Source organism: Schistocerca serialis, chromosome 2 (assembly GCF_023864345.2).
Source record: "Schistocerca serialis cubense isolate TAMUIC-IGC-003099 chromosome 2, iqSchSeri2.2, whole genome shotgun sequence".
NCBI classification, from domain to species: domain Eukaryota; kingdom Metazoa; phylum Arthropoda; class Insecta; order Orthoptera; family Acrididae; genus Schistocerca; species Schistocerca serialis.
Genome location: NC_064639.1, coordinates 1,088,908,816 through 1,089,032,458, shown reverse-complemented (window position 1 = coordinate 1,089,032,458; position 123,643 = coordinate 1,088,908,816). Strand labels below are relative to the sequence as shown.

The 123,643-nt window shown below is 41.9% G+C and overlaps 1 protein-coding gene across 1 annotated transcript; it reads left to right on the top strand.

The window, feature by feature from the left end:
* Positions 1–33,330: 33,330 nt before the first annotated feature.
* LOC126458536 (serpin B6-like) lies at positions 33,331–91,228 on the top strand. Its single transcript, XM_050095642.1, has 8 exons — positions 33,331–33,365; positions 51,393–51,482; positions 54,157–54,336; positions 71,999–72,206; positions 84,389–84,603; positions 85,080–85,265; positions 86,856–87,000; positions 90,995–91,228. Exons 2-8 carry the CDS (start codon positions 51,405–51,407, stop codon positions 91,132–91,134), a joined length of 1,152 nt encoding a protein of 383 aa, XP_049951599.1. The 5' UTR covers positions 33,331–33,365; positions 51,393–51,404; the 3' UTR covers positions 91,135–91,228.
* The last annotated feature ends 32,415 nt before the right edge of the window (positions 91,229–123,643 follow it).

Below are 123,643 nucleotides of genomic sequence, written 5' to 3'. Positions count from 1 at the left end.
GATCCAGTATTAAAGTCAGAATTCAACAGAACTTTGAAGGACTGAAGATCAAATAATACAGAAGGGATAGATAACATTCGTTCTTCGGAATTAACAATAATAAAGAGAAGTGGGAACCAAACGTCTATTCAAGTCAGCGTGTAGAATGTATAGGATAGGAGATACACCATCAGACTTGCGTAAAAATGTCATCCGTACAGTCCAAAGGTAATACATACAAGTTAGTAACAATAACAATGTAAAGAAGTCTAAAAACAAATTGAGGATGTGTTAGATGGATATCTTATTGGTTTTCGAAAAGACAGGGGCATCAGAGGGGCAGTTATGACATTGTGATTGATAATGGAAGCGACGTAAGAAACATCAATATATTCAATAAAAACAGTACCAATCGCCGCTATATAGGTTTATTTCCACACAACCAGTTTAGACGTTACACTACGTCATCTTCAGGCCAAAACTGTTCCAATCCAGTAACCTTCGTGTTACAAATGTAGCAGTGCCTTTAACTGGTCTCGTAATAGCTGTTACTGGCATATGTGCTCGTTCGAGAACAGTCAGCAACTCCAGTGCTGTTGTCGTTTTTCCATTTCTCCTTCCACACATCTTCAATCTTGAAAGATGCGGGTTCTCGAGCTGTCCAGAATGGTTCTCTTGATTTGAGACGCGTGCAGGTTGGATTCAGCAGTATTTCCTGGGCGGGTAACCTTTAGGGAAGCTTTTTGTTATTAATCTTTTCCCGTTCGCGGGCCGCTGCTTCTTGTCGTCTCAAGCGTGGTGGGGCAATGCTACTGAGAGCAGACAGCCAAGGTAGTGGGGCTGATCTCAGTGTGCCTGTTACAATTATCATGGTGTCATTCAGCTGAATGTTAACCTTACTGGCATGCACAGACAGGTGCGCAGTATTGAGCCACAGGTTATGCGAGAGATAAGGACGCTGTACGGGGAGTGTCAGCTTGTGCACCCCACGAAGTTCCAGCTAGTTTCTGGATAATGTTGTTCCTGGTGTTTGACTTTTCTGCTAGTGATGTGAGGTGAGTCCTGTACGTAAGTCATCGGTCCAGTGTGTTTCCAAGATACTTAGGATAAGGGTTGTTTTTAACTGATTTGGCCGTTGTGACCGAGCAGTTCTAGACGCTTCAGTCCGGAACCGCGGTGCTGATACGGTCGCAGGTTCGAATCCTGTCTCGAGCATGGATTTGTGTGATGTCCTTAGGTTAGTTAGGTTTCAGTAGTTCTAAGTCTACGGGAATGATGACTTCAGATGTTAAGTTCCATAATGCTAAGAGCCATTTGAACCATTTTTTAACTGATTTGTTACAGAAGGTGGCGTTTAGTGGCTGGTTTGCTAATCGGTTGTTGAGGTGGAAAGCTGTCGCTTCAGTTTTTGTAGGGTCAATGATTGAAATAGCTAATTACTATATTTCCATATTAAATTATTCTGCTGTAGGCCTTTTTAAATGTAGCTGGCAATCTTACTGAGCGCAAGCTGAGAAGAGGTCAGCCAAGCAGAAGGCCAGCCCCTGTCCTTTAGAGAGGCAGCAGGTCTTTTCAAAACACAAACAGCGCCACTTCGGCACGGGGCCCAGAGAGCAGGTGGGAAGTTGGAAACAGTATATTGCGTGTGGGGTAAACTCTAAGAAAGAGGCGTCATATTTTTTGTGTCCTGAAAAATTGAAAGCCATTGTATTGTGTTTTTAACATTGGCAGTCTGCTGGTGCCGTGAGCATACAGTGGGGTAGTGCAGTGCCCTGCCTCCTGCAAGAAGCCAGTATTTTGGAAAAAATGCTAGACCTGAAGCAGTGCAAAGATATCATCTCTGGAGTGAGACGAGAGGTCATTCGGCCGTGTTTAAGAAGACGGCTGGCACCAAATTAAGTGCGTCGTTGTTGGCTCTCTTAAGAAATAAGAAGCGCAGCTGCAGTTGGATAATATAACTAAAGTTAGGAGTGGGAGGAAAATCGCAGTGCGTATATGCAGAAGGTCTGGTTGGCTACAATGTGGTGTAGACAGATGGTGGCAATCACAACTCCAGCATTAAAAACCTATACGAGTGGTTAATTATATTTAAAGCAGACATGGAAGGGAGCATTACCACAAAGAAAATGATTCTTCAGCACCTCGGAAAAATCACGGCCATTGGTGGTCAAAATAATGCACAAGGCTCGCACGAAAAAAGATAGAGTAAAAATTCTGTTGCTTGCCGAGAGTGCTCTGTGAAACTTACTTCTAACCGAGATTCCCAGGAGGCACTTCAGCTGGGAGAAGGATTCGATTCTGGGCTCTAATGGAGTGCAGCCTTCGGTTCAGGACAGATGACTTCGAATTTTCAGCCACGAAGGCCGCACTCGCATCCACCAGTAACGTAAAGTATGGTGAGCAATTCCACCATTCGCAAAGCAATTGTCAGAATGCACACAGAGTTTTCAGTTTGATGTTAGGGGCTTTTATGTTGTAATCCAAATACCTTTCTTACCAACTTCAAAGTCAACATGTGATCATTCAAGGTAGTTAATAAAATCCTTTCTGTAGTTCTTCTTTTCCTCACTTGTTAACATTCACCGATCACTATGCGACATCAGCGAACTTAATGCCTAACATGTAGACAGATTGTGCAGTGAGTTTAACACACGATGTTAAACTGTCAGCTGTTCCTGACTCTCAGAGGTCGCATTGTGACATACTTGGCACATTTCGTAATATGCCTATACAGGAATGTTGAACAACTTTCTTATTGCCATTTTTCGCAGCAGCTGTATCTAAACTGCAGTAGGTTACAAGAAAAACGCCTTTTGCCTGGTGTACATTCTCTTCCTATTTCGTTCATACACCGCGACGACGAAAAAACCACGTAATATTTCGGAATGCCTTGTTATAACGTGAAACGTTTCCGGGTGTATGAAAAAAATAAAAATTTATTGTGCAGCATTCAACGGCACTTTTTCTTGAGAAATGTTGCAATATACGAGGGCCGTTTAGAAAGTAACCTCCGGTTGATTTAAAAAAATACACCAGGTTAAATAAAAATATTTTAATATATACATCTTACAACTACATCTTTGCACTATTTTTCTACATAGTCTCCATAGCGATTGAGGCACTTATCGTATCTCTTCACAAGCTTTCAAATTCCTTCTGCATAAAAATCACCCGCTTGTGTCTGGAGCCAGCCTGTGACCGCATCTTTGAGCTCTTCGTCGTCATCAAACCGCTGTGACCCGAGCCATTTCTTCAAATGCATGAAGAGGTGATAATCACTTGGCGCCAGGTCTGGGCTGTAAGGTGGATGGTTGATAACGTCCCACTTGAAGGACTCAAGAAGGGCCGTTGTTCTGCGAGCAGAGTGAGGACGGGCGTTATCGTGCAAAAAAACGATACCGGAAGTCAGCATACCACGGCGTTTGTTCTGTATAGCCCGTCGTAACTTTTTTATTGTTTCACAGTACACGTCTTGATTAATGGTCGTACCACGTTCCATGAATTCAACGAACAACACCCCTTTGGCATCCCAAAACACTGTTGCCATCAGTTTTCTGGCAGAAAAATCTTGCGAGGCTTTTCTTGGTTTGGTAGGCGAATTTGAATGTGCCCACATCTTTGATTGTTCTTTTGTCTCAGGGTTCACGTACTTAATCCAGGTTTCGTCACCAGTCACGATTCTGTTTAACAATGGTTCTCCTTCGTCCTCATAACGTGACAGAAAGTCTAATGCAGAGGCCATTCTTTGAGTTTTGTGGTGGTCGGTAAGAATTTTGGGCACCCATCGTGCACAGAACTTACGGTAACCCAATCTTGCTGTCACTATCTCGTACAAGAGAGTCTTAGAAATCTGTGGAAAACCAGTAGACAAATCCGACATTGAGAAACGTCGATTTTCACGAACTTTTGCATCAACTGTCTGAACGAGTTCGTCAGTCACCAATGATGGTCTACCACTCCTCTCTTCATCATGAACGTTTTCTCGTCCACTTTTAAATAAACGTACCCATTCACGGACAACTCCTTCACTCATAACTCTTGGTCCGTACACGGCACAAAGCTCACGATGAATAGCTGCTGCAGAATATCCTTTGGCTGTAAAAAACCTTATGACAGCACGCACTTCACATTTGGCGGGGTTTTCTATTGCAGCACACATTTCAAATTGCCACAAAAACTAAACTAGCGCAGGTACGACGTTCACTCGACCACAGCTTGATGCCGGCTGACCTGTTGAGTGAGTGAACGTACAGATGGCACCGCTACTCCCCCCACAACCCGCACTGTGACCAATCGGAGGTTACTTTCTGAACCGCCCTCGTACAAACTTTGAAGTTGATCGTTTTACACTTTTAGTGAAATATGCAGAGATATTGAACACATTACTACGAGAAAGATACGGTGCCATTACAAAAAAAAAATGGTTCAAATGGCTCTGAGCACTATGGGACTCAACTGCTGAGGCCATTAGTCCCATAGAACTTAGAACTAGGTAAACCTAACTAACCTATGGACATCACAAACATCCATGCTCGAGGCAGGATTCGAACCTGCGACCGTAGCGGTCTTGCGGTTCCAGACTACAGCGCCTTTAACCGCACGGCCACTTCGGCCACGGCGCCGTTACAAGCGCTACGTCATCAGGAGCAGGAGTTTTCCCACAGGTAAAATTAGGTACGTTGTCCAAGACGCGACGCACACTAGCGACTGCGACGGGTCGCTACGTGACGTCAGAAGTTGCCCGCTGGCGCATGCGCAGTTCGAGTTCGGGATGCGACGCGCGACTGTTGCGGAAGCTGCCGCAGCACTGCACCAGTGAGCAGTGTTGCGACGGAAGTCGCACGACACAAAGACGTACGGCTGCCAGAAAGATGTCGACCCAGTCAAGGAAAACTGAAATCAGCCACTCACAGGATGTGATACCCTGTGAGCTGGTCTCGCAACAGCCTTGCCTTGTTGTTGTTGTGGTCTTCAGTCCTGAGACTGGTTTGATGCAGCTCTCCACTCTACCCTATCCTGCGCAAGCTTCTTCATCTCCCAGTACCTACTGCAACCTACATCCTTCTGAATCTGCTTAGTGTATTCATTTCTTGGTCTCCCTCTACGATTTTTACCATCCACGCTGCCCTCCAATGCTAAATTTGTGATCCCTTGATGCCTCAAAACATGTCCTACCAACCGGTCCCTTCTTCTAGTCAAGTTGTGCCACAAACTTCTCTTCTCCCCAATCCTATTCAATACCTCCTCATTAGTTACGTGATCTACCCACCTTATCTTCAACGTTCTTCTGTAGCACCACATTTCGAAAGTTTCTGTTCTCATCTTGTCCAAACTATTTATCGTCCATGTTTCACTTCCATACATGGCTACACTCCATACAAATATTTTCAGAAACGACTTCCTGACACTTAAATCTATACTTGATGTTAACAAATTTCTCTTCTTCAGAAACGATTTCCTTGCCATTGCCAGTCTACATTTTATATCCTCTCTACTTCGACCATCATCAGTTATTTTACTCCCTAAATAGCAAAACTCCTTTACTACTTTAAGTGTCTCATTTCCTAATCTAATTCCCTCAGCATCACCCGATTTAATTTGACTACATTCCATTATCCTTCTTTTGCTTTTGTTGATGTTCATCTTATATCCTCCTTTCAAGACACTGTCCATTCCATTCAACTGCTCTTCCAAGTCCTTTGCTGTCTCTGACAGAATTACAATGTCATCGGCGAACCTCAAAGTTTTTACTTCTTCTCCATGAATTTTAATACCTACTACGAATTTTTCTTTTGTTTCCTTTACTGCTTGCTCAATATACAGATTGAATAACATCGGGGACAGGCTACAACCCTGTCTCACTCCTTTCCCAACCACTGCTTCCCTTTCATGCCCCTCGACTCTTATAACTGCCATCTGGTTTCTGTACAAATTGTAAATAGCCTTTCGCTCCCTGTATTTTACCCCTGCCACCTTCAAAATTTGAAACAGAGTATTCTAGTTAACATTGTCAAAAGCTTTATCTAAGTCTACAAATGCTAGAAACGTAGGTTTGCCTTTTCTTAATCTTTCTTCTAAGATAAGTCGTAAGGTTAGTATTGCCTCACGTGTTCCAACATTTCTACGGAATCCAAACTGATCTTCCCCAAGGTCCGCTTCTACCAGTTTTTCCATTCGTCTGTAAAGAATTCGTGTTAGTATTTTGCAGCTGTGACTTATTAAACTGATAGTTCGGTAATTTTCACATCTGTCAACCCCTGCTTTCTTTGGGATTGGAATTATTATATTCTTCTTGAAGTCTGAGGGTATTTCGCCTGTCTCATACATCTTGGTCACCAGATGGTAGAGTTTTGTCATGACTGGCTCTCCCAAGGTCATCAGTAGTTCTAATGGAATGTTGTCTACTCCCGGGGCCTTGTTTCGACTCAGGTCTTTCAGTGCTCTGTTAAACTCTTCACGCAGTATCGTATCTCCCATTTCATCTTCATCTATGTCCTCTTCCATTTCCATAATATTGTCCTCAAGTACATTGCCCTTGTATAGACCCTCTATATACTCCTTCCACCTTTCTGCCTTCCCTTCTTTGCTTAGAAATGGGTTGCCATCTGAGCTCTTGATATTCATACAAGTGGTTCTCTTCTCTCCAAAGGTCTCTTTAATTTTCCTGTATGCAGTATCTATCTTACCCCTAGTGAGACAAGCCTCTACATCCTTACATTTGTCCTCTAGCCATCTCTGCTTAGCCATTTTGCACTTCCTGTCGATCTCATTTTTGAGACGTTTGTTTTCCTTTTTGCCTGCTTCATTTACTGCAGTTTTATATTTTCTTCTTTCTTCAATTAAATTCAATATTTCTTCTGTTACCCAAGGATTTCTATTAGCCCTCGTCTTTTTACCTACTTGATCGTCTGCTGCCTTCACTACTTCATCCCTCAGAGCTACCCATTCTTCTTCTACTGTATTTCTTTCCCCCATTCCTGTCAATTGTTCCCTTATGCTCTCTCTCAAACTCTCTACAACCTCTGGTTTAGTAAGTTTATCCAGGTCCCATCTCCTTAAATTCCCACCTTTTTGCAGTTTCTTCAGTTTCAATCTGCAGTTCATAACCAATAGATTGTGGTCAGAATCCACATCTGCCCCTGGAAATGTCTTACAATTTAAAACCTGGTTCCTAAATCTCTGTCTTACCATTATATAATCTATCTGATACCTTTCAGTATCTCCAGGATTCTTCCAGGTATACAACCTTCTTTTATGATTCTTGAACCAAGTGTTAGCTATGATTAAGTTATGCTCTGTGGAAAATTCTACAAGGCGGCTTCCTCTTTCATTTCTTCCCCCTAATCCATATTCACCTACTATGTTTCCTTCTCTCCCTTTTCCTACTGACGAATTCCAGTCACCCATGACTATTAAATTTTCGTCTCCCTTCACTACCTGAATAATTTCTTTTATCTCGTCATACATTTCATCAATTTCTTCATCATCTGCAGAGCTAGTTGGCATATAAACTTGTGCTACTGTAGTAGGCATGGGCTTTGTGTCTATCTTGGCCACAATAATGCGTTCACTATGCTGTTTGTAGTAGAGTACCCGCACTCCTATTTTTTTATTCATTATTAAACCTAATCCTGCATTACTCCTATTTGATTTTGTATTTATAACCCTGTAATCACCTGACCAAAAGTCTTGTTCCTCCTGCCACCGATCTTCACTAATTCCCACTATATCTAACTTTAATCTATCCATTTCCCTTTTTAAATTTTCTAACCTACCTGAACGATTGAGTGATCTGACATTCCACGCTCCGATCCGTAGAACGCCAGTTTTCTTTCTCCTGATAACGACATCCTCTTGAGTAGTCCCCGCCCGGAGTTCCGAATGGGGGACTATTTTACCTCCGGAATATTTTACCCAAGAGGACGCCATCATCATTTAATCATACAGTAAAGCTGCATGTCCCCGGGAAAAATTGCGGCTGTTGTTTCCCCTTGCTTTCAGCCGTTCGCAGTACCAGCACAGCAAGGCCGTTTCGGTTAGTGTTACAAGGCCAGATCAGTCAATCATCCAGACTGTTGCCCCTGCAACTACTGAAAAGGCTGCTGCCCCTCTTCAGGAACCACACGTTTGTCTGGCCTCTCAACAGATACCCCTCTGTTGTGGTTGCACCTACGGGACGGCCATCTGTATCGCTGAGGCACGCAAGCCTCCCACCAACGGCAAGGTCCATGGTTCATGCCTTTACGATTTGAAAAACCCTAAATATTGAGACACTATGTTCAGAGACAGAATTTGGGAAGAAATTGGTGCACAGTTGAAACTGGCAGGTGAGTGAAATATATAATATTTTCCCATTAATGCAAATTTTTCAGGCCTGTTATGAAAATCAGTATAATCCATGCAGATGTAGAATTAGAATGATGAAAATGAACTTGAAGGTCAATTTTCGCATTTCTCTTTTTTGTGACGATAAAAATTGAAAACGGCCAGTACATTATAAAATGAACAATCTAAAGTACAACGAGAAAGTTAAATTTTACAATACCTTCACTTTGAAAGTAAACGGTAGATTGGTGTCTTGATGATACCTTCTAGTTGTGAAAAACCACCACCAGATTGTTGTACAGCTTTCTGTAATCAATAGATGTTCGTTTTTGAGGAAGGCGTTTCTCAACAGATTGCGCAAACAGTATGCTGCAATAAGTAATTTGTCACATTCACTTCAGTTCATTGGTAGAAGGTAGTGCTCAAAAAACTTGTGCCAAAAGTGCACTACTGTTTTACAAGGCCCTTCTGGTCTGACACAGTTCACAATTGAAATTCGTCTTTTGTAAATCCTGGAGTCATCTTTTGATTGCAGCTTGGCAAGATTAAATGTTCATGTCATCCATAACGATGTATGCTGTCAGAATATAAGAATATGGAAGTTCATTTGGATGGGAATAATGATTCATTCGGCTATGACAGTTGCCTTAGCTTGTTCCAAAAGTTTCTGCATGGGAGAAACTGATAAGTATAATTTGGGGAAATTTTGTGAACAAGCACGGACATTATTTCTTCCACATTTCTGCCAGTGTATACTGTAGACGTTCAGAATCAAAATTCTAGAGATGTTTAAGGTTAACCCTATCTTGTTGTCAAGAACTTGAAACAATGCAATGACGCTAGCGTGCGCTTATTGTTAATAAACTTATCTTTCATTGGAATTTTAGGTGAAATGTGCAAAAACAGATGGAGGAATATTCGCGACTCGTATCAGAGAAATAAACGAGAAAGAAAGCTTGGAACAGGTTCAGATGCCTCAGCAAAACCAAGAAAATGGGTTCTGCTTGATCACTTGGCTTTAAGAAACCTACATTTCGTGGCACTTTAAATGAAATTGTCAAGAGCATATGGAGAAATATTAGTAACTCATACCGGAGAAATATGACATAAAATGGTTTCATTAGGTCCAAATGTGTCAGCGAAACAAAACAAATGCATTCTCTATCGTATGATTACCACACGATTCTCGTTGCGCGTCGACAGAACTGGCGGCTAGTCGCGACGCTCCCGGAGATATATGAGCCCAAATCTCGGAAACGGAGATCGATATCATTCTGATCTCAACTTAAAAAATATTTTCGATATGTTAGCTTCTTTTCATCGGCAACGATGTATGACCTAACGTGAACCATACGTAAAGTAGCCAGCGACCACATTTTTCACTGTACACAATTCAAATTTTATACAGTAGGTTACTTGTAAATTAAGTATCGGAATAACTGTGACGAATATCGGAAAAATAGACACCTCATTATCAAGCTGTGATGTGAAACTGTAAGATACGCAAACATCAATTTTTTGTGCCTTTTACTTTCCTCACAATTGATAGAGAAGTAATATACAGCGAAAAAAACACGCGAAACCGGAAGAGATACTTTTCAATTTTTTAAAGTGAAAGGAGAATCTGTATCGAAAAACTAACTCTGGGAGCCGATGTAACTTTGTTGCATTAACATACAGTATTTTTTACAGCAAGAAAATCGGAATTCTTATTTTTCTTATGTATTTGGATCCGCCGCCGCCGACCGGAGCTTGGGAAACAGCGACGACTCCAGTCGTGTTGTGGCCGTGTCGCCGTCTGCCAGGGTGGGGAAAGAGGAGGGGGCAGCGTCGCAGTCGCAGCCAACTATCGCGTCTTGCACAACGTAACTTTTTAAGCTGGAGTGCTTTGCCGCCCAGCAGCAACCTGCAACGAGTCAGTACCAGGGATTCCCCAAGGTCTGGGTTGCGACACAAACCTACAGACTGCTGTGGCCATGAATGAGGCCGTCTGTCACCTCCAGCAAAATACATGAAATACCTTCCTGCGCAACTGGAACGTTACTGCGCTACTGGCGCAACACTTGCCCCTTCGCCAGGTAGCGATCCCTCAGGTAAGGGACGCCCTTCGTCGTACTTCTTCTGTCCGCTTTCAAACCGCCGTCTCCACATCTTACTCGATACAACCAGTACGTAAGGGACCTTCTTCTTCGACATCTTGGCCAAATGCAGAGCTTCTTTTCCGAAATCGAAATATTTATAACTTTTGGGAAACGAAAGCAATATCGACGATTATGTCAGTATGTAATTAGTTCTGCCAAGTATAAATATAGATCTCTCTGTCTGTACGGTAGCTTCCTTTCACGCTTACTCATTGCGATAGAAACATTCCATTGCCATGAGAGCAACAAGAAAGGAACGATGTAAAGAGAATGCGAATGTACGCTAAATATTTCTTTTCGATCAGTGCATTTGTGCCTACTTTAATTACTACAACTGCATGCCCGAAAGACAATAAGGAAAGAAGAAATGGGTATGTGAATGTGTGAAAAGAAGGACGACATACTCGATATTAATTTACTCTCTAAAACGTGATATCCCTTCCGGTTTTGGAGGGAAAAGCCGTAATTGTAATGATCTGCACTACAACAGAAACAAAGAAGCACAACGTAAGGAAAAATAATGTAATGTGTGTTCCAGCTCACAAGCGACATTGAAGCAGATAGTTTCTGTGACTTAGTATGGGCAGAGATTATATTCGAGAACCGGAAAAAATTAATAACCGGCTCATTTTACCGACCCCCGGTCTCAAATGGAACAGTTGCTGAACAGTTCAAAGAAAACTCATGCAATTATAGTTGGCAGTGACTTCAATCTACCTTCCGTATGTTGACAAAAATACATTTTCAGACCCTATTGTAGATAGAAAGCAACTTCCGACATTGTTCTAAATGCTTTTTTCAAAAAATTATTTTGAACAATTAGTTCACGAGGTCATTCAAATTTTAAATGGTTACGAATACACACTTGACGTGTTAGCCACAAATAATCCTGAGCATCGCGACGGATACAGGGATTAGTGGGCACACAGTCGTAGCGAGGCTCAATTCCATAACAAAGAAATTCACCCAAACTAAACGCGAAATATATCTATTTATAAAAGCAACTAAAAATTCGGTTGACGTCTTTCTAAGAGACAGTCTCCAATCCTTCCAAACTATGTAAGTGAAGACCATATGTGGCTTCAGTTCAAAGAAATAGTATCAACAACACTCGAGAGATTCATACCAAATAAATCAATAAGAAATGGAACTGATCCCCCATGGTACACAAAACACGACAGAAAGCTGCTGCAAGAGCAGCGAAAAAGGCGCATATAATTTAGACGAACGCAAAATCTCCAAGATTGGCGAAGTTTTACTGAGGCTCGAAATTTGGTGCGGATTTCAATGCGAGATGCATTTAATAGTTTCCACAACGAAACTCTCTCTAGAAATGTGGCGGAAAATCCAAAGAGATTCTGGTTCTGTGTTAAGTAAACCAGCGGAAAGGCTCAGTAAGCGATGAGGAGGAGGAGGAGGGGGAGACAAGGGACACAACCCTTCAGAGCAGGTAAAATCGTGGCAAATGTCCGGCGTGGCAAATGTCCGCACACCGTGAGAACGTCACAAGTGGAGTGTTTGCAATTAGGTCACGCGGAATGGCATCGTGGTATGAGGCGCCACGTCGCGGATAGCGCGGCCTCTCCCGTTCGAGTCTTCCCTCGGGCATCGGTGTGTGTGTGTTGTTCTTAGCATAAGTCAGTTTAAGTTAGTTTAAGTAGTGTGTAAGTATAGGGAGCGATGACCTCAGCGGTTTGGTCCCTTAGGAATTCACACACATTTGAACATTTTTTGCAATTAGATTAGACAATGAACTGATAACATATATTTATATGAAATATTATATGTTCCGGAAAAAGTGTTTGGTTTCTTATTTTTGCGACTATGTCAGCTTCCCGTATCTTATGTGCAGCAGCACCGTTCGCACTAGCAAATCGCATTTCATAAATTAAACAGCAAGCAGGTCCTGAATAATGACTACAATTTGTAGGCACCTCAGTGAGATGTTCGTAATGGCAGCTAAGCAGACATCGTCCTAGTCGAATATCACCTTTCATGCAGTAAGACTCAGCATATTTCGTTACAAAACCTGTTAATAAGACATAATAAAGTATTGTGCAACACGCGAAAAAATTTGTATATACAAGGTGGTTCACTGATCGTCACAGTGCCAAATATCTCATGAAATAAGCATCAAACGAAAAAACTACAAAGAACGAAACTTGTCTAGCTTGAAGGGGGAAAACAAATGGCGCTATGGTTGGCCCGCTAGATGGCGCTGCCATAGGTCAAACGCATATCAACTGCGTTTTTTAAAATAGGAAACCCCTATTTTTTATTACATGTTCGTGCAATACGTAGAGAAATATAAATGTTTTAGTTGGACCACTTTTTTCGCTTTGTGATAGATGGCACTATAATAGTCACCAACATATGGCTCACAATTTTAGACGAACAGTTGGTAACAGGTAGGTTTTCTAAATTAAAATACAGAATTTAGGTACGTTTGAACATTTCATTTCGGTTGTTACAATGTGATACATGTACCTTTGTGAACTTATCATTTCTGAGAACGCATGCTTTTACAGCGTGATTACCTGTAAATACCACATTAATGCAATAAATGCTCAAAATGATGTCCGTCAACCTCAATGCATTTGGCAATAGGTGTAACGACATTTCTCTCAACAGCGAGTAGTTCGCCTTCCGTGAAGTTCGCACACGCATTGACAATGCGCTGACGCATGTTTTCAGGCATTGTCGGTCGATCACGATAGCAAATATCCTTTAATTTTCCCCAGAGAAAGAAATCTGGGGCCGTCAGATCCGGTGAAAGTGCGGGCCATGGTATGGTGCTTCAACGACCAATCCACCTGTCATGAAATATGTTACTGAATACCGCTTCAAAAGAACGCCAACTATGTGCCGGACATCCACCATGTTGGAAGTATATCGCCATTCCGTCATGCAGTGAAACACCTTGTAGTAACATCGGTAGAACATTACGTAGGAAACAGCATACATTGCACCATTTAGATTGCCATCGATAAAATGGGGGCCAATTATCCTTCCTCCCATAATGCCGCACCATACATTAACCCGCCAAGGTCGCTGGTGTTCCACTTATCGCAGCCATCGTGGATTTTCCGTTGCCCAATAGTGCATATTATGCCAGTTTACGTTACCGCTGTTGGTGAATGACGCTTCGTCGCAAATTAGAGCGCGTGCAAAAAATCTGTCAACGTCCCGTAATTTTGTCTTGTGCCCAGTGGCAGAACTGTACACGAGGTTCAAAGTCGTCGCCATGCAATTCCTGGTGCATAGAAATATGCAGAAAGAGAGGCTACAATCACATTTATCACATACATGAGCGCTTCGGGACATTATGACCCGCCAATGATAATTTTCCCTAGAATCAACATGTTCGAAGCTCTAATGCGAGGTTGCGCCTTGTGCATCCTTCAGGATGGATTCAAAACAATTTGTACACCGAATGGAACGTTCACTTAAATGAGACTGAACAAAGGCCTGTTCTCCTCATCTTGGATGGTCATTATAGCCACGTTCGAAATCCAGATGTAGTTGACTTGGTGAAAGAACACCACGCGACTATCATCTGACGTCCTCCACATTGCCCCCACAATCTGCAGCCTCTATATAAGACATTCATGGGACCTCTGAAAACGTATTACAACGAGGTAGTGAGAAAATGGTAGCATCACAATGGGCTTCCTCTCACACCTTAGACGTTATGGAAGTTTTTGGCCAAGCCTACCTTCGCACGCAATCAGCTGAGATAGCAATAAACGGATTCAAAGTAACTGGGTTATACACAATGAACCGTTATATCTGTACCGACACTGATTTCATAGCTTCTGTGTTGGTTGCAGGAAAAACTTGCTCCACAGTGGAACATAGGCCTAATATTTCTAAATAACATGCTCCTCTACTTGCTATCTATGGACAATCAATATCATCTGCTTCTTCCTCGAGATATCCTGATGTACAGTCACATCAAGCTCTAGCTGTGCCAGTTGATGAAGCCACTGAAATACCGGGAAGTTCTCCAGGGACTTCAACGAATGCAGTTTCAGCATTCGACATATCTCCTGTCTCCAACATTAAGAAGAGAACCGCAACGCTGGGACGAAAAGCAGCAACCGACTACCACATCACTGGAACGCCATACAAATATCAGTTGACAGTCACTTGACAAAAGTGCTGTCAAGGAGAGGTCGTTGAGTTTCTCTCGGGTTAGAGGCCGCCCTGCGGACAGAGGTGCAAAATCCAAAGACCTTCAGAGAAAGAGAATTTGTTCTACAAAACTGTTTGATTCTTCATCGAACTGGTTCAAATGGCTCTGAGCACTATGAGACTTGACTTCTGAGGTCATCAGTCCCCTAGAACTTATAACTACTTAAACCTAACTAACCTAAGGACATCTCACACATCCATGCCCGAGGCAGGATTCGAACCTGCGACCGCAGCGGTCGCGCAGTTCCAGACTGTAGCGCCTAGAACCGCTCGGCCACCGCGGCCGGCCATCATCGAACTCTTCAGGCTCTTGCAGCCCTCACCTTGTGGACAGCGATAATGACCTTGATGTGAACGATGGGGATACACCAGACTCAAACGATGCAAGTTGCATCTTTTGTGATGAAAAGTGCTCTCTAGTCAGGAGAGGAAAGGTGTGGACTAAATGTGTTATGTGCCAAATGTGGACACACTTAGATTGCTCTGGCGCTGTAGGAGCTATTTGCGTTTGCGAGTACTAGAAATAATTTCAGATTTCATTCATAAATGTACAAAAGTTGGTTTTTGTAGAGTAGTCTACAATTTTTTATTGTCTTAACCCATTTCATTAAAATATTTGTTAAGATTTCTTGCACCTTTTTGCGGATGTCCGTATTGGCACCGCCTTGAGAGTGTCCATATTTACACCTTTTCCTGTACTTTCTGCTCAGTATTTTCAAAAAATGATAAAAAATGGTACAAAGTTGCCGCAGTTCACCGTAATTGCTATTTTCTTTTGTTCTGATGCTGCATATTTTCACGTTGGTTAACACAATTCTTCAATTTTTTTCCCTTTAACAGAATAATATGGAGTTGTGATTTTGAACAGAAATATATGGAGTTGTAAGTTTGAACAAAAGTGTAAACCTATGTACTTGGCATCTTTAAAGTGTAATGTGAAGCGATTATGTGTTGAGCGGCGTAGAGAACTAACGATAGGCCGACAGAGAAAAGCACCAACAAAGAGTCGGAAGCGAGGACGGAATGGGATTGTCGTGCCGCATGTGTGTTAGTGTGTTCTGTGTACGTGGCTGATGTTAAATATTGTTCGTGATTCTGGTGTGTGCCACGGACAAAGAATTAACTACGTGTGGCGCTGTTTATTACTCTGAAATGCTACTCAGGATATTAAGCTTACAAACTATTATGTGCTGACTGCTAAACTGTGTGAACGCTGTTAAGCGCACTGTTTTGATTGTAGAGAACACAGACCATTTAATGCGTACCTCAGAATGAGAAATTAAACAAAAACATGCTAACGCATTTCCTTGTCGTTAACTGATGTCAATAACTGTAATCTTAAATGTCCGGTGTACCGACCACTGCGACGTTTATGTGAATACGGTGATTACAGCACACGGTACTAATTCAAAAAACATTTTTTTCCTAACACGATACGAATTGTTTGATGTATACTGAGGACTGTAGAGTCAAGATACATGTAACTTAATGTACATTCGTGACGTGTAATCTGCCGAGCCGCGATCAAACGGAAAGCTACAAAGTTGAAACGGTGACTAGCGACGTCTAACGAACATTATGGTGTCGGGATGTACCTCGCGTTAAACGATGGAAGCGTGTGGAAGCGTGTGACCTTTCGTCATTTCATGTAGCTGTATTAATTATGATAATTCTACAAACATGGCGCGTTTCTGCTGCAACCTGAACTGGAGGCTACAATCAAGAGGATCAGCAGGAGGTCTATAATCACTAGACTACATGTTGAAGGATTACGGACCAATAACACCGACGTCGACGATTCGCCGAACGCACCAGCTAAGTGAAGACTAACTTACAATACGAAAGCTAAACCCACATGAATTGTTGCTAAATATTCAACTTATTAATTGTGTGAAAGTTACGTTACGTTTTCGTAGTTACTGTCTTTCGAGTAACTGAAGTTGCACATAACACTGAATAGCATATTTCAAAATTAAAAATTATAATCACTCATGTTCAGTAAATAAATTGGTTTTACATGTGTCATTTCCTTACAGGAACATCTTTCCTTTTATCCGACAAGGTCCGCACTATTATAAATAACTGCTATGATAATCAGTGAGAAAAAAATTTTTCAGTCATTATTTTTAATCGATGATAAAATTTTCTCGGGTTGATAGCCGAGTCAATACATTGTTCTCCAGCAACGTATCAGCAAGTTTCTTATTTGCCATCTCCAGGCGAATGGCAAGTAAGAAACTTGGTAAAACGTTGCTGGAGAACAACATATTGACTCGGCTGTCAACCCGACAAGATTTTATCATCGAGATTAGCCGAGAAAGCCTGCATTCTCATATTATTTTTCATTACTTTTAATTGCTTATGCATATTTATTTGAATTGTTTACCGGTGTTTCTTTACTTGCATGTTCTTCTCTTGTAAATTGTTGTATGTTGAGCAGTTGGGCATTGTGCGGCATTACGGTAACAAATTGTAGCTCATCACGATTTGCCCAGTGTGTTTGATGGTAGGCGAACACATTTTTGTTTTTGGCAGATGTGTGAGTATTCATCATGTTAGATCTTCATTAGCCTTTTTCGCGTACGTCGACGTAATACACGCATCAAAAAAAGTTTTGTATCATCTCAGTTCCGAGAGTTCCGGAACCTGTACAGAAAATTGGTATAGAGATCAACATAAACATCATTTCCGCCCTTTTTATTGCCCATGAAAACCGCACATTGCATGTTGTACCACCATACAGCGAGACCCTCAGAGGTGGTGGTCCAAATTGCTGTACACATCGGTACCTCTAATACCCAATGCAATGATGCATGTCTGTATTCGTCGTGGCAAACTATACACAAGTTCATCAAGGCACTGTTGGTCCATATTGTCCCACTCCTCAACGACGATTAGGCATAGATCCCTCAGAGTGGTTGGTGGGTCACGTCGTCCACAAATAGCCCTTTTCAATCTATCCCAGGCATGTTCGATAGGGTTCATTTCTGGAGAACATTCTGACCACTATAGTCGAGTGATGTCGTTATCCTGAAGGAAATCATTCTCAAGATGTGCACAATGGGGGCTCGAATCGTTGTCAATGAAGACGAGTGCCTCGCCTATATGCTGCCGATATGGTTGCACTATTGGTCGTAGGATGGCATTCACGTATCGCACAGCCGCTACGGCGTCTCCCATGACCACCAACGGCATACGTCGGCCCCACATAATGCCACCCCAAAGCAGCAGGGAACCTCCACCTTGCTGAACTCGCTGGACAGTGTATCTAAGGCGTCCATCCTGACCAGGTTGCCTCCAAACACGTCTCCGACGATTGTCTGGTTGAAGACATATGTGATAATCATCGGTGAAGAGAACGTGATGCCAAACCTGAGCGGTCAATTCGGCATGTTGCTGGGCCCATCTGTATCGTGGTTGCAAAGATGGACCACGCCATGGACGTCGCGAGCGAAGTTGCGCATCATGCAGCCTATTGCGCACAGTTTGAGTCGTAACACGATCTCCTGTGGCTGCACGAAAAGCGTTATTCAACATGGTGGCGCTGCTGTCAAGGATCCTCTGAGCGATAATCCCTAGGTAACGGTCATCCACTGCAATAGTAGCCCTTGGGCGGCCTGTCTCTATATCTTCTCCATGTCCGAACAACATCACTTTGGTTCACTCCGAGACGCCTGGACACTTTTCTTGTTGAGAGCCCTTCCTGGCACAAAGTAACAATGCGGACGCGATCGAATAGCGGTATTTTCCGCCTAGGCTTGGTTGAACTACAGAATACAGGAGCCGTGTACCTTCTTCCTGGGGAATGACTGGAACTGATCGGATGTCTGACCCCCTCCGTTTAATAGGCGCTGCTCATGCATGGTTGTTTACAGCTCTGGGCGGGTTTAGTGACATTTGTGAACAGTAAAGGGGGTGTGTCCGTGACACAATATCAATAGTCAACGTCTATCTTCAGGAGTTCTGGGTACTAGGGTGACGCAAAACTCTTTTTGATATGTGTATATAGTTAGTCATGGAGAAAGTAAAGAAATCTTGGTTTCGGTTACCGTAAAACATACGAATTTGAGGTAGGTCAGAAATCAGGGGAGACCTCCACGTTTAGTGTTCTATCTAGATTAACGGTTAAATCGGTCCCGTTCCGTCATAAGGTATTGAAATAGTGTGGAATGATGATAAGCATTCGAAGTTCACTGAGACTGCAGGTACTACGACAATGAATATTGCAGTGCACAGTTTAATTGCAGAGGAATGGACATCACTAAAAAAGGGGAATCAGAGGAGTTGTGCAGACAAATATGGATAGGAGAAGGTAATGGTGAAGGAAACCTGTCTAACAGAAGGAATATATCAGTTCATCACTTAAAGAAGCAAATACAAAAATGTTCAAGAATGAATTGAATACAGCAGTGGCAGCTACAAACGAAATGTATAGGAAGTCCAGGAAGATAAAACAAATGGCTGCAGATGAAATGTGAAGAAATCAAAAACGAAATGTTCGTCGGCAAGATAGATTAAGTATGTAGAAGAGTGGGAATAATTATCGTTGAAATTAAAAGCAATGTGATCAATATTAGCTCTGTGTAATGACTTCTACATTTAAATGCGGAAAAGAGAGCGGATATCCAGAACCTCTACGAACCATGTGGTGATATGAAAGAAGAAGAAAGGAGAGATGATTTGGTAGATGTAGGGAACCCAGCTTCGGAGTTTGTCATTGTTTTTGCAGACCATCGATGAAATAAGACCGAGGTCATGGGTAGCATTCCATCAGAATTTCTAAAATCATTGATGCAAGAGGTTCTTTTTTTGGTCATCAGTCTTCTGAATGGTTTGATGCTGTCCGTCACGAATTGCTCTCCTGTGGTAACCTCTTCATCTCAGAGCACTTGAAACCTACGTCCTCAATTATTTGCTGGATGTATTCCAGTCTCTGTCTTCCTCCACGGTTTTTGCACTCTACAGTTCCCTCTGGTACCATGGAAGTCATTCCCTCATGTCTTAACAGATGTCCTATCATCCTGTCCCTTCTCCTTATTAGTGTTTTCCACATATTCCTATCCTCTCCGATACTGCGCAGAACCTCCTCATTCCTTACCTTATCAGTCCACCTAATTTTCAATATTCGTCTGTAGCACCACATCTCAAATGCTTCGATTCTCTTCTGTTCTGTTTTTCCCAAAGTCCATGTTTCATTACCATAAAATGCTGTACTCCAGATGTACATTCCCAGACATTTCTTCGCAATTTAAAGCCGATATTTGATATCAGTAGATTTCTCTTGGCCAGGAACGCCCTTTTTTTAAATTGCTAGTCTGCTTTTGATGTCCTCCTTGCTCCGTCCGTCATTGGTTATTTTACTGCCTAGGTAGCAGAATCCCTTAACTTCATCTAGTCCAGACCATCAATCCTGTTTTTAAATTTCTCAATGTTCTCATTTCTACTACTTCTCATTACCTTCGTCTTTCTTCGATTTACTCTCAATCCATACATTGTACTCACTAGACTGTTCATTAAGTTCAGCAGATCATGTAAGTCTTATTCACTTTCACTCACTATAGCATTGTCATCAGCGAATCGTATCATCGATATCCTTTCACCTTGAATTTTAATTCCATTCCTGAACCTTTCTTTATTTCCATCATTGCTTCCTCGATGTACAGGTTGAACAGTAGGGGCGAAAGGCTACATCCTTGTCTTACATCCTTTCTAATACGAGCACTTCGTTCTTGGTCGTCTGCTCTTATTATTCCCTCTTGGCTGTTGTGCATATTGTATATGGCCCGTGTCATTGTATATGACCCGACATTCCATTATTAGCCGTAACGTCAGAATTGCCTCTCTCGTCCCTTTACTTTTCCTAAAGCCAAACTGATCGTCATCTAGCGGATCCTCAATTCCCTTTCCCATTACTCTGTATATTATTCTTGCAAGCGTCTTGGATGCATGAGGCGTTAAGCTGATTATGCCATAATTCTCGCACTTGTCAGCTCTTGACGTCTTCGGAATTGTGTGGATGATGCTTTTCCGAAAGTCAGATGGTACGTCGCCAGACTCATACATTCTACACACCAACGTGAATAGTCGTTTTGTTGCCACTTCCCCCAGTGATTTTAGAAATTTATCTATCCCTTCTGCCTTAATTTATGTTAAGGTCTCGGAACCTCTTTTAAATTCTGATTCCAATACTGGAGCCCCTAGCTCCTCAAAATCGCCTCCTGTTTCTTCTTCTATCACATCAGACAAATCTTCCCCCTCATAGAGGCTTTCAATGTATTCTTTTCACCTTTCCGCTCTCTCCTCTGCATTTAACAAGGGAATTCCCGTTGCACTCTTAATGTTACCACCGTTGCTTTTAATGTCACCGAAGGTGGTTTTGACTTCTCTTTATGCTGAGTCAGGTCCTTCTGAAAATCATTTCTTTTTCGATGTCTTCACATTTTTCCTGCAGCCATTTCGTCTTAGCTTCCGTGCATTTCCTATTTATTTCATTCCTCAGAGACTTGTATCCCTGAGTTTCCACGAATATTTTTGTACTTCCTCCTTTCATCAGTCAACTGAAGTTACCCATGGTTTCTTCGCAGTTATCTTCCTTGTACCTATGTTTTCCTTCCCAACTACTGTGATGGGCCTTTTTAAAGATATCCATTCCTCTTGAATTGTGCAGCCTACTGAACTGTTCCTTATTGCTGTATCAGCCGGCCGCTGTGGCCGAGCGGTTCTAGGCGCTTCAGTCCGGAACCGCGCAGCTGCTACGGTCGCAGGTTCGAATCCTGCCTCGGGCATGCATGTATGTGATGTCCTAACGTTAGTTAGGTTTAAATAGTTGTAAGTCTAAGAGACTGATGACTTCAGATGTTAAGTCCCGTAGTGCGTAGAGCCATTTGAACCATTCTTTTTATTTTGTATCTATAGCCTTAGAGAACTTCGAGCGTATCTAGTCATTCCTTAGTACTTCCGTATCCCACTTCTTTGCGTGTTGATTCTTCCTGACTAATGTGTTCAGCTTCAGCCTACTCTTCATCATTATTACATTATGATCTGAGTCTATATCTGCTCCTGGATACGTCTTGCAATCCAGTGTCTGATTTCGGAATCTCTGTCTGACCATGATGTAATCTAATTGAAATCTTCCCGTATCTCCCGGCCTATTCCAGGTATACCTCCTCCTCTTGTGATTCTTGAACAGGGTATTCGCTATTACTAGCTGAAACTTGTTACAGAACTCAATTAGTCTTTCTCCTCTTTCATTCCTTGTCCCAAGCCCATATTCTCCTGTAACCTTTTCTTCTACTCCTTCCCCTACAACTGCATTCCAGTCGCCCATGACTATTAGATTTTCGTCCCCCTTTACATGCTGCATTACCCTTTCAATATCCTCATACACTTTCTCTATCTGTTCATCTTCAGCTTGCGACGTCGGCATCTATACCTGAACTATCGTTGTCGATGTTGTTCTGCTGTCGATTCTGATTAGAACAGCCCAGTCACTGAACTGTTCACAGTAACACACCCTCTGCCCTACCTTCCTATTCATAACGAATTCTACACCTGTTATACCATTTTCTGCTGCTGTTGATATTACCCGATACTCATCTGACCAGAAATCCTTGTCTTCTTTCCACTTCACTTCACTGACTCCTACTATATCTAGATTGAGCCTTTGCGTTTCCCTTTTCAGATTTTCTAGTTTCCCTGCCACGTTCAAGCTTCTGACATTCCACGCCCCGACTCGTAGAACGTCATCCTTTCGTTGATTATTCAATCTTTTTCTCATGGTAACCTCCCCCTTGGCAGTCCCCTCCCGGAGATCCGAATGGGGGACTATTCCGGAATCTTTTGCCAATGGGGAGATCATCATGACACTTCTTCAGTTACAGGCCACATGTCCTGTGGATACAAGTTACGTGTCTTTAATGCAGTGGTTTCCATTGCCTTCTGCATCCTCAGGCTGTTCATCATTGATGATTCTTCCGCCTTTAGGGGCCGTTTCCCACCCCTAGGACAAGAGAGTGCCCTGAACCCGCGTCCGCTCCTCCACTCTCTTTGACAAGGCCGTTGGCAGAATGAGGCTGACTTCTTATGCGGAAGTCTTCGGCCGCCATTGCTGATTATTAATCAAAATTTAAGCAGCGGCGGGATTCGAACCCGGGACCGAAGACGTTTCGATTATGAATCAAAGACGTTACCCCTTTTTTCTGTTTTTTTTTTCTTTAATCTCATATTTTTCGCTTTCGGTCGTTGCATCTGCTCGGGGCGAACGTCGTAAGACACCCGTTTAATTCGTAGTTTTTTGTATTACAGAGGGCAGCTAACGCTCTGACCAAACACGGTGAGCTACCGTGCTGGCTGTTCTCTAGACCACGAGTGCAAGATGTAACCCAAACGATTATGGATCCTAACGTAAAGATGTTTGAGATTGGATACATACCAAGCGATTTCTTCTAGAATCATCCATACAAAGATGAACATATTAAATGCAAGTAAATTGAGAATTATCGCATAGTCTGCTTACTGCTCATACGTAGAAGGCGATTTTTTTTAAATAAACCGTAGAATAGGAAAATGGGGGTGAGCCAAGAATGAACAGTAAGATAGGACTCCAAGACTTAAGTACACGGATTAATCCTGTACATCTGTCAAGCAAAAAGCGGAACTAATGGCAACGTTAAGAAGTGCATAAAAATTCCTGGTGGAAGAATATCAGCGTTAAGATTCATTGATGTCAATGCTATTCTCAGTCAAAGTAAATAATAGTTACAGGACATGTTAAATGCAATAAAATGTCTAATGGGCACAAGATAGGAACTGTGAGTAAACAAAGAAAGAATGAAGAAATAGGAATACTAGATATGAGATGAGTGATAAACGTAATATCGAAACTAGGGACCAATTAGTAGACAAAGTTGGTAATTCAACTTCTTTAGAAGCAAGATGCACTTGACGGACTAAGCAGCGAGAAGGAGAATATACGAATGTGACTAGCACAGAGAATTTTCGTTTAGAAAAGTCGACTACTACCAAATATAGGGCTTAATTTCAAGAATAAATTTCTGAGAATGAGGGCATGGAGTACAGCATTCTGTGGAAGTGAATTATGGACTGTGGAAAAACCGATAAAGAAGAGAATTAGAACATTTGAAATATGCTATTGCAGAGTGATGGCGGAAATGAAGCGCACTTAAAAATGAGAAGGCTGTTCGCAAAATCTGCGAGGAAAGTAGTATGTCTAAAAACACTTATTAGAAGAATGGAAGTGACGATAGGACTTGTTTCGACGTCAGTTAATAGCTTCCACAGTGCTAGAAGGAGTTGTAGAGGCCAAAAACTGTAGGGAAAGACAGAGTGTAATATAACAAAAATCAACGGCCTGTGTGTATTACTGTGAAATTACGAATTTGTTACACGAGAGGTAGTTGTTGCAGGTGGTATAAAACCAGCCAGAAAGCTACTGTGGAGTGGAGGATTGTGAGAAGTTTCTTTATTTGGGCTTCTGATAAAAGCATAAGATACAAATCAGCTCTAACTCCCGAAAACTGAAGAAAGTGGAAGGATCGTTAAACGTATCGTCACTGTTAGAAATGATTGTGCAAGGAGTAAGGCAACATTTCGTTAAATATGTGTGTAGAGCAGAAAAATATTAAGGAAACAAGTTATCAACGTATATCAAACAGTCAAAATATGTGGTAAGGAAATTTAATAATCACCTTGGGTTATAGTAAAACAACTACTTTCAAGAACTGCATTAATTTTTTGAAATAGTTAACCCGCAATAAATTATTTGTGCTTATTCAGCTGAAATTCAACATAGTAAAATTATCTTTACGTCTCCTAAAAAACCGCAGCTTCTATACTAAATTAAATAGCTGTAAATCTCTTACTGGTACCTTTGCGTCTAGCAGTTGTGGTTTCTCCGTGATGCATGCCTATGAGTCTAACGTGCCTGTGATCATTTGTGCTTACATTCTCTGTCTAAGTTCAATATTCCACGTTAGTCCTATCTGGCATGGGTCCCATGCAGTTGACTAGTAGTCTGACATTAGATGACTTATGAGCAACATCCCTTATAGAGTGTTTTTTTTCCAGTACCCTGCCAATGAAACGGTCTTCCATTGCCTAACCTAGATTGAGCCTATGTGATCATTCCATTTTATTTCCCTACAGACTGTTAAAACGAGGTACTTCTAGGAGTTGCATGGTTTCAACTGTGACTCATTTACGTTGCAGTCATAGGGTAATATTTCCTGCATATTGCGAAGTGCACAAATTTAAGTTTCCGAACATTTAAAACAATGTTCAGTCTCTACATCGTTCGAAACTTTATCACGATCAGACTATATATACGCAGCTTTCTTCGTATGTAGACTATAGATAACTCCATCACCTGCATAAAGGCTGACGTCATTAATGTAAGTGAACAAGGGGCCCCATAACGATTTCCTTAGAGAAGCCTCCACTAACTTCATCAGGTAACTGATTAATGGCTCTGAGCACTATGGGACTTAACATCTATGGTCATCAGTCCCCTAGAACTTAGAACTACTTTAACCTAACTAACCTAAGGACATCACACAACACCCAGTGATCACGAGGCAGAGAAAATCCCTGACCCCGCCGAACTGATTACATGTTGCAGAAAAGTAGCCAGGATTCTGTCAAAGGCGGGGTCTCAGTTGCTAAAGAGGACCTTAAAAATTCTTGGCTTTTTCATTTATTCTGAAAACAAATTTATTTATTTCGTACCCAAATCCACGATTAAATATTTATTTATTTGGCAATATGATAACCCCAATCTATTGCCAAACTAATTAAAAAATGGTCTTCGGTGTTAAAAAACACCTCTACGATGTAAGACTTACATTGTCACGTATGTGACCTTTATTTACAAATATATTAGGGATGTGACGGTTGCACTCACTGTCCCAAGAACATTATGAATAAGGCAAAAGGCTCTGAGCACTGTGCGACTTAACTTCTGAGGTCATCAGTCGCCTAGAACTTAGAACTAATAAATCTAACTAACCTAAGGACATCACACACATCCATGCCCGAGGCAGGATTCGAATCTGCGACCGTAGTGGTCGCTCGGTTCCAGACTGTAGCGCCTAGAACCGCACGGCCACTCCGGCCGGCGAATAAGGCATCTCACAGTAGTTAAACGCGAAGACGTGATAATTACCCGTTTCGCAAGTTAGACATCTTTATGCACAGATACAGTCACATAGTACAAAATAACAATCGGTAGCCGCCTTCGACTGTAAATGTCGCTGAACTACGCATATAGTTGGAATCTTAGGCAAGAAACATTAAAATTAAATAGAGTCTGCCCTAGAAATACCTAACTATTCCCCAAATCAAGGTAAGTTCTGCTACGAAAGCAAAGAAAAAATCATTTTTGTATCATTGTTTCGACAACTGAACATCATTATAACTTGAAGATAACAATAAAACATCTGAAAAAGAATAAAAAGTACTAAATAAAAGACTATGAGTAAAAATAACTACCGTGGACATTTTTAAATGGATTAAAGAAATATTTAATACATAGTTCACTCCCACAAATCGTTGTGTGCATGCCTTAGCATGATAGCAACAAGCAAACTATAAACTTGAGTTAACCACTTTATATAATACACTGAGTAGGAATTATCCGAATGGGACGGAAATCGGTAGATATGATGTGTGCATGTATAGACAAACAATGACTACAATTTCAGAAAAAACTGAATGATTTTTTTAAGAGAAAGAGCTCCAGAAATTGAGCAAGTCAATAAGTCCACCTACGGCCCTTATGCAAGCAGTTACGCGGATTGGCATTGAGTGAGTTGTTGCCGGATGTCGTCCTGAGGATAGAGTTTGTTGATGTGGTCTTCAGTCTTGAGACTGGTTTGATGCAGCTCTCCATGCTACTCTATTCTGTGCAAGCTTCTTCATCTCCCAGTACCTACTGCAACCTACATCCTTCTGAACCTGCTTAATGTATTCATCTCTTGGTCTCCCTCTACGATTTTTACCCTCCACGCTGCCCTCCAGTACTAAATTGGTGATCCTTTTATGTCTCAGAACATGTCCTACTAACCGATCCCTTCTTCTAGTCAAGTTGTGTCACAAACTCCTCTTCTCCCCAATTCTATTCAATACCTCCTCATTAGTTATGTGATCTACTCATCCAATATTCAGCATTCTTCTGTAGCACCACATTTAGAAAGCTTCTATTCTCTTCGTGTTCAAACTATTTATCGTCCACGTTTCACTTCCATGCATGGCTACGCTCCATACAAATACTTTCAGAAACGACTTCCTGACACTTAAATCAATACTCGATGTTAACAAATTTCTCTTCTTCAGAAACGCTTTCCTTGCCATTGCCAGTCTACATTTTATATCCTCTCTACTTCGACCATCATAAGTTATTTTGCTCCCCAAATAGCAAAACTCCTTTACTACTTTAAGTGTCTCGTTTCCTAATCTAAATCCCTCAGCATCACCCGACTTAATTCGACTACATTCCATTATCCTCGTTTTGCTTTTATTGATGTTCATCTTATACCCTCCTTTCAAGACACTGTCCATTCCGTTCAACTGCTCTTTCAAGTCCTTTGCTCTCTCTGACAGAATTACAATGTCATCGGCGAACCTCAAAGTTTTTATTTCTTCTCCATGGATTTTAATACCTACTCCGAATTTTTCTTTTGTTTCCTTTACTGCCTGCTCAATATATAGATTGAATAACATCTGAGATAGGCTACAACCCTGTCTCACTCCCTTCTCAACCACTGCTTGCCTTTCGTGCCCCTCGAGTGTCACATTCTATTTGACACGTTAGATCGTCGAAATCTCGAGCTGGATGGAGGATCCTGCCCACAATGTTCCAAATTTTCTCAATTGGGAAACGATTCGGCAACCTTCCTGGCCAAGGTAGAGTTTGGCAAGCACGAAGACAAGCAGCAGAAACTCTCGCGGACGGGCATTGTCTTGCTGGAATGTAAGTCCAGGATGGCTTGCCATGGAGGGAATATTCGGGAGGACGACGGTTCAATCCCGCGTCCGGCCATCCTGATTTAGGTTTTCCGTGATTTCCCTAAATCGCTCCAGGCAAATGCCGGGATGGTTCCTTTCAAAGGGCACGGCCGACTTCCTTCCCCGTCCTTCCCTAATCCGATGAGACCGATGATCTCGCTGTCTGGTCTCCTTCCCCGAAACAACCAACCATGGAGGGAAACAAAACGGGGCGTAGAATATTGTCTCAGTAGAGCTGTGCTGTAAGAGTGCCGTGAATGACAACCAAAGAGGAGTTTCTACTGCAAAATGGAAAAGAAACCACAGAAAACCATTTTTAAGGTTGTCGCCAGATGGATTCGAACCATCTCACCTGTCGAATTTCCGAATTCGGCTCAACTCAGTGCCTCAACTCAGCGCCTCAACGCTCAGGTCTATCCCGGTCGGTGGTTAATTTGAACAAATTGGTTGTTGTACATTGTTTTGGAGTGAAATAAAATGCATCACAACAAAAGATGGAATTCTGATACTGCATGTTTTTCCTTTAACTCTGCATATTTGGTCATCTGACTGTGCATACATATTTTAAGAATTATTATTACAAGAGGATGAATAGATTTTGGACGAAAGGAGGAGAATAGGCAGGACGCAGTCGGCGCGGACGAATTCAAGCAGCCTACTGCAAAAATCATTTAGAAACGAACGAACTACAGAATGTGGTGTAATGATATACAGTATCGTTTTTGCTCTCCACAAACGCCTACCCATCGTTCCGTATTGGAGCTGGATTTTGTAACTGAATACAATCCACATTTGGGCTACTAACGATAGAACTTTAAGCAATTTTTTTTAAAGAAGTGCAGCCATCGCCATTTGGGCGTTTTGTTGATCGTCACGAATTTTGGGCGACACAGGCAAATCCAAGTTTGTTTTGATGCGCTGATTTCAATTTAATCTTATTTTTGATAATGTTTACTGCTACGCTGCCTCGTGAAATACTGAAATACTGCAAGTCCCAAGTTCTATCATTCTTCAAATAAAGGCTCCAATGTTAACATTAAGCAGCTCTAGATAGGTAACTAGGCTATTATAGTAGTGCGTACATATTTTGAACTTTTCTTAACTGTTGCCAACTTACCGATAATTAGAACCTATTTCAACAGTACACAGCACAAAAACAATAAACGCCAGTACATATTACCTTAAAGGGAACTGCGAGTAAGAACAAAGCTGATTGATGGGATACTTGACTATCGGTAGAGTGTACCCCGTCTTCGCCTTATGATTGAAAATCAAAATATCCTTCAATTTCACTACGTGGCAACTAGGTCGTTGTAATTTTATTTGGGAGATAGGTCCGAACCCCTCCGGACAACCACCCCTCTCCAGCACCCAGCCCCCCCCCCCCCAAAACCTTCCTCCCTTTGGCTACGACTATGCCTATTGGCATTATACATTTGTCACCAAAATGGAACAGATTTACTAACTTCGCGCATATAGTTCCATTATTAGAACGCTGGGGGAAAATGAAAGGGGAAATTTTGCTGTCATGTATACACACGGCGTCCTAACACTGAGGAGGCTCTCTACTACTGGTTGCCCTAGCTGACGCACTGCACTTCACTAGAAATCTGCCAGCCCTATTTACTTACGGAAAAATTGGCAGTTACTGAACCGAAGCTTTCATCGTATTCCAAACGATCAAATGGAAGGCAGGTAAAGGACGTTAATAAACATTCCGGAGAATGGTAGACACGTGTAATTGCAGACGAGAATACATGGAAAAGCATAACAAGAAGAAGCATTTTTACAGCGTATCTTTCTTCGTTTTATGGGGTTCACTTTCCTTTATTTTGATTACTTGATAATTGTTGTTTTGAAAACTTCGTGCCATGATGCCCTTCTTGATGCAACAGTCAGTTAACCTAAGACGGGGAAGTTGTTGGGTCGTGTGAAATGTTTCGAATGTTTTATACGTATTTTAAGTGTTCTGTATCCTGTTTTCTGAGACGCCCTTAATTCTGTGCGAGGTTTCGATTCGGGTCTGTCTTCTCCCCGTTTCGTCAGCCTGTACTCCGTACGTCAAATTTTACGAACAGGTATCAACATTTCTTAAAACCACGATAATACCACCACTGAAGGAGACATGAGGCAATCGACCTAGTTTCGCGTCAATAACGTTTGAGTAAAATTTCTTCCATTTTCAGTCGATTAGGTAGCACCAGTGACTTATATCTATGTATCGGACTCATGTTAGTGGTCAAAAAATATTTCCGATATTAAATATTTGTGGAAACAAACGAAGATTGACTCTCCTCTGGCTCTGTTACCTTATTGTAGCAATAAAAACATGTTGGTGAGTTAACTACCTGACGAGGCTTGTTTGATCCAAACATTATTAAATTACAATCTGGATTTAAGGCGCTAATAAGTATTTGGAAAGTACCTTTATATAAGCGTGAAGTGGCGGACGCCTATCTTAACGTGTAGACAGCTTATACGTTGAATTCAGTGCATGTGAAACTGTTGTTTATTACTGTTACGTTCACCAAATACCGTTGGTGTAAAACATGAAGGTGGCAGGAAGAAAACCACAGAAAGTAATTTCTGTTCTTGAGGTGGCTCGCTGGGCATTCACCAACAAGTCTTACCACAGGGCATAATGGAACCAAGATACAAATGATGCCAACAGAGGGTAAGAAACAATTAACAGGTAATTTCATAAAGGTAGTTTAATAAATACTCAACCTTACGATGATGATATGATGATAGCTACGAGGCGCAACAAACACTAGTCTATTCCTGAACTCCTTCATTGGAAGCCAAAATCACGTAAAACTTATGGAACCATGTAACCGCCATTTGACTGTACGGTATGCTTTATAACGCGATCTAGATTTCAGCCTTGGGCCCTCTTCAAGGGCTACGATTGGAATAAATGAATGCACAAAAAAAATGCAAAAAGCCGAAAAGTAGGACAAAAATGTAATTGTGTAGATTACATGATTTCCTTTCTTACTTAAATGTCAAAACTCATTTGGCTTGTGAAATTTTTTCTTTGTTGTTATTTCATCCCCCTCGCCCCCTGTGGGTGGGTGTACGCTGTCAGCTTTACAATAATGCGCTCCTCAGCCAACCGAATAAAAGAAAAAATATAGTGAGAAATTGAAACAAAATTTGGGACTGTTTTCTATTTTTAATTAAAAATCAAACACGGATGGTTAAAACAGAAAATATATATGTATGTACATTTTAAAAACACATGCCAGCTTTACACTTGGTTTCACTGTGTTTAAGCACCAACCAACATCAAATGGTTCAAATGGCTCTGAGCACTATGGGACTCAACTGCTGAGCTCATTAGTCCCCTAGAACTTAGAACTAGTTAAACCTAACTAACCTAAGGACATCACAAACATCCATGCCAGAGGCAGGATTCGAACCTGCGACCGTAGCGTTCTTGCGGTTCCAGACTGCAGCGCCTTTAACCGCACGGCCACTTCGGCCGGCAACCAACATCAACATAGGTAAAATGATTGTCACAGAGACACCACAGTGTGCACCAGGTAATCTATGGTATGTCAGGGAAGCAGGTAGTGGTACTGTTTATTTGTTTATTTACCGAGGTGGTTACATTATCTCCGCAATAGGTACAATATGTCACTGTTTATATCATATGGCGCGGAGAACCTTCTTCATAGCGTGCATGTAAAGATTGCGACACACATCATCGTAATTTAAGAGACATAGACGTTCAACCTGAGGTCGTTAAATATCTGACATATGGTGTAAACGTGTTGTCATATCGCTGGCTTAGTTGTGGAGTATCTTTGAGGGCAGCCGCGTCGTAGAGTCGAGCACGGGACACGGTACTGTTATGTTGTGTAGTGTGTAGCTCTGCATGTAGAAGCATTGTTAGTATTCAGGTTGAAGTGTTGCTACAAGTGGTATTATAGTAAAGTAATGACATATGGAAATGGTTTAGAGGAAAGTGCGTCAAGAAGTAATTGAAAATGGGCAGTGGCGTTAATAACGTATTTGTGTATCCTGTCGTTGCGTGTCGCATAACATCGATCATCGGCGCCGTGTTCGGTCTCCAAGAATGAACAAATGTGAATCAGTAATACTATTTACCACAAAAGAGTGCAATCAAGTGCCAGAGATTTGTAGCGAGCGTGAGAACGTGCGTTCGATCATCGCGTTCCGCATCATCAACAATCAGCCGCGCCGCCATGGTTACGCGCACGCTCGTACAAGTGAGAACTGAGAACTGAAAAATTAACTTTACGAACAGTGTTATATCATTACTAGTGACAAGGAGGACTATTACCAGGTATCTGTATGCGTGACGAGCGTAAGAACTTTGGTTCGATCATTCGGCTTCCGCATCATCAACAATCACCCGCGTTGTGTCGGTTACGCGTACGCTCGTCTGAATTATATTTTGGACTGTTAATCATCAAGACTGTTAATTGGGATAAACATTTACGATTTAGAGTGTAAACAGTGCAACCTGTGGTGTCCATATCGTCTCAGAGTATAGATGTCCATACCAGACATAGGACAGTGTTGTGCTTAAACGTTGAGTGGCTCCCCTAAACCCACTTGCATTTTTTCGATAGATAATTTCAGGCAAGCCAACAGCCAGCTGCGGAACAGAACAATACGACCGCGGCGGTATTATCAGGTACGTGGTGTGGACAGGGCGCACGGTCACGAAACGAGAAGTCAATATAAGGTACCCCCCACCCCCCCGCCCCCCCATCCATTCGTACTCCCGGGCGTGTTACAATTGTCCGTTATAAAAATGAATAGTTATAAACATCGTAAAGGAAAACAACCACCTTAGACAAGATTATGTTGATACATGGTTCGTAAAATGAAATAAACGGTTATAATTATGTTTATGATTACAACCGCATTTAAAAATTTGTGTAAAAGACCAAACATCCAAGAACACAGTATGGAAAGAGTGGGTTGGAGGGGGCATAGAGGGCGAATATAAAGTGCAGATTGGAGTTACCAGAAATATGTCACTAGTAAGGGTTAGAAAAGGGGTGGAAGGTCGAGGGTGGTGTGGGAGGGCCGGGTATGGTGCCTTAGTGTGATTAAGTAGGTGGAGAAAAAAAAGGGGGGGGGGAATAAGGAGGAAACCAATGTACTCAATATTCACAGCATTAGCCATACAATTTCCATATCTTGGCTACATTTCATAGACGATAATGTACGGCCGGGCGGTGTGGCCGAGTGGTTCTAGGCACTTCAGTCCGGAACCGCGCGACTGCTACGGTCGCAGGTTCGAATCCCGCCTCCGGCATGGATGTGTGTGATGTCCTTAGGTTAGTTAGGTTTAAGTAGTTGTGACTTCTAGGGGACTGATGAGCTCAGATGTTAAGTCCCATAGTGCTCAGAGCCATTTGAACCATGTACTATGTACATAGCCAGGATAAAAGTGAAGAGATGCTCTTATTCCTAAAATGGCAGGGAATGCCACGGTTGTTGTCAGATACACCACGTTGACGTCACGGTTCGCAAAATCCGTAGTCGGAAGGTTCACGACGCCGATTCCAAGGCCTCAGGTGTGACGCATGCGTACAATTAATGTCTTCTGCACATGAAGGGCGTGATCTGCCCCTTCCAGGAATAGAAGAGGAAACGTCCCCGACGCTATAAAATGCCGCATCGTTGTAGGCGAGTGCAGTTGATCCGAGGCAGCGCAGAGCCGAGGTAAGTCGTGCAGGCACAAGGCACCAACTGAACAGAGCACGTCATTGCTCACTATCCCTTTGTACGAATCAGAGGTATTGTATAGGAAGGCTATAAGTGGATTGATCGAAAATAGTTTACCTACATCAAATAAATACCCTGGCATCTAGTTAACGCAAATGTTCAGATTAAAAGAAAACTTGCTGCAGCATTAACTCCTCCATCTTGTTTACTAGAGCGACTAACAAATCTAGAATGAGGCTTCACCTAGAGTAATAGGTACCCTATCAATTCCGTTAATTTTTTTTTATTTTGTGTGTTTTGTTTGCCAATCTCAAAAACCGACGACGTATTATGGCCAGTAGAATTTACAATAGGCAATACACTTAAGTGGATGTGTGTATTTGATAACATAATGTAAAATTTTACAAACTTTAACATTTTCTGTAATGACGCAAGCCGTTATAACCTCTCCATATTAAGAAAAACCTGACGTAAACAAACACAAACTCAAATGATGAATTAAAAGCCGTTGCACGCGTACGCTGGTGTTGTTATGCTCTTGGAAGTAGGTCCTACTTACATATTAGATATCTTATTACTAAGTCATGTCAAATGAAACTTTAAGATATTCTAATGTATTAACAGTCGTCACAGTTTTTCTAAATAACGCTCTAGGTATATAGTTTTTATGTCAATAATCGTGTACAATAACAGTCTCTGTACCGTTGTGGTCTGACTGTCACGCTGTTAATACGCAGTATGAAAATGGCTGAGGCTGCTTCGTGCTCCGTAGTGAAACACGCGAGCGAAGCACGATTAGGTTGTTCTCAATGTTTTTCATAAATTTACAGAAAAAAATCGCTTTGAAGTTTTCCGTGGCTGTAGTTGATACAGCGGAAATTGCTCGTGCGGAGGACGTGTAGCGTAATGGGTAGTGTAATAGATTGATAATCGAGCGCGTTTGATGAGTCGCTGGTCCAAACCTCGACTTGAGCATCTTCCTTTTTTCGTTCAGTTAGAAATACCTACATCTCGTAATTGTAAAATTCATTATCATTTTTTATGAATAATGCACGTCTTCTTGTTTCTGATTACATAGTGCAAGCAAAATTCCTGTTCTCATTTCAAATATAAATTCTTAATTATCGATATTTTATGAAAGTTTGTTTGTAAAGGTTGCTTAAATTAAGAAAAAATAAGAATTTAATTTTTTAGGAGAAACATGAAAAATCAAATACTGTTTATACGGTCTATGTCCATTGTTTAACACCACAGATGTAGTCTCACACAAACCAGAGTGTTAAGTGCCGCAGGACATGAAAAACCAGAAACATGAGAAACATTCGCTTTCACAACTTCGAGCACACCGTACAAATCCTGCATTTTTACATTTGCCACTGTACCTTTACACTATGGGGCAACGACCTTGCCGCAGTGGATACACCGGTTTCTGTGAGATCACCGAAGTTAAGCGCTGTCGGGCGTGGTCGGTACTTGGATGGGTGACCATCCAGGCCTCGATGCACTGTTGCCGTTTTCGGGGTGCACTCAGCCTTGTGATGTCAACTGAGGAGCTACTCGACCGAATAGTAGCGACTTCGGTCAAGAATACCATCATAACGGCCGGGAGAGCAGTGTGCTGACCACACGCCCCTCATATCCGCAATCTTAACTGAGGATGACACGGCGGTCGGATGTTCCCGATGTGGCACTTGCGGCCTGAAGACGGTGTGCTTTTTTTTGTACCATAACAATATGAACGCAGCAGAACTGATGTGGAGCCAGGTTAAGGAAACTGTCGCGAGAAATGGGGCAACCAGAAGTATTGGAACTAACGCACGCAGCTTTTTCACATGTAACTACCGAACGCTGGCGAGATATAGAACGGATCATCATAACAGAAGAGGAGAAAATGCGGAGCCTGGGTGGCTTCGTGGATTCTGTTGTTCATCGACTTCTTTTTTTCAACGAATCAGATGATAGTTCCAGAACTGAAAAGTGTTTCTCGGATTCGGATAAGGAACGAGCTAAGAGATTACCAGACGACTGACTGTAATAATACCTTCAGTGACTTCAGTATTTAACAATACGGTGAAATCCCTACAGTGTGCTTTTGCATTACACTTAGCCCGTTCAGAAAATTTTTATCACTCTTGTTTGTAATTAGAGTACTATGTTAGGTGAGAACGAGAGCATTTTACGCTTTCCGTATTTTCACCTAAGAAGCGTGCGTTAGTGCTGGAGTTTTGCCGTATATTATTTCATTCTCTTTAAAAATTTAATGACATTTGAACCTTTATTGTTCCTCTGCCCGTCTTTTTTTTACTGTTGCCCTGCATTATCGCTCATCCTATGTGCGCGTAACAGTGTGTAAAACGCTTCCTTATGATCGTACTTAACTGAACTGGACACAGTTTTGCTTCACATCAGGTTTATTCTTGTGATGAAAGGAGTATAGCACTACGTACAAGTTTTCATGTACACTGATATTCGTAATACTGTGGGCCGACTAACTGTGGAAAGTATGTTAGTAACGGGTGCCCGGGAAGTAACGACGAACTTGAATTTTGCGCTATTTTGTCATATGACGGTTGGCAGCCGTTGTTTTTTCATCTCTGTTATCTGCGGTCCTTCCCGTTATTAGCCTGATGGCTTTTGTGTGGGAACATTGTTGTTTCATGTTTATTTTCGTCATGGAGCCGATGACAGCTGAGCAACCTATCCAAGGATAAAAAGTGATTAAAAAAAACAGAGAAAGTCCCACGGCAACCGTTCGCGAAGCTCGTGTCACTCTCGGATGTAATGCTGCTCCAACCGAGTCGTCAGTCCGGAAGCTGATCCGGAAGTTTGAGACCACGGGTTCTGTTTCAAACCGTAGGAAAACAGGACGACTGCGTTCTGTTCGAACACAAGGAAACATTGTTGTCGTGCGAGACCATTAACCGCAGAAAATCGGCTCGCCGAAAGGCTCAACAACTGAACTTGTCATCAAGTTCACTGTACGAAAGCCTTCAAAAAGATCTGAAAATGGATGCGGAGTCAACTTGCACAAGAGTTGAAGCCTGTAGATCATGGAAAGAGACATCGATTTTCTCAATGGGTTTGGCGCGACAAGAGGAGAAGGAGAACTTGACAGAAAGAATAATTTTCTCAGATGAGGCGCACTTCCACCTCAGTGGGTAATTCAGTAAACACGACGACAGAATTTGGGGTAGCGAAAATCCGCGAGTGACTGTGTAAGATAAGTAGGGAACCCTGCTTTATGATTGTTTTTCCCTCTCATTGTTGAAAACGACGATTTTTTGTTTCAAAAAAATGGTGCGACATGTCACACATCCCGTGAAATGTTTGCTCTGCTGAATGAAAAGTTTCCTGAAAAAATTATCCCTTTATGTGGCAGTCAGGAATGAGCTGCCAGATAATGTAGGCTTATTTTTTTGTAGGGATTTGTGAAATCAGAAGTGTACGTGAAAAAATCACAAACAATAAACCAATTGAAGGATAAAATGAAACAGGTTATTAACGGCATCCCATCAGATGTTCGTGAACGGGTCATCGAAAACATCAGTGATCGCATTCCTCGTTGCTGCGCGGCCTTGGGTGGTCATATGGAGGATATAATTTTTCATACATAAGTGGGAGAAGTTAGTTATGTGTTTCTAAAGAAATATTACATTTCCAATAAATTTTATATGTTCCATAGCACTTTGATATCCGTCCCTACTTCCCGGACACCCTTTACAAGGGCATGAAAAGGAGACAGCTGTTTTCGTGTTAAAATAAAAATCCATCACTATTCATAAAATCTGTTTCTTTTACGGTGGGTGAATTAAAACATTTTCAAACAGTTGGGGGACTAGGAGCAGAAAGAGATAGCGTTCACGAAGGGATTGTACTCTTTCCTTATCTGTAGAGTGTTGCAATCTATTGCAGTGATATGTAAGGGGACGCCCACTAATTCCTTGAAGTTTTTTTACAAACTTTGGACTCTATAACAATATATTTACTTTCGTGCGTTAACATGCAGCTATAATTTGCTGTGGAAATATATTTGCAGAGAAAAGCACATAATGATATATACACTCCTGGAAATTGAAATAAGAACACCGTGAATTCATTGTCCCAGGAAGGGGAAACTTTATTGACACATTCCTGGGGACAGATACATCACATGATCACACTGACAGAACCACAGGCACATAGACACAGGCAACAGAGCATGCACAATGTCGGCACTAGTACAGTGTATATCCACCTTTCGCAGCAATGCAGGCTGCTATTCTCCCATGGAGACGATTGTAGAGATGCTGGATGTAGTCCTGTGGAACGGCTTGCCACGCCATTTCCACCTGGCGCCTCAGTTGGACCAGCGTTCGTGCTGGACGTGCAGACCGCGTGAGACGACGCTTCATTCAGTCCCAAACATGCTCAATGGGGGACAGATCCGGAGATCTTGCTGGCCAGGGTAGTTGACTTACACCTTCTAGAGCACGTTGGGTGGCACGGGATACATGCGGACGTGCATTGTCCTGTTGGAACAGCAAGTTCCCTTGCCGGTCTAGGAATGATAGAACGATGGGTTCGATGACGGTTTGGATGTACCGTGCACTATTCAGTGTCCCCTCGACGATCACCAGTGGTGTACACCCAGTGTAGGAGATCGCTCCCCACACCATGATGCCGGGTGTTGGCCCTGTGTGCCTCGGTCGTATGCAGTCCTGATTGTGGCGCTCACCTGCACGGCGCCAAACAAGCATACGACCATCATTGGCACCAAGGCAGAAGCGACTCTCATCGCTGAAGACGACACGTCTCCATTCGTCCCTCCATTCACGCCTGTCGCAACACCACTGGAGGCGGGCTGCACGATGTTGGGGCGTGAGCGGAAGACGGCCTAACGGTGTGCGGGACCGTAGCCCAGCTTCATGGAGACGGTTGCGAATGGTCCTCGCCGATACCCCAGGAGCAACAGTGTCCCTAATTTGCTGGGAAGTGGCGGTGCGGTCCCCTACGGCACGGCGTATGGTCCTACGGTCTTGGCGTGCATCCGTGCATCGCTGCGGTCCGGTCCCAGGTCGACGGCCACGTGCACCTTCCGCCGACCACTGGCGACAACATCGATGTACTGTGGAGACCTCACGCCCCACGTGTTGAGCAATTCGGCGGTACGTCCACCCGGCCTCCCGCATGCCCACTATACGCCCTCGCTCAAAGTCCGTCAACTGCACATACGGTTCACGTCCACGCTGTCGCGGCATGCTACCAGTGTTAAAGACTGCGATGGAGCTCCGTATGCCACGGCAAACTGGCTGACACTGACGGCGGCGGTGTACAAATGCTGCACAGCTAGCGCCATTCGACGGCCAACACCGCGGTTCCTGGTGTGTCCGCTGTGCCGTGCGTGTGATCATTGCTTGTACAGCCCTCTCGCAGTGTCCAGAGCAAGTATGGTGGGTCTGACACACCGGTGTCAATGTGTTCTTTTTTCCATTTCCAGGAGTGTATATTTTGTGTTTTAGGCCAGTAGACATAACTAGTTGTTGTAGTGGTTTAGAATACCTTTACTGGTCAGGGCTAAATGACTATTGAAAATATAATTGTTTTGGGATAGCTCAACATGAATTTCCTAAGGGACCGAAGTTTATCATGCATTTACCAGTAGAATAAGGTACGGAGAAACTGTTTCGCCGTATGCAACTTCCGTCCTATTTCGACGTAACAGTTTGTGACTGTGAACCATCAAAATTTGCAGAAACATAAAAGAAAATTAAATACGTATGGTCATGAAGTAGTGAGACATAGGTTCTATACTAAATAATTAGTCCATACACAAGTTCCATTTAACTTTGAATTTATGGCAGTCGATATATAACGAACTTACCTCTTTTAACATTTCCGCATACACGTCGCACAATATAGCTTCTCAAATGAATCTACTGCTATGCGGCATGGCACTTTCACATTACACTAAAATAATATTTTTAAAACAATAATAATACGGTGGCAAGACATGCGTGTCCGACACCAATTACGAGAGACAGAAGAAAGAGTAACTGTTCGTTGAGAATATCTCGTACATCAAAAGAGTGTGTAAAAATGTTCTTCTTTTGTCCGCCTTTCGCGCATCGGCTTTCAAAGCGGCTCACTGTATCTCTGACGGCGCTTCCACAATAAACACGTCACGTCACAGGACGTTATTTGCTAACTGTAGCTGTTGCCGAGCGGCTGCTCGGTTAGTGAATGACTTAAAATGGTAGGGCAATGACGTAATGTTACAACTCCCATGCTACCCTTGGTGAGAGTTGGTGACACGTATTGGGAGCCTCCATCTGCTTCACGTAGTCGGGTAAAACAACCTAAAAACGCATTTTTGTATTTGTATTAGACGGTGATTAAAGGAATTTAATAAAAACATGTTTTGTTTTGGAAGTGTATTAAACAGTAGAAACATGTTTTATTTAGAGAGTGTATTAAATAGTGTTTTCAACACGTGATTTACTTTATACACGCCAACCCTGTGTAGTATTTGGACGGACAGACAGAAAACGGGAGGACGGACAAAATGTCTCCGCGAATGTAGTGTTAACCGTTTTGAGGGATCCCTAACAAAATATACACCTTTTATTGATATATTATAAACATTAAATGCCATGAAACTATACTTACAACGCGGATGAAAGACAACATTGGTTACGAAGATTTCAAAGTCTTCATTTATACGGTTATTAAGAAAATTCTTCTCGGTGAGTTTGAGCTTAGCTTCCTTCCACAAATAGCTAACTTCTTGCTCGCACGTGTGTTTCGACTTGTCGGCATGCCGCTTAAAATACGCACTGTAAACGTATTGATAGATATTCATGTTGAACGCAATAACATCGGCTTGACATGCGTTGCAGAATATCACGACTGACGCACTGACTAACACGCAGTGATTTCGACCGGTGCGACAGACAATTCTCCAAATGAAATGTGTACTTGTGTAGCACTTGGTTAAAATCGGAAAATCCCGATCATGTATACATTTCAGAGATGCCTCAAAGACTGGTGGGCACTGAAATATTACCCCTGCTCCTGATTAACTTTATAAAACATAATGTTATCCGTAAGCGTAGGCTTCCGCGGCCGTTGTCTTCTTCAATAAAATTCTTCAGGGTATCAGACCGCATCGTCATAATTTAAAATGCGCCAACGTTTCGGCCAGCGTTGCACAGAGCATTGCTGTGTTACCATATGTACAAGGGGTCACCGAACGTATTGGCAAAATTCTACGAAAAGCCGACATCAAACCAATTTTCCGAAGCAGAAACAAAATATCAGACATGCTCGGTTCTACCAAGGATGCAGTTGACAAACTACACACAGCTGGCGTGTATGAAATTGGTTGTGCGTGTGGATTAGTCTACATAGGTGAGACGGGACGTCCGATTAGCACAAGGCTCTCGGAACATGAAAGATATATCCGCCTGAAACAACACACTAAGTCAGCAGTGGCGGAACACCGAGATGAGTGCGGGAAACCAATATTTTTTCAAGAAGCCCGCGTCCTGGCGAAACAGCCTCTCACTTTCAAAAGAAAGATTAGAGAGGCGATAGAAATAGCCAAAAGACCCGCCAACATGAATAGAGAGGACGGGTACAAGCTTCCGAGGTCTTGGCTGCCTGCAATAGCAGGGCTACGGAGCGGCGGCAGAGCCGTGGCGGCCAATGCAGACACGCGGAGAGCCGCAGTAGTGGTCGCGAGCACACAAAGCAATGGCACGCCGCAGCCGGCTTCTGGACAGCATGGAAACAGTGTGACGTCACAGCCATCACCTGTTCGCTATTCGTCCGTCTCCTCCAATGGGGTGGATTAATATAAAGACCAATAGAAAACAGCTATTTCAGCCAATGACAGATAATAAAGGAAACACCAATAAAGCATACCTTTCACCCCTCCTCCTCCTCCTTTTACAGCCAATCAAGTAACGACACGGTTTTCTCGTGCAGCTATTTAAGGAACCAAGTGTGTTCATTTAGCAGTTAACGTAAGGCCCTGATGAAGGCCAGCTGCAACGCTGGCCGAAACGTTGGCGCATTTTAAATTATGACGATGCGGTCTGATACCCTGAAGAATTTTATTGAAGAATAATATCCGTTATAAAAATGTATATTCTCTGAATTAAAAAATTTAAGTGAGATTTCCATTCCCCCTCCCCGGTTCAATGAAATTTGGTTAGATTTTTCCGATGAGGGACGATGCGGGAGACCCGCACCGCCGACTAGGCAAGGTCCTAGCGGAGGCGGTTTGCCATTGCCTGAGATACGTGTCATTTAAAAATATTTGACAACGACCGATGTTAGCATCGAATCCACTGTATTCGGAGTAGCTACGCTGACTGATGACAGACCCGACGACGTTTCACCTTCGGGCTAACGCCTGAAGAAATTTTTACCAAGCTTGGCATGCTTACCACTTTCTATCTGAAAAAAAAAATATACTGGGACAGCAAGACAAGCCTCACACCCCTGTTACTGTGAGAGCCAGTGAAAGTGGGTGTCATAAAAGTGTAACTCAAGAAAGCCTGGAGCAATTTCAGTCCAATTTTGGGTATATATGACTCATTGCGTGTATGAAAATACTATGCGAGGAAGACACGCCTGTTACCCCAGGGGCGGAGGTGGGAATAAGAAGGGGTTACAGACAAAAAAATGTTCAAAGCGAACTGTTGGGATATCGTTCCTCTAGTTAGCTGAGCTGGAGCCCACCCAGATAGACATGCTCGTTAAAGCACCACTTCCGGGACGGGGAGGTGCACCGGCCTCAGATCGCAACCGCCCGGCGGATTAAAGACGAGGGTCGATGTGCCAGCCAGCCTGGACGTCGTCTTTAGGTGGTTTCCCACAGCCCACTAGCTGTATACCCGGGCAGTAGACAAGTCTCGCATCTGTTAACCGATTCGTAAACATTTGGAAACCTTTCGCTCCCTTTCATATGAGTAACATAGACAATTGGAGTACGCATATACTGTCCCAGGGTTGACTGAGTGACAACGTGAAGGGCATTTGGCCGCTCCCTAAAACAACAGTGCCAAACCCGTTAATAACGGCCATGCGCCGACGCGAGACAAACGCAGAAGAAGAAACGAAGAAGTTAGTTGACTTGTAATTTTTTTTAAAACTATGAAGCGCAATTTGTGTCTCATTTGTTTTGTTCATTGCATCAGAATGAACACTCAGCCAGCCATTAACTTTGTCAGCGTGTTTCGGGACCAAAGCAAATGCCACAAGGCTGAATACCACAGATTCATTTAATGTCTTCTCTACAGTCGCATGGTGGACGGTGGTGGAAATCATTTACTTACTAGCCACATTTTGCATACATCTTACCCAGGTGGAATTACAAGTTTCCATAGGATTCAGATGAAACTGCAGGACGCAGTTCGCTACAGACACAGGTGAAATATGCGTGCAATTATGTGTGAAATGTGTTCAATATACTTGAAAAGTATTTATGTGTGAAATATCAGTGACGTATGCAAACGCGACTAGGGCTGAGGCTAAAAGTTAGCACAACATGAGTACGACCGTCTGACGCATGGATATTTTTATAGGACATTTCGTGATAGTACTGTAGGGTGTAAATATGCTCTGAATTTATTTTTTTACAGGTTCTGTTATACTTTTATTGATACTATTGATACATATTATATGAAGTGACAATTGAAATTAGTTGCCTCTTTGGGGGGGGGGGGGGGGGGAAGACTCAATTCAGTCAAACCTTCTAAATCAGGGGACCTATTAAAGATATGCTTGAAGTTTTATAGCTCCACTGTAGAAGTCTTCCGTATTTCCAGGGCTTTTGACTGTATCGAAGGAAGGAAGGAAGATCGGAGTTCAAAAATCCCTCTACTTAAAAGTCACAATAGACAGAGGATAAGCTTTCGCGGATAAGCATGTCTTAGTGTTAGGCAGTAACTATGGCATGGAAACAGTGCAGGAATTTCTGGATAATTCCCTGGTAACGAGTGTTTTTAGGTAAAGTGGATGGCCAGCGATGACACCTGCTTTGCTGAAAGATAATGTCAAAGATATTTCTGTTTCCATTTCGGCAGCAGGCAGTAGTTAGTCGTAGCCTCAGTTATGCAGCTAAGGATGGATGAGACTCTTCACTGAAACCAACGTACTACGTATAGAGCTGTAGGGCACGTCCCAGAGGAAAAGGTAATCGCATGATTGAGTAATAACGTCTATATCTGATCGCATGTCCATATAGGCTCTTAGCCAAGGTAGGCCTCATCGAATCAGTATCTACTCCGTGTAGGTAAGGCGGGTACCAGGTTGAGATTCATTGGGAGAGTGCTTAGAAAATGTAGTCCATCAACAAAGGAGGTGGCTTGCAAAACACTCGTTCGACCTATACTTGAGTATTGCTCATCAGTGTGGGATCCGTACCAGGTCGGGTTGACGGAGGAGATAGAGAAGATCCAAAGAAGAGCGGCGCGTTTCGTCACTGGGTTATTTGGTAACCGTGATAGCGTTACGGAGATGTTTAATAAACTCAAGTGGCAGACTCTGCAAGAGAGGCGCTCTGCATCGCGGTGTAGCTTGCTCGCCAGGTTTCGAGAGGGTGCGTTTCTGGATGAGGTATCGAATATATTGCTTCCCCCTACTTATACTTCCCGAGGAGATCACGAATGTAAAATTAGAGAGATTAGAGCGCGCACGGAGGCTTTCAGACAGTCGTTCTTCCCGCGAACCATACGCGACTGGAACAGGAAAGGGAGGTAATGACAGTGGCACGTAAAGTGCCCTCCGCCACACACCGTTGGGTGGCTTGCGGAGTATCAATGTAGATGTAGATGTAGGTGTTGCAATGTTTTCACTAAGACGTTCTTGGTGTGCAATGGAAATGGAGCCTCCGACAGAACTAGGGTTAGAGAAGAAGAAGAACGCCTGTCTAAAACTTACAGGCCTACAAAATGCTACAAATTTATGATATCCGTAAAGTAAAGTAAAAAGAAAAACTCAGCATCAAAAAATAAGCTACGCTTATCAGAGTATTAACTGGTAACAGGGAAATGAGCACATGCACCTAAACAAATACAAGCTAACACCACATTGCTGTAGAACTAGTAAAGGAATAGTAGAGGCAAGAGTGGTGATTTTTTTCACAGCTACATAGTTAAGTCCAAATTTACGAATGGTAACGGTTACTGTGTTTAAATACACTCCTGGAAATTGAAATAAGAACACCGTGAATTCATTGTCCCAGGAAGGGGAAACTTTATTGACACATTCCTGGGGTCAGATACATCACATGATCACACTGACAGAACCACAGGCACATAGACACAGGCAGCAGAGCATGCACAATGTCGGCACTAGTACAGTTTATATCCACCTTTCGCAGCAATGCGGGCTGCTATTCTCCCATGGAGACGATCGTAGAGATGCTGGATGTAGTCCTGTGGAACGGCTTGCCATGCCATTTCCACCTGGCGCCTCAGTTGGACCAGCGTTCGTGCTGGACGTGCAGACCGCGTGAGACGACGCTTCATCCAGTCCCAAACATGCTCCATGGGGGACAGATCCGGAGATCTTGCTGGCCAGGGTAGTTGACTTACACCTTCTAGAGCACGTTGGGTGGCACGGGATACATGCGGACGTGCATTGTCCTGTTGGAACAGCAAGTTCCCTTGCCGGTCTAGGAATGGTAGAACGATGGGTTCGATGACGGTTTGGATGTACCGTGCACTATTCAGTGTCGCCTCGACGATCACCAGTGGTGTACGGCCAGTGTAGGAGATCGCTCCCCACACCATGATGCCGGGTGTTGGCCCTGTGTGCCTCGGTCGTATGCAGTCCTGATTGTGGCGCTCACCTGCACGGCGCCAAACACGCATACGACCATCATTGGCACCAAGGCAGAAGCGAATCTCATCGCTGAAGACGACACGTCTCCATTCGTCCCTCCATTCACGCCTGTCGCGACACCACTGGAGGCGGGCTGCACGATGTTGGGGCGTGAGCGGAAGACGGCCTAACGGTGTGCGGGACCGTAGCCCAGCTTCATGGAGACGGTTGCGAATGGTCCTCGCCGATACCCCAGGAGCAACAGTGTCCCTAATTTGCTGGGAAGTGGCGGTGCGGTCCCCTACGGCACTGCGTAGGATCCTACGGTCTTGGCGTGCATCCGTGCGTCGCTGCGGTCCGGTCCCAGGTCGACGGGCACGTGCACCTTCCGCCGACCACTGGCGACAACATCGATGTACTGTGGAGACCTGACGCCCCACGTGTTGAGCAATTCGGCGGTACGTCCACCCGGCCTCCCGCATGCCCACTATACGCCCTCGCACAAAGTCCGTCAACTGCACATACAGTTCACGTCCACGCTGTCGCGGCATGCTACCAGTGTCAAAGACTGCGATGGAGCTCCGTATGCCACGGCAAACTGGCTGACACTGACGGCGGCGGTGCACAAATGCTGCGCAGCTAGCGCCATTCGACGGCCAACACCGCGGTTCCTGGTGTGTCCGCTGTGCCGTGCGTGTGATCATTGCTTGTACAGCCCTCTCGCAGTGTCCGGAGCAAGTATGGTGGGTCTGACACACCGGTGTCAATGTGTTCTTTTTTCCATTTCCAGGAGTGTAGTTTACTAAGTATTGCTCCGCATCTGCTAAGAATTGTGTGAAACTCTGGACTGCTAGGTTAAGAGCTTTTAATTTGCAATCAGCTTGTGTCTTTCAGAGAATGTTTAGGTAGGAAAACATAAACACACTGTACACAGATCCACGTTCTATATCTTTTTGTTTTGGGTCATTAGTCTACTGACTGGTTTGATGCGGCCCGCCACGAATTCGTCTCTTGTGCTAAGCTCATCAGAGTAGCACTTTCAACCTACGTCCTCAATTATTTGCTGGATGTATTCCAGTCTCTGTCTTCCTCTACACCTTTTGCCCTCTACAGCTCCCTCTAGTACCATGGAAGTCGTTCAGTCACGTCTCAACAGATGTCCTACAACCTGTCATTTCTCCAAATATTCCTTTCGTCTCCGATTCTGCGCAGAAACTCCTCATTACTTATCTGATCAGTCCACGTAATTTTCAGCATTCGTCTGTAGCACAACATCTCAAATTCTTCTATTCTCTTCTGTTCCGGTTTTCCCACAGTTCATGTTTCACTACCATACAATGCTGTACTCTAGACACACATTATCAGAAATTTCTTCCTCAAATTAAGGCCTGTGTTTGACACTAGAAGACTTCTCTTGGCCAGGAATGCCCTTTTTGCCTTTCCTGGTCTGCTTTTGATGGCCTCCTTGCTCCGTCCCTCATTCGGTTTTTTACATCCTACGTAGCAGAATTCCTTACCATCATCTAGTTCTCGACACTCCATCCAGATGTTAAGTTTCTCGCTGGTCTCATTTATACTACTCCTCATTACTTTCGTCGTTCTTCGATTTACTCTTAATCCATATGCTGTGCTCATTAAATTATTCATTCCATTCGGCAGATCATTTAATTCTTCTTCACTTTCACTCAGGATAGCAATGTCATCAGCGAATCGTATCACTGATATCCTTTCACCTTGAAATTTAATTCCACTCCTGACCCTCTCTTTTATTTCCATCATTGCTCCTTCGATATACAGATTGAACAGGAGGGGGGAGAGACTACATCCGTGTCTTACATCCTTTTTAATTGAGAACTTCATTCTTGGTCGTCCACTCTCATTATTCCCTCTTGGCTCTTGTACATATTGTTCATTACCCATCTCTTCCTATAAATTACCTGTATTTTTCTCATGATTTCAGACATCTTGCACCATTTTACATTGTCCAACGCTTTTTCCAGGTCGACAGATCCTATGAACGTGTCTTGATTTTTCTTTAGTCTTGCGTCACCCGCAATGTCAGAATTCCCTTTATCATGCCTTTACCTTTTCTAAAGCCAAACTGATCGTCATCTAGCACATCCTCAATTTTCTTTTCCCTATTTCTGTACATCATTCTTGTCAGCAACTTGAATGCGTGAGCTGTTATCTGATTGTGCGACAAGTCTCGCTCTTGTCAGCTATTGCAGTCTTCAGAACTGTGTGTACGATATTTTTCCGAAAGTCAGACGATTTGTCGCCAGACTCATACATTCTACTCACCAACGCGAAAAGTCGTTTTGTCGCCACTTCCCACGATGATTTTAGAACTTCTGAAGGAAGGTTACCTATCCTTCTGCCTCATTTGATCGTAAGTCCTCCAAAACTGTTTTACATTCTGATTCTAATATTGGATCCCCTAGCTCTTCTAAATCGACTCCTGTTTCTTCTTCTACCGCATCAGACAAACCTTCCCCCTCATAGAGCCTTTCAATGTATTCTTTCCACCTATCCGCTCTCTCTTCTGCATTTAACAGTGGAATTCCCGTTACTCTTTTAATGTTACCACTCTTGCTTTTAATGTCACCGAAGATGACTTCCTTAGTACTTTCCTTTACGCTGAGTTTGTCCTTCCAATAACTATTTCTTTTTCTATTTCTTCACATTTTTGTTGTAGCCATTTCGTCTTCCCCGCACTTCCTATTTATTTAGTTAATCAGCGACTTGTATGTCTGTATTCCTAAGTTTCATTTTTGTACTTCCTCCTTTCATCGATCAACTGTAGTATTTCTTCTGTTACCCATGGATTCTTCGCAGTTACCTTTTTTGTACCTACGTATTTCCTTCCACCATCTGTAACGGATATTTTTAGAGGTATTCATTCTTCTTCAGCTGTGCTGCCTACTGAGCTATTCCTCATTGCTGTATCTATAGCATTCGAAAACTTGAAGCCTATCTCGTCATTACTTAAAACTTCCGCATCCCAATTCTTTGCGTTTTGATTCTTCCTGACTAATGTCCTAAACTTCATCTCTGCTATATTGTGAGTCTATAACTGCTGCTGGGTACGCCTTAGTATCCAATGTCTGACTTCGAAATCTTTGTCTGACAATGATGCAATCTAACTGAAATCTTCCCGCATCACCCGGCCTTTTGCAAGTATACCTCCTCCTCTTGTGATTCTTGAACAGAGATTGGCTATTACTACCTGAAATTTATTACAGAACTCAATTAGTCTTTCTCCTCTCTCGTTTCTTGTCCCAAGCCCATATTGTCCTGTAACCTTTTCTTCTATTCCAGCCCCTACAACTGTATTCCAGTCCCCCATGACTATTAGATTTCCATGTCCCTTTACGTACTCTATTACCCTTTCAGTATCCTCACATACTTCCTATTCATAACGAATCCTACTCCCTTTCTACCATTTTCTGCTGCTGCTGATATTACCCTATACTCATCTACTTTTCATTTCACTTCAGTATCCCCGACTATATGTAGACTGAGTCTTTACATTTTCCTTTCAGATTTTCTAGTTTCCCTACCACGTTCAAGCTTCTGACATTCCACACCCCGACTAGTAGAACGTTATCCTTTCGTTGATATGTTAATCTTTTTCTCATGGTCTTCCCCCTTCGCAGTCCCCTCCAGGAGATCCGCATAGGGGACTATTGTTCAAATGGTTCGAATGGCTCTGAGCACTATGGGACTTAACTGCTGAGGTCATCAGTCCCCTAGAACTTAGAACTACTTAAACCTAACTAACCTAAGGACATCAAACACATCCATGCCCGAGGCAGGATTCGAACCTGCGACCGTAGCGGTCGCGCGGTTCCAGACTGTAGCGCCTAGAAACGCTTGGCCACACCGGCCGGCCGGGGACTATTACGGAATCTTTTGCCGGTGGAGAGACCGTTATGACTCTTTTTCAATTACATGCCACATGTCCTGTGGATACACGTTACGTGTCTTTAATGCAGTTGTTTCCATTGCCTTCTGCATCCTCATGCCGTTCATCATTGCCGATTCTTCCGCCGTTAGGGCCTGTTTCCGACCCCAAGTACAAGAGAGTGCCCTGAACCTGTGTTTGCTCCTCCGCCCTCTATGACAAGGCCGTTGGCAGAATGAGCGTGACTTCTCATGCCGAAAATTTAAGCGCTGGTGGGATTCGAACCCGGGACCGAGGACGTTTTGACTGCTAATTAAAGACGCTATCCATAGGCCATATTTCGATTTACAAACATCATGGAGTGAATCTGTTTCATAATTTCCTTAATATAGCATCCAAGGAAAAGCCCTCTCGCTAGATATCTTTAGTGGGTAATGTGAAATGCTCAAATACATTTAGTATCTTTTTAATTGTCCCTCATAAACATATTTTCGAAAAGTCATATTATCAAGCTTTTCATGAGGGAATTACACTCTACCTCGTCTCGTGAACGTTTTACATTTCACTGCTCTCACTGTTGAACAGTACTTTGAATCCGTATTGCCGATTATGGAAACGAACACGATCTTACCTGGAAACATTTTTATCGTTCGTCTAGAATTAGAGACAGTATTGCAACTATTGTAACGTAAGCCGAGAAGTTATTCACATACATTTCTATTAATTTTTGTGTAAAACAACTAACTATGTCTAATTCGTAAAAGTCACACTTACTGTCGAACGTAAGAAAGATATTGAAAGTTGTAATCCACCCATGGTAAGTGCAGACAAAAGTAAATAAAATATAATTGAATATACTGATGATGAGTATTAGGAGCGATATGTTCTGCTTGGTAAAAACTTTCTAAAGGCAATATCATATAAACACTTCTTTACAGACCGTCAACCAGCTCGAAACGGACAAATTTTATAACACAAATTTTTGAAGACCGTAGGATGACAGCAAAGTCTATCGAAATCTGTTGTTCGTAAACAAAAAAATATTTATGTGATCTTGGCTTTATAAAGTTTTTTCACCAAATTAAATACAGCTTTTGTCGGAACTACTCTTCCAGTAGTTCCTGACAATTAACCATAAAGAGTATTTCACAGAACTTGAGTTATGATGTCTGCCTCGGATAACGTTACTAAATGTGTTGCCCAGTAATTTCTACATCTACATCTACTCTGCTAATTTGAAGCGAATTTAAACACTGTTCGTCGGTCTGTACCTCTCCTTTACAGGCGTCACAGCCGTTCTGCAAAGGAAAGAATCACGTGGTATTGTGGGTTGAGATACCCCGAGGGTTTGTTCGACCACCTAAACGGAAACGGTTTTCTTCCTTCTCGTGTACTAGCTCCTTTTCTCGCGGTGTGTGTCTTGTGTCTTACGTGTATCTGTTAATTTTAAGTTGATGTAATCGATGTGTATACAGTGCTGTGCCGTATTTGTGTGGTGCAAAGACGAATGGGGAGTGAATCTCGTTGTCCCTGTCCATCAGTCAATCAACATCTACAGTGCCGTAGGACCACAGTCAGTGAGATACTACGGACAGGTTTGAAATTCGATCCAGGTCGTGATGCAAAAAGAGACAAACGGAGTTGCAACTAAGTAAATAATGAGGTACATATGTGTATGGTCCAAAGTAATGTTCGTTAACGAACACTTGTTGAGACCTTACGCATATGTACCCACTTTATTTTCTGTTATCTTGGACTGACATTTTCTTGGCGAACATTTGTTGGTTTTAGAATGACCAAAATTAGCTGGGCTTGTTATTGACACGGAAGGTACGAAAATCCAGCAAAATTTTGCCAGCGGGCATACGATTTTGTTCATTGCATATGTAAACACTTGTGGATGGCAGGTTACGTTCGGTGGCTAAAGATGACATCATGTTGTGTAGAAACTGGCAGATGTGTTAAAAAGAATAAGAAAACGTTAGATTCAGATACAGCCGCTTGTTTTGTTATCATATCAAGGACACAAAGTGTAGTGGTTTGGAATTCTACGTCCTCACCTCGCCTTACCAGCCAACTACTATCGGTGAAAATTTATTCCACCAAATGGATTTGAGCGAGCTACCTCAGAGCACTTGAATGCGCTAGTGACTTCCGCTACGGCGGCGGGAACGGGTCTGCAAACGCCTAACTCACTTCCTGGCTGATGTGTTCTTGCGATCTCTTGGCATTGCAAAGATAATTTTTCATTCTTCTCACAAGTCCTTTGGAATAGACGGCAGTTCTTGTAATAATCTTTCTCTGTGCAGATAAACGTCAGAATGGTCGATGGAGAAGCTAACGTGCCACTGCAGGCGATATCTCAAGCAAACTCTTTACTCACATTCGACATCTATAAGGTAAGTTTTTGCGACATCAAAGGGTGTGTTATAATATCTACAAAGTAAGTTTTGTGTAATTCCTGAGAAAATTCACAAAAAGTCTCAATATTTCAGTTCTAATATATCAATTGTCATTGGACATCTACTGATGGAAAAACCCTTTCCTATGAAATACGGCCTTTAGTTAAACGCATTCACTTTGTTCCAGCGTGTATCTGTTGTCATCTGTCCACCTGCCATAAGGTTATCTGCTGGTTCTTTTCTTATTTCTTAGAATTCAGCACAGAAATCTCGTGAGGCATATAGTATCCATTAACCTAACTAAAAGTGTCACCCATCATTCCTTTTTAATTAGTCGTAACAACGTCTTCCAGTCGCTTCTGTACCCTCGCTCGAGCAGTACTCAAGGATAGGTCGTATTAGTGTTTTATAAGCGGTCTCCTTTACAAATGAACCACATCTTCCCAAAATTCTACCAATGAACCGAAGACGACTATCCGCCTTCCCCACACCTGCCATTACATGCTTGTCCCACTTCATATCGCTCTGCAATGTTACGCCCAAATATTTAATCGACGTGACTGTGTCAAGCGCTACACTACTAATGGAGTATTCAAACATTACGGGATTCTTTTTCCTATTCATCTGCATTAATTTACATTTATCTATATTTAGAGTTAGCTGTCATTCTTTACACCAATCACAAATCCCGTCCAAGTCATCTTGTATCCTCCCACAATCACTCAACGACGACACCTTCCCGTACACCACAGCATCATCAGCAAACAGCCGCACATTGCTATCCACACTATCCACATATTTGGGAACCAATCCCATATGCTCGCACCTTAGTTAGAAGTCTGCAGTGGGGCACTGAGTCAAACACTTTCCGGAAGTCAAGGAATATGGCATCCGTCTGATACCCTTCATCCATGGTTCGCAAGATATCATGTGAAACAAGGGCGAGTTGCGTTTCGCCGGAGCGATGCTTTCTAAAGCCGTGCTGATGCATGGACAGCAACGTCCCTGTATCAAGGAAATTCATTATATTCGAGCTGAGAATATGTTCGAGAATCCTGCAACAAACCGATGTTAAGGATATTGGTCTGTAATTTTGAGGATCCGTCCTTCTACCCTTCTTATATACAGGCGTCACCTGCGCTTTTTTCCAGTCGCTCGGGACTTTACGTTGGGCAAGAGATTCGCGATAAATGCAAGCTAAGTAAGGAGCCAATGGAGCAGAGTACTCTCTGTAAAACCGAATTGGAATCCCTTCAGGACCTGGCGATTTATTTATTTTCAAGGCATTCAGCTGCTTCACAACCCCAGGCATGTCTATCACTATGTCCTCCATTCGGGAATCTGTACGAGACTCAAACGGCGGTATGTTTGTACGATCCTCCTGCGTGAAAGATTTCTCAAATGCTAAATTTAAAATTTCAGCTTTCGTTTTCCTGTCTTCCGTTGCCAGGTCAGACTGATCAGTGATGGAACCCTTCGACCCGCTTACCGATTTTACGTAAGTCCAGAATTTCTTTGGGTTTTCAGCAAGATCAGTTGCTAAGGTATGACGGTGGTAGTGGTTGAATGCTTCGCGCATCGCTCTTTTTACAGTAGCACGCATCTCTACTAACTTTTGCCTGTCCTCATTCTCCCGATCTTTCTTGTATCGCGAGTGCAACTGTCTTTGCTTCCTGAGCATTCTCCGAATTGCGCTGTTAAAACACGGTGGGTCTTTTCCGTCCGTAACCCACTTTTTCGGTACATAATTGTCGAATACGTGATTTACAATGTGTTTAAAATTTGCCCATAAATTTTTCCACGTCCATCGTATCGGAAGTAAATGAAGTCGATTCATTTACTTATTATTATTATTGTTATTATTCTGCCTCACTTGTCCTTTCGAAAGTTTAAAAGTTAAATAGGTAATGATATCATGTATAATTTCGTGACTGTTTGATAGAATAAAGTCAATTTAATTTTAGTTTAATTTCTTCCTAATGTCATTTATTACATATTATTTTTTGGAAGAATATATTCACGAAGGACACATGAATCTCCTGAGCAAATTCCACGAATGTCGAATCATTCTTTAGCTCTTACCCTACTTTTTCATTACAGTCCCCTGGTACGATCATGTGGTGATATTTGCTGTCATGCATGGGATTCTGTATCTCTTTCTAAAGGTCTTCTGTCTACATATCAGAATGTGACCACCGATCTGGATAATTTCTATGTAAAAAGTGTAATTTTTAAAGTGTTACAGTTTTGCACTAAATTACCTTAATATTATGAGTATTGTTTTTAATTTTTTATTTCAGTGTAACCAACGTATAAATTTCCTCGATTCTCTGTTCTTCAGTAGCAAAAAATATCTCTTACTTTTATTTCAGTTTCCTTGCTTTTCCGTTCCGGAGTAGTGAAACATATTTCTTAAATATACTCTCAGATAAAGCTCATGTAACCTATTTGATTTTACTTAATGCTTTCCCATATATTACTAACCTAGCTTCAGGCTCTAAAGTTCAGCAGTTTCTTCTTCGTTAGTAAGTTTTAGGTCAAAGATTTTGTTCCTCCGGACTTTGTGAAGCAAGCTTATTGACTATAAGGATGTGTTAAATGTTTCTGCAGCTGTGTTTCAGGAATGTCTCACACCGTCTGAGAAACGCTTCAAAAGATTACCTAATTTCAGGTTTTGGGAAATGGGGCAGATAATCTGTTCTTCTCGCCTCTCAGTATACAGGTGATCCTCGCACTTGTATTTATGGGTGCTCGTGGAAACACAGCAAAGCAACTGTCGAGAGGCCTGCATCTACCTGAAGACAGAAATGTGACAGAGGAAGGAATCAGTAGACTATTGAGTCAGCTTCAGGTAAAGATCATTGTCAGTTTATCTAAAACTATAGTTCTTTCAACAATGTCAGTACTCTCTGTGTGTTAATTACTTCCACTACAGGACCATTGCTTCTATTTAAAACCTCTCAGGACGCCGATATCCAACACCTTTGATTATAGAGGAATGGTTCGAAGAACGCAAGAAAGGTTTAATTACTTTGAGTGCCACATAAGATCTTAGATTTTTTGTCACCAGATGCGTAAGCCGCGGTATTTCACTTTAGTCGCTTGGCTGTATAGCAAGATTGCTTAGACGGAAGAGAAAAGGTGCTCGTAATAGTTACTGTACACTGTAGCTGTGCACCGTCATCAATGGTCGTGCAAGCTGTGTCGACACGCAATCGCGGCTAGAAAAGAGGGATGTCGAAGCACAATCACAACGATCCCCATACGAGGACTTTCGAGTCGTTGACTTAAACACAAGATATAAAACAAAATATTACATCTTTAGTGGTTATAAGTTTCCAACGCAGCTGAACACTAATACTTGCAGAATCCTTATCGCGTGACTGTGGGGACGGAAGCACTGTACGTATATTCTTGACTGAATTGCCATCGATAGATGGATCCAGAGCAATCCGTGTAAGATGAAGTGGGAAAAATTTTATTTCATGAATCCGTGCATAACGTTGTATACAGAGGAGGAGGTCAGAATAATCCGAAAGAGGTAACAAATTTTCTTCTGCAGATATATATAATTTTAATAAGTTTTTAATGGCATGGAGAGCTGCATACAACCAGCCTTTGGACTGAATATCACAATAAGAGCAACAAGTTTTTAATGAATGTTTTGGATATCATTGACACAGATATAACGGTGGTAACTGGTAATGACTAGTGGTGCATGGCGGTGAGTGGCGATGATTGATTATGATGACTGGTGGTTATTTTCAGTGGTGATGGTAATTGCCGATGATTGACAAAGATGGTTGTTGATTGGTGATGACTGATGATAGTAATTTATAAACCAAACATCATTTGACAGTTTAAAAGATATAGTTACTATTGTTACTATGAATATATTGAAGAGTTCATCTCTGTTAGAAATAACATTTTTATGGTGTTCTTCAAGAAATGCAGTATATATGGTCTTTCATGGGAAACATTGCTATCGTCTGTATTGCTTCCCTCTTATTTCTGCTTCTGTTTTTCCTTCTAAGTCCATCACAATAATCCTTGGGATATATATATATATATATATATATATATATATGGGTAAAAACCGAAACCGGACGGATCAGTTTCTCCTCAAGTAGTTGGACTTCTAATTTTACAGAGTAAGTGAAATTATTTGCTCCTACAAAATACGACTATACACAGAGTATGCGAAAGAAGTTTCTCCTCTTCGACCAGCAGAGTGCTATATGTCTCTAGAGGACTGAAGCGTTCCTAATCATGAAAAAGTACAGATCATCCCCGTTTTCAAGAAGGATCATCGAACAGACACATAAAGCTATAGACCTGTGTCTTTTGTATCTGTCTACAATAGGATCTTGGAACGTGTTTTGTGGCTGCTTGCTAGGACATTTCTGGAAACGGAACGTCTCTTCTGCAGGAAAAAAAAAACAGTTACGAAAGAAAGCTCATGTGAAACCCAACTCGTTCGTTTAGTCCACAAGACCGAGAAAGCGACAGACGCAGGCGCCCAGGTGGATGCCTTGGTCTTTGATTTCGTTAAGGCATTCGATATGGTTCCGCACTGCCGCCTAATCAACGAACTGCGAGCCTGCGGAAGACTAACTCCTGTGATTCGACTAAAGAGTCTCTAGCAAAAAGAAAACAGGATGTCATTCTGATCAAGGAGAAGTCTTCAGGCATAAAAGTAACTTCGGGCGTGACCCGCGAGAGTGTTCCTGGACCATTTCTTTCCACAATGTGTACAAATGGCCAGGTAGGAAATGTCGAAAGCGTCAAGAGGCGTTTCGCGGATGACGCTGTTTACAAAAAAGTAGCAACGCTAGAAGACTGTGGCGAAATGCAGGAAGATCTTCAGAGGATCCATTTTTGCTGTAGCGAGTGGCCATTGGCCCTGAACATAAATAAATATAACGTTTTGCGAGTACGTTGAAGGACCGTTTGTCCTATGATTACACAACTGCGGAACAATCACTAGAAGCCGTTATTTCCATAAAAAAGTACACGTACGGAGCGATCTGGAGTGGAACAACTACATAAAATTAATCACGAGTAAGGGAGGTGCCAGACTGACATTAGTGAAACAATCCTCAGGAAATGTAGTCCATTAACAGAGGAAGTAGCGAACAAAACAATAATTCGACTAGTATTTGAGTACTGCTCTGTCAGTATGGAATCCGTACCAGGTAGGACTGACAGAGGCAAGAAGAGGAGCAAGTTCCGTTACAGAAGAGCGAAAAAGTCACAAAGATGCTCAGCCAACTCCATTTACAGACACTGTGAGAGAGAAGTTGTGCATCACAGCATGGTCTACTGTTAAAGTTCCGAAAGCGCATATCCTTAGAAGAGTCAACCAATCTGTTGCTTCCTCTTACTTACACTATGTGATCAAAAGTATCCGGACACCTGGCTGAAAATGACTTACAAGTTCGTGGCGCCCTCCAACGGCAATTCTGCAATTCAGTATGGTGTTGGCCCCCCTTAGCCCTTGATGACGGCTTCACTCTCTCAGGCATACGTTCAGTCACATGCTGGAAGGTTTCTTGGGAAATGGCAGCCCTTTCTTCACGGAATGCTAACTGGGGATAGGTATCGATTTCGGCTGGTGAGGCCTGGCACGAAGGCGGCGTTCCAAAACGTCCCAAAGGTGTTCTATAGGATTCAGGTCAGGACTCTGTGCAGGCCAGTCCATTACAGGGATGTTATTGTCGTGTAGCCACCACAGGCCGTGCGTTACGAACAGGTGCTCGATCGTGTTGAAAGGCGCAATCGCCGTCCCCGAATTGCTCTTCAACACTGGGAAGGAAGAAGGTGTTTAAAACATCAATGTAGGCCTGTGCTGTGATAGTGCCACGCAAAACAACAAGGGGTGCAAGCCCCCTCCATGAAAAACGCGACCACACCATAACACCACCGCCTCCGAATTTTACTGGTGGCGCTACACACGCTGGCAGATGACGTTCGCCATACCCACACCCTGCCATCGGATCGCCACATTGTGTACCGTGATTCGTCACTCCACACAGCGTTTTTCCACTGTTCAAGTCGTCCAATGTTTTCGCTCCATAAACCGTGCGAGACGTCGTTTGGCATTTACCGGCGTGATATGTGGCTTATGAGCAGCGGCTCGACCATGAAGTCCAAGATTTCTCACCTCCCGCCTGTCTTAGTACTTGCAGAGGATCCTGATGCAGTTTGGAATTCCTGTGTGATGGTCTGGATTGATGTCTGCCTATTACACATTACGACCCTCTTTAAATGTCGGCGGCACTGTCAGTCAACAAACGGACTCGGCCTTTACGGTTTAGTGCAGTACGTGTCCCTTCACGTTTCCACTTCACTACCACATCGGAAACAGTGGACCTAGGGATGCTTAGGAATGTGGAAATCTCGCGCACAGATGTATAACACAAGTGACACCCAATCACCTGGCCACGTTCGAAGTCCGGAGCGCCCCATTCTGCTCTCTCACGATGTCTGATGACTATTGAGGTCGCTGATATGGTGTTCCTGGCACAATGAACCTAATATGAAAAACGTATGTTTTGGGGGTGTCCGGATACTTTTGATCACATATTGTATATCTCACGAATAGATAAAATTAAGATTCGAGTCCACACGAAGACTTACCAGCAATCGTTCTTCCCGCAGACCATATGCGCCTGGAAGAGCACGAAGTGAAGCTGCTACACAAAGTACACATCGTAAAGTGGCTTGCGGAGGGTAGATGTAGAAGGGTACTGTGTTCTGACAAATACAGCACGGCCACTTAAAATGAGAGTGAAAATGTTTCAAAGGAAAAAATTGATCATTTTATATCTTCTTCTTTTTCTTTAGCCTTTGTCTCTCCTGGTAGTAGCATTCGCTGCCTTTCTACATCTGCATCTACATGGATGATCTGCAAATCACATTTAAGTGCCTGGTAGAGGGTTAATCGAACCACCTTCACAATTCTCTATTATTCCAATATCGTACAGCGCGCGGAAAGAACGAACACCTATATCTTTCCGTACGATCTTTGATTTCCCTTATTTTACCTTGGTGATCGTTTCTCCCTATGTAGGTCGGTGACAACAAAATATTTTCGCATTTGGAGGAGAAAGTTGGTGATTGGAATTTCGTGAGAAGATTCCGTCGCAACGAAAAACGCCTTTCTTTTAATGATGACCAACCCAAACCCTGTATCATTTCTGTGACACTCTCTCTCATATTTCGCGATAATACAAAACGTGCTGTCCTTCTTTGAACTTTTCGACGTACTCCGTCAGTCCTATCTGGTAAGGATCCCACACCAAGTAGCAGTATTCTAAAAGAGGACGGACAAGCGTAGTGTAGGCAGTCTCCTTAGTAGGTCTGTTACATTTTCTAAGTGTCCTGCCAGTAAAACGCAGCTTTTGGTTAGCCTTCCCCCAACATTTTCTATGTGTTCCTTCCAGTTTAAGTTGTTCGTAATTGGAGTAGCTATTTTGTTTTGTTATTTTGTTCGGTCGTGGGCCATGTCTAGATGAATATTTAGTGTCTTGATGCCGTTGGGCAGAGTTGGGCACGTTGCTGTCACGACCTTCTCCTTGGTCTCTTTCCCATGATTTCCAGTCTGTACGCTGCCTTTGCAACAGCGTCGTTCTCTGCACGCAGCACATGTCCAGACCATCGGAGACTGGTGTCTCCCATTTTCTTCTGGATCAGTGCGACCGCAAAACATTCCCTGACAGTTTCCTTCGAAGCGTGACGCAGTGGACTTATGCCACATGCCCACCTGAGCAAGTTCGTCTCCATGACTTCTCCAGTCGACGTTCTGCTCCTTTAGTAGCCAGTCAGCACTTGGTACCGTCAAGAGCGACAGGCGGATGACTGTCCAGTAGATGTTCCTTCATTGAACGCTCGCAGGTGTCTCTTGTTGTCATTCGCCACTTCATCTGGGCTGCCTGCATCCTTGTGTTGACCTCGTCCTTTAGTTGACCAGCACTACCGATTGCAGAACCGAGATAAATCTTGTTAGTCTCGGTAGATCTTCTTCGCCAAAGCTGATGGTCCCAACTTCGCGTGGATCTGATATCACATACTCAGTTTTCTTTCTGTTGAGCCGCAGGCCATGTTGCGCAAGTCGGTCGTTCCGCTCCTGTGTCTGGAGATCAAAGTCGTTCTCCGCGGCTAATATGACGTCGTCAGCACTGAGAAATGTCCATGGTAGAGGCATGTGCAGGTCTGATGTGACAGTGCCCATTACAAGAATGAACAGCTATGGTAATATGGCAGAGCCTTGGTGGACTCCTACTGTGATACGAAAGTCATTGGACCATCGGACACTGCTACAGCCATTTGGACTTAGCTCCGCGGTTCAACATACGGAAGCTGTGCTCTGGAAAACGATGTTCTGGAAGCACTAAACAGTTTACTTCATGTGGTACCCGATCGAAAGCCTTTATACAATAATTTCGATAATGGATGACATATTGTCATAAGGGATTCTGCAGCAGTTTAATATTTTCCTGTTTATACTAATAGTCTCAACTGGAAGTAGTAGACGTTGATAACTAATTTCTTACACATATAATGATCAAATTCAGATCTAAATTTGAAATGAAGTTAAATGTTATTAAATCACTGCCTCTGTAGGTAACAACACTGAAAATATTAAAAAAAAATTTTTTTTTAAAAAAATTGTACCTGAATAAGCAGATAATATAGATTAACAATTTTTAAAATCCTCGAAGTTGTACTTGACTAACCGCGAGTAGTGAAAAGTCAAAATTCTTTTAAAAGAACCTAGTCAAAGCTTTAAAATAAGGAAACCACACAGCAATATACGTGTTTAAACATTCCATGGAGCCTAGCGTTTTACTAAACCTATTATGCATCTTACCAACTTAAGCATCAAGTGTGATGGGTAGGGGAGGGAGGTAGGTGAAAGTGAGAGAGGAAAAAGCTTATTCTTTTTAGTATTACAACGCAACAAAAAGACGTAATACAATTAATTTAAAACTAATAAGCAATTTAGGTCTCAAAAATGAGATCGACAGGAAGTGCAAAATGGCTAAGCAGGGATGGCTAGAGGACAAATGTAAGGATGTAGAGGCATACATCTCTAGGCATAAGATAGATTCTGCCTACAGAAAAATTAAAGAGTCTTTTGGAGAAAAGAGAACCACTTGTATGAATATCAAGATCCCAGATGCAAACCCAGCTCTAAACAAAGAAGGGAAATCAGAAAAGTGGAAGGAGTATATAGAGGGTCTATACAAGGGCGATTTACTTCAGGATAATATTATGGAAATAGAGGAGGAAGTAGATGAAGATGAAATGGGAGATATGATACTGCGTGAAGAGTTCGACAGAGCACTGAGAGACCTAAGTCCAAACAAGGCCCCGGGAGTAGACAACATTCCAGTAGAACTACTGACTAGAATAATTCCAATCCAAAAGAAAGTAGGTGTTGATAGATGTGAAAATTACCGAAATATCACTTTAATAAAACGCGCCTGCAAAATACTAACGCTAATTCTTTACAGACGAATGGAAAAGCTGGTAGAAGGCGACTTTGGAGAAGATCAGTTTGGATTCCGTAGAAATGTTGCAACACGTGAGGCAATACTGACCCTATGACTTATCTTAGAAGATAGAATAAGGAAAGGCAAACCTAGGTTTCTAGCATTTGAAGACTTAGAGGAAGCTTTTGACAATGTTAACTGGAATACTCTCTTTCAAATTCTGAAGGTGGCAGGGGTAAAATACAGGGAGCGAAAGGGTATTTACAATTTGTACAGAAACCAGATGGCAGTTATAAGAGTCAACGGGCATGAAAGGGAAGCAGTGGTTGGGAAGGGAGTGAGACAGGATTGAAGCCTATCCCAGATGTTATTCAATGTGTATATTGAGCAAGCAGTAAAGGAAACAAAAGAAAAATTCGGAGTAGGTATTAAAATACATGGAGAAGAAATAAAAACTTTGAGGTTCGCCGATGACATTGTAATTCTGTCAGAGACAGCAAAGGACTTGGAAGAGCAGTTGAACTGAATGGACAGTGTCTTGAAAGGAGGATATAAGATGAACATCAAGAAAAGCAAAACGAGGATAATGGAATGTAGTGGAATTAAGTCGGGTCATGCTGAGGGAAGTAGATTAGGAAATGAGAAACTTAAAGTAGTAGATGAGTTTTGCTATTTGGGGAGGAAGATAACTGATGATGGTCGAAGTAGAGAGGATATAAAATGTAGACTGACAATGGCAAGGAAAGCGTTTCTGAGGACGAGAAATTTGTTAACATCGATTATAGATTTAAGTGTCAGGAAATCGTTTCTGAAAGTATTTGTATGGAGTGTAGCCATATATGGAAGTGAAACGTGGACGATAAATAGTTTGGACAAGAAGAGAATAGAAGCTTTCGAAGTATGGTGCTACAGGAGAATGCTGAAGATTAGATGGGTATATCACATAACTAATGAGGAGGTATTGAATAGAATTGGTGAGAAGTGAAATTTGTGGCACAGGTTGACTGGACGAAGGGATCGGTTGGTAGGACATGTTCTGAGACATCATGGGATCACCAATTTAGTATTGGCGGGCAGCGTGGAGGGTAAAAATCGTAGAGGGAGACCAAGAGATGAATACTCTAAGCAGATTCGGAAGGATGCAGTAGGTACTGGGAGATGATGAAGGTTGCACAGGATAGAGTAGCATTGAGAGCTGCATCAAACCAGTCTCTGGACTGAAGACCACAACAACAACAACAAGCAATTTAGGTAATGCACCTGTCATTAATACATGAATCATTTTGTTAAAATTCATAATTAAGTGAAAACACTGATCTAAAACACTGAATGCACGAAATTTTCACCAGGGGGGCCAGAGATGTATCATGCTTTAGGCAAGTAGCCAGCAAGTGCAGCGAAGTGCTAACGTCTTTTTCTGCCTAGTGGTGCTGTAGTAAAATAGGAGAAATTCTGCTGACTGTGCCGTCTGACTATGATGTCAAAATTCTCGAAGTGCACCGAATTCTTGGATTCTAGTGGAGAGTGAGTATTTTAATAGGTTGTTTCAGGCGAAATCCATATACACGGATATTGTAATTATACATTCGCTACTTGAGCTAGTGGAGATGGAAAGCTATTTACGGCATTGGTAAACAACATCATAGAAATGATGTTCAGACTGTGAGCTGCAGGATTTACGTTGTTAGTACCGTTAGCGTCATGAGTTGCCGTTAGGTGTTGGTACTGTTACGGCGACGTAGGGTTGAAACACAAGCATCAGTGTGCATTACAGTTGCAGACAGTCAACGTGGGTCAGCACAAGATGAGCAGGGCTTTACATGTAACGCTGTTTTATCGTAACAACAGCAATAGTGCTGCTGGTCGTCGCGCATATCGACGCGTTAAATGAATAATGAGAGGTCGTATTTCCACAAAGGCGTTGAAGAACATGCTTTGGAAGTTAGAACTATCTAGCAATTTGGAAATTGCTCCTGGAAGAGCCTGACGGCCAATCGTGCCGCAAATTGTTGAAGAAGATATTGTTGCCATGACTGAGAATGCTGGGCGCAATGTGCTGTCTCCAAACAGTGCACGAGCTGTGTCAGGACAACTGAGCATTCCTTGGTCCACCGTTCGGAAAGTGCTGCGAACAATTATGAAATGATATCCGTAAAAAACCTCACATTACTCACCACTGTTGGCTAAGTGACGGGGTAGACTTTGCTCTTAAGATTCTTGCAAGGGTTGAATGTGGCGACATGTGGCCTTGGCCATTTTGTTGAATGATGAAGCACGCTTCACGCTCACTGGCGCAGTAACAACACGCCACCGCCAAAGAAAGTTCATGAAGTTCCCCTCCGTTGTCAATGCGTCACTGTGTGGTATAGTTTCATGGAAAACTTCAATATTCATGAATATGTAATTTGGTAAAAAAGAAAGATACATGTCCAGTCAGTAAGGGGAAAAAATGGTTCATGAATATGTTCAAATGGTTCAAATGGCTCTGAGCACTATGGGACTTAACATCTGTGGTCATCAGTCCCATAGAACTTAGAACTACTTAAACCTAACTAATCTAAGGACATCACACACATCCATGCCCGAGGCAGGATTCGAACCTGCGACCGTATCAGTCGCGCGGTTCCGGATTGAGCGCCTAGAACCGCTAGACCACCGTGGCCGGCTCATGAATATGTAATTTGATAAAAAAGAAAGATACATGTCCAGTCAGTAAGGGGAAAAAATGGTTCATGAATATGTTCAAATGGTTCAAGTGGCTCTGAGCACTATGGGACTTAACATCTGTGGTCATCAGTCCCCTAGAACGTAGAACTACTTAAACCAAACTAACCTAAGGACATCACACACATCCATGCCCGAGGCAGGATTCGAACCTGCGACCGTAGCAGTCGCGCGGTTCCGGACTGAGCGCCTAGAACCGCTAGACCACCGTGGCCGGCTCATGAATATGTAATTTGATAAAAAAGAAAGATACATGTCAAGTCAGTAAGGGGAAAAAATGGTTCAAATGGCTCTGAGCACTATGGGACTCAACATCTGAGGTCATCAGTCCCCTAGAACTTAGAACTACTTAAACCTAACTAACCTAAGGACATCACCCACATCCATCCCCGAGGCAGGATTCGAACGTGCGACCGTAGTGGTCGTGCGGTTCCAGACTGAAGCGCCTAGAACCGCTCGGCCACGCCGGCCGGCAGTCAGTAAGGACATCAGTATTTTTCTTTGATGGACTCCAGGCACTAAGGACACGCAGCGTAAACGGCACACTTTACTGTGATCCCTGCTCTAAGGGAGGGAGGTGCTTTGGACTCAACTGCTTTGATGCACGATGGGGGTCCACCTCGCACCGCTCATGAGGTCATTCGGCTACTCCGAAACATATCTGGAGAAAACCGAATCACTGACCGATTATTGAAAGCTGTGTGGCCACCATGATCACCAGATTTGAATCGGTGTGATTTATGGCTGTGGGGTTACCTGAAGGATGGGTTTATCAACGTGATACGAACATGCGTTGCACATTGCAGATGAGCATAGCGTGGAAGGTGGTCAGCATCCCACCTGAGATGTTTCGGGCAGCAGCAAACAATCTTCATTGCAGTTCCAGGCTGTCGTGGGTGCACATGTTCGTCTTACTGAGCAATGTTTATAACCTGAAACGTAAAAATGGAACGCAAGTCTCATGAGCAAATTAAAATGTGTTTATTTAAATGGCTCATTCATTATTTCTCTTTCGCATGTCCTTACAAATGTATCCACAAAGTTTCATTGTTCTCCGATGACTCGTTTTTGATGGAGCCCCTCTCAAATACCGAAAGTTTGGTTATAACCCACTGCATTTCACGTACTTCCAAGATTTTAAAATAATGTCCCACCAACCGTTTTCATAAGAGACGAGGCAGCTAACGTTTACGTGGACGCGGACGAGAAATCCGAAATCCGACATCAAGAGAGACGAGCTGGTTAATGTGATTTTCGACCTCAGCTCTCCAGCGGCAGCTGTCAACTATATTTGACTCACAAATACCACTGTTTGTTTACGAGAATGAAGTACTGAATTTGGTCTATTAAAACGCGTATGCCAGTCATGCCTACACGATAGTCATGTTATTCCTTCTGTAATATACATAAATGAAAACTTCAGTATTCATGAACATGTAATATGATTAAAAAGGAAGATACATGTCCAGTCAGTAAGGACATCAGCTTAAAAAGGTTCACAAAATCGGACAAACACACTGTAGACAGTGCTATTATATTTACGTAACATCAGATATTACGGAAATTATTTCTATTAGTTTGATACGAAAGTCCCACAACCTTTCTAAAACTCTAAGACGAAAAAAAGATCTGTATACTAGGGACGTGGATCCAAACCCAAACACAGTTTCACGTCTTCGTTCCCCACCAACTATGCTACATTGAACGTCCGTGACATGCGACCGTATCTTTTATGTTGCGATATTCTGAAGGCTTTAATCGGTGATCTGATACTAACTGAAATTTAATTCCAACAATTCGTAACAAGAACGACACGTTTTTATTGTATCTTCAGCGTGCCTTTGCCTTAAAACAACGTGTGTCATAACAGGAACGTAACTTAACACGAAAATTCCTGAACGAGCATTTCGATGTTTCTCGTCATTTTATTATAACAAATGCCCGCATCTCGTGGTCGTGCGGTAGCGTTCTCGCTTCCCACGCCCGGGTTCCCGGGTTCGATTCCCGGCGGGGTCAGGGATTTTCTCTGCCTCGTGATGGCTGGGTGTTGTGTGATGTCCTTAGCTTAGTTAGGTTTAAGTAGTTCTAAGTTCTAGGGGACTGATGACCATAGATGTTAAGTCCCATAGTGCTCAGAGCCATATTATAACAAATCGTACCAGTTTCGATGCGTTCTTAAGAGATTCAGTCTGCTGGTGCTTAGAAACAGTATATGTTCATATGAGGTAAATTATAACATAAAAGCAGCCAAATATGGGCTGTAGTTGAACACGACAAATATAATATGGCGTCCCGGAATTTCTGATGGTAGCGTGGAGGGCAGTCTTGCTTCTTATTGGATTTGTCACTGTCGAAAGTTGCCGAAATATCGCAGAACTTATTTTTTGTTTCAAATGACGAAATGGCTCCTCAACGTGAAATAGCAGGAAATTACGGAACAAGACTCGCAGAACGCGCCGTCAACTGTAGCTACCTCGTCCTGTGTGACGACAGCCTTAGGCGCTGTGAGTAAAATTTCAAGATGTGTCCCTATTGGTCTACTGAATGTCTAGTTCCAGTTAGATGATTCCATATTTTGCCCACTGTTTCGTAGTACAATATGTTCTTGAAATCTGCCCTCAAAATTCCTACTAGTTTTACTGACCTGTATACGTTTTTACGACAGTCGTTGCACTTAATCTTAGGCCCACCCGATGGACTACCCGATCGACTAAATTTACAACTTTATATACTTTAATTGTGTTTTAGCGTAAAATGAAGAGGCTGTCTTACACGAGATCCTGTTCTTAACGGGATTTTCCGAAGCCTATGAGCTACTTTATCTGATGCATTTCCTCTACATTCTACGAGCATGGACGTAGGTTTCTACACTTGTTGTTCCTTATTTATGCAGTAGTACCTGCTCTCCATGTGTGCTCTGTTTTCGTTTTATGAAACATTTTAGTAACAACTTCAGCGTTATAGCCAATTATTACCTCCTTCACTCCCTGTGATAAAATAAGGAAAGAAAAATGTTTTCATGATTTGTTTAATAGTTATTACTGATAGAGGCATTCTAAATTACAATGTTTTAATTCCAAGCTATTTATTTGTTCTACAAAGTTTAAAGTACACATATGTGTATTTCAAGTCTTAACCAGTAGAAAAAAAATTTCGTAACACATATTAAAATTTTTGTTCATGGAATTTTAAAAGGCAGGTGTTTTTGATTACATGCAGATAACTATTTCTCATCCTGTATACGGTTCTTGTGCATGAAATACAATTTTTGTATCTAGATTTAGAGGTATTCTTCGCCTTTCTGCCTAGCCATGTCTCCAAAATAAAAGTAAGTGCCTCTGTGTGCAGAGTGTCGTTCCAACTGTAGCAAAAACTAAAACTAAACGACCAACACGAACGTGTGAGGTCTAGAGTTGGTAAAAACAGTTTATTAATTTTACGACGTGAGTACCCAAAATCTACATATCTGTACCCACAGACTGAAGATATTACAACGACTTGCTTAGGAATAGCTATATTTCATTTTTCCTATGTTGTTCACTTACTGGTAGCTTGAGGCACCCATCAGTGAATGAACAGACTGCCATGATGAAGAACCTATTATGAGATGCATTCAGCTGGGTTTCCTGTAAATGGTGAATTTATATGTATCGTCTTCGTTAGTGACATTTATGTCAAGGAAATTGATTAGCCCTTTACGTTCACATTCAAAAGTAAATTTTACTTGCAAGTGAATAACACTAAGCTTTAGAGCAATATCATTCATTTCATTAACAGTTCCTTTGAATTTTAAAAAATTTCGTCAACGTACTGGTAATAGTTTATTTCCTTGGCTAACTCTGGGATTTCACCAAAACTTTCTGCTCTTTTTGGTTCATGAACGTTTCAGCCATGATACTGGAGAGAGCATTATCCATTGCTGAACCTTCTGGTTGGTGGTTAAGTTTATGGTAACATATGAAATAACTTTAGGCCAACCTTAGCTCTATCAGTTCTCATATAGAGACAGTTTCAGGTACCGGTAAATTGTTTTTAGTGAAATCGATGGTTTAGCTGGGTGCTATATTTGTATACAAGTTTACTTGGTGAAGTGCTGCAAGGAGTGCATCTACTGGTATTGAAATATGTTTGATGCTATCAGAAAAGTCATAGATCTTCTTTATACAGAATTGCTCATTGAATTAATGTATACTTATTAACTTACATGGTAGATATCTGTTAATTTGTTCTTTCGTTGCGATTAGTCTTCTTGTCCAGCTTGTCCTCTGTTTGTGTGACTAGAGCTTGCAGGGTCAACACGAGAAACCATTTCTTTTCAACATCTTGAGACAAATGTTTTTCAATCATTGTGGAATTTCGCTGTAGGATCCTTATTTACTTCTTTTATTCCACTGTCTGTAAAAAATTTCTGTTTTAGATATGTAGTCATTTTCACTCATCATCACTATGGTGGTTCCTTTATTGCATTTTCTAACTAACACTTGATGCTGCTTTAATTTAATGTTCAATCACTGTATTGCTCTCTTATCAATATTTCAACTCCTAATTTGTATTTGTATTTATACTGTTTTAGTAAGTTTATTGGTGCATGCATTTTTTTATTTTTGAGCTACGGGTGATTTTTCCAAGTCGCTAGCACATTTCACCTCAGCTATAATTCTCTTTTTCTCTTTGTAAAATAATATGGGCTGTAGATTACATTTAAGTCCGTTTTAAACAAATAAAATCTCATTATTAACAAGTGTGATGTTTGTTAAATTGACAAATTTGTCATAGAACTTCTGAACATTTTGCAGTATGCCTTTCCCTTTACTTTTACATCCACGCAGATTTAAGTTTTTTTTCTGATGCCTCACAGTAAGCCAAACTTTCTCTCAATTTACATTACTGACAACAATAAAACTATATTGTCGATAAAATCTTAATTATCTTTAAATATCACATGTACAACTGACAACTAACTCTAACTATTTCTAACCTCAGCTTTGACCCAGGAAATCTCACATTGTTGATTCACTATTTGATCTGTTGGTTTCCTATATTTTGTCTTAATTATTGCATATTTTTGGACCAATTTGCAAGCAAGTCATTTATTAGCACTTCTAATTTTTAAACAATGTGTTAATAATTCAAGGGTTAATTTCATAAAATCAATTTTTTTTTCACTCTCAGACTTAGCACAATTTTAATAAAGTGTGACAAATTGTCAAGATGGAGTCTTCAATAGTTTAAATTTTTTGAAGTATATCTCACTGTGAACAGTTACACTTCATAACTTGTTGCAGTAGAATTTAATGATCATTTTTAGACATCAGTATAACTTTGTTTCTGTAGACAAAAATATTGAATGTATATATTTTTAATTGAACCTGATAAGCAGATAACGTAGATTGATGATGTGTAAAATAAAATTCTTGAAAGTGTATCTGTTTAGTCATGGATAAGGAGAGTTAAAATTATTTAACCTATTGACTTACTAATGTTTTCCTCCATAGTTGATTCTATAATTACTATTTAAATTTACGAAAATCAACATATTTTTTACACACTTTTCTTTAAATTATACAACTTTTTCGATAGGAATTCTTTATAAATCTTACCTTACCATTTATTGAAGCGATGAGTAGTGAAAATAAACTGCTTCACGAGTTTTTGTTGGTGTGCTACAATCGAAAAAATACAAGTATGTGCAACGCCACCAGACGTTTCTCACATTCACACTGTGTATAACTTTTCTTCTTTCTTACTTTTCACACTACAGGATGTTTTCTTGATGGGATTTTTTTAGGGATAAACCTAACACAACCTGAAAACTATTACTTATAACTCACAAAATATCGAAAGAAATCGAGTGTAACACCGTTACATAAATCGGTTTTCAGCTTTCTAATGGTATACAACATGTCATGTCATCTATTAGCAGAAAAGAACAAACACTAAAATAAAGCTATAGCTGCTCAGTCCCTCTGCCAGCTGGCAGTGTAATAACAGACATGAAACCTGCGACTGGCTGTGAGCCAGCTGTATAAGCCAGTGAGTTAAAAAGAAAGCAAAAGCTGTAAAGTAAAGGAAATTTACGCGACCATTCCGTAACATCTAGAATTTTGATTAACCCACTATGCATAATACACATTGATGTGTCGTGGGTGATGGGCAGGGGAGTGAGAGGGGGAAAGCACAGATATTGGTTAGTATTACAATAAAACAAGGAAATATATAAAAGACATAATAGGATTAATGTAGAACTAAGAACCAATTTAAATGATGCGTGAGAAACCCTGTTAAAATCCACACATAAATTGAAATACTGATGTACAATATCTACTCTTCAGTTTAAGCTAAACCTGAGACAAAATAAATGAAGTTGCAAATTTAGTGTACCAGGTCTGTATGAGATTTAATGCCAGTACTATGACAAAATGTGTATGGATCAGACTGATGAAAAGTTGGAGACCCATTTTAAAGAACATACTGGACTACAAAATAATAAGACAACATCTGAAGATCATCTAAATGAAACATCTTGAAATTTTACAAACAGCACCTAAGGGACGTTATTTCAACATCTTGGGAGAATTTCAAATATATAGACATTGCCTGATGCTACGATATAAACTACACATCTCCTGTTTTACTTCAAGAATTCGATGTACTTTAAGAATTTCGATGAGATACTCCGACAGCCAAGTCAATGGAAACTCTCTGATTCTGCTACTACTATACCAGGCTGAACAAGAACTTATAAGGTCGCTGCACTTGTGGGTCAGTGGCAGCATGGCCACAGGCAGACTGAGCCCACTGTACACACACGTAATATACCTTAGACATACTATGGTGAGAACTGTGTGCACTCAGTTTTCAGGTGGGGTGTTGTAATTTAATTACGAATTTCAACAAGATGGTTCATATATAAATATCTGGTGCATTACAGAAATTGCTTCTGAGTTTCAAATAATTCTCTGACTTTTTAGACAGTTCATTGTTATACTTCAATACCACACATAATCTGTGCTTTTGCTCTGTCCCTCCAACCTTTCTCCCTACTCATCCATCATCCGTGATGCATGGGTTTTTATGGTTCATAGTGGGTTTAATAAAATACTAGATGCTATAGAATGTTGACACAAGTACTTTTCAGCTGTGACTACTCCCCTTTTAAATAATTTTTGCTTTTTACAAGTCATGATGAATCAAGTACCATATTAGGAATTTTAGATATTGTCAGTCTATGTTATCAGCTTATTGCAATAAATTAGAAAACCAAAATTTTAAACACTTTGAATCATATTGTTTACAGAGGTAGTGATTATTAAAGCTTAATTTAATTTTCAGATATGATGACAAACATTAAATGTGATTGAGACTGGTTATCAAACATAGGTTCTTGCAAATGAGAGTGTCATAACAATTTTTTTAAATATAGTAATTCATTATGTCAAGTCACATACTACTCTTAAGACTTAACATGCCCAGTTTCACTATTTGATGCAATTAATTCACGAATATATTTGTCATTACATATTACAATTTCTGGTGCATACCATGATGAAGCTGTTAGTAGATTAATTTCATCTGAAATCGCAGACAGTTGTCAAAACTAAAACTGGTAATGTTAGGACTGTAATTATTACGTGAATTCGAAGTACTGAGTTATTATGTAAACATATAAATGGTCGCATACTTCAACTTGATAGTATCTCCATTTTTAAAAAACAATGGTTCATTTCTTATGGGTAGCCCATAAGTAAGATCTAAGTGGTTGCAGTATTGCTAAGACAATATTTTCAAACCATTAAATGTAGCTATTAAGTTTAAAATAGCTGAGTATATTTATTCAATAAAAAACGAAGCAGTTTGGATGAAAAACAAAGTACTCTAATGGGTAACAAATAATTTCATCTCCAAAAGGTAAATAAAAATATTAAACGTGGTTACCTTGCAAGTGGCAGAAGTTAATGTAATCAATGTAAGTGAAACTTAAGAAAAAGTATACTGCACTAATATTACGCCAAGATAATTAATATACAGTATGGAAGAAAATAACTTGGTACACTACCTCCTGATTGTGGCTGTGTTTTATTTATTTATTGTAAACTTAGTGTTCTGTGGTGTAAAGGTTCATAGGATTTAAAGAAAGATCAGAGTGCTTCGACATGATCAAGAAAAGATTAACACTGGAATTTTCATTACTGTCTATTATTATGACTGATACCACATATGTATTGTGAAAAATAAATATAAAATCAATTTTAATATCTTACCTTTTAAGTCTATTTCTTTTCCATATTTCAGGAAAGTAAAGGCATAGTGCTTAACATTGCTAACAGAATATTCATTAAAAATGGTTATAACATTAAGGAAGAATTCAATAATTCTGCCATTAGATTCAAGGCTGGAACAGAAGAAGTAGATTTTTCACAAGAAGAGCAAGCACGGAAAACAATAAATGACTGGATGGAATATAAGACAAATCAGAAGATAAAAAACATAATCCCTTCTGGTAAGCAATTTTCCTCATTAAATTACTATTCGTATAAGCACTAGTTAAGAAAATGTTCAGCTTTTCTTCTCTGTAAATGAGTATCTTTTTCAGCTTGTCGCAATAACTGTACTAGAATAGTTACCAAGATGTATTCCTTTACTCCACAAGGCACCTTACAATAGATGACAGATGATAGTTTTCGTGACGTTATTGTTTCTCTCCTTTGATGTACAATTTGCGAATGATGTGCGATGAGAACCATTGTCAGTAAGCAGTGATATGAGCTAAAATTGAACTGTTTCAACGCCATTATGTATTGTAGGAGGAAGACGTAAGTAGGGGGAAATAGGGTCTTGCTTGGTAGTTATTGAAACGGGAGTTCTACCTATTTAGCACGAAAACGTATTCGTGACGCCATGCATTATTTCAGCATTTGCTAATGAAGTTGTGAGAGCAACTTTGCTTTGGCTTTCCTCTATCGCTTCTAACAATTCTTCCTTGTATGGTTCAGAAACCCGAGAAATAAAGCAGTACGCAAGAACTGATCGACGAGAACTTGCAAAGTTACCTCTTTCGTAAATTCATATACTTCCCTCGGCATCAATACTTCATTAAATTAATCGCCAGATACACTCTGTGTCCTTATATCCTTGATAATTTACTCGACGATTTCCGTAGATTCAGACTTCGTTGTACTCTCGCGATACGCAAACAATGATTGACATCTGTCCAAGGTGTCAGAAGATGTTCAAAAATGGTTGAAATGGCTCTACGCACTATGGGACTTAACATCTGACGTCATCAGTCCCCTATACTTAGAACTATTTAAACCTGACTAACCTAAGGACATCACACACATCTATGGCCGAGGCAGGATTCGAACCTGCGATCGTAGCAGCTGCGCAGTTCCGGACTGAAGCGCCTAGAACTGCTCGGCCACAGCGGCCGGCGTCAGAAGATGTGGCTGGTTAGTGCAGCACTGGGTTTTGCGACTCGAAACGGGACTAAAACAATCTTTTTTTTTTTTAATCTTCGCACTCACCTTTCATTCGAGCTGCGGGAACCGACGCGAATCTGGAACGCCTGGCGTCACCAGAGCGAACCTAGCAGCAGACGACAGAATGACTCAGCTCGACCAGCACGGCTTCGGTAAGACTGACGACACGAAGTTCCGAACTGCTGATGGCGAACTACAAATGAAAGGCACAAGCGATCTCATCCTGAAACAGATACCTCAAAAACTAACGTGATCTACTGCGCGTTTTAAACTTGCTTGTGACTCCAAATAACACCGCCATTGGCTGACAACACTTAAATGACATGCAAAATAAAAACATTCGGTTGACCTACGATTTAAAGACTTGGGCAGATATCCGACCAATGATCTTAATTAAATAACATTTCAAGAAAATAAAATTCTGATCTCAATGAAAATTAAACAACAACAACATACTTGGCTTCAGTATCATACAGTTTGTAACTCTACCTACATAATCAGAGTATGACACTTCACACAAATATCACCACCTAGCGGCATTGATAAACACACAAATTCATTGATCTACATCTACATCTAGATTTACATCTACATGGTTACTCTGCAATTCACACTTAAGTGCCTGCAGAGGGTTCATCGAACCATTTTCATACTACTTCTCTACCATTCCACTCTCGAATGGCGCGTGGGAAAAAAGAACACCTAAATCTTTGCGTTCGAGCTCTGATTTCTCATATTTTATTATGATGATCATTTCTCCCTATGTAAGAGGGTCACAACAAAATATATTCGCATTCGGAAGAGAAAGTTGGTGATTGAAATTTCGTAATAGATCTTGCCAGAAAGAAAACCGCCTTTGTTTCAGTGACTGCCACCCCTACTCGCGAATCATATCAGTGACACTCTCAACCCTATTGCACGATAACACGATACGAACTGCCCTTCTTTGCACTTTTTCGATGTCCTCCGTCAATCCTACTTAGTAAGGCTCCCATACCGCACAGCAATATTCCAGCGGAGGACGGACAAGTGTAATGTAGGCTGTCTCTTTAGTGGGTTTGTCGCATCTTGTAAGTGTTCTGCCAACAAAGCGCAGTCTTTGTTTCGCCTTCCCCACAGTATTATCTATGTGGTCTCTTGAATTTAAGTTGCTCGTAATTGTAATTTCTACGTATTTAGTCGAATTGGTAGCCCTTAGGTTAATAATGAGAAACCACAGTCACAACATGACACGGGTATCACCATGCACCTCGTTAGTCGTAATGATTACTATGAATTAATAAACACACTAACGGTTGCTCATTAAGCTACACACAAGCTAACTCTTAACTTAGAGCGCTCACTCGATTTTATTAGTTTCAAGAACAACAGCGTCAATTACAAGTAACGCAGTAGTTGTTTGTCATATTATTACAACTTGTTAAGAAATCAAAGGACAATTATAAGAGTTAAAGGTCATGAAACGGAAGCAGTGGTTGAGAGAGAAGTGAGACAGGGTTTTAGCTTATCCCCGATGTTACTCAATCTGTACATTCAGCAAGCAGTACAGAAAACCAAAGAAAAATATAGAGAAGGATGTAAAATTCAAGGTGAAAGAATAAACATTTTGATGTTTTCAAATAACATCGTAATTCTCTCGGAGACAGCAAAGGACATCGAAGTGCAGTTGGACGGAATGGACAATGTTTTGAAAGGAGTACAGAAGATGAACATGAGGCAAAGCAAATTAAGGATAACGGAATGTAGCCGAGTGAGCTGAGTGAATTAGATTAGGTAATGAGACACTAAAAGCGATTGATGAGTGTTGTTATTTGGCAAGAAAAATAACTGATAGTAGTCGAAGCAAAGACGATATAAAATGGAGACTGTCAATAGTAAGAAAAATATTCTTGAAATAGAGGAGTAAGTTATCTAATATAAATTTATATATTAGACAGTTTTTGTTGAATGTATCCGTCTGGAGAGTAGCCTTGTGTGGAAGTGAAACGTGGACGATAAACAGTTCAGACAAGAAGAGAATAGAAGCTTCTGAAATTAGGTGCTAGAGAAGAATGTTGAAGATTAGATGGTAGATCAGTTAAGTAACGCGGAGGTACTGAATAGAACTGGGGTGAACAGAATTGCGGAGAAAAGGAATTTGTAGCCCAGCTTGAGCAAAAGAAGGGATTGTGTGATGGAACACACTGTAAGACATCAAGGGATCATCTATTTAGAACTGAAGAGAAGTGTGGGGGATAAACATTGAAGAGGGAGGCCAAGAGATGAACACAGTATACAGGCTCAAATAGATGTAGCTTGTCGGTCAGCATTGGAAGTGGATCTGCAATGATCGAGACTGTCGGATATTGAAAGAGGTCTCACGATGGGTTCCACGAATGCTCACAGCGGACCACAAGATTCAAAGAATGGACATTTCATCGGAATTTTTGGAGCGTTTTGAGACCGACGGAGAGAATCTCTACGGAGAACACACTTTGAAGATGACGAGAGTGTCAGTCACCCAATGAAAACATGGCTACGCCTACAGGACGAGAGCTTTTACCAGTAGGTAATACATGTTTCTCCACAACGTTTGACGCACGGCCATAGAACGTGATGGAGATTACGTAGAAAAATAGGACATGGACAAGACATGTTGATGTACATTGTCACCTAATTCTGACTCTTTAACAATAAATATGTTATGAGAAAAAAGTGGGACATTACTTTTATTCATACTTATGGAAGAGGAGCTCAGATTTGTTTGTTAGGAAATGTTCAACAGAATCGAAAATATGGTAATAAGAGAGCTGTAGCAGTGGCTATACAGTTTCATTGCATACTTGAGAACGGCGATTAAAATTCCTGACCTTCCCTACCGGTTGAAGTTTTCGACAAATTAACTAAATCGCCAAAGGCCATTCCCGGCCGGGTCCCTTTGAAACGGCACAGCCGACTTCTTTCCTCAATCCGGACTTGCACTTCCCCGTTACTGATGACGTCGCCGACGGGACGTTAAACCTTACTTAATCTTCCTCCTTAGCTGGTCTCATACTCAGTTAATCAGGTGATCTTATAGCATTCTACGGAACACATTTCGGCAGATGATGAACACTGCATCAACCTCAGCGCTGTTATCTCCAACCTTCAGAGTACCATTGGCGAACAGTGCAAGCTGAGTTTCACGAGATAACAACTCGTGTATTTACGTGTTGAGATTTTCCCGTCTTCAGAACAAGTTGCTAACACGCTAGCACAGAATTTAGTGAAGAAAACGACTTGGTATTGTAACGAAATCAAGTCATAACTTGCTGTGTTACTTAGATCTGTCGCGAACTGAGTCCTATGTGAAGAAAACAGTTCTCAGGGATCTCCTTTTCATAATTTTGACCAGTAATTTTGATTATTCAGACTAAAAAAAACAGTTTTACTTCCAAATTTTACCAAAGTAACAACGTCAGAGCTGGCAACAAACGCCAAAAGAACATAAAGCACTAAAGCTCCCGTGACTCAGCTTTTAGATAAATAATGAAATGGCTACAGTCTTGTTCAGTTGTAACTGTAAGGACCAAATAAACTCACACTTGGCAGCGAGAGTGCAGTAATATGACTTCTTACAGATTGTAAACACAGTTCACGTAGTTGAGAGATGTCAGGTTATTCTTCTGAATTTAAAAAATATCTGTTTCTAATTGGCACCAAATGTCTCAGTTTTCTAGAACATCTTTGCAGTAAAGAAGTGTAATATGTTATGTTTGTTTTATGATGAAAATTAAAATACTGGTGTGTGTCGTCAAACCCCTCCCCCACCCATGAACCAGAACAATAGACGTTGCTGTTGGTGGGGGGGCTTGCGTGCCCCAGCGATAGAGATAACTGTACCATAGGTGCAACGACAACGGAGGGGTATATGTTGAAACGCCAGACAAACCTATGGTTCCTTAAGAGGGGCAGAAGCCTTTTCGAGAGCTGCAGGGCAACAGTCTGGATAACTGACGGATCGGCCCTTGTAACGTCATCCATAATGGTCCTGCTGTGCTGGTACTGCACACGGCTGAAAGCAAAGGAAAACTACAGCCGTAATTTGTCGCGTGGTCATGCAACTCAACTTTATTGCTAAATGATGATGACGTCCTCTTGGGTAAAGTATTACGGAGGTAAAATAGTTCCCCATTCGGATCTCCGGGAGGGGACTATTCAGGAGGATGTCATTAGCAGGGGAAACAAAATTGGCGTTCTACGGATCGGACCGTGGAATATCAACTTCAAAAATCTGGAAGGTAGGACAGAAAATTTAAAAAGGGAAATGGATAGATTAAAGTTTAATTAGAGTGGAAATTAGTGAAGTTCGTTGGCAGGAGGAACACGACTTCTGATCAGGTGAATAAAGGGTTATAAACACAAAATCGAATAGGGGTAGTGCAGGAGAAGCTTTAATAATGAATAAAAAATAGGAACGCGGACAACCTACTAAGAACAGCATAGTGGACCCATTATTGTAGCCAAGATAGAAATGGAGCCCACACTCGCCGCAGTATTACAAGTTGACATGCCAATTAGCTCCACATATGAGGAAGAGATTAAAGAAATGATATTCAGATAGTTAATGGCGATGAAAATTTAGTAGTCGTGGTGGACTGGAATTCGATAGTATGGAAAGAAAGAGAAGGAAAAATAGTAGGTGAATATATACTGGGGGGAAAGAAATGAAAGAGGAAGCCGCCTGATAGAATTTTGCACAGATCGTAAATTAATCATCGCTAACACTTGGTTTAAGATCATGAAAGAAGGCTGTATACTTGCAAGAGACCTGGAGACACCGGAATGCTTCAGACTGATTATATAATGGTTAGTCAGAGATTTTGGGACCAGGTTTTAAATTGTAAGACATTTCCAGGAGCAGATGTGGATTCCGACGACAATTTATTGGTTATGAACTGTAGATTAAAATTCAAGAAACAGCAAAAAGGTTAGGAATTTAAGAAGATGGGACCTCAATAAACTGAAAGAACCGGAGGCTGCACAGAGCTTCAGATGGAGCATTAGCAAATGACTCACAAGTACAGCGAAAAGAAATACATTACAAGAAGGATGGGTAGCTTTGAGAGATGAAAGAGTGTGGGCAGCAGAGCATCAAGCAGGTAAACAGACGAGGGCTCGTAGAAATCCTTGGGTAACAAAAGAGTTATTGAATTTAATTGCCGAAAGCAGAAAATATAAAAATGTAGTACATGAAGCACGCAAAAGGGAATACAAAATGAGATCGACAGTAAGTGCAAAATGCTAAAGAGGAATTGATTACTTTTGAATACATTGTGAGAGTGAACAGTGATCAATGTGTTACAAATATTTACTATCAAAAACAGTCTTGATAACAATTTATTTATTATGGTGACTGGAGGAATGAAGTTCTTACTCATTGGTCTGAAGATGACCACAGTAGTGGTCGAAACCGCTTACCGTAATAAATAAATTGTGATCAAGACTGTTTTTGATAGTAAATATATCTAAACAGGAATGGCTAGAGGACAAATGCAAGGATGTAGAAGCATGTATCACTAGGGGTAAGATAGATGACACCTACGGGAAAATTAAGGAGACCTTCGGAGAAAAGAGAACGACATATATGAATATCAGGAACTGAGACGGAAAACCAGTCCTAAGCAAGGAAGGGAAAGCAGAAAGGTGGATGGAGTATGTAGAGGGTACATAAAAGGGAGATGTACTTAAGGGCAATATTATGGAAATGGAAGAGGACGTAGATGAAGATTAGCTTGGAGATATGATATTGCGTGAAGAATCTGACAGAGCACTGAAAGTGCTGAGTCGAAACAAGGTCCCGGGAGTAGACAACATTCTGTTAGAACTACTGAACCTTGGGAGAGCCAGCAATGGTTAAACTATTCCATCTGATGAGCAAGATGTATGAAACAGGCGAAATACCATCAGGCTTCAACAGAAATATAATAATTCCAATTCCAGAGAAAGCAGGTGCTGACAGGTGTGAAAATCACTGAACTATCAGTTTCATAAGTTACGGTTGTGAAATACAAACATGAATTCTTTACAGACGAATGGAAACACTGGTAGAAGCCGCCATTGGGGAAGATCATGGTGGATTACGGAGAAATGCAGGAACACGCGGGGCAATACTGACCCTATGACTTCTAGTAGAAGATAGGTTAAGCAAAGGCAAACCTACGTTTCTAGCATTTGTAGACTTAGAGAAAGCTTTTGACAATGTTGACTGGAATAATCTCTTTCAAATTCTAGAGATGGCAGGGATAAGATACAAGGAGCGAAAGGCTATTTACAATTTGTACAGAAACTAGATAGCTGTTATAAATGTCGAGGAGCATGAAAGGGCAGCAGTGGTTGAGAAGGGAGTGAGACAGGGTTGTAGCCTCTCCCCGATGTTATTCAATCTGTATATTGAGCAAGCAGTAAAGGAAACAAAAGAAAAATTCGGAGTAGGTATTAAAATCCATGAAGAAGAAATAAAAACTTTGAGGTTCGCCGATGACATTGTAATTCTGTCAGAGACAGCATAGGCCTTGGAACAGCAGTTGAACGGAATGGACAGTGTCTTCAAAGAAGGATATAAGATGAACATCAACAAAAGCAAAACGAGGATAATGGAATGCAGTCGAATCAAGTCGGGTGATGCTGAGGAAATTAGATTAGGAAATGAGACACTTAAAGTAGTAAAGCCATTTTGGTATTTGGTGAGCAAAATAACTGATGATGGTCGAAGTAGAGAGGATATAAAATGTAGACTGGCAATGGCAAGGAAAGCGTTTCTGAAGAAGAGAAATTTGTTAACATCGAGTATAGATTTAAGTGTCAGGAAGTCGTTTCTGAAAGTATTTGTATGGAGTGTAGCCGTGTATGGAAGTGAAACATGGACAATAAATAGTTTGGACAAGAAGAGAATAGAAGCTTTCGAAATGTGTGCTACAGAAGAATGCTGAAGTTTAGATGGGTAGATCATATAACTAATGAGGAGGTATTGAATAGGATTGGGGAGAAGAGAAGTTTGTGGCACAACTTGACTAGAAGAAGGGATCGGTTGGTAGGACATGTCCTGAGGCATCAAGGGATCACAAATTTAGCATTGGAGGGCAGCGTGGAGGGCAAAAATCGTAGAGGGAGACCAAGAGATGAATACACTCAGCAGATTCAGAAGGATGTAGGTTGTAGTAGGTACTAGGAGATGAAGGAGCTTGCACAGGATAGATTAGCATGGAGAGCTGCATCAAACCAGTCTCAGGACTGAAGACCACAACAACAACAACAGGAACATGTGGTAAACACTAATAAGGAGGAGGGACAGGATGCTAGGACATCTGTTAAGACATGAGGGAATGACTTCCATGGTACCAGAGGGAGCTGTAGAGTGCAAAAACCGTAGAGGAAGACAGAGACTGAAATACATGCAGCAAATAATTGAAGACGTAGGTTGCAAGATGGATATATCTGGTAACTAATCATGAGGTGCTGAATAGAATTGAGGAGAAGACAAATTTGTGGCACAACCTGACTAGAAGAAGGGATTAGTTGGCAGGACACATTCTGAAGCATCAGGGAATCACCAGTTTAGTATTGCTATTGGGGTGAAGCGTGGTGGTGGCCGGGGGGGGGGGGGGGGATAAAATCGAGGAGGGAGGCCAAGGGATGAATACAGTAAGTAGATTCTTACAGAAGTTAGTTGTTACTCAGAGATGAATTGGCTTGCACAGGATGTAGTAACTTTTGAGCTGCTTCAAACCTCTCTTAGGACTCAAGACCACAACAATAACAACAACAATATCCCCAGTGTTATATAATTAAGGATTTAATATAATGATATTTGTGAAGTCTGAGATCTTCCGAAGGATACCATGTTTTATTGTTGCGAAATGAGTAGTATTCTGCTAAAGAAATGATGAACCCAAGTTTTCCCTTGCCGTTTCCTTTTATGAAGGTCTTTTATGTGGAATGAGGTATACTGCTGGGAGATTGAGCTGTAGAAGGAGGAGCCAGTGAGTAGTGGTCGAGTGAGGTCATGTACTGATGTGCTTGTCAATGTATATTTTACCGAGCGAGGTGGCGCAGTGGTTAGCACACTGGACTCGCATTCGGGAGGACGACGGTTCAATTCCGTCTCCGGCCATCCTGATTGAGGTTTTCCGTGATTTCCCTAAATCGTCTCAGGCAAATGCCGGGATGGTTCCTTTGAAAGGGCACGGCCGATTTCCTTCCCAATCCTTCTCTAACCCGAGCTTGCACTCCGTCTCTAATGACCTCGTTGTCGACGGGACGTTAAACACTAACCACCACCACCACCACCAATGTATATTTTGTGTTAACAGTGGTATCATTTATAGAAGACAGCGATAATGATAACTTCTTGAATCGTTTCATGCCAATTGTAGCCATGTCAATTGTAGCTGCAGATGCAAGTTTTTTTCTAGGCCAAAACATCGTGCTACAAGAATTACAGCATCTCCCTTCAAGAATGCACGTGAAAGTATGACATTAGGCATTCCTTGGTTTGTCTGCTTAAAAAGAGACATGAACAACAGGGAGGTTTCTTTCCTAATTTTTTTTTTCGTGCAGTTTCTCAATTTCAAGCTTCTGATAAGGCAAGCCACAGACGATTTCGCTCTCGACGTTCCGCCACAACCTCAACACTTTCTTTCCCTGCTGCTTCATCTGGTACTTCTCTACGCAACGTGCCGCCTTCCTGGATGTCGTCTTTCACATCCCTGAGGGTCTCATCCATACCTCTGTCCACGTTAAACTCACTAACCAAAGACGGCATCAACATTTTAACAGCTGCCATCTCTTTACCACAAAATCCCTCCTATACAAGCTAGCCATCCGTGGACAACATATCTGCAATGACGAGAACTCCCTTACCGAGTTTGCTGAGGGCCTCATGAAGACCTTCTATGCAGTCAATACTCCCAAACCTAGTCCACAAACAGATTTCTCTTGCCATACCCTCACACACCCCGAATTCTCCCACCATTGACAAGAGTCAGCTACGAATGAGAGCCTCCCTTGTCACCCAGTAACATCCTGGACTGGAACAACTGAACCATATCCTTCACGAGGACCTTGATTTTCTCTCTCCTGCCCTGAAATGAGGGACATTCTACAACGCTCCTTCCCACCCCCCACCCCGTAAAGGATGTTCTGTCGACCACCCAACCTACACAACATCCTAATCACTTTATAAGTCGTTTCATTAATAAAAAGAGGCTAATGCGCTTTAACATATTTAGTAACAATTTTTTTAAGTTGTTTCATTAATAGAAACATGCATTAGCAGACGACATGCTGATTATCAAAACATATGTGTAAAATAAAATATTAAACTTCTGAAGATGGGCATGGTAGCCCGAAACGGAACTAAAATAAAACATTAAAAAGTATTTGTGGCTAGTTACATCATTCACGAACTATGATATAATATTGTTTCTTCTACAATACTTTATTTTAAAATTTCGAACACAGATAAGCTTTCTTATGACCACAAAATTTGCTAATAGTTTTTAATAAATTATTGAAATGAGGCTCGTTAAATTCTTGTCCATTTACAAACTGACAAAAAAGTTCTTTTATGCCGAGACAAGCTTTTAACATCTTTGAAGGCTTGGGTATTGGACTGTTTTTATTGTATCCATTTTAGCTACATCTTGAGTGGAGCTGCATTGCGTTCCAGAGACGCAAGGACACGCTATTAAAAAGGGACTCATAGGTTTTTGGTTCATCAGTGTATACAGAAGAGCACAGTAATCCTATAAGGAACAATTTTCATTCCTCATTTGACCTTCTATTCCGCCGACACTTCATTATATGTTAATTTAGCATTCATACGGTGCTTGGAATGAGGAACTGTAGTAAGAACTTCCTCAGTGCAGTAATATACGAAGATGAAATACAAAATCAGAACGGCCAGATGAAGACTTCACTTCCACTCCTAACGAATGCGAGTCCGATGTGTTTACCACAGGAAAATTTTTGGTTTCACGAGGACGCAGCTCGGCATTCGATTGTCTGGCTGGTTGACCAAAATCATCAGGTCCGTAAATATACTGTTCACGATAAATCAACTTTTGTGAAGTGCTAGCGGAGGAACCTGGCGCTGCCCATGAGTTTATTTACTACACCTATGCGCCCAACCACGTACCATGCAGCGTCTGGACCTGTGCTTAATGTTTATGACGTCATTCCTTCTGACCTACGTGTCGTACAATGATATAATTTCATAGGTACATTTAGCGGAATATGAAGTAACTATCTGCGAAATTTACTACGAATAGAGGTAGCAGCAAAGATGTAATAAATTTAAACGTCGTGCATGATGCGGCAGCTCTTCACGCATCACATGACGTCATAAGACCGGAACTACATGTCGTACAATCATACAATGTTGCACTTATATTAAGTGATGTGCATACTGTCTGTACAATGCGTCGCGAAAAAATTTACCAGTAAAGAAGAAATAAATTATAGCGTCATGCCTCGTGCGGTACTTCACCATTAACAGCGGAAAAGTAATAAGCAGTAATGGTTTTTACATTTTGTAGAGGTTGTCAGCGAGAACAAAAATTTCGTTGATGTTCGAAATTATGTGTAAAATTTGTTGTATGTTGCTAAGTACTTTCATTCACAAATACTAGATAGATAAATTCTGGGACTTCACTCGTCGCGGTCTACGCTTCATTTTGCCTCCCCCCCCCCCCCTCCTCCTCCCTTGATAGGTAAGTGGTTCTTACCCCCACAGCGATTGTCGCTTCACAGTAAGGTATATATATGGATTAAGTTTGGTTGAAATCGGCACATTGGTTAGGAAGAGATCCGGAACACACACACACACACACACATTCATTTCTATAATTTGTATGGACTACTGAGATTGCCATAACAGTCATCTGCACGCGGAAACATCTTTTGTTGTAGTAATATGAGACAAAGAAAGTGGCGAATTACAAAGGTAAATCGTAAACATGTCACTTAAATTATCGTTGACATTGTAGTTAATTATGTACTGAATAATGTTACTGGACCTTTTTACGAGCCTTTTTTTCACTTATGTATATAAGCTTTATGTTTTTTCAACTATGCTCAGTTGGGTACTGGCGTTCCCCTGACTCATGGAACAACGTAAATAAATTTGTAAGGTTAGTGGGCATCAAAGCATCATATCCATAAGCAGGCAAATTATTTATTTCAGGCGTCCTGAATGATTTAACCAAGATGGTACTGGTGAATGCCATCTACCTCAATGCTGATTGGCTGCAGCAGTTCGATGTAACATTTACGTTACCAACACCGTTTCATCTAGCCTCAGGATCAACGAAAAATGTGGATATGATGTACATTGAAGAGGGGTTCAAATACACAGAGATAAGTGAATTGGAATCTCAGGTTGTGCTTCTTCCATACAGGGTATGTTACTAATTATGAACCAACAATAATTGTGCGCTAAATCAATTTGAAGACAAGATATGTAGCTGTATAAACGAGTGAGAAATTATAATACAAGAAATACACAAAAGTGTAAAGTATTCCTAAAGATTAAAGGTTCAGAATATTACATAATAACAACTAACAATTATTGCATGAGTTCCCATCAGTAATTGTGATTCTTCAGCGTGTGGAAGTAGGATGACAAAATCGCTGTTTCAGAACTATACTTTATTTCAGTAGTGTTGCATTATTACAGACTACAAAGGTGAAAAATTTACCTCATTTAAAAAGTTTTTAACTTTTCCCTCCGATGCTTTACAGATAGAGTTTGTTGTCTGGAGGCTACACACGTTTCTGTGTGTTGTGTTCAGTTGTTAACTTAACACGATGCACAATGTTTTAGAGCCATTTAACGTAAGATAAGCTATTCATTGCATTTCTTTTTCATGTAACAGGGGAAAAAACTCGGTATGATGATAATACTGCCCAAAGAGCAGAATGGACTTCCGAATCTTGAGAAGAAACTTGCCAACATAAATCTTCAGGACATTCTGTCAGAAATGGGCCAACGGGAAGTGTATCTCTATTTACCAAAATTCAAACTGGAGTACACAGTGGACCTTAAAGCAACATTAAAAACAGTAAGTGAAAAAACAGTAATTTAATGTAGTAATGGTATTTCAGGTCGGTTATGTACTGAGATGCAGTAGGTACACAAAATTAAGCCAAAACTCATCTGCAACTTCCTAAGAGAATTTTCTTATTAGGTATGTAGGGCGTACCATAATTAAGGACGAAAACTGATACGATTGAGAACATACGTTAATAGAAGCAAAACCGTTGGTCTACGGCTCGTTGCGCAAGAATGCCGATTTTGATTATGCACTTATGAGACGTCGCAGAGTTCTGAATGAAAAATTTTCCGACTTGGTACGAGCGTATTGAAATGTAAACTTTTCGATTAAGTCACCATCTATTTGCTGCAAACTCTGTGGTGAGGAAGATGTAACTAATTTGTTACACAACCACAATACTGTGTGACTTACGTACGGTAAGAATCTTTTGCGATTTTCATCTTCAAAATGAAATACGTGCATTGTTCTTACAATGCACATACCTTTTATAACTTTAAAAAGTTGTTAAGAGACATCTGTTAATTCTGTGGCTATTTACTAATAATTTAATTGTTAACAGTGCAAATTTTTAATTGTTAACAGCGCAAGCTGCGAACGAACTGCTGAGCCACTGCAAGAAACCGCCAATGCTTACCACTATTAAAACCTATGAAAGCGATCCCTTCCACCTGATGATGTTTCTTAACTATCGAAACGTGTGTAGGATGAAGCAAATACTTGATGCAGAACACATTTTTCCACCTTTTAATTAACTGTTGGAGTCATGTGAAAATAGTCTGTTATGGAAATAATGGATAGCATCAGCTATCTGACACACTTCTAAGCTGTGTAGTATAAACACAATTCCAGAATGAATGGAGATGAGGTACTGACGGAAATAACGCTGTGAGGACAGGCATGAATGTTGCTTGGGAGCACATGCCCACGAAAGGCAAGGGTTTCGAGTTCGAGTCTCGGTCTGGCACGCTGCCAGGAAGTTTTATATAAACACTTTATAATAAACTTGCTCGATATCTTCATCTGTCCTTGTAGTTTTGAACGGACCTCACGCATATTATGGAGCACTCTTGAATTTAGATACCCATTTCTTAAGTGCTAAAAATGAAGGAACTGCGCCTTTATTTGTCTGCAGCGGAGTATAAGAGCGCAAATGTAGTTATTGCTCTTCCAACGGCCCTAAGCTTTATATGAAACTTGTCACGTTTTAAGATGGACGAACGGTCCTGCACTAATACTCCACGACATTTGTCACCTTAATGTGCAAGCAATCTCACTTTTTGAGTCAATGTAGTATTTTCATAATAAGATCGGTCACTGTTTACTGCTAATTCGATTTACACGACATCAAATCATGATATATTTGTATGATCCCTTGATGGCTTGATGACATTATTAAAAAAATGATGTGATTTATGGTTGTCTGTTCACTTTGATGCTGACTAGCTTGCAATATTACAGATAGAATAATTCCTAAACGATTTAGTGCTTCTCTATTCTTGTTTGACTTACTATTACAAAAGTGATAGGGGCCGTATTTTATAAGTGTTACACGTAGTGGAAAATTCGCTAATACCGTTTGCCTAATTTGAATTTCAGCTTGGCATGAGTGATATGTTCGATGGCAGGATGGCAAATTTGACTGGTATTAGTGATGAGCCATTAGTAGTTACCAACGTTCTGCACAAGGCTTTCATAGAAGTCAATGAAGAAGGCACAGAAGCAGCAGCAGCAACATTCATTGGTAAGTATTTCAACTACGAATCCCCACGAGCAGCGTTACTTCTGTACACATTTGTTTCGTTTCTGCATACCAAAGTCCACAGCTTTTGTTAATACACAATTAAACAACCACGGAAGAAGTTAGAATTCCCAATAAACCAGTAGTAGCTGGGTCGGTGGGAGAACAATCCCACGAAGTTCGAAAATCCTCCTAACGTCGCTGTTAGCACAACAATAAATAGTCCGTATAGCAATCGTTAGCCCAATACAGTATCAATCAGCCGGGTTCTGATAGCATGTCAAGAGGATTTTTGTAGTTTTCACTCGGCAAGCAAAATGATTGTGGACGACGACGAAGCGAGCTTCAGTACTAGAAATTCTTAACTTCCAATTTAAGATGAAGTTTTAACAATTTTGTCTTACTTTCTGTCTTCTTCCGTTGTTTCACGTCTGATCCTTATGCATCGCTGCCATCACTTACAGTAAATTTAGTGAAATCTCGTGCTGCTACCTAGGTAGTGCTTTTGTTAGATTTTATTTTAAATGGTAAGTTAATACCGAATGTAGTTTGACCAAAGTAGAGGGGGCGGGTACTCCGCTGTGTGGTCCGGACTTCTGATATGTATATCTGAGAGCTAGCAGTCTGTTGTATAACTTCCTTGTAGTTTTTAGATATCGCTGTACAACAACCAGTAGGTACAATTCTCGCTGTGGGCAGTTCCGGGTAAGATGGAGAGCGAGTCACAGAGCCCTGGTCTGAATTCGTTGCAGCCATCGTATGTGGGTCTCAGCAGCGTTGGCAAAAAGCAACTTCTGCATACTCAAGGAGAGTAGATAGCATGACCAGTGTGGGTGGGTAGCATAGCGTGTGTTGAGAACTGGATATACGTCTCTCAGTCGCCCACGGGACCCGCCACGTACTACTTCTGTGCGTTGGCATCACGTCCGTCGAGCATGGCGCCAAGATATCATGTAGGTGACGCCCAGTTTTCGGCTGTTCCTCTAACGACGACGGGCTGCACAGTTCCTGCCACTACCCTCTTTGCCTGTGTCTTGTATGGGTTGAAAGCTAGCCGCCATTTGGTCGTCTGGTCACCAAGTTGATTTATCGCTGTCTGAAGTCTCCGCTGCAATATCCATGCAGTCAGTCTCTTGGAGCACAAGGCAATGTCATCAGTACGTAACATCAGCTTCATCCATGGTGTTTTGGGGATGTCTACTGTATACAACGTGTATAGGATCGGGCCAAGCACCTAGCCTTGTGATAAGCCAGAGGCAATGGGACGATGAGATGACACTCTGTCGGCAGCACATGCAAAGTACATGCATTCAGATGCACAGTAGTCTCACATGTGGTACAGAGACTCCATGTGTTACCAACTCATACAGTAATCCCTCATACAACATGGTGTCATAAGCTCTGGCGACATTTAGAAGCAGGGCTCAACTCGTGGTGGTTGAAGGCCTTCAGTGCATCCTGTGGGTTGTGGCAACCCGTTTCCGGAATCCGAACTGGACATATGGTAAAATGTTTTCGGCTTCCATACGGTCTAGGAAGCTTTACAGGAAGAGATGTTCGAACACATTTGATACTCCAGAGAGTAGGCTTATCACTCGATAGCCTTGGAGGAAATTGTCTTTCACAGGGTTGGGGATGGTTATTATCTCTGCGTGCTTCTATGTTGCAGGGAAGTTGCCAGTCCTCATTAATGCATTGAAAAAGGTCGCCAAGTGATCAATAGCTGGCTGTGGCCAGTGGAGAAGCAAGGTGTTGGGGATGAGGTCCATTCTTCCAGCCTAGGCAGTGAAGCTGGGATTGGACTTCTCAGTAGTAATTGGTTCTAATCCTTGTTCATCCACGTGCAGTTCCAGGAATCTTGGCAGCCTTTCGTTCACCGGGTAATCCACTGGCCCAAAGTAGTTCGCAAAGGCATCCGCCAAGGCATCGGTTCTTGCACTGGGTTTCCCATATGACGTGGAAGAATCCCTATTGTTTTGTGGAGGATGTGTCGTGTCTCCTTCAAGGCGGAGACTCCGATGAGTTTTAGGCCAACGTTTGGTTCCTGTGGTCACTAATTTTGATGCTATTTCTTGGCGGATGCGGTTGAGCAGTTGTTTCGTTGCAGGATTCACACTAAGCCGCTATTCCCGACAAATCCTATTCTTTTTGGTAACTGCGGTGCGCGACTGGGGTGGCAGTTGACGTGAATGTAGTTGCATCTCCTTCGACGGTGAGGCCTCGCTGACGGCGTCCAAGATACTGCTTCAAAAACATTACAGTGCTGTATCAACTTCTTCCTCCGTTGGGTCAGGAAAATTGCAAGATTCGTAGAGAGATGTTCTTGAAATAAGTTCCAGTTGGTGTGCTTTGTGTCAGTGCCCCTCCCTGGGATGAAGGTGACTCTGTCCTTAAGACGAAAAATTACAGGTAAATAGTCCGCTAAAAGGGCTTTCTTTGCTTCCGCTGTGATAACCTGTGGAAGCCCTTGGACTGCTCATACATCGAGACTTGTTCTCGAGACGGCTATTGGCTCAACAGGACTAACAATAGTTGCTTTCCGCACGCCACGCAATAATCTCCAGTCATCAGCGTTCGTGAGCCTTGAATTTTACGCAGTATTTTTGGCACTGAAATCCCCTACGATAAAAACCATATCTGGCCGACAATAACGTCGCGAAATCGTTGTTCTCGAGTATGCCCCTTGGCAGCCTTTGTCTCGCTATTAAGGTTATTCGACAGCAATAGCGGTTGTCTCGACAGTCTTCAGGACCAGTAAGTGCAGCTGGTGATGTTGGAGGGTGCGGTGTATGTGGCAAGCAGTACCACCACCAGCCTTGAGTCGGCAGTTTGATAACAACAGAAGTTGGTGACTTGCACTTTGGTGCCCGACTTCAAGTGTATATCTCCCACGAGGACACCTCGATGGTCGATTTACGGTGGATTCGTCTGAACTCTCCTTGATGTGTATGGATGCTGTTTGTGTTCCACGTACTTACTCTCAGATCTACTCCTTCAGTGTCCATGTTGTGGTTGACTGGGTTGTTGGTGAGCGGTCTGGAGCTCTTTCAGTAGTGCAGCTGTGATGAGTAGAGACAATTCCCTCATGGTGGCGCGCACAATTTTAAGAGTTTTCATTTAACGAATTCAGTGGCATTATTTTTCAGTACACCCTCGATGTATGAGGTAACAAGCAAAGTCGGTCGGGCATTGAATGTAACTTTAAGAGGGGAATTGACCTCTCTGAAAATGAGGAAAGGGAGGTTATTAGAGACGATTGACGTCCCAATTGGACAATGTAAACTAAACTGCTCACGGCACACGTGCGGTAGCGGAGCATTAATTTTGTTATCGTTTTTCTATGTTGTTTTATAAGGAGGATAACAGCTTTCTCATCAATAGTACATTTACCGTGCATAAGGGCAGGTGGGCAGTTGAGTGTCTCTGTCTGCTACTTTTTTTGTTCCGTTTTCTGCGAACTGTGACCGATACAGATTTGATGGCTTCAATTGATACATCAGGTATCAATGGCAATACGCATCATCGCTTTAATGTTTCTTAGGCACTTAATCACAGGAGCTGAATCACCGAAGCCAGATTTGCATTTCCCTCCTTGCAAATGAAATTATTTGGTTTTCATTCGGAAATGACGCTCGCCATATAAACTGGTTTCTTCTTTTTGCATTACTTTTTCAGCCAAGTACCTAGAACATTCAGTGAACGTCTGGAGCCAATGCCATCCGTGTGAAAAGTCGTTGAACGTTATCAGTTTGTTGTGTACTGCGAAAGATCGTTGAACTGATGATGATGAATCCTCAGCGAATTTCTCATCTGATTTATTGATTTCGTAAAATTATGTTTCTAGAATTTTTCAGACGCTCGTACTGTTGTATCAGAACCGATCTCAAAATAATTTTTTTTTCCCACCTACTTGTAGTGCGTGATCAAAACAAAACATAAGGTTAGAAATGAGATAATACTTTCTAACATATTCTCATGTCCTCTCTTTTATTTTCAGCTGTTGTGGGCCGCTATGACGTATTATATTCTAAGCCACCTGTAACTTTCAAGGCAGACCATCCGTTCGTGTTCCTGATATTGGACCAGCAGACTCACACTGTGCTGTTTGCAGGTCGCTACTCAACTCCTGCTCCGTGATGTCTAACAGATGAAGATTTCTGCGTAATTTATTTTATTCTTTAAAAAGATGTATTCTATGGAAAATAAATATCTACTTGTCTATGGTGCATAATTCTTCCTACACAAGAAATGATATGCAGCACAGAAGATCATTACATTGTCCTTCATACTTAAGATGAACGCTACAAATTTGGTACTGAAATATATGGATAATTAATTCCACAGAAAACTGAACAAGCTCACTGTAAAATTTGTCTGTTGAAATAATATTTTGGGAACTATTTAAATGATAAGCGGCTTGCAAGATGCCATGCCATTTTTTTTTTTTTTTTTTTTTTTTTTTACTGTCAAGTTAAATGTGTCCTCCACGACTTGATTTCCCGAGCCATCCTCTTCATCTCAGAGTAGCACTTACATCCAGCGTCCTCAGTTGCCGGTTGGATGTCTTCCGATCTCTGTACTCCCTTAAAATTTTTGACCACTAAGACATTCCTCTTACCACTGAAGTAATTTTCTCCGAGGCCCGAACACATGTTCCATCATCATGCATCTTCTTCTAATTAGTTTTCTTCCTCTATTCTAATCCTCACTTATTCTGCGGGGAGCCTCGTTTCTAACATGTCGACTTAATTTTCAGCACCCTCTTGTAACGCCACGTCTCCAACGCTTCGATTTTGTTATTTCTTTATTTCCTTTTGCCTGTGAATGCTCTTTTTTGTCTGTGCTAACATGTTTCTTCCGCCCTCTTAGTCCGTCACGTAATTTTTTGCTTCCTATACAGTGGAATTCTCTCTTTTCGCATATTTCATAATCCACCGACTAACGTTTTAGTTGATCACTAATCACGTTTATCCTACTTATTACCGTCATCTTCCTTTAGTTTGCTGGTAGTCTATAGTATTTGCTCAGCAGAATTAATTAAGTTCAGTCGTTGTAATTCTTCCTCGTTTCAAAGAAAACAGCAGTAGTATCAATGATTTTCATTGCTGATATATTTTCGAACAGAATTTAACGACATTTCTGAATTATCCATTAATGCGGCTATACCTCGTAGACATAAAGGATAAATTTTAGTGGAGAAGGACTGTATCCTTGTCTGATGTCCTAGTGAGGGCCTCTATCTTGGCCTTACATTCCTGTTATTGCCTCTTGTTCCTTGTGTACATTGTATACACAAGTTTTGCTTTCTTTTTCGAGAGCAACGCCGTAACTCCCTATCCGGTGGCTTCACCTCTAAAATTCTTCCTTACGTTGTGCTCCAGAGCTTCGGTATATTGTAGGAAAGACATTTTTACGCAGCCGAATAAATGACAGTTTATTCTCCTAATATAGATTTCCACGTAGCCTCGTCATGCTGCAGACTTTACAATTAAAGTGGTATTGTTCATGTTTGTTCGTTATTTTTAGGGCGCAAAAACAACTAAGGTCATATGCGCCAATGTCAGAACTGTAGAAAACGAAGAGGAAAAAGGAGTTAAAAGCGACTTCACGTTAAGCCCAACCGACGGAAGTAAAGACAGCTAAAAACAGGGTCTTTGAGGAAGGTCGCTAAGATATACCGTAGACACAACGGAGGTCCTGAGCTAAAGATTAAATGTCCTTCGCCATATTGCTACGACTGATAAAAAATAAGACGCGGTTGACAGCCTGCACATCTTTCGATAAAACGGCCGGTAACTCAGATGGCAACCATAAACTAGAAAGTAAGTGGTTTAAAAAAGGGCATTCCGTCAGGAAACGGTGACCCGTCAGAGGTTGAGGACAATGAGGACAAAGTAGTAGGGGATCACCACTTAACAAATGTCGATGGCTAAAATGACAGTGGCCAATAAGCAAACTACCTAAAGTGATCTCGCAGCAAGAGGGCCGAGACGAGGTCGGCCAAGCCACTGGGAGCGGTTTAATCCCCGAGAGGTTGTTCCCGTCTAGGGAGGGCCAGTGGTGATGCCAAAGTGACACCACCTGCTGTCAGACGGCAACACAGAGATAATCGGAGGGAATAGAAGAACCAGCGGGCCGAGGAAGGTGGCCTGCAGCCTTGGCAGCAACGTCAGCAGTCTCGTTTACCGTCAGACTGACGTGACAGGAACACACATAAACATCACAGTGGCTACACCAAGAATGAGCAAGTGAAAGCTTTCCTGGACCCCCTGCACTAAGGGATTGACGGTGTACAGCACAGAGAGGCTCTGAATAGCACTGACAGCCGGAGTAGAAGGCGCAATTAAAAATGCTGTGTCGCCGGATGTACTGCATGGCCTAGTACAGTGTGAAGAACTCCGCTGTCGGTACTGAGCAGTGTTCCGGAAGTCGATAACGAAAATAGTCGGCGCCAACGACGAAGGCACCACGGTCGGTCCGTGAGACATTAGTATACACAAAGGTACGAAAGCGAAGTTTCGTGCGAAGGTCGAAAAACATTCAGCGATAGAGCAAGTAGGGAGTAGTGTCCTCAGGAAGCGATTGAAGTCCAAGGTGAACACAGCCCGCCACATGAAGCCAACTTGGTGAAGGGTTTACGGCCATCAGGAAAGTGGCAGGTAGCGTGAAGTTAAGCCGCCGAAGCAAAAGCCGAAAGCGAACTCTGGGAGGCTACAGAAAAGAGGGACGCGTCCCATACTGGCGGTCAAAGGAGTAATCGAAGGAGGAGGCACAGGATGTGTGGCCAGGCATGGCAGACAAACGGCTTGTGTATCCGCCGAGGGGAACATCGCGTTGGTATGACAGTGGTAGTTCGGCAGATTCTGTATACAGACCCTCAATAATGTGAAAGCAACTGATCCCAGGGTATGACTCGACTTCGACCATCACATAATTAAGAGTCATAATATTAATATGTCAACAAGAAAATTGATGTACAGTTTTTTAATATTAATTGTATAAGGAAACCAATGATCTATATACAGGGTGGCCTATTGATCGTGACCGGGCCAAATATCTCACGAAATCAGCGTCAAACGAAGAAAATACAAAGAACGAAAGTTGTCAACCTTCAAGGGGGAAACCAGATGGCGCTATGGTTGGCCCGCTAGATGGCGCTGCCACAGGTCAAACAGATATGACCTTCTTTTTTTTTTAACTAGGAACCCCTATTTTTTATTATACATTCGTGTAGTACATAAAGAAACATGAATGTTTTAGTTGGACCACTTTTTCGCTTTGTGATAGATTGCGCTGTAATAGTCACTAACATATGGCTCACAATTTTAGACAAACAGTTGGCAACAGGTAGGTTTTTTAAATCAAAATACTGAATATAGGTACGTTTGAACATTTTATCTCTGTTGTTCCAATGTGATACATGTACCTTTATGAACTTATCATTCCTGAGGACGCATGCTGTTACAACATAATTACCTGGAAATACCACATTAATGCAATAAATGCTCAAAATAATGTCCGTCAACCTCAACGCATTTGGCAATACGTGTAACGACATTCCTCTCAACAGCGAGTAGTTCGCCTTCCGTTATGTTCGCACATGCATTGACAATGCGCTGATGCATGTTGTCAGGTGTTGTCGGTGGATCACGATAGCAAATATCCTTTAGTTTCCCCCAGAGAAAGAAATCCGGAGACGTCAGATCCGGTGAAAGTGTGGGCCATGGTATGGTGCTTCAACGACCAATCCACCTGTCATGAAATATGTTATTCAATACCGCTTCAAAAGCACGCGAGCTATGTGCCGGACATCCATCATGTTGGAAGTACATCGCCATTGTGTCATGCAGTGAAACATCTTGTAGTAACATCGGTAGAACATTACGTAGGAAATCAGCATACATTGCGCCATTTAGATTGCCATCTATAAAATGGGGGCCAATTATCCTTCCTCCCATAATGCCGCACCATACATTAACCCGCCAAGGTCGCTGATGTTACACTTGTCGAAGCCATCGTGGATTTTCCGTTGCCCAACAGTGCATATTATGCCGGTTTACGTTACCGCTGTTGGTGAATGACGCTTCGTCGCTAAATAGAACGCGTGCAAATAATCTGACATCGTCCCGTAATTTCCCTTGTGCCCACTGGCAGAACTGTACACGACGTTCAAAGTCGTCGCAATAAAATTCCTGGTGCATAGAAATATGGTATGGGTGCAATTGATGTTGATGTAGAATTCTCAACACCGACGTCTTTGAGATTCCCGATTCTCGCCCAATTTGTCTGCTACTGATGTTCGGATTAGCCACGACAGCAGCTAAAACACCTACTTGGCTCTCATCATTTGTTGCAGGTCGTAGTTGACGTTTCACATGTGGCTGAAGACATACATCAACACGATATCGACCTTTTTCGCAATTGGTAAACGGTCCATTTTAACACGGGTAATGTATCACGAAGAAAATACCGTCCGCACTGGTAGAATGTTACGTGATACCACGTACTTATACGTCTGTGACCATTACAGCGCCATTTATAACAAAGCGAAAAAAGTGGTCTAACTAAAACATTTGTATTTCTTTACGTACTACACGAGTATGTGGTAAAAAATGGGGGTTCCTATTTAAAAAACCGCAGTAGATATCTGCTTGACCTATGGCAGTGGCATCTAGCGGGCCAACTATAGCGCCATTGGGTTTCCCCCTTCAAGCTAGACGAGTTTCGTTGTTAGTAGTTTTTTCGTTTGATGCTTATTTCGAGAGATATTTGGCCCAGTTGCTATCAATGGACCACCCTGTATAATTCGAAAGGTATTTTGTCATAGATGTGCACAAAGAAAAAAAAGTGTGTATGTAGCCGTTAAGAATGTACAACACCCTCATTGGCACTGTAGCAAGAAGGAAGTGCTTCTCTGGGCGGTATCACTAACCTGGTGTCTTGCTGCTTCGGTAAGTCCCTCATAGCACAGTAGTAGCTCTCAGTCGCCAGGTTCCATGTAGGTGGTGATCCTGCTGAAGTGGAGTGTTTAGGGAAGCCAGTTGTTAATTGTCTACGACGTTTGTACTACACTTGTTTTAATACAGAAATTGCTTTGTCACACACGTCACAGAATAAGCATTTGCAATATGGCGGCTCTGGACTACGCCGTTATATTCGACCCTTTACACATTACATAATGACACTGCCTACGACACGTGCCGTTCTGATAACTAATAACTTCACTTTATATCTTATGTAACATCTGAAATATGCACTCGCGACCGTTCTTTTAGAGCCGCCCCAGTTACTGGACCGTGCATTTTGAGTGCCTCCTCGCGACTAACTCGCCCTGAGAGACCCCCCTTTCTCACTCAGCCAATAAGGACACTCCTCTCGTTTCCTACATCAGCCAATGGGGGTTCAGATCGCTGTTACTAGGCGGTTCTGACGTCACGTTTGCGGACATTGTAACGGAAGTTTGTCTCGTAGCACTGTTTCAGATTGTAAGATCCTACTCCCGAAGAGTCGGATCTTGTCCTTACTAAGGTTGCACAACATTGCCTCCCACGATTTCATCTCTAATGCTCCTTGCTGACGCTTAATTGTTAAATGTACATGTAGCCTGTCTGCTACTGAGCATTCTCGATCGCATAAATACGCATAATACTTGGCTTAAACACGCGAAGGGAATGCACGTACGCATTACAAGTGGTATAGGAAAGTAGAAGCTTTCACACTCATAACACTGATGTTTCATTCTCTATCACGCATTAAAATCTCCAATACCTGAACATCGAAAATTGAAGAGCTACAAACCTCTGCCCTGCACACCGATCAAGTATGTGCAAGGTTCTTCACCTCCCAGTACCTACTGCAACATACATCCTTCTGAATCTGTTTAGTGTATTCCTCTCTTGGTCTCCCTCTATGATTTTTATCCTCCACGCTGCCCTCCAATACCAAATTGGTGATCCCTTGATGCCTCAGAACATGTCCTACCAACCGATCCCTTCTTCTAGTCAAGTCGTGCCACAAACTTCTCTTCTCCCCAATTCTATTCAATACCTCCTCATTAGTTGTGTTATCTACCCATCTAATCTTCAGCATTCTTCTGTAACACACATTTCGAAAGCTTCTATTCTCTTCTTGTCTAAACTATTTATCGTCCATGTTTCACTTCCATACATGGCTACACTCCATACAAATACTTTCAAAAACGACTTCCTGGCACTTAAATCTATACTCGATGTTAACAAATTTCTCTTCTTCAGAAACGCTTTCCTTGCCATTGCCAGACTACATTTTATATCCTCTCTACTTCGACCATCATCAGTTATTTTGCTCCCCAAATAGCACAACTCATTTACTACTTTAAGCGTCTCAGTTTCCTAATGTAATTCCCGCAGCATCACCCGATTTAATTCGACTACATTCCATTATTCTCGTTTTGCTTTTGTTGATGTTCATCTTATATCCTCCTTTCCAGACACGGTCCATTCCGTTCAACTGCTCTTCCAGGTCCTTTGCTGTCTCTGACAGAATTACAATGTCATCAGCGAACCTCAAACTTTTTATTTCTTCTCCATGGATTTTAATTCCTACTCCGAATTTTTCTTTTGTTTCCTTTACTGCTTGCTCAATATAGAGATTGAGTAACATCGGGGATACGTTACAACCCTGTCTCACTCCCTTCCCAACCACTGCTTCCCTTTCGTGCCCCTCGACTCTTATACCTGCCATCTGGTTTGTGTATAAATTGTAAATAGCCTTTCGCTCCCTGTATTTTACCCCTGACACCTTCAGAATTTGAAAGAGAGCGTTCCAGTCAACATTGTCAAACGCTTTCTCTAGGTCTACAAATGCTAGAAACGTAGGTTTGCTTTCCTTAATCTATTTTCTAAGACAAGTTGTAGGGTCAGTATTTCCTCACGTGTTCCAACATTTCTACGGAATCCAAACTGATCTTCCCCGAGGTTGGCTTCTACCAGTTTTTTCATTTGTCTGTAAAGAATTCGTGTTAGTATTTTGCAGCCATGGCTTATTAAACTGATAGTTTGGTAAATTTCACATCTGTCAACACCTGTTTTCTTTGGGATTGGAATTATTATATTCTTCTTGAAGTCTGCGGGTATTTCGCCTGTTTCATACATCTTGCTCACTAGATGGTACAGTTTTGTTAGGCCTGGCTCTCCCAAGGCTGTCAGTAGTTCTAAAGGAATGTTGTCTACTCACGGGGCCTTGTTTCGACTTGGGTCTTTCAGTGCTCTGTCAAACTCTTCATGCAGTATCATATCTCCTATTTCATCTTCATCTACATTCTCTTCGATTTCTAAAATATTGTCCTCAAGAACATCGCCCTTGTAAGTGGGATATAAGCACAGATATTTATAGCACTGAAGCTGCAAGATACGTTGTGAAAGCCAAAGTAAAACGTTTCAACTGCAGCTGGAGTGTCCAGAAGCTGCCAGAATAGCAGACCACGTGCAGGCGAAGTGAAATCATCATCGTCTCGAAATAACAACACAAGTGAGACAGTTCTTGTATAAAGATTACTCCTGTCCATTGACTTGATTTATCGCTTCCCAGTTAGCAGCCACACGACCAGCAAGTAGGACCTGTTTTGATCTATCCAGTGCTCATCGAGACCGTCCATCTGCTGGAATAGCAAGTTGTACCTGGTGCTTCCAGCCGAGCCAAGACTGATGATGAGCTATGAGCGACATCAGCTGATAGGCCTTCGGGTGACCTAACCAATGGGTCCAGGAACGAGCCAACAATCACCATTGCGAGGCATGCAATGGCCACAGCCTGCCTCCGTTCCTGGTGGGCACACTTCGATGTCTGTGCACCTCACTCCTAGCTGAGGCCACTGTGTGACGCAGCCCATCACTGAACGCTCTATGCAAGGCCACTGTGCGAGTATAAGAGGCAGTCAAATGAAAACCGAACACCTGCGACAATGGGACCATGGAATGGTTCCATTCAAAAGTAACCACCACACACATTAAGACATTTATCCCATAGGGAGATGAGATGATCAGTTCCCATTTTGTGGACTGTGGTCGGCCGCTGACGGATCCCCAGCCACTCTTCGTCCGACAGAAATTGATGATCACGCACGTGGTCGTCAAAGGCATGAAAATCGTACAGAGTTTATTTCAGTGTTCCCAATCAAATCGCTGAAGCGTAGTCTTAGTCTGACTGGCAGTGTGGATGTAGGCGTTGTAGTACAATAGGATGCATCCTTTATTCCTCGAACTGCTCGAGGGTGGAACCACAGTCAGTGCGCAGCGTTGTGAAGACACTTTGCGGCAAATGCACATGTCATAAAGTCAAAGCGCTCAGGAATGATGTTGGACAGAATCCTCCTGTTACACGATAATGCCAATCCGACGAAGGCTACGCCTCAGTGAACTGAGTGGGAGACACTGCAACATCCCCTCACAGAGCGGATCTTTCACTGTGTGATTTTCACATTTTTAGCAACGTGAAGAAAGACATCTGTGGTCGACGGTTTCAAACGGATGAGGAAGTGCAAGAGTAGGTGCGTTTGTGGATCCGTCAGCGGCTATGGCGTTAGAGACTAGCTTATTCTGTATAAGAAATATTAGTAAATAATAATGGTGATGCTGTCACTGTTGGTAGGTAATATTTACTGGCAAAATGCAACTTGACACCAGATTGCGTACTTACGGCTATCCTGTGTGGCCGTTTTTCAGTACGACTTGAAAAGAAAGGGAGATTATTAATTGGTCACCGATGCGTCGGTTTTCGATTGTGTTCAGGAGACGTACGGATTGGTTGCGCGAATAATTGACCTTTTGACCCGGATTGCCTTCACCCAATCAGAATCTTCGATGAAAATACCTAAGGGACCTATTTGAATATAAAAATGGAAATGAAAACAAATTAGTAGGATTTCGTCAGAGGAAGATTAATAGGTCGGAAGTTCAACACATAGTGGTCTCCCAAACATAATCAAGACACCGCGATAAAGAGCGAACCTGTAACAAAGCTCGTATACAATTTGAACATCATTTTTGGTTAGTGAAAGAAAAGAATAAGAAGAAAATTACTGCATCGTAAAATATTAATATACCGGGTGATCAAAAAGTAAGTATAAATTTGAAAACTTAATAAACCACGGAATAATGTAGATAGAGAGGTAAAAATTGACACACATGCTTCGAATGACATGGGGTTTTATTAGAACAGAAAAAAGCACCTCATATTGCTAGACGCGTGAAAGATCTCTTGCGCGCGTCGTTTGGTGATAATCGTGTGCTCAGCCGCCACTTTCGTCATGCTTGGCCTCCCAGGTCCCCAGACCTCAGTCCGTGCGATTATTGGCTTTGGGGTTACCTGAAGTTGCAATTGTACCGTGTTCGACCGACATCTCTAGGGATGCTGAAAGGCAACATCCGACGCCAATGCCTCACAATAACTCCGGACATGCTTTACATTGCTGTTCATAACATTATTCCTCGACTAAAGCTATTGTTGAGGAATGATGGTGGACATATTGAGCATTTCCTGTAAATAACATCATCTTTGCTTTGTCTTACTTTGTTATAGTAATTATTGCTATTCTGATCAGATGAAGCGCCATCTGTCGGACATTTTTGAACGTTTGTATTTTTTGGTTCTAATAAAACCCCATGTCATTCCAAGCATGTGTGTCACTTTGTACCTCTCTATCTACATTATTCCGTGATTTATTCAGTTTTCAAATTTATACTGACTTTATCACCCGCTATTTTGAACAAACTGACTTTAAACTTTTAGACATTGACAAATACACAATAAATACTTGACTTACATCTGATGTTTCTTTTGTACACGGCGCAGTCCAATAATCGCTGCTTTCTCAGTCCGTTCCTTCTTAAAAATTAAATGTCCTTGCGTGCGCATAAGTACATCATATCTTCACCCGAGTTACCGAAATGTTTTTCATCGTTTCACCTAATTTTTACACAAAATAAAAATACAACTTGTAGCAATGCTATGTAGTACGTCTTAACATGTCGGCGACCAAAAGTACAAGGGATAATAGAGTCTCTAGAATATTTCTAACAAAAGATAGGTTGTTCTTTCTACTGTTTCGCATCTTCTTGCTATCAAGCACTGCGGCAATGATTTTAAATATCTGTGCCCAGCAGGTCATAGTGTTTATTTAGAGTATTTAAATGATGGACGCGCGTCTTGGTATAGGAGCACATATTTCGTCTCTTTACTCTCGCGCGGTAATGCTTAGCATCTTTACCAACTACAGCTCGTTGGCTGTCCTTTTCTTGTATGACAAATATCTCATATGCAAAGTATCTGAAATCCAATAATATTACACGGCCGACCGCTTTCTGCGAAACAGGAATCGATCGTTTCGTCTCCCTGTGGGACAAATGTCTTGACGAGTGTCGTGATTACTTTGGATGGAACCGTACCACGGCCCAGCTGTGACGGATGACGAGTTTCCGTGTGACTACCCCTCGTATTATAGTGCCGTTTACGGTGTCAGTGAGAGCACCCTGTTTACCTACTCCCCTGGGTTGTCAGCGCCTGAGGCAGTGTGGATAATACCTGCCGAGCTGCGGCAAGCGATCAGTGACGTCGTTGGACAGAGTCGGTGCTTCCACCACGGAGCCGACCAAGACGACGTCGCGCGCTCGGGCGTCAGCGCACTCCTGCGTGGCGAACGCCACTCCTGGTTGCCGTTACTGCTGGCGGCCATGAATGGTGACAACGGCGTGTTTTGGGACAGTACACTGAAGAGCCAAAGAAACTGGTACACCCACCTAATACAGGGTGGTCCATAGATCGTGACCGGGCCAAGTATCTCAACGAAATAAGCGTCAAACGAAAAAACTACAAAGAACGAAACTTGTCTAGCTTGAAGGGGGAAACCAGATGGCGCTATGATTGGCCCGGTAGATGACGCTGCCATTGGTCAAACATATATCAACTGCGTTTTTTTTTAAAGTAGGAACCCCCACTTTTATTACATATTCGTGTAGTACGTAAAGAAATATGAATGTTTTAGTTAGGCCACTTTTTTCGCTTTGTGATAGGGGCGCTGTAATACTCACAAACGTATGGCTGACAATTTTAGACGAAGAGTCGGTAACAGGTAGGTTTTTTAAATTAAAATACAGAACGTAGGTACGTTTGAACATTTTATTTCCCTTGTTCCAATGTGATCCATGTACCTTTGTGAACTTATCATTTCTGAGAACACAAGCTGTTACAGCCTGGTTGCCTGTAAGTACCACATGAATGCAATTGATGCTCAAAATGATGTCCGTCAACCTCAATGCATTTGGCGATACGTGTAACGACATTCCTCTCAACAGCGAGTGGTTCGCCTTCCGTAATGTTCGCACATGCATTCACAATGCGCTGACGCATGTTGTCAGGCGTTGTCGGTGGATCACGATAGCAAATATCCTTCAACATTCTCCACAGAAAGAAATCCGGGGACATCAGATCCGCTGAACGTGCGGGCCAAGATATGGTGCTTCGACGACCAATCCACCTGTCATGAAATACGCTATTCAGTACCGCTCCAACTGCACGCGATCTATGTGCCCGACATCCATCATGTTGGAAGTACATCGCCATCCTGTCGCGCAGTGAAACATCTTGTAGTAACATCGGTAGAACATTACCTAGAAAATCAGCATACATTGCACCATTTAGAGTGCCAGTTATCTTTCCTCCCATAATGCCGCACCATACATTAACCCGCCAAGGTCGCTGATGTTCCACTTGTCGCAGCCATCGTGGATTTTCCGTACCCAAATAGTGCATATTAGGTCGGTTTACGTTACCGCTGTTGGTGAATGAGGCTTCGTCGCTTAATAGAACGAGTGCAAAAAATCTATCATCGTCCCGTAATCCGAGCGGTTCTAGGCGCTACAGTCTGGAACCACGCGACCGCTACGGTCGAAGGTTCGAATTCTGCCTCGGGCATGGATGTGTGTGATATCCTTAGGTTAGTTAGGTTTAGGTAGTTCTAAGTTCTAGGGGACTGATGGTCTCACAAGTTAAGTCGCATAGTGCTCAGAGCCATTTTGAAACATTTCTTTCGTCCCGCAATTTCTCTTGTGCCCAGTGGCAGAACTGTACACGACGTTCAAAGTCGTCGCCATGCAATTCCTGGTGCATAGAGATACGGTACGGATGCAATCGATGTTGATGTAGCATTCTCGACACCGACGTTTTTGAGATTCCCGATTCTCGTGCAATTGTCTGCTACTGATGTGCGGATTAGCCGCGACAGCAAAACATTCATATTTCTTTACGTACTACAGGAATATGTAATAAAAAATGGGGTTCCCTATTTAAAAAACGCATTTAATATCCGTTTGACCTATGGCAGCGCCATCTAGCGGGCCAATCATAGAACCATCTGGTTTCCCCCTTCAAGCAAGACGAGTTTCGTTCTCTGTAGATTTTTCGTATTCAGTGGACCGCCCTGTATAGCGTAGGGAATCCCGCGAGCGCTCAGAATGCCGCAACACGACGCGACGTGGACTCTACCAATGTCTGAAGTAGTGCTGGAGGGAACTGACACCACGAATCCTACAGGGCTCTCTATAAATCCCTAAGAGTACGAGGGGGTGGAGATCTCTTCTGAACAGCACGTTGCAAGGCGTCCCAGATACGCTCAATAATAATCATGTCTGGGGAGCTAGATGGCAAGCGGAAGTGTTTAAACTCAGAAGAGTGTTCCTGGAGCCACTCTGTAGCAATTGTGGACGTGTGGGCAGTCTCATAGTCCTGCTGGAATTGTCCAAGTCCGTCGGAATGCACAATCGACATAAATGGATCGAAGTGATCAGATAGGATGCTTACGTACTTGTCAGCTGTCAGAATCGTATCTAGACTTATCAGGGGTCCCATATCACTCCAACAGCACACGCCCCACACCATTACAGAGCCTCCACCAGCTTGAACAGTCCCCTGCTGACATGCAGGGTCCATAGATTCATGAAGTTGTCTCCATATCAGCACACATCCATCCTCTCGATACAGTTTGAAACGAGACTCGACCGATAGGGGAATATGCCGCGCTGGATAGCCGAGCGGTCTAGGCGCCTTGTCACGGTTCGCGCGGCTCCCTCCGTTGGAGGTTCGAGTTCTCCGTCGGGCATGGGTGTGAGGGTTGTCCTTAGCGTAACTTAATTTAAGTTAGATTAAGTAGTGTGTAAGGGGAGGGACCGATGACCTCAGCAGTTTGGTCCCACAAATTTCCAAATTTTGGGGCAACAAGGTTTCCAGTCATCAACAGTCCAATGTCGGAGTTTACAGGCCCAGGCGAGGCATAATGCTTTGTGTCGTGCAGTCATAAACGGTACACGAGCGGGCCTTCGGTTCAGAAAGCTCATATCGATGATGCTTCGTTGAATGGTTCGCACAGTAACACTTATTGATGGCCCAGTATTGAAATCTGCAGCAATTTGCACAAGGGTTGTATTTTTGTCACGTTGAACGATTCTCTTCGATCTTTGGTCCCCTTCTTGCAGGATCTTCTTCCAGCCACAGAGATGAATACACTCGTGAAATGATCGTACAGCAAAATCCCCACTTCATCGCTACCACGGAGATACTGCGTCCCACCGCTCGTGCCCAGACTATAACACCACGTTCAAACTCTGTTAAACCTTGATAACCTGCCATTGCAGGAGCAGTAATCGGTCTTACAACTGCGCCAGACACTTTTTGTCTTATATAGGCGTTGCCGACCGCAGCGCCGTATTCTGCCTGTTTACATAGCTTTGTATCTAAATACGCTTGCCTATACCAGTTTCTTTGGCGCTTCAGTCCATATTTTCGTTCGGTTAAGAATACTTTGACAGTGCTTTCGGGTGCCGAACAGGTTGTCTCACATGGAACCTTTGCTCGCCCATGGCACACAGCTACAGTGCTGCCAGATCCTGACATCGACAACGTAACACCTTCATCTAAGGTAGAGACAGACGCCCTGAGATCTCAGCACTATGAAGTCATGACAATTGAAGGTGTGTAATGCTAGTGGCGTGATTCGTCATTACGACTGTGACAGATGGAGCAACGAGCTGCAGCTTGCTGTCAGTATAATAAGAAATCAGCAGTCACTAGGACCAGCTGATCAAAAGCAGCACTGTAGGAGACTGCGATGTCCGCACAACTTACGCCAAAGCAATGCGGGGATTAAGGAGTTTCCCAGACATAATGGCAACCACTTTTGTAAAAATAATGGTCTTGGGCTGAACGCTAAAAACGGCAGAAAATCGGCAATATGTTCGATTTATGTCACTGATCACTATGCGTACGAGTTGGGCTACAATAAATTCATGTATGCCACCGCAAAAGAAATTTTAATCACTAACATATGGTTGTTCCAAACAAAATTTTATGAACTACTTTTGTCTCAGTACTCATAATTAGGAAATTTACTAGAAATACAATAAACGTCAGAAAAAATCTGATGCACTGACACCTCGGTCTGGGGATACCGTTCTTGAATAGTAATCAAAACGTCCTTATGTATGGGGTACGATCTAAGCCACTTTTCAAATTTTGAGTGAAAATCATCAGTAATGGCGGCCGAAGACTTCCAGTATAGGGAGATAAACTTGTACTGTCAATGGCCTTTTCGAATGTGCCGGAAACGCGCAGAGAGGTTCGGGCCATCCTCTACCGCTAGAAGTGAGAGACCGGCCCTAAAAGGGTCATGAGGACGCAGAAGGTAATGTATTAAAATGGTTCAAATGGCTCTGAGCACTATGGAACTTAACTTTTGAGGTCATCAGTCCCGTAGAACTTAGAACTACTTAAACCTACTAACCTAAGGACATCACACACATCCATGCCCGAGGCAGGATTCGAACCTGCGACCGTAGCGGTCGCGCGGTTCCAGACTGTAGCGCCTAGAACCGCTCGGCCACCCCAGCCGGCGGTAATGTATTGTTGTTGTTGCTGTTGTGGTCTTCAGTCCTGAGACTGGTTTGATGCAGCTCTCCATGCTACTCTATCCTGTGCAAGCTTCTTGATCTCCCAGTACCTACTGTAACCTACATCCTTCTGAATCTGATCTGCTTAGTGTATTCATCTCTTGGTCTCCCTCTACGATTTTTACCCTCCACGCTGCCCTCCAATACTAAATGGGTGATCCCGTGATACCTCAGAACATGTCCTACCAACCGATCTCTTCTTCTAGTCAAGTTGTGCCACAAACTTCTCTTCTCCCCAATCCTATTCAGTACCTCCTCATTAGTTATATGATCTACCCATCTAATCTTCAACATTCTTCTGTAGCACCACATTTCGAAAGCTTCTATTCTCTTCTTGTCCAAACTATTGACCGTCCATGTTTCACATCCATACATGGCTACGCTCCATACAAATACTTTCAGAAGCGACTTCTTGACACTTAAATCAATACTCGATGTTAACAAATTTCTCTATGTATTAAAGACATAGAATGTGTATCTGCAGGAAATTTAGCCTGCAATTGAAAAAGATTCCAGATTAGCCCTGATTCGTATCTACGTGAAAGCGCTGCCAAGGGGGAGATGAACATGAGAGACAGACTGAAGATCCCTGACGCCGTAAATTCTGCGACAATGAATACTACAGGAGACTGATTAGATCCTGCGTAATGGTCATCCCTAAAAAAGGGAAAGAGGGGAATTCTACAAACCAGTAAGGTACAAGAAAAGTAACTGCGAAGAAAAATGGGGTAACAGTACAAAAATACTGAAAGACTACAAATACAACGCATTACCGTTTCTACTACAGTTAGGGAACCTGATGATATTCTTAACAGCTTCCAGTCCTCTCAGAATGTGTAGTTGCAGGTCCTGAACGGTTTTCAAGGGAATCCCATACCATTCTTAGTGACAAATAGTGGCAAATTCAGGTGAACCAGTTCTGGACGATGCCAGATGTGCCCTGTCACCTTGGAACACAGCGTCACCATTGCGGAATGGACATTGTACCAAGGGATGGACCAGATCAGCCAAATTATCATGTAATCCTTGGAAATAACGCGACCTTGGAGAGTATACATGGGGCTCATGGAATACCGCGATATGGCTGTCCAAATCATAACTGAAAGTCTAGTCTCCCTATTTTTACTTAGAGTCCTCTTCAGTGAGCGTTGCCATGATCACCCACCACACATTTTTTTCCGCTTTGTGACTTAGCGGATGATGTTTTTTTTCTGTTTTGCCCGTGTGCGTGTAATGTCTCTTGCAGCGGTCTCTCCACGATATTTTCAGAAATTTTATAAATTATATAACTCAGTACATATCTCGAAATATCTCTTCTCATCTTACCGATTATCAATGCAAAGTAGTTTCAAGCCCAATTATTCCTTGGAGCGTCCATTTACTCCATGGAATAGCTTCTCTGCTATCTATGTTTTCTCTTGGGAAAAGAATGAAGGACTTCTTGCCGACTAGTCGTGAAAGAAGGATGTATATGTATGTATTGTTGAGCTAGTCGCCATCTTGATGAGATTCTGTATGAGAAGGAATTTAATACATGAACTAAACTAAAGTAAGTGTGTTCGCGTATTATTTAACGGATTATTATTGTGGACAGTGTCTGCTTACTACGCTGTGTTGCACGGGATCAGTGGGGAACGTTTGATTTACACTGGACGAACCCGCCGTTTTGTATGCTCAAGATATCCAGTTACTTCAAATAAATAGGCTAACACGGTCTTACCAGCAGATCTCCGGTTTTCCCCATGTGATCACCGAAAGTTAATAATTATTACAAATGTTTTCAGGAGATCGACTGACAATTTTCGTCGCACCGAGACTTCAAAATGGCTTCACTGCCTTATGGAATTTAAGTTAACCTCAATTTAATCAGTATAGAACAGTATTGAACTGTGTGACTGTGATAAGCCTGCTTTGTGAATGAAAATTCCCTTAACATACCCATGTTTTTACAATCCTGATCAGTGAAGCTAAATCAGGCCGGTGTGAGAGAGGTTTTTAAATTGTAGATCCCACACAAAATATATTAAATGCGGTACAAATCTTTCATGCGGTGCCTTTTGAAACAGCAAACAAGTCGGCTATCTTGGGTACGGAAGCATTCACCATACTAGCACCAACAATTTGACCCCGTCTGAATTCACTTTGCTCCGACATAATGCTCTCACGACTACAGAGAACGCTGTTCTGACGACGACTGACACTTGCAACGTGTTGAAGACATTGCACAGGTTGCATTCGTGGTCAACGTAGGATTGATAGCATCTACATTTATGTTCAAGCATGCATTTCTCACGTTGCTTCCATATACACTACTGGCCATTAAAATTGCTACACCACGTGCTACAGACGCCAAATTTAACCGACAGGAAGAAGATGCAGTGATATGCAAATGATTAGCTTTTCAGAGCATTCGCACAAGATTGGCGCCGGTGGCGACACCTACAAAGTGCTGACATGAGGAAAGTTTCCAACCGATTTCTCATACACAAACAGTAGCTGACCGCCGTTGCCTGGTGAAACGTTGTTGTGATGCCTCGTGTAAGGAGGAGAAATGCGTACCATCACGTTTCCGACTTTGATAAAGGTCGGATTGTAGCCCATCGCGACTGCGGTTTATCGTATCGCGACATTGCTGCTGGCGTTGGTCGAGATCCAATGACTGTTAGCAGAATATGGAATCGGAGGGCTCAGGAGGCTAATACGAGATGACAGGCATCTTATCCGCATGGCTGTAACGGATCGTGCAGCCACGTCTCGATCCCTGAGTAAACAGATGGGGACGTTTGCAAGGCAATAACCATCTGCACGAACAGTTCGACGACTTTTGCAGCAGCATGGAGTATCAGCTCGGAGACCATGGCTGCGGTTACCCTTGGCGCTGCATCACAGACAGGAGCGCCTGCGATGGTGTACTCAACGACGAACCTGGGTGGACGAATGGCAAAACGTCATTTTTTCGGATGAGTCCAGGTTCTCTTTACAGCATCATGATGGTCGCATCCGTGTCTGGTGACATCGCTGTGAACGCACATTGGAAGCGTGTATTCGTCATCGCCATACTGGCGTATCACCCGGCGTGATGGTATGGGGTGGCATTGGTTACACGTCTCGGTCACCTCTTGTTCGCATTGACAGCACTTCGATCAGTGGACGTTACATTTCAGATGTGTTACGACCCGTGGCTCTACCCTTCATTCGATCCCTGCGACACCCTACATTTCAGCAGGATAATGCACGACCGCATGTTGCAGGTCCTGTACGGGCCTTTCTTGGTACAGAAAATGTTCGACTGCTGCCCTGGCCAGCACATTCTCCACATATCTCACCAATTGAAAACGTCTGGTCAATGATGGCCGAGCAACTGGCTCGTCACAATACGCCAGTCACTACTCTTGATGAACTGTGGTATCGTGTTGAAGCTACATGGACAGCTGTACCTGTACACGCCATCCAAGCTCTGACTCAATGCTGAGGCGTATCAAGGCCGTTATTACGGCCAGAGGTGGTTGTTCTGGGTACTCATTTCGCGAGGATCTACGCACCAAAATTACGTGAAAATGTAATCGCATCTGCATCTCTTCTTGGTGTAGCAATTTTAATAGCCAGTACTGTATTAGTCTGGCCCCTGTACTTCAACTGGTCGATCAAGCAAGAAAGTACAAACATGTTCAGGAATAGATCTACGTACAGCAATATAAGTTACTTAGAAATGAAATAAATAGGAATTCAGGGATGCTAAAATACATGGCTGCAGGAGATATACGAAGAAATCGCAGATGTAACGTTCGTCGTAAGGGCTGCTTCAGCATGTAACTACTGCTGAAATTGAAAGAAATTAAATCAACATTAAGAGTGTATAAGAAGCTCCACAGCTAAACGCAGAGGAGAAATCAGGTATCAGAGTAGAAAATATTGAAGACCTCCACGAACACAGGAGCCATCTGCTGATGTGAAAGAAGAAGAAACAGGAGTTGATTTAGGAGATATAGGATATTCTGTCTCAGAGTTAGGCAGAGCTTTGGAAGCCTTTCGACGAAATTAGACAGAAAATATAGGTAGCATTCCTTCGGAAGTTCTAGAATCCTTGGTGCAAGAGGTAACAACACGTTTACTCAACCTAGTGTGTAGAATACAATAGAAACAAGGAAACAAACAAACATTTCAAATCTAAACACACGCAAAATCCCCAAGATTGGCGATCTTTTACAGAAGCTCGAAATTTAACGCGGACATCACTGCGAGATGCTTATAACAGTTTCCTCAAATAAACTTTGTCTCGAAACCTGGCAGAAAATCCAAAGAGATTCTGGTCGTATGTGAAGTACGTTAGTGGCAAGAAACAATCAATACCTTCTCTGCGCTATAGCAATGGAGATAATATCGAAGACAGTGCTGCCAAAGCAGTTACTAAACACAGACTTCCGAAATGCCTTCACAAATGAAGATGAAGTAAATATTCCGGCATTCGAATCTAGAACAGCTGTCAACATGAGTAACATAGAAGTAAATATCCTCGGAGTAGTGAAGCAACTTAAGTTACTTAATAAAAGCAAGTCTTCTGGTCCAGACTGTATACCAATTAGGCACCTTTCGGAGTATGCTGATGCATTAGCTCCATACTTAACAATCATATACAACCGTTCGCTCGACGAAAGATCCGTACCCAAAGACTGGAAAGTTGCACAGGTCACACCAATATTCAAGGAAGGTAGTAGGATTAATCCACTAAATTACATGCCCATATCGTTAACGTCGATATGCAGCAGGATTTTGGAACATATATTGTGTTCAAACATTATGAATTACCTTCAAGAAAACTGTCTATTGACACACAGTCAGCATGGGTTTAGAAAACATTGTTCCTGTTAAACACAACTAGCTCTTTATTCACATGAAGTGTTAAGTGCTATTGACATGGGATTTCAGATCGATTCCGTATTTCTGGATTTCCGGAAGGCTTTTGACACTGTACCACACAAGCGGCTTGTAGTGAAATTGCGTGCTTATGGAATATCGTCTCAGTTACGTGACTGGATTTGTGATGTCCTGTCAAAGAAGTCACACTTCGTAGTAAATGACGGAAAGACATCGAGTAAAACAGAAGTGATTTCTGGCGTTCCCCAAGGTAGCGTTATAGGCCCTTTGCTTTCGTTTATCGACTAGTAAAGTTATCAGAAGATCTAAACGAATTGCAAAAAGATTTAGAAAAGATATCTGAATGGTGCGAAATTTGGCAGTTGATCCTAAATAACGGAAAGTGTCAGGTCATGCCCATGAGTGCTAAAAGGAATTCGTTAAACTTCGATTACACGATAAATCAGTATAATCTAAAGGCCGTAAATTCAAGTAAAAACCTAGGTATTACAATGACGAACAACTTAAATTGGAAGGAACACATACAAAATGTAACAGATCTACTAAGGAGACTGCCTACACTGCGCTTGCCCGTCCTCTTTTAGAATACTGCAGCGTGGGGTGGGATCCTTACTAGATAGGACTGATGGAGTACATAGAAAAGTTCAAAGAAGGGGAGCGCGTTTTGTATTATCGCTAAATATGGGAGAGAGTGTCACAGAAATGATACAGGATTTGGGCTAGACATCATTAAAAGAAATGCGTTTTTCGTTGCGACGGAATGTTCTTACGAAATTCCAATCACCAAATTTCTCCTTCTAATGCGAAAATATTTTGTTGACACCGACCTATATAGGGAGAAACGACCACCACGACAAAATAAGGGATATCAGAGCTCGTACGGAAAGATAAGGTGTTCGTTCTTTCCCCGCTCTGTAAGAGATGGAATAATAGAGGATTGTGAAGGTGGTTCGATGAACCCTCCGCCAGGCACTTAAATGTGATTTGCAGAGTATCCACGTAGATGTAGATGTAGAATGGAGACGTGCGGCCTACTTTCGGCAGAATATCGTCCACACCGGTAGAATATCATCCATACCAACCCAAAGATACCAAAGACAGATAAATACGAGAACTATCGCTCAACCAGCTTCACAGCTAACGCATCTGAGTTAAAAAGTAGAGGATTTGTTGACACTGAAAGAATGTTCGAACCCCTAAAATGCAGTCAGATATTTGAAATGCTCAACAAAGTAAGTACACTCTATGGAAAAAAATACGGGTAATATGCAATACGTAGAACAACAAAAAGTGATCAATAAGATTGGAAGAACGAGAGAAAGCACAAGGATTATAAATGGCAGAGATGCAGTCTTTGTTCTTCAATGTTAAACCTGTACATGTAATAAGCAATGACGGAAATAAAAGAAGGGTTCCGAAGTGTAAGAAGATTATGGGTGGAAAGTTATCAATGATAAGATTCACAGACGAATATGTTATAGTGGGGAATAGTTACAGACGTGTTGCGTATTATTAAATCTAACGAGCACAGAATATGGACTCAGAGAAAGCAAAGAAAGTCGAAGGAAATGAGGAATAGCAAATATCAAATAAGTGAAGCACCTGACATCTACATTGAGGGCCATTTGGGAGGAAACAAAGTGAAGGTTTTTTCGAACTTCGGAAGTTAAATTACCCATTAAGCACGAAACAAGCAGACTAGCATAGGCAATCTTCACTAAAAGAAGTCAACTTGTATTAGAATGGTTCAAATGGCTCTAAGGACTATGGGATTTAACATCTGAGGTCATCAGTTCCCTAGACTTAGAACTGCTTAAACCTAACTAAGGACATCACACACATCCATACCCGAGGCAGGAGTCGAACCAGCGACCGTAGCAGCCGCGTGGTGCCGGACTGACGCGCCTAGAACCGCTCGACTAGTATTATTAGATATAAGGATTAATTTGAGAAAGTAAAGTAGTGTATACCCCGTGGTCTATGGGTAGCGTCTTTGATTCATAAACAAAACGTCTTCGGTCCCGTGTTCGATCCCCGCCACTGCCTAAATTTTGATAAATAATCAGAATTGGCGGCCGAAGACTTCCGGCATAAGAAGTCAGCCTCATTCAGTCAACGGCCTTGTCAAAGAGGGCGGAGGAGCGGATAGAGGTTCAGGGCACTCTCTTGTCCTAGGGGTGGGAAATAGCCCCCAAAGGCGGAAGAATCAGCAATGATCAACGACGTGAGGATGCAGAAGGCATTGGAAACCTCTGCATTAAAGACACGTAACGTGTATCCACAGGACATGTGGCCTGTATTTGAAGAAGTGTCATGATGATCTCTCCATCGGCAAAAGATTCCGGAATAGTCCCCCATTCGGATCTCCGGGAGGGGACTGCCAAGGGGGAGGTTACCATGAGAAAAAGATTGAATAATCAACGAAAGGCTAACGTTCTACGAGTCGGGGCGTGGAATGTCAGAAGTTTGAACGTGGTAGGGAAACTAGAAAATGTGAAAAGGGAAATGCAAAGGCTCAATCTAGATATAGTAGGAGTCAGTGAAGTGAAGTGGAAAGAAGACAAGGATTTCTGGTCAGATGAGTATCGGGTAATAACAACAGCAGCAGAAAATGGTATAACAGGTGTAGGATTCGTTATGAATAAGAAGGTAGGGCAGAGGGTGTGTTACTGTGAACAGTTCAGTGACCGGGTTGTTCCAATCAGAATCGACAGCAGACCAACACCGACAACGATAGCTCATGTATACATGCCGACGTCGGAAGCTGAAGATGAACAGATAGAGAAAGTGTATGATGATATTGAAAGGGTAATGCAGCATGTAAACGGGGACGAAAATCTAATAGTTGTAGGGGAAGGAGTAGAAGAAAAGGTTACAGGAGAATATGGGCTTGGGACGAGGAATGAAAGAGGAGAAAGACTAATTGAGTTCTGTAACAAGTTTCAGCTAGTAATAGCGAATACCCTGTTCAAGAATTACAAGAGGAGGAGGTATACTTGGAATAGGCCGGGAGATACGGGAAGATTTCAATTAGATTACATCATGGTCAGACAGAGCTTCCGAAATCAGATACTGGATTGTAAGGCGTACCCAGGAGCAGATATAGACTCAGATCACAATATAGTAGTGATGAAGAGCAGGCTGAAGTTCAAGACATTAGTCAGGAAGAATCAATATGCAAAGAAGTGGGATACGGAAGTACTAAGGAATGACGAGATACGTTTGAAGTTCTCTAACGCTATAGATACAGCAATAAGGAATAGCGCAGTAGGCAGTACAGTTGAAGAGGAATGGACATCTCTAAAAAGGGTCATCACAGAAGTTGGGAAGGAAAACATAGGTACAAAGAAGGTAGCTGCGAAGAAACCATGGGTAACAGAAGAAATACTTCAGTTGATTGATGAAAGGAGGAAGTACAAATATGTTCCGGGAAAATCAGGAATACAGAAATACAAGTCGCTGAGGAAATAAATAAATAGGAAGTGCAGGGAAGCTAAGACGAAATGGCTGCAGGAAAAATGTGAAGACATCGAAAAAGATATGATTGTCGGAAGGACAGACTCAGCATACAGGAAAGTCAAAACAACCTTTGGTGACATTAAAAGCAACGGTGGTAACATTAAGAGTGCAACGGGAATTTCACTGTTAAATGCAGAGGAGAGAGCAGATAGATGGAAAGAATACACTGAAAGCCTCTATGAGGGTGAAGATTTGTCTGATGTGATAGAAGAAGAAACAGGAGTCGATTTAGAAGAGATAGGGGATCCAGTATTAGAACCGGAATTTAAAAGAGCTTTGGAGGACTTACGGTCAAATAAGGCAGGAGGGATAGATAACATTCCATCAGAATTTCTAAAATCATTGGGGGAAGTGGCAACAAAACGACTATTCACATTCGTGTGTAGAATATATGAGTCTGGCGATATACCATCTGACTTTTGGAAAAGCATCATCCACACAATTCCGAAGACGGCAAGAGGTGACAAGTGCGAGAATTATCGCACAATCAGCTTAACAGCTCATGCATCGAAGCTGCTTACAAGAATAATATACAGAAGAATGGAAAAGAAAATTGAGAATGCGCTAGGTGACGATCAGTTTGGCTTTAGGAAAAGTAAAGGGACGAGAGAGGCAATTCTGACGTTACGGCTAATAATGGAAGCAAGGCTAAAGAAAAATCAAGACACTTTCATAGGATTTGTCGACCTGGAAAAAGCGTTCGACAATATAAAATGGTGCAAGCTGTTCGAGATTCTGAAAAAAGTAGGGGTAAGGTATAGGGAGAGACGGGTCATATACAATATGTACAACAACCAAAAGGGAATAATAAGAGTGGACGATCAAGAACGAAGTGCTCGTATTAAGAAGGGTGTAAGACAAGGCTGTAGCCTATCGCCCCTACTCTTCAATCTGTACATCGAGGAAGCAATGATGGAAATAAAAGAAAGGTTCAGGAGTGGAATTAAAATACAAGGTGAAAGGATATCAATGGTACGATTCGCTGATGACATTGCTATCCTGAGAGAAAGTGAAGAAGAATTAAATGATCTGCTGAACGGAATGAACAGTCTAATGAGTACACAGTATGGTTTGAGAGTAAATCGAAGAAAGACGAAGGTAATGAGAAGTAGTAGAAATGAGAACAGCGAGAAACTTAACATCAGGATTGATGGTCACGAAGTCAATGAAGTTACGGAATTCTGCTACCTAGGCAGTAAAATAACCAATGACGGACGGAGCAAGGAGGACATCAAAAGCAGACTCGCTATGGCAAAAAAGGCATTTCTGGCCAAGAGAAGTCTACTAATATCAAATACCGGCCTTAATTTGAGGAAGAAATTTCTGAGGATGTACGTCTGGAGTACAGCATTGTATGGTAGTGAAACATGGACTGTGAAAAAACCGGAACAGAAGAGAATCGAAGCATTTGAGATGTGGTGCTATAGATATGGTGCTATATATAGGTGGACTGATAAGGTAAGGAATGAGGAGGTTCTACGCAGAATTGGAGAGGAAAGGAATATGTGGAAAACACTGATAAGGAGAAGGGACAGGATGATAGGACATCTGCTAAGACATGAGGGAATGACTTCCATGGTACTAGAGGGAGCTGTAGAGGGCAAAAGCTGTAGAGAAAGACAGAGATTGGAATACGTCAAGCAAATAATTGAGGACGTAGGTTCCAAGTGCTACTCTGAGATGAAGAGGTTAGCACAGGGCCGCATCAAATCAGTCAGTAGAGTGTTGACCAAAAAATAAAATAAAAATAAAAAATAAAAAAAAATAAAAAAAATAAAAAAAAATTTTAAAAAAAGATCGATTGAATTATGTACTGTGGTAAAACCGAAATGAAGAGAGCTGAAGTGTTTGAAATGTTTAGTTGCAGAAAGATGGTGAAAATTAAGTAGATATAAGAAATGAGAAGCCCCATCGTACAATAGGTGACGAAAGAATGTGTGAAAAAACACTTATTACAAACGATATTCAGTGCCTATGTTGTTAAAAAGAACAAAGAGATCTTCCTTCTGACACGCAGGTATGTTCGAAATTGCGTCGTACCTCTTCACAACACAGACAGTGTAATAACGTATTTATCTACCGATACCAGGCAGTGAATTTTAATTAAAGCATTCTCCCCTCTAAGGAAATGACATAATGCGTGTAAGAGTGCAGGCTATGACGCAGGGACGACGACATATGGAAGTTTCGGTGCGGCCGTGAGTCGTGAACGGATAGCGGTTAAGGCGGCCCCTCGTTTAAACCGGGAAATCCCGGTTCGAGCCGCGGTCCGGCACAAATGTTCACCGTCGTCATTTCCTTATACAGCTGTCGGTTGGTCGTATTCACAGCCGCGAATACATTTCACGTACTTATTAGGAAGAGAAACATGGCGATTGGACACGTTTTTCAATATTAGCGAACAGCTTCCATACTACCAGAGGGAGACATAGAGGGCAAAAACCGTAGGACAGAGAGTATACGTCGTAGAATATAAAAAATCGAGAACTTTCGATGTACGTGTCACTCTGAAATTAAGAATTATCAGAATACTAGAGTAGAGAGACTATTGGGACAGTGTAACATCCACGAGATAAATTTTGGCTACAGTGCGACGAGAGGAAATTATGCCTCTAACAGTTATAAACATTATCTATCCGACATATAGAAAAATAGCGAAATAAAACACAACGATGATAAATATTAATTATTTATATAATATTTTATGATGTAATTAGATCGATGTGTATCATATAAAGACAATGATAATTGTAAATTCCTTTTATGATCTGCGTTAGTCTTCCTTTGTTTTTACCTTTTTTAGTTGGCTTTTGTAGGTTGCGGACTTAAGACGCATATGAAACTGAGGTCTGTTAAGAAATTGTAATTATTTGTCAATCATTACTTGAGAATAGAGTTCATTATTATTATAAATATGAGTGAATAATAATTTGTAACTTTAATTCCTCTCTCAATAAGCGTTATCTGTGTTAATTATTTCTTTCCGCTGCAAGGAGCGCAGCCATTGATGATAACGATTTTTATCGCATTTTTATCTGTGTTTCTTACGAAAGTATCAAAGGTTTGCTTGATGAAAATTAGTCTAAATAGTGCACAATATAAAAGTAAAGTTTGACCGGCATTAGTTCAGATACTTATCCTTTTAAAGGAGATTTGCTCTAACAATAGAAAGTCTCTGTCAATTGTCTGCCTCCATCTTAACAATTATCTCAGCGGCAAATTCAAATTATGCAACTCTGCAGACATAATTGCCGAATGTAATAAAAATGTGTAAAAATAAATGTGCACCGGTGGTCCCGAACTCATTTTAATGAAAATAATTCGAATCAGATTGGTTCTTTAAAAACAGTGCACATAGCACGATCCATATAACAAACTTTTTCTTGCTGGTGTATGGAGCCGAAATTAATTACGCACGAGTTGAGAAGAATATTGTTTCAGGTAACATTCGTCAGTGTTGTGCGCGGCTGATATTCCGTGGTTTGAATGATGATTTTGCTGAAGATAACTGTTTCCATTATAATCAATAGCTGTATAGAATCTGTTGTATGAACTGTGATTTAGTGACACTTACACAGCTTACAGACAACACTTTAACACAACGTTAACTTGGTTTTCTTTAGCAGCTTGACCAAATCTTTAGCCAGGAGAAAAAATTATTTTGTAATTACTCACTGTAATGAAATAACACTATCATTTTCATTTACAAATTAGTTAAATACCAAACCACTGAATAACGCCACAACAAGTTACCGTATTAGGACGTCTGTTTGAATCGTAAGATACATATCAGCTATAACTACTGAAAAATTGAGGTAAAAGAATGAATAGTTAAATGTATCGTCAGAGCTGATAAGGATAGGGGAGGAAGTAGGGTAATATTACGTTAAATGTATTCCCAGAGCAGGAAAATTTTAAGAAAACAAATAATGAACGTGTGTCACTAAACAGTCAAAATATATGGGCAGGAAAGGTAACAGTCAACGTGGATTTTACCAAAAGAACTATTGTAATAAATGAAGTTCGTCCACCAGGGAGAGCCGCGTTGCTTCAGGTAAAGACGTGTTTACGTAGCACTGGCAGTTTACCGTTGCGTCAAGAGGAAGGCAGCAGACGGGCTAGGAGGAAGCGGACGACATTCCTCCGTCCTCGCCTCTCTAGCTACGACTGCCAACCGGTAAGTGCGCTAGAAAGTACGAGACAGAATTGTTTATCGTTCACTGTTCTCTTCTGTGTTGGCGTTACCTTTAGCACTGACGAATGATGTATGAAGGGTGTAGCGTTTTGAATGATTGTCTCACTCTCTTTTATGTTATTGTTGGTTCAATTGTCCTGCATAGCTTGGTTTTCTTGATTGTAGATCAGAAGGTTACTGTAGTATGCAGTCGAAAGCCATTGAATGGTAAAAAACAGTGTCGTTCGGAAAATTAAACTAAGAAACGTCGGTCTTAATTTTATTCATACCTTACAATTTTACTTTATTTTCACGTGGAGACTGTGTCAGGAATCAAACAAACATTTGTCTCTTGCTAAACTCAGTAGTCATTTATTTTTTAACAGTGTTCACATTTCGTGGCGCGCGCGCGCGTGAGAGAGAGAGAGAGAGAGAGAGAGAGAGAGAGAGAGAGAGAGAGAGAGAGAGAGATTTCATTTAGTGCAAGGCTTTTTGTGTCGTAATTACTTATTATTAACAGTTAGAGCCTACTTTTACGACTGTTCATTCGTATTACCATATTGTCTAGTATTCATTAGCTCAGAGCTACGATTTATTAGATGTCCTATCACAGGGGGAAAGCCATTCTTGGACTTCTAGTTTAATCTCTTTCTTGTAACGTGTTCTGAGATATCTTCAGTTCCTTCAAAGATTGACAAATGTATAGCAAATGTAATATTCTTTGTCCTTGGTCTCCGGGTATGGTGACGTCGAACAAGGAAATGGTTGGGGAGTGGGTCTTAATCTTGCTTGTCCCTCATAACACTCGCTATCACAGTTGTTTAGTGTCGGTGTGTTACTGTATATGTGCTAGTTCGGTTTTGAGTCTTGTCCCTGTTTATATCCTGTGTACCAGTGCGTGCTGTAGTGTCTGTATTGCTAACAGAGAGTATTTGCCCTGATAAGATTCTTTAATTTCTATCTTGCGTAGTATTTCTGATATCAGCTGTGAGTCTCTGCAGATTGTGGGTGATACATATGCCATATCGTTATAGCGAATTTTGGTATTGCAGGTCTTTCATAAATTTGTGTGCAATTTTACTTGAGCTATTGTGCATCATAATATTGCTAGTTTCCAGTATGATGGTGGTTTAACGTATCCTGCATTACGTTATCTGCTTCTGTTGACTTTCTGTAGATGTGATTGTTTCCCGATTTCTATCCTCATTGTAATGTGTAGAATATTTTGTTGTTCATTTATTCATATAGAATATGGATCTGTTCATTAACAAAGAGGAACTTCCAAAAACGGCATTAAATGTTTAAAATAGATAACACGCAATAAATTATTCGCGCATCAGCAGAAATTCAATACATAAAATTATTTTTAAGTTTACCGAAATACTGCTGTTTCTGTACTACATTAAGTAGTATTAAATCTACTACTGGTGCCTTTATGATCGTGTTTGTGAAGTCAGGTTTTTTTGTGACGCATTTCATTGATTCTAAAAAACAGCGACCATTCGTGATGCCATACATAATCTACGTTCACGATCAGCTGTTTTTCCCATTTGGCATATGTCCCACACGCTTGAGCAATATTCTGACATAGGATGATTTGTAAGCAATATCTTTCGTAGTGTCATTGCATTTTCCTAGAATCTTTTCAATGAACCAAAGTCGGCTGAAGTCTAGATCAGGGCCAGGGACAGTCCCGGTTGCGCTTATCTGCTGCTGCTAGGTCGGCAACGCCTCAGTTACGCGTAGCCAGCGGGATGATTCTTTGAGATAACCAATCAGGGGGCGAGAACAGAGGCAATGTATTTGTAGCGGCGAAATTGAAACCACTGTCTTGTTCGCTTTTCAGTGTATAGTGAGTTTTGAGAGAATGTTTCGTTATGGTTCTGTAAAGTGGACTGATTTAAGTGATTTAGTTTTGCACGGCGGAGTCATCCATTGCGCATGTATCACGAGTTAATTGCAGAAACACAAAAATGTATGAAATCTAATGGTGAAATGACATTTAAAAAAAATCAAAGGTTTGCGTGGGACGGAATCTGAAAGTTCCGCAAGAGCGCGCCCTCTTTAAGTGGATCGACGTTTTTTCTAAAAAAAAAATCGTGGGAGAAGGTAGGTGAATCAATGTTTCTTAATAATAGCCGCAGGTTCGATATATTAATAAAGTTTGAGCTACTACCTTCTCCCATAATTTAATTAAAAAATATTGATACTCGGTGTGCTGGCTCCGGTCGATTGCGTAACACCACAGAACAGAAAAATATTTGACTGCTTTCTGGAATACGTCGTGGGTTGTGACGCTGTATCTCGTATGTAGATACTAACACAGTTAAAGTACCTGCGACTCAAACAAGGAGCAATTAAATTTATAATCCTCGTTTGCAAAAATGGTTCAAATGGCTCTGAGCACTATGGGACTTAACTTCTGAGGTCATCAGTCCCTTAACTAACCTAAGGACATCACGCACATCCATGCCCGAGGAGAATTCGAACCTGGTCCGCAGCTCGTGGTCGTGTGGTAGCCTTCTCGCTTCCCACGCCTGGGTTCCCGGGTTCGATTCCCGGCGGGGTCAAGGATTTTCTCTGCCTCGTGATGACTGGGTGTTGTGTGATGTCATTAGGTTAGTTAGGCTTAAGTGGTTCTAAGTTCTAGGGGACTGATGACCACAGATGTTGAGTCCCATAGTGCTCAGAGCCATTTGAGCCAATTCGAGCCTGCGACCGTAGCAGTCGCGCGGTTCCAGACTGTAGCGCCTAGAACCGCTCGGCCATCCCGTCCGGCAATCCTCGTTTACAGCAATGTTTCATCCTTCCTTCCGAATATGTTAGTTCGAACCACGTAGTCTGGCTGCTGATCTCATTGGGTGCATAACACATAGCTGCCCCCCCCCCCTTTTTTTCTTTTTTTTTTTTTTCTTCATCATACCTCATGGCAAACGTTGAAAACGTTCCTGCGCGAAACAGGTAAGTATTCCACTTTGCTCTGTTCTAGACTTTTGTCACTGAAGTCCGCCACCTCTCTAACCTAGATTGAGCCTATGTGATCATTTCACTTCATTTACCAAGAGGTCGATACATCGAGCTATTTCATCTAGTTAAACCATGCCCTTTGTTACTCACCGATGTAGCTGTAGATTATTACTTTCCTGCGTATTGCGAAGTGCACAGTTCATATGAACTCTTATCACGACCAAACTATATTTCTGCACTTTTTTTGCGGTTAGTTGTTATAGATACCTGCATCTGCGAAAATTAAGAGGTCATCAATGTATGTTAACAAGGGTCCGGAAACACAACAAGGACAAGCCTGATGTTATTTATCAGATAAATGATTACCAATCGACTTTATGCTCTTGACCAACACAAGAGGGAAACTTGCACTAATTTGGAGCCTATCATCCCATTATTAGAATGTTGGGGGAAATTGAGAAGGTTTCGTAACACCACAAATTCATTCATTTCACGGGAATAGAGGACATTAAAGCATAGACATCGCTTATGGGAGGAATGAATTTAGACTAAAAGATAAACATTGGTATTATTGGTATTGTTTTTGCCGTTGTTCTCAATGTATTCGTGGGACGCAGTTTGCTACTAATTATACAGCGAAACTGTGGGTGAGAGAGTATGTAAATTCTCCCAGTTGAGCATTAAGCGTATAATATGAACGTCGTATTTTCATGTTACTTTTTCTAATAAGGTTGCCATTAACCGGTGTGTTAAACGAGACTTACTACTGTCATTGTACTCGTCGATGGCATCGGTTGCGTGGAGAGTTACTGAAGCAATGTCATCATGTGAAATCTTTGATTGGAAAACGGTCTCTAATTTGATTTCGGAAATCTTAAATTTACAAGCCTCACTACAGTGCGAGGAGGAGGTTACTTCATAGCAGTCAAATTTCAATTATGTCACAGCTAGTAGTAAAAGAAAGTAGCAATATCTGGAGTTCCCCAAGGAAGTGTTAAAGCCGTGTGATGTTTCTGGTTTGTATAAAACTATTTAGGAGACCAACTGGGCATCCATCTTAGCTTGGTTATGGGTCATGCTGTGATTTACCGTCATCTAAAGTCATCAGATCCACACAATCTGCAAAATAACTTAGATATCTATATGGTGCGAAAAGTGTGGAGATATCCACACGAGTAATAAAACAAAGCCTCTAAATTTCGGTTACACGGTAAATCGCACAAATCTTAAGGCTGTAAATTAAATTAAATCCTTAGAGATGGCAACTTCGAATAGCTTAAACTGGAGCGATCACTTAGACAACGTTGTGGGAAAATTAAAGCAAAGACTCAGATTTACTGGCAGAACACATAGAAACTGTAAAACGTTTACTAAGGAGACTGCATATACTACACTTGTCTCCCCTCTTCTAGAGTGTTTCTGTGCTGTGTGAGATCCGTATCAGATAGGCTTGACGGAGAACAGAAAGTTGGTTTTGTATTATCGCGAAATAGTGTGACACGGATATGATACATGAATTGGTGTGGCAGTCTTTACAGCAAAGCCGCTGTTTCGTTGTCGCAGGTTCTTTGCATGAAATTCCAATCGCCAACTTTCTCCTCAGTGCGAAAATATTTTGTTGGAGGCCCACCTAAATGGGGAGAAATGCTAGTCACAGTAAGAGAAATCAGAGCTCGCACGGAAAGGTTTAATCGTTAGCTGTTCCTGCACCCTAATAGAGTGGGACGGTAGAGAAATAGCCTGAAGGTTTTTGGTTAAGCGCTTTACTAGGCTCTTACCTGTGAATTGCAGAGCTATCACGTAGATGTAGCTAGATTCTTCGTGACGATAAAACTGCTGTTATGCGCTTGTAGGCGCCCAAATTTTCCTTTTTTGATTCCTATGCAAAATATGTATACGAAGGTTGAGCAAAACTGCTATCATCAAATACCGTCCTCCAAATTTACGCACCAGGATTTTGTGCACAATGTCTTCCTTCAGAAGAGTGCCATGTAGGCTTCTCATCTGTTACAGTTCCGTATGGTCATACCAGTCGGAATTCCTAGCAGCACGCGTCTGAATACGTTAGATCTTTTCTGTCATGTACACACAAGGCATCCAAACGTTGCAATAGTTCTCTATAACTGCTTGCACTAGA

Excerpts from the sequence above, each read along its gene's own strand:
- LOC126458536 (XM_050095642.1), top strand. The coding sequence starts at position 51,405 with ATGGTCGATGGAGAAGCTAACGTGCCACTGCAGGCGATATCTCAAGCA. Across the intron at positions 51,483-54,156 it reads TCACATTCGACATCTATAAG|GTTTTGGGAAATGGGGCAGA; the intron begins GTAAGTTTTTGC and ends ACCTAATTTCAG. Across the intron at positions 85,266-86,855 it reads TTAAAGCAACATTAAAAACA|CTTGGCATGAGTGATATGTT; the intron begins GTAAGTGAAAAA and ends TTTGAATTTCAG.